Consider the following 144,179-nt stretch of genomic DNA (forward strand, 5'->3'; position numbering starts at 1 on the left):
TGCTGGCTACAGATGGGCACGGTAATCATCGTAACAAACGTCAGCGTGAGTAGCGACCGGCTGTTCTAGCCTAATCATCGATTACAGTATGCTGAGGTGCTGAAATTTTCGGTATAGCTCCTGAAAGTTGCCGATAGATGAGTAATCCGTCCACGTCAGACCCACAATGTCCAAATAATATACAGTGTACTACTACACATAGCAACACGTGACCCGAGGTCTCGGTGTAACATAAAATGCAATTTCCAACAAACAACTTTAGTATCTACTGCGGCGATTTAGTGATGAGTGTGGGGCATATCAAGGCCCGATTGACAGTTATCACTAATATAATACCGCCGGAAGTCTGTGTCTGTAGCGAACTGGTTGCGTTCTCAAATTGGTCACTTAATTTTCATCTACTAGCTTAATCTTCCAATGCTGAAAACAACTGACAAGTTTCTTGTAACACCGTTTTCGGTCTTATTATAGGAGCTTACTGTCTGATACTACCAGCCAGTCTGGTGGAGCTACTCTATAATGCATGAAATGTATCGGTCTCACCAGTGAGTGTATCTGAAAGTCTGCAACATCGCTGAGTAGTTCTGCATGCCACTGTGAGAGATTTTTACGTTCTGAGTGCTAGCAACATTTATGGGATGAACGAGATTAGTGACTACATCAGAGCGTACACATAAACACTAACAGTCAAACGCGGCGTTCCCGCTGCAAATTACAGATGCAGTTTTCTCGTCGAGCCTGCTTGCCGCAGCCGACACACTAGAGGCAGTCCTCGGAGTAGTACGGAGGCGGAGAGAGACTCGGCGACCACTCGCGTCGACCGGCGCGGCCGTCGGCACGTACACACGTACGCAGCAGCACGCACTGGGAGGACACTCTGCCCGTGCGCTCGGCCCTACTGCTGGCGCTGCGCGCGCCCGCCGCCAGGAGCGCTGCCGTAGCTCCGCCTGGGCCGACTACCCCGCCGGGGGGCGCCTACCCCTCCCGGCCAGCAGACGAACCGAGGTGCGTGCAGGATGCCTCGCTGCGCATGCGCGGCGCAGATCCCGCGACGTAGCCGCTATACGCCAGTGCGCCTCACCCGAAGTGTCGGAGAATTTTATTGCGCCTACTCTCAACCCCTCCTCCTCCCCTACCCCCCTCAACCTGCGCTCCCGTACTGGCTACCACCCACACATTACACCAAATGTTTGTGTCTCCTGGAATTTATAGCGAAAGCTCCTTGGTAGTGACCTCTCCTGGAGTCAGTGTGAAAGGTGGCAATTTGTAATCAGGTGGCTAAAAACTGGCATTCGAGCGCCACTGAATGAATTTCTCACTTACCTGGAGTTGTCACGTTTGACAGAGCAGCAGAAGCATCAATTGCAAATATTGGACCAGTTAACGTACGTCGTACAACACTGAAAGACGTGAGGTTCTGGTAGCCCCTTGCTGACATGTGATAAAATGATATGATTCGAGATAACTTTTTCAGGTGTCAGGTATCTATGAAGTATACATACTGACTGAAGTGTCAATTAAAAATTTGAACTGTACCCGGTATTCGAATCTAGGTCTCTTGCTCAGGAGACAGATATGCTATCCAAGTCGGGTGATGCTGAGGGAATTAGATTAGTAAATGAGACACTTAAAATAGTAAAGGAGTTTTGCTATTTGGGGAGCAAAGTAACTGATGATGGTCGAAGTAGAGAAGATATAAAATGTAGACTGGCAATGGCAAGGAAAGCGTTTCTGAAGAAGAGAAATTTGTTAACATCGAGTATAGATTTAAGTGTCACGAAGTCATTTCTGAAAGTATTTGTATGGAGTGTAGCCATGTATGGAAGTGAAACATGGACGATAAATAGTTTGGACAAGAAGAGAATAGAAGCTTTTGAAATGTGGGCTACAGAAGAATGGCTCTGAGCACTATGCGACTTAACAGCTATGGTCATCAGTCCCCTAGAACTTAGAACTACTTAAACCTAATTAACCTAAGGACATCACACAACACCAAGTCATCACGAGGCAGAGAAAATCCCTGACCCCATTCGACGGCCAACACCGCGGTTCCTGGTGTGTCCGCTGTGCCGTGCGTGTAATCATTGCTTGTACAGCCCTCTCGCAATGTCCGGAGCAAGTATGGTGGGTCTGACACACCGGTGTCAATGTGTTCTTTTTTCCATTTCCAGGAGTGTATTATAATATTTTATAGAACTTAAGATGGACGTATAGACCAAAACCTGCCGTCATATGTAAACTAACTGTTACGAACCAGTTTCTAGAAGCAGTACACATAGTTGTCCCTCTTCCCTCCACCCCCCCTCCCCCCCACGCACACACACAGTTGACAGCAACGTACAATGTACGTGCCACGTGTTTTACCAGCTGTAGTGGCAGTCGACTCCAATTCTAATAAACTGCGATCTAATAAACTCTGATCGTCTGAAACTGGCTCCCCACCCAGTACACAACACCAGACCTACAGCTCTTAAATTCGCAGACTTAGCTGACCGTTTCATTCGGCAGTACTCTTCATCTCCGAGCAAAAAGTCGACCACGGCAACTCGTCATATAAGATCGTTATCGTCCATGTAAAGGAAATCTGGCCAAAATGAGTATTTGAAAAGCCACACAACTGGTCGCAATATCTCACATTAGTATTTATGGGCATTAACAGTACTTTTCGGCCACATATGTACGTATGAACCGCTACATGCGGAACTGCCAGAATCTCTCCCCCCCCCCTCCCCAGCCCCGCCACCCAAATCACGAAAATTAACCCTTTCCCATGGTGTACATGTGACTGAAGCGGTTATCATGTCCTGACAATCGTGCAACCACAAACATTCGGCGGTCTCAACTGCTAGACTTCATAATATACCCCTGTCGAAGGATATACGAAAGCAAAACATGATGCCTAAAGAGCTGAACGAACCACCAAGAATCTGCGCCTTCAGACGAGCTTGTCGATTTTGCTGCACCCTGCTACCTCTTTGATTTGTTCGCTCGTGGTCTATAGTTTTTCCTCCAGAGTGTAGAGAGAGCAGAAAACTGTATTCACACATCAAAAAAGGTTTTGCATCACCTCTGTTCCGCCGGCAGCTGCGGTCGAGCGGTTCTAGGCGCTTCAGTCCAGAACCACGCTGCTGCAACGGTCGCAGGTTCGAATCCTGCCTCAGGCATGAATGTGTGTGATGTCCTTAGTTTAGTTAGATTTAAGTAGTTCTAAGCCTAGGTGACTGATGACCTCAGATGTTCAGTCCCATAGCGCTTAGAGCCATTTGAACCATTTTGAACCTCGGCTCCGAGGGTTCCGGAACCTGTGCAGTAAATTGGAACATAGATCAACATAAACATCATTTCCGTTCTTTTTATTGCTCATGAAAATCACACTTTACATACCTTCATACAGCGAGACCTTCAGAGGTGGTGGTTAAGATTGTTGTACACATCGGTACCTGTAATACCCAGCAGCACGTCCTGTTGCATTGCTGCATCCATGTATTCGTCGTGGCATACTATCCGCAAGTTCATCAAGGATGTGTTCGTCCAAATTGTCCCACTCCTCAATGGTGATTCGGCGTAGATCCATCAGACTGGTTGGTGGGTCACGTCGTCAATAAACAGCCCTTTTCGAGCTATCGCAGGAATGTTCGATAGGATTCATGTCTGGAGAACATGCTGGCCACTCCACTCAAGCGATGTCGTTATCCTGAAGGAAGTCCTTCACAGGATGTGCACGATGGGGCGCAAATTGTCGTCCATGAAGACGAATGCCTCGCAAATATGCTGCCGATGTGGTTGCACTATCGGTCGTAGGATTTCAGTCACTTATCGTACACCCTTTACGCCGTCTTCCATGACCACCAGTGCCGTACGTCGGGCCCACATAGTGCCACCCCAAAACAGCAGGGAACCTCCACCTTGCTGCACTCGCTGGACAGTGTCTCTAAGACGTTCAGCCTGACCGCAATACCTTCAAACATGTCTCCGACGATTGTCTGGTTGAAGGGATATGCGACAGGCTTAAATGAAGGGGTGATGCCAATCCTCAGAGGTCAATTCGGCATGATGTTGGACCCATCTGTAACGTGCTGCAATGTGCCGCGATTGCTACAGTGAACCTTGTAATGAACGTTGGGAGTGAAGTTGTACATCATGCAACCTATTCCGCACAGTTTGAGTCGTAACACGACGTCCTGTGGCTGCACAAAAACCATTATTCAACATGGTGGCGTTGCTGTCATGGTTCTTCTCAGCCATACTCGGCAGGTACCGTTCATCCAGTGCAGTTGTGTCCTTGGGCAACCTGAGCGAGCGTGTCATCGGCAATTCCTGTCTCTCTGTATGCGTTCCATGTCCGACCAAAATCGCTATGGTTCACTCCGAGATGCGTGGACACTTCCTTTGTTGAGAGCCGTTCCTGGCACAAAGTAACAATGCGGACACAATCGAACCGCGGTATTGACCGTTTAGGCATGGTTGAACTACAGGCAACACGAGCTGTGTGTCCCCTTCCTGGTGGAATGACTGGAACTGATCGGCTATCGGCCAACCTCCGTCTAATAGGCGCTGCTCACGCATGGTTGTTTGTATCTTTGGGCTGGTTTAGAGACATCTCTGAACAGGCAAAGGGACTGTGTCTGTGATACAATACCCACTGTCAACGTCCATCTGCTGGAGTTCTGGGAACCAGGATGATGCAAAACTTTTACGGAAGTGCACGTTGACGCCGGAGCTTAGCCGGATTATAGAGGGAGGTGACCAGTGGTGCGAAGAAATGCTTCCGGCGATTGAGGACTCAAGTTGAAATAGGCGCAAGAGAAACGGGCCACCGCGTGTGTGCCAAGTAAAGCGCAGCTCCTGCGGGTATGACTTGTGGCAGTGAGGGCAGTCTTCGCTCGTGCGTATCTTGGTAGTGCCCTATCAGCCCAATGAGGTGCATTTGTGTGGATGAGCCACTAATTTTAGAATATAGAACTGTAGTCTCATCAGTACTGTGGCACGCTCTAAGAAGGGAAGGTCACGGTAGTTGTCGCAGAGAATAGAACGAATCTATTTTTTTTGTCACTGACTAAAAAAGACAACTCTTTGCAAAAATTTTAGTTGCTACACTGCAACGGTATTAAGATCAGAGGCAGCAATGGGTAAAGCTGTACTAAGTTCCTTCTCTCCACAAAAACCCTCGATTTACATATCGCTCTGCAAGCAGTGCAATAATCACAGTACATCCGATTGGTGTGTGTTTACTGTTAGAGTAGATCAGATTCTCTTTGTGATATGGAAGCGTGTTTACGAAGTTAGTAAGCGTATTACCCTATGTTGAGACTAGCAGTAAATGTGCGACTGTTGGTGGAGTAATTCGAGTGCATTATTTGAACAAATAAAGCATCAGTTGACAGAAGAGGACGCTGTAATAGCAGAGGCTACTAGACTTCTGATAGATGAAGAGGCATCAGATAAAGATGCATCAGGTGAAAAGGCGTCAGATGAAGAGGCATCAAACTGGTTGGTTGGTAGCTTGGCTATGACTGAAACAGACTAAACTACAAGGCCATCAGCCCCTTCATCCGTTAAGTGGCAAACCAGGATTAGTCGTCAGAGGGAGGAAGTGAAAGGCAAATCCTGGAAAGCCACCCCAAAAAAACAGATTTAAAGCCCAGAAAAAGCGCAGATTAAAAGATCATTCAAGACAAAGTGTTAAAACTAAGGAATGAATAAAGAGAATAAAAAGGTGGAAAAGGGCAGAGGCCAGGCTGGGCTAGCCACCAAGGCCCACTAAGGACTCCTGGGGTTAGGGAGGGGGGGTGGGGGTAATCTGGAGAGCGGTGCTCCACCAGACCCATAGGCAGTCACTGGCGCCAAAATGTCTGCTAATACCAATGGGAGTATGTCAGAAAGATTAAGGTGCCGCCTCAAAGCTGCCAAATTAATGCAATATATGAATAAGTGGGCTACCGTCAGGTGGGCTCCAGATCAGCATAATGGTCCACCAAGTGTGGCTATTGTGGAGTCTATAGAAGACAGTTGATTCCGTGTGGCAGGCACACAGGGAAGAATAGCATATGGTCGTGGTCTCCATAATTGTCCTCAGTTTGTTTCTGGAGATCAGGGAAGATCATTCTGAGTTCAAGGCTTCCAGAAATCGATGGCGTTTACTCAATGTCTAGTTCTGCATGGCCAGCTGGTCAGCTCGTTAATTTCCCCAATATGACCAGAGGTCCACACGAAAACGACTGGCCATCCCGCTTGATGGAAGTCTGAGGCTAGATCCTGGATAGCCTTAAACAGTGCATGAGGAGAGCAGCACTGGTCTATAGCCTGAAGGCTGGTAAGGGAGTCACTACAGAGTAGGTTACTCTTGCTATTGCAATAAACAAACATGGCTAAGACCTAATTTAATGGCCATAAATTCAGCTATGGAAACACAGCCGTTCGTGAGAAAGTAGAGTTCACTACACTGTGCTTGTTTCTATGCAAAGCCTGCTCGTCTGTCGACTTTTGATCTGTTGGTGAATTCCTCTTCCAAACTGAGAAACTTCTCAAGGGCTGCCAACAGGCGACGAAAAATCGTTGGGTCAGCGTAATCTTTCGGACCAAAGAAGACTTCCAGGCATATTACAAGTCAGAGCACAAGCCAGGGGGGCAAATTCAATGTCTCTCTGATCAGAGGCGACATTGGAGAAAGTTGCAGTTCCAAACAGGGACAATGGGGGTTTTCAGCAATTGTAACCCTAGTTCTGGGTCGCCATTTCTAAGGTGTAGTTCCTTTCCAGGGAAAAGGACACGGTAGTTGGGATGCTAGGGAAGCTACAAACGCATATAGCATAATTCAGCACCTGTCGTTGGCTCCTGACAGGAAATGGGAGGAAATGGAGGACTTCCAAAGGCTCCTGTCACAAGTGGGACGCTAAAATGATAAATGGGCTCCAGTATCTGAAATGCTGAGGGGGTTGCTGAACCATATGCAAGACTCCCATAATCACAGGGAGCATGAAAGTGATAAGTCCCTGCAGGCGCAGGGATAGAGCGTCTGCCATGTAAGCAGGAAATCCCGCGTTCGAGTCCTGGTCGCGGTACAAATTTTCAACATGTCCCCAATTACGTATATCAACGCCTGTTTGCAGTTATGGTGTCGATTTAATTATCATTTCATTCTAGAGAAGCTGTACGGTCATCAATGGTATCTGTCCTTTCGGGAATAGGTACTACCTTCATATACACTCCCTTAATCGATATGGGACAGAATAAGGGCTTAGTAGAGTTACAAAAGGGTAGAGGGATCTGCATCCCAGCTAGAGTTGCTGAGGCAGTGGACTGTATTGAGGTGTCATCAACACTTCCGCTTAAGCTGGCGAAGGTGGGGAAGCCACAACATCGAGGAAATGAAGGATAGTCCCAGAAAGCAGTGTGTCTCAATTACAAGATGTAATTGATCATCTAGGTAAAGCTCTGGGTACGGGTGGGCAGTACAATGACAACAGAAGTAAATGATATGAGTCTTTGTGGCTGAAAACCGAAAGCTATCGTTGAGAACGATGACTGTGCCCTGTAGACTATGCTCAGCAACAACCATACTAGAGGGTCAATAATAAAACCAAAAATTGTCGGCCTGTTAGAAGGACGATACTGCAGACAACAACACCACTGATAGAACACTGACGGCCATCAGAAAGAGGGGGACACTCAGTAGAGAGCTCTGTGGGACCCTGCTCTCTTGGATAGGTGGTGTGGGTCATGTGGGAGGTACTGAGTGAAGCGTTCACTTCAAACCTGAATGCATGGTGCGACAGGAAGATCTTGACAAAATTGGTAGTGGATCCCACTCATGTAAACCAGTAGGGATGTTGTGACGCTGTGTCGTATCATAATGGAAATGAGGTGTGGATAGCGTGCAAAGGCTGTCCGGATAGTGGACTCCAGGTGAACCAAAATTTTCAGCAGTGGAGCAGCCTTTGGGAAAACTGTCCTAAGATACAGCCAAAAGTCTCCGAGACGCAAGGAACCAGCACAGCTGCTTGCTGACCATCACTGAAACAACTTACAGAGAACGTCGGTAAGGTTGACTTGGCGATAGCTGTCCACCTAGAGGGCATTCTTAGCCAGTTTCAGTACCAGAGCTATCGCTCCTTCTCTCTGCTGAGATGGGAACTCACCCTCATTCCAGTTCCGATCAAAAAGGACAGGGTTGTGCCGCTAACAGTCCACTGAGATGTTTCAGTATTTGGTTGTGGATGCAGTGTGGCCCTGGAGCCGTATCAGGACAATGGGCTATGCCACTGGTGAGTTACCATTCACTGAATGGAGCATGATGTAGCTCCCAGTGGCACGTAGTAAAAGAAAGCACATTCGCTCCTCCAGTGTCTGGATCAATACAAATGGCACCATCTTAGGAAGTACTTGGTACACCTGCAGGGCACTAGAAGCCATAGAGTCATCTGATCCTTGCCTATACATCCGATGCAGAGGAATGTATTCCAGTTGTGAGAACGTACCTTTCCTAGGAATCTTGCTTTTGTCGTTTTATAAGGAAGCTAACACAGGCTTGGATCCATTAAAGGCAATGAGGTGCTTCAATGAAGGGCCTGCTTAAGATCTCTAATGGCTGCAGTAATCTCTGGGGTGCACCATGGTACCATCTTCTGATGGGAGGATCCTGAGGAAGAGGGGGTGGCTTGATTGGCTGCCAAAAGAACGGCAGACATAGCATGCTGAACAAGAACATCGATATGTGCCTTGAAATGGGCACCTGTGGACTACAGCAGAGGTGAACCCATCCCGATCACCATTATAGAGAACCCATCTGGATGGGCATCCAGGGGAGCAACACTGAGCCGCAGGCAGAAAGATTGGGAAGTGGTCACAACCACATGGGTCTTCATGGGCCCTCCCACAGATAGTTGGTAGAAGACCACAGAGAGATCTAGTCCCTTGTGTTGCACCAAAGTATGTGGAGGCACCAAAGCTCAAGATTAAAAGATCAAGTTGTGCCAGTTAAGCTTGAATGCCTGTACCATGGCCAGTGATTATTGCTCCACCCCACAAAGGGTTACAGGAGTTTATGTCGCCCGAGACCAGAAATGATGGGAGAGCTGAGAGAGTCATGCAGACACTACGACCTGAAACACAACATTATCAGGAGGGACATAAAGATTACAGATGGGAAAAATCCTCTTGAGAATGTACCCAAACAACCACAACCTCCAATGGAGCATCAAGAGGCTCAAGCCCACTGTGTATAGAGTCCAGCACTCACATATAAACTGCAGCTGATACCATCTTGTATTCCTAAAATAACCTGCCCTAGCTTAGCCAGGTGGTGGACAAATACCATTACAATTCCGCTGGAGGATAAGACCCAGGGTCATATACTGCCACTGGTTGAGATGTCATGCGATCCACTGACAAGAGGAAATAAATTCTCTTTCTCATCATACTGGACATTGTATTCGAATCAGCAGAATTAAAAATCATAGTACTGCAATTATCGAGGGAGATCTGGTGCCTCAGGGCCTACTGGGATCTCCACCTTGGTCACAGAAGGAGTACTTGCAGATTTCAGTTATGGGGGGCTAGTAGAGTTTCCTTTGTCTTAGAGGATTTCATTTTGTCTTTCTTATCCTGAGACGAAGAGGACTGAGAAGGTTTCTCTGCATTGGTTGCAAGTACAGAAAAGGAACAAGAAGTTTCACAGCCAGAATCCTGTGGCTCCTTCAGCAATTGGCTCGCATTTGGCTGTGGACTAGCAAGAATCATGGAAGAAAGAGTCCCAAGGGACCTTGTACTAACTAGAGAAACTGGAGGAGGATGAGGTGTCTGCAGCTGAGGGATGGGGACTGGTGCCTGTGTCAGGTCCCCAGTGTTCCCAAAGCGGATGTGGCAAAGCACCAGAAGGGCAGCCAACCACCTGGAGGCAGGTATCAGTGGGTGGCTTGGAGGGCCCATGCAAGAGGCGCAACAGAGGAAGTCATTGTCGACATAGAAGATGACGACATTGCAGCTGTAGAATAAGATCACGTCATTTGTCTGGGACTTAGGCACTCATACTTTTTTCTGGCCTCCTTATGCGTGAGTCTGAGCGGGGTCTTGTACTCTTGCATTTTCGTCTCACACTTAAAAACGGAGAAATCAGGTAAGCAGCGAGAGTGGAGCTCACCGCCGTTTACGCAGGTGGGGGGAGGGGAACAATAAACGTTCATGTACAGCAGATGTCCATATCCCTGCAGACAGAGGTGGCATTGCAATGGGAAGACATATGTCCAAACGTCATACACTTGAAGCATCTCAGAGAAGGAGGGACATAGGGTTTCATGTCACACTGGTAGCCCATCACCTTGACCTTCTAAGGCAACGAATCACCCTCAATAGCCAACATGTAGGATCCTGTTGCACCTCTGTTTTCCCCCTGATTTGGCCCACAGCTCATCGTCAGATTGCAGAAGAAGATCACAGTGAAAGATGACACCTTGGACCATATTGAGATCTTTTGGGGAGTGATAGTCACGGGAATGTCACCCAACTTTCCCCAAGAGAGCAGATCCTATGAATGAGCAGGTGACGACGATTTAATGAAGAAGGAACTGCTCTTAATTTAGATGTTCAATGTTTCGTACAAAAAATAAAGGTTCCATAGCCGAAAAGGTGCCCCTGTCAGTCCTGGTTAGGGGAGAGGGGTCGTTTAGTCCTGCATTCTTCGCATGGCATGGCAAGGCAAGGAAACACATTACGATCGTACATTATTGCATCGCACGAGGCCTTTCCATTTGGAAAGATTTCTCGAGCCGTATGACCACCAGAAGGAGAAAGTTTAAGTTGCTTCTTGTGCGAACCATCCTCCATAGAGCTACCCACTCTGAATGGGGCCTGCCCCATGATCACTCAGCCACGGCAGTGTCTACCCGTCCAGTAATCTGTAGCCGGGAGTCCCTGTGCCCAATCATGACAGAAACATACTCCATGACAAAATTGTACATACTCAGTGTGCAGCATAGGCACCAACAACTTGGTCCCTGAATGGTCATGAGGCTACCATCGCGCAGGTACTTGACAAACAATCCACAATGTGGTGGCTACCGTACTGCGTTTCGGGCATACTACAACAGGAAGGAAGGCTGCCACGGTAGATAGGCATGGAGGCGGTGTATACAACACAGTAGGCGACGTTCCCTGCACGACACGCACTTCTGTAAAATTTGGAAAAGATAGCAGGACAAACCCAATGATGTGGCGCATATAATCGTTTCATGTGCCTCTTGAAATGACACTTCTCTGCATAAGGACACTTTGCTCACACGTGTAGAGCAAACACGTCTGAAATCTTTAAGGGATTACAGCACTACCTTTCGAGGGCGTTCTTAAAAGGTACGCCTCCAAAATTTTTATGCGAAAACTATTAAAACGTTTTAAATAAAACGAAAGTTATCAACGTTCCACATGTCTGTTCTTCACGTCCACATAACTGCTACCCTCTGCCGCTAGAGGTCTACCAGTTGTAAAGTGTAACATGGCAAGATGTAAAGTAACTAAGTCTGAGCGTGAGAAACAGCATGCTGTAGTCGCGTTTCGAATCTAAAAACTTCTTCCACAGATGTAAAATCCCTCCGTTCAGCATGACAATGTAGGGTCAAGATCAAACACCAGCGCTGCGACGTTTTCAACAATATATATGGCGGGACTGTATGAAGGATGATCGATGATAGTGAACCCAAAGGGTCAGACTGTTGAAAACGTTACAGCGTTGGTGTATGGTCTGACATCACTATAGATAATACACGCAGTAATAAATACTAACATCACATGACAGGTATACAGGGTGTTACAAAAAGGTACGGCCATCTTTCAGGAAACATTCCTCACACAAAAATAAAGAAAAGATGTTATGTGGACATGTGTCCGGAAACGCTTAATTTCCATGTTAGAGCTCATTTTAGTTTCGTCAGTATGTACTGTACTTCCTCGATTCACCGCCAGTTGGCCCAATTGAAGGAAGGTAATGTTGACTTCGGTGCTTGTGTTGACATGCGACTCATTGCTCTACAGTACTAGCATCAAGCACGTCAGTACGTAGCATCAACAGGTTAGTGTTCATCACGAACGTGGTTTTGCAGTCAGTGCAATGTTTACAAATGCGGAGTTGGCAGATGCCCATTTGATGTATGGATTAGCACGGGTCAATAGCGGTGGCGCAGTACGTTTGTATCGAGACAGATTTCCAGAATGATGGTGTCCCGACAGGAAGACGTTCGAAGCAATTGATCGGCGTCTTAGAGAGCACGGAACATTCCAGCCTATGACTCGCGACTGGGGATGACCTAAAACGACGAGCACACCTGCAATGGACGAGGCAATTCTTCGTGCAGTTGACAATAACCCTAATGTCAGCGTCAGAGAAGTTGCTGCTGTACAACGTAACGTTGGCCACGTCACTGTATGGAGAGTGCTACGGGAGAACCAGTTGTTTCCGTACCATGTACAGCGTGTGCAGGCACTATCAGCAGCTGATTGGCCTCCACGTGTGCACTTCTGCGAATGGTTCATTCAACACTGTGTCAATCCTCATTTCAGTGCAAATGTTCTCTTTACGGATGAGGCTTCATACCAACGTGATCACTTTGTAAATTTTCACAGTCAACATGTGTGGACTGACGAGAATCCGCACGCAATTGTGCAATCACGTCATCAACACAGACTTTCTGTGAACGTTTTGGCAGGCATTGTTAGTGATGTCTGGATTGGACCCCATGTTCTTCCACCTACGCTCAATGGAGCACGTTATCATTATTTCATACGGGATACTCTACCCGTGCTGCTAGAACATGTGCCTTTACAAGTACGACACAACATGTGGCTCATGCACGATGGAGCTCCTGCACGTATCAGTCGCCGGCCGCGGTGGCCGTGCGGTTCTGGCGCGGCAGTCCGGAACCGCGGGACTGCTACGGTCGCAGGTTCGAATCCTGCCTCGGGCATGGGTGTGTGTGATGTCCTTAGGTTAGTTAGGTTTAAGTAGTTCTAAGTTATAGGGGACTTATGACCTAAGATGTTGAGTCCCATGGTGCTCAGAGCCATTTGAACCATTTTTTTGAACATTTCAGTCGAAGTGTTCGTACGCTTCTCAACAACAGATTCGGTGACGGATGGATTTGTAGAGGCGGACCAATTCCATGGCCTCTACGCTCTCCTGACCTCAACCGTCTTGACTTTCATTTATGGGGCCATTTGAAACCTCTTGTCTACGCAACCCCGGTACCAAATATAGAGACTCTTCGTGCTCGTATTGTGGACGGCTGTGATACAATACGCCATTCTCCAGGGCTGCATCAGCGCATCACGTATTCCATGCGACGGAGGGTGGATGCATGTATCCTCGCTAACGGAGGACATTTTGAACATTTCCTGTAACAAAGTGTTTGAAGTCACGCTGGTACGTTCTGTTGTTGTGTGTTTCCATTCCATGATGAATGTGATCTGAAGGGAAGTAGTAACATGAACTCTAACATGGTAAGTAAGCGTTTCCGGACACATGTCCACATATGTTCTTTCTTTGTGTGTGAGGAATGCTTCCTGAAAGTTTGGCCGTACCTTTTTGTAACGCCCTGTATAGAGCGTGTGAAAAAGAATCATCCGATTTGGCACGCCTATATTTCTGAAACTAATTAACACACACAATGAATTTTTTTTTATTAACGGGAAATTCGAAATGTTTTCTTTCATACCTTTTCATAGGTGTTCAATATTCCCTCACTGAGACGCACGGCGTTCGTCGATGCGGCATTCAAATTTTTCCCACACTGCGACGAACATGTCTTGAGTTACAGCTTCCCCAGCTACTGTCATGCGATGTCTCACTGTCAGATCATTCATTGTTGTTGGTAACGAAGGCATGTAAACAAAGTCTTTTATAAACCCTCACAAGAAATAATCACATAAAGTCAGGTCCGGTGAACTTGGAGGCCAGTAATGTAAGGCTGAATCGTTTGGTCCAGTGCGATTGATCCACCGTTCAGTAATCGTTTGATTTAAAAATTCCCGCGCTTCCAAGTGCCATTGTGGCGGTGCTCCATCCCATAGGCAAATGAAGTCTTCCGAATCAGTCTCTAACTGTGGGAAAATAAAGTTCTCAAGCACATCGAAGCCGGCCGTTGTGACCGAGTGGTTCTAGGCGCTACAGTCTGGAACCGCACGACCGCTACGATCGCAGGTTCGAATCCTGACTCGGGCATGGACGTGTGTGATGTCTTTAGGTTAGTTAGGCTTAAGTAGTTCTAAGTTCTAGGGGACTGATGACTTCAGATGTTAAGTCCTATAGTGCTCAGAGCCATTTGGTTTCAAGTATATCGAGATACGTGCTTCCTGTAACAGTGTTCTCGGAAAAGAAAAATTGACCATTCACCTTTTCCCCTTGAAGATGCGTAAAATACATTAAATTTTGGAGAGTCCCTCTCATGTTGTACAACTTCATGTGGTAGTTCCGTACTCCATATTCTCACATTATGACAGTTCATCTTTCCATTTAAATGGAATGTTGCCTCGTCACTAAACATTGAGTGTGGAAGAAACATCCCATCCTCCGTCTTGCCAAGAACGAAATTACAGAACCCCACACGTTGTTGTTTGTCACCTCCACGAAGAGGTTGCAGTATAGTCTGTCGATAAACTGAAGAGCGAGCGAGCGAGTCCCCACTCTGCCTACCCAGCTACGTCACAAGGCGCTTCTACAGGCAGTTTCACAACTTAGTACCGACCCAGCCGCGGCGCGCGCTTCAAATCTGTGGCGAAGCCGTGTACAGATACGTCTCGGCTGCGTTTATTTTTAGACAAATGCATTAAGACCATTAGGAATACAAAAACGATAGCTTCTTCCGAAACACAACATTATAGAGTAAATAATATTTATAAGAACGGAAGTCAGGATTCTACTACAAACATAGAACCAAATGCCTGTTCATGTGAATGTATTGTTATTCGTAAAACGAACCCCATATAATGCCATCAATCTGTAGAATTTAAGGCTTGTTCTTACTTTGTGTTTCTACTAAAAGGTAGAAGTTTTCTTTGAAGGACTTGCAACACGAAAAGTGTTTAAAAGGTAAGCAGAAATTTATAATTTTGTGTATTGTATTAGTCCTATTTGCACTACTTTCTTGTCACTGTGTTCGTAAACATGTCTCAAAAGTATGTGTACAATGTTATGCATATTGGGTATTTACTCTGTTGTCAGCTGTCAAAAAGGTTACATATGTTTTGGTAGCATCAAGGATTATTTGTTTTGTATAAAAACAGATTAGAGAATCAGTATTAAATTTTGTTATAGGAATGGAATAAAGTGTATGAAATTTTTAAAAATGTTAAATATTGCTTTTGATGAGTCTGTATGTTAGTGAACCAAGGGCATACAAATGGTATAAACATTTCAAAGCAGGCCTTAAAGGACAGCAGTTTTACAAGCATGGGTGAGATTAAAAATGCACATTTAAGAGACCTATAAACTATCCGGAAGAAACAGTTCCTCAAGAATTTCGGGAACTGGAAAAAGCACTGGCGCAAGTGTATAGTATGTAATGGGGAATATTTTTGAAGAGGATAACATTGCTGTAGATTAACAAATAAAGTTCTTACCAAAAAATAAACATTAATGTGTGAACGCACCTCGTATGTCAAGTTTTTTGCTTAGAAGTCCAGAATCGATGTACATGTCTTGAAGAAAATTTCAGCAGTGTTTAGAAAAGCTATTGAGCACATATTTCAAGCAATATGTCTCAGAATCAGGTGAATAGTGACCGAGATAGAGATTTAGTGTTCCACAAGAATCAAAGGTGTTACGTGATTTTGAACCGGCCTATAACGATCAGTTTCGTCCCAAAGTTATTAGTTTTCCTTCATGGCGATTCCATTAAACTATGCGGCTTATTTTCGCGTTCGTTCCTTATGCGTCCTATTGGATGAGGCTGACGTTTGCATAAATTGCAGCCCTTTGATTGGGACTGGTAACATTCGCCAACATTTACTTTTGGGTCGGCTCTTTAATACACGCTGTAATAACATTAGAGACGATCGAACGCTCGTTACTCCGCAAATACCTCCTCTTCCTCGTATTCTTCACATTTTCTTGGAATGTTAGACGATTATCCATCACTTCCGGATATCGAAGTACATCAGTAACTATACAGGGTGTTACAAAAAGGTACGGCCAAACTTTCAGGAAACATTTCTCACACACAAAGAAAGAAAATATGTTATGTGGACATGCGTCCGGAAACGCTTACGATCCATGTTAGAGCTCATATTATTACTTCTCTTCAAATCACATTAATCATGGAATGGAAACACACAGTAACAGAACGTACCAGCGTGACTTCAAACACTTTGTTACAGGAAATGTTCAAAATGTTCAAAACGTCATCCGTTAGCGAGGATACATGCATCCACCCTCCGTCGCATGGAATCCCTGATGCGCTGATGCAGCCCTGGAGAATGGCGTATTGTATCATATCCGACCACAATACGAGCACGAAGAGTCTCTACATTTGGTACCGGGGTTGCGTAGACAAGCGCTTTCAAATGCCCCCATAAATGAAAGTCAAGAGGGTTGAGGTCAGGAGAGCGTGGAGGCCATGGAATTGGTCCGTCTCTACCAATCCATCGGTCACCGAATCTGTTGTTGAGAAGCGTACGAACACTTCGACTGAAATGTGCAGGACCTCCATCGTGCATGAACCACATGTTGTGTCGTACTTGTAAAGGCACATGTTCTAGCAGCACAGGTAGAGTATCCCGTATGAAATCATGATAACGTGCTCCATTGAGTGTAGGTGGTAGAACATGGGGCCCAATCAAGACATCACCAACAATGCCTGCCCAAACGTTCCCAGAAAATCTGTGTTGATGACGTGATTGCACAATTGCGTGCGGATTCTCGTCAGCCCACACATGTTGATTGTGAAAATTTACAATTTGATCACGTTGGAATGAAGTCTGATCCGCAAAGAGAACATTTGCACTGAAATGAGGATTGACACATTGTTGGATGAACCTTTCTGAGAAGAGTACCCGTGGAGGCCAATCAGCTGCTGATAGTGCCTGCACACGCTGTACATGGTACGGAAACAACTGGTTCTCCCGTAGCACTCTCCATACAGTGACGTGGTCAACGTTACCTTGTACAGCAGCAACTTCTCTGACGCTGACATTAGGGTTATCGTCTACTGCAGGAAGAATTGCCTCGTCCATTGCAGGTGTCCTCGTCGTTCAAGGTCTTCCCAAGTCGCGAGTCATAGGCTGGAATGTTCCGTGCTCCCTAAGACGATGATCAGTTGCTTCGAACGTCTTCCTCTCGGGACACCTTCGTTCTGGAAATCTGTCTCGATACAAACGTACCGCGCCACGGCTATTGCCCCGTGCTAATCCATACATCAAATGGGCATCTGCCAACTCCGCATTTGTAAACATTGCACTGACTGCAAAACCACGTTCGTGATGAACACTAGCCTGTAGATGCTACGTACTGATGTGCTTGATGCTAGTACTGTAGAGCAATAGTCACATGTCAACACAAGCACCGAAGTCAACATTACCTTCCTTCAATTGGGCCAACTGGCGGTGAATCGAGGAAGTGCAGTACATACTGACGAAACTGAAATGAGCTCGAACTTGGAAATTAAGCGTTTCCGGACACATGTCCACATAACATCTTTTCTTTATTTGTGTGTGAGGGATGTTTCCTGAAAGTTTGGCCGTACCTTTTTGTAACACCCTGTATAAAGTTAACTCATTAACACTGGCAACTAAGATCCCAGGAACAAAAACGACGTATATCACTGCACGCCGATCCACACCGCTAGACAGGTAACCGGCAATACATTTTGGGTGCCCCTGTAGGCCGGTGGCAGCGTTCTTCCGGGAAAGGCCGCTTCCCCCACCAAAAGCGCTGGTCACTCTTGAGTTTACAGACAGACTATAGCTGAATTATGTATGGTTCCCTGTGTAAAGGTCGACGCAACACACGCCAGACGGACATTGGAGGCACGTTGAGCTGTCGAGCTGCACGGCGAATCGATTTCTGCAGACTGTTTGTGATACTATGGCGAAAGCTTTCGACGTTGTACCAGACACTCGGGGACAACCTGGCAATTTTCCTTTAATCAAACAACCTGTTTCTCGGAATTTTTCATGTCATCGTCTAATTCTCTGTGCTGTAGGAGGATCTACATCATACTTAGTACGAAAGTCACGCTAAACTGTTATAATTGACCCGCCCTGCGCAAAACGTAGAACACAAAACGCTTTCTTTTGTCCCGACACCAATTTTACTAGAATTGTAGTGAACTTACAATGTTGCTACCTATCGGGAACCATATAGATCTCGAGAGTTTGCTGTTTCCAACACTGCGTTGTTCACACATATATCTCAAATAACGTAAGAGTTATTTTCAATTGTTTTACACGCAATAACACTAACATCACGTGACGAGTACGTGATTCATATAGGATTTATTTTCAAAAAGAGAGTATTCGTAACGAATGTCTGACAGTAGACAGAACACAGCATCAATTTATTCAAGATCTGCTTGCATTATGCTGATAGTGTAGGCTGCTTATTCAACATGAAAACAGTGGTACACAAGAAGACTGATAAATCAAGTAAATGTTTATGACAGTGTGAACTTCTAAAGTCCTCGTCAGTGCAGTCATTCGTGCTTCTTCCAATACTTTTGTAGAAAGCTTCAAATGGCTATCTAGTACGGGGCTAGTACCCATTGCCTGCCAGTTGACGTAACTTAACTTCTGTGACGTGCGGAGGAAACCGAGTTTTCAGCTGTTAATTTCAAGTGTGGTGTGAATAGCAACATTTAATTAGAGTATATTCTTGGGGGTGTTCAAAAAATATTCAAATGTGTGTGAAAACGTATGGGACTTAACTGCTAAGGTCATCAGTCCCTAAGCTTACACACTACTTAACCTAAATTATCCTAAGGACAAACATACACACCCAGGCCCGAGGGAGGACTCGAACCTCCGCCGGGACCAGCCGCACAGTCCATGACTGCAACGCTTGGCTAATCCCGCACCTTGGGGGTGAATGCTCATATTTGATGGTATTTGCTTCTGGATTAACAACCTTACGCGTGGATGAGTAAGTTCTTCTTTAACCTTTGATTCTTGCTAAGGATTCTCTTAAGCGTCGGTACTCTTCATTGTTAGTAGATTGGAATCTCAGGCTATATCTGATTCTGCTTCTGGGTGTCTCCATCTCATTATAACGTAATGAAACTGGTACCTTCCTCTGTCTCATTGCATTTATCCACACCATCCTGCTATGATATATGAGGAGCATATTTGCTATTACCAGCTCAAATTTACTGCATAACGCAAGAAATCTTTCTCCTCTCTCGTACCTATTGCCGAGTCTGCTTTCTCCCACAACACTGTCATACTTATTCCCCTACGATAGCGTTTTAGCACCCCATGATTAGTATATTTTTCCAGCGACCAGTCTGACACGAGGAACGCCTTCTTCTCGGCAATAAAGCGAGTTTGGTTGCCACACGTCTTAACCACCTGCCTGCTTCCGCAGTTGGAACAGTTGACTTACACATTACTTGAACTAACTTAATCTAACTTATGCTAAGAACAAAACACACACCCAAGCCCGAGGAAGGACTCGAACCTCAGGCGGGAGGTGTATCGTCCGCAGCTAGGAAAATAAATATTTCGTGTTATCCAACCTCGACTACTACTAGACACTGCTACAACTAGGTGTGAGACTACAGTCATTGGCCAAATAGTTTTCGCATCTTGAGTTTTTAACATAATACGAGTTTAGGAAGTACAAAAAGCGGGAAGGATTATTTTGATCAGTCTAAATTAAGGGATTTAATTTTCTTAGTGGGTAAAGATTATTAGAAGTTATAGACCACACCGCGCTAACATTAATCGATTTTACTTTTAAATGATGTCCAATAATCGGAGTTAGGATTAACTTCTTGATACGTACTTTCTCACGCTTCATTTAGCAACTATTAATGCTTCAATTCGCATTGGAAAACTATTAATAAAGGCTTGTCCCGTGTCCTACATCTGTGCACCATAATACCATACTTGAATAATCTTTCCATTCAGACGAATTTTTGTTGTGACAGTATCCAATATCACTTTGGTGTTCGCCAGCTCCCAAACTTTCCTTTCTGGGTTCATTTCGGGCGAATTTCCTGGCCAGTGCAACTCCACTGAAATGGAGATGAGCGTTTGGCACCATCGGCCGGGAGGCCCCTTGCGGGGCAGGACTGGCCGCCTTGGTGCAGGTCTTATTACATTCGACGCCACATTGGACAACCTGCGCGCCTTATGGGAATGAAATGATGACGAAGACAACACAACACCCAGTCCCGGAGCAGAGGAGATCCCCGACCTAGCCGGGAATCGAACCCGGGCCCGTAGGACGGCATCAGTCACGCTGACCACTCAGCTATCGGGTTGGACGTGTAACTCCACTGATAGAACATAACATGCATTTGGTGCTATGTTGCACAGTCTGTACAACACAGTCGAGATCGTACTTTCCACAAGGGCGCCTTCGTACGAACTGATATTTATTTACCGAAATATCAATTGTTGACTCATCACTAAAGAAAAGCACACACGAAATGAAAAAGCTGTTAAGATTTGCTTCAGGATTGTCCTTGCACTCATAAAATTCATACATCGCTACTGTGTGAAGGTAAATACTGCCAATCTCAATGATACTCATAGATTGCCAGAAGCCCAAATACCAAAGCGTGTGCCACATTGTCCCTGCAAGACGTTTTGGCATCACGGCAGCAGTTAATTTTTGCTTTCAGGCAGGACTACGAGCTCTGAAGTTCATTTACGAAAGTTTGCGCCTTACAGTTCTCTCAGATGCAATAACACCACTGTGTTCCAGTTTCGTTTTAGATTCTTTGAAACCAAAAGAATCTGATTCCCTAGACATATCTTTTTCAAAAAGCGTATGGACCTTGGAGAAAATACTGGTCTTCTGCAAAGCCTGATTCTCCTTCTCGGGACTAATGTCTCACCAGAATCAATTTTCTTCTCTATTCGCATTACGGATGATCCTGATAAGCCCACTCTTCGGGATATCGCCCGAATTTAATACACATTGATGCTAATCAGTGCTTTTACTTTCGAGGCGTTATATCAATTACTTTAACCTTGTATTGTATTGTATGTTAACCGGGGGGCCAAGAAACGACGGAGAGGCTCCGTCCCCGCCGCAGCCGCAGTGGTCTACAACCCCACGACGACTACCGCAGTCCACCTCTCCGTCTCCTCACATCGAATCCAGGGTTATTGTGCGGTTCGGCACCCGGTGGACCTCCCTAGGGAATGTCTCACACCAGACGAGTGTAACTCCTATGTTTGCGTGGTAGAGTAACGGTGGTGTACGCTACGTGGAGAACTTGTTTGCGCAGGAAGCGCCGACATAGTGTAGCTGAGGTGGAATAAGGGGAACCAGCCCGCATTCGCCGAGGCAGATGGAAAACCGCCTAAAAACCATCCACAGACTGGCTGGCTCACCGGACCTCGACACAAATCCACCGGGCGGATGCGTGCCGGGGACCATGCGCTCCTTCCCAGTCCAGAAAACTTTAACCTTCATTTTCATGTCTCACTGATTCTAGAATCACTCAGTAACGAGCAAACTTTATCAGGCTACAGATGGTAAATAATCTAGGAAACGAACAATGCTATATTAAGAACGCACTCACATATCAAACACCTCAGCTCTAGCTATTTTCAAAACTGTAGTTGGCAAATGTTCATCAACTGTTCAGCTCCCACAAGAATGACGGAGAACAACAAACGAGTTCATTTCATTCAAGAAAATTGCTCACGTCTAGTAATATGGCCAGGGACTGTACGGGGTGCTCCTAGTCCAGGGTGCGGGACTGGTGCCTTCCATCTGGGGACCAACTGCTAGCTGCCTGCCGGCCACGGTGGCCGAGCGGTTCTACGCGCTTCAGTCCGGAACCGCGCGACTGCTACGGTTGCAGGTTCGAATCCTGCCTCGGGCATGGATGTGTGTGATGTCATTAGGTTAGTTAGGTTTAAGTAGTTCTAAGTCTTATGGGAATTATGACCTCAGCTGTTGAGTCCAATAGTGCTCAGAGCCATTTGTACCATTTTGCTAGCTGACTTCGACTGGCTTCAGATCAACTTGGGTTCCAGAGTGTACTCCAGCGCCTGCTGCACCGGTCCACCTCAGGCAGCTGGCCGATCGCAGATTCGCGTCAAACTGCGTGACCGGTTTACAGGGGGGTTTATTGCCGCGATCTGCCAGCCGCACGTTTCTGTCTGACACACTTCTTCGCGCCAGCCGATACAATGACTGCCTTCTTCACCAAAGTCGCTTGTCTGGTCTGGTGACTCCACGCCATTGGCCGCCTCCTGCTGCCGTGTGCAGAAGCGCCACAGTCCGGGGTCAGCGTGCACCAATGGCGTGCTGACTACATTGAGAGGACGACTACCGCTGCTGTATGGAATATGATCCATCCACTGAGGTGACAAGACATGGGATAGCGATATGTACATACACAGGTCACAACAGAAACGCGTACGCAAGGTACAAAAGGGCAGTGCATTGGCGGAACTGTCATTTGTACTCAGGTCATTCGTTAAAAGGTTTCCGACGTTATTATGGCCTCAAGACGGGAATTAACAGAGTTGGAATGCAGAATTGTACCTGGAGCTAGACGCTTGGGACATTCCGTTTCGCAAATCGTTAGGGAGTTCAATATTTCGTGATCCACAGTGTCAAAGTATGCAGAGAACAACAAATTTCAGGTAATACCTGAAACCACGGACAACGTAGCTGCCGAAATTTTGACTTAACCACTGAGAGCAGCAGAATTTTCGTTGAGTTGTTAATGCTAACAGACACGGCGTGAAATAACAGAAGAAATCAATGTAGGACGTACGATGAACGTATACGTTAGAACAGTGCGATGAAACTTGGCGTTAAAGGCCTATGGCAGCAAACGACCGACGCGTGTGCCTTTGCTAGCAGCACGCCCATCGCCTGCAGCGCCTCTCCTGGGCTCGTGACCACATCGCATGGATCCTAGACGATGAGAAAGCCATTGCCTAATCAGGTAAGTCCCGATATCAGTTGCTAAGAGCTGATGGCAGGATTCTAGAGTGGTGCAGATCCCACGAAGCCATGGACTCGGGTTGTTAAAAGCACTGTACAAACTGGTTGTGGCTCCATATCGGTATGTGCTATAATTAAAGGGAATGAACTGGGTCCTATGGTCCAACTAAATCGATAACAGACTGGAAGTGGTTGTGTTTGGTTACTTCATTTGCAGCCGTTCATGGACTTTATTTGTCCAAATAGCAATGGAATCCTTATGGATGGCAATGTGTCATGTCACCCGGCCACAGTTCTTAGCGACTGGTCTGAAGAACATTCTGGACAGTTCGAGCCAGTGCTTTGGCAACCCAGAATGCATGACGTCAATCCCATAGAACATTTATGGGACGTAATCGAGAGGTCAGCTCCTTGTAAAAATCCTGCACCGGCAACACTTCCACTTATGGGCGGTTATAGAGGCAGCATGGCTCAATATTTCTGTAAGGGACTTCCAACGAATTTCTGAATCCATGGAACGTCGAGTTGTTTTACTATGCAGGGCGAAAGGAGGTCCGACAAGATATTAGGAAGTCATCTCAGTGTATTATTATTCTCTCACTGCCTCTGTGCTGACCACCTGATTGTTAGTACCAACTGTACTGTCAGAAATACTGTGTCATCGTAGTTAAGAGGGCAGCAAACATCCGATCCATCCTGACTCCGCTACAGTACTGCTGTAGGGTGCAGCTTCCTGCCGACATTTTCAGCGGTGTGTTAAAAAACACCAGTTATCCTGCAGAAACCACTTGCCTTTGAAAACAGCTGGGATGGACTAGGCCACCTCATTATAACTGATTTAGGAGAACCAGACCGTTTATCTACAATCCAGAGAATACCTATAATCCAGAGAATAGCCCACTCCCGCAGAATCCGGAAAACCGACTCTACCATTCACAATAGGGATCAGCATTCATAAAATCGGCGACCATCATTAGGCCACGCGCATGGACCTGAAGTGATGCGTTGCAATCTGTAGACAATACATATGTCAAAAATCAGCTTCGACGCATTACATAATAATACTTAGTTACACATCTTTTATTTAAAGAGATTTGAAGGGTAGGAGCTGGTTGGGAGGTGGTAAGGTACTGGGAAGACAAAATAAAGGAGATTCGAACAGTAATTTATTATCAGAAACATACTTTTTACAATGATAAAATCCACAATTTAATTGTGACAGCTCAGATGACTAACGAATAGTGAAGTTATGGCCAAGGGTCAACACATTTACAAATATAATCCATGAAACGCTGGATCCTAGATGACAATTTACAAAGATAAGATTACCCAAATACGTTCAAATACTAGCAGTTGTAGTAAATTTATTAATTGCTGACTTGCGTTGCTCGTTAATAGACAATTACAGATAAAAACATCAGTTGATCAGGCATATAATTACACTTAACAAACGCACGAATGGCTTAAGGCCCAATGATAAATGGCTAGCTTAGCGAAGCCAACAAAATTTAGAGTACTAGCCGGTAGCAACGCGAGTATTACTAACAGCTACTGGTCAATAACATCAATTTTTCACGAAAACAATAACAACACTTAGTAACTGCACAAACTGCTTAATGCCCAACGATAAATACCTACCACGGTGAAGTCAAAATAACTTAAAATACTAAAATTTTATATACGAATTTTATTAAGGAACACGACATCCCGGCCCTGAAGACCAGTTTACAGCAACAGCGACAGATATTAATTGAATAGAATTTGACTACAATAAATTTTAATAGCATTTAAGACAGATATACTGTATGTACCTTACATTAAAACAGATATTATTTATGTACCATACACACTTGAAATATAGAACACCAAATCAAGGCGAACGTGTAATCTCAGGGGTTGCAGGTAAGCAAACAACGGCAGTAGCCGACCCCATACAGGATATTTATAAACGAATATCGGGGTTTTAACGCTTTATGGTATTTATTATATTAATCTTACAGCTATAAATGATATGTCAAATGAAAGAGCAACTCAAACAGTTTTACCAAGATACTTACAAATGTTCAATGTGACCACCATTTGTCACACGGCACACATAAGTCTATAGCCGAGTTCTTCCGAAACGTTGATAAGTGTGTCTTCAGTGATTGCAGCAACAGGTGCTTCAATCCGTTTCTTAATTCAGAGAGGTCTGCTGGTAGCGGAGGCACGTGCACACGATCCTTGATGAAGCCCCAATGGAAAAAGTCGTATGGCGTTAGGTCGGGTGAACGTGGAGGCCATGCAAAGCAAGCGCTGTCATTGGGCCCCTTGCGGCCTATTCAGCGCTTGGGTACATGGGTAAATAGACTTGATGTGTGCCATATGACAAATGGTGCTCACGTTGAACATTTGTAAGGTTCTTGGTAACATTGTTTGAGTTGCTCTTTCATTTGACATATCATTTACAAATGTAAGTTTAATGTGATAAATATTATAAAGCGTTAAAACCCCGATATTCATTTGTAAACACCCTGTATACAGAAGGAATTAGCAAAGCCGGGCAGGCAGAAGTACCAAACAAACAAATGATAATTACTAAATGGTCATGCAGTTCGACAAATAGCTGATAGCAAGTAATTCACATTTACTAGAGACAGCTGGTCAACTGTCTTACCAAAATATATACCTTTCCACAGTTAGAACTAAATGATTTGGCGAATGCCACAAGACCAACAAAAGCATACAGCGGGGCCCCTTTTCGTATTTGCTCCATTATTCAATAAATGAGGTACTAAATACTGTGTAATTTGTCTACGCGAGCTTGCGTAGACAAACAACCAAGCTACGTTACCCAGTTGAGGAGTAGGCAACAAATATCAATTTATCATCCACGTTCACCACAAATTGGGAGTAACTGTCCTAAGTTTTATGGTATTGTATGGAACTGGGGACGTAGAAACGACGGAGAGACTTCGTCCCCGCCGTAGCCCTCAGTGGTTCACAACCCTACAACAGGCTACAGCAGTTCACTCACCCCACCACCGCCCCACACCGAACCCAGGGTTATAAGTGTCCGGATAGTCGGCTAAACACAGCGTGGTTGAAAATACAAAAATTCGTTTGCTCACACAGAAAATCGGAATAACGACCACAATAACAGCTAGATCCGAAAGCAGCCAGGATACAGTGGCTCGCACACTGGTTAAGAACAAAATTACTGTCCTTTACAAAAGGCGTCTCCATATGTGCGCATGCAACAGTTTCCAGAGCAGGCTCGTTTCAGCCAACGGACGAGCAGCTGACAGACTCCAACCAGAGTGATAGCGCGAGTAACACTTCACAAGTCATTCCACGGCCTTCCAGCAATGTTCGGCCCAACAGAGTGCCCGGACCTCCAACTGCCCACAGCGGTGCCAGCAAGTCACTTGAGTCTGGCTTTTGTTGAGCGCGCTCCTACATCGACGTCCGCCGTTGCTCACGGACTGTCTTGCAGGCCGGCGTCCTCCAGTTGCCCAGCGAAGAGGCAGAGACATAAACAGGGCAGATGCAATCGATTATAGAGCACCATGGATATCGTGCTTGCGTGGCACAATCCTGTCCCCTTAACCTGGAAACGGCTTGCGTGGGAGCGCAAGATATGTGAAGATTGCCCCCCGCCCCCCCACACGCCGTATCTACCCCTCCCTCCCTCCTCCACCACAATGGTGACCTGCAGCTTGCTGATACGAGCCCCAGTTAATATACCGGCGGAAAGGTCCTGGATCAGGAATGGGAAAGTGACTTGAACCCCCTTGTATGGTTCCACAAAGTACCAATATTTCAGAAGCGACCTTCTGTCTTCTTTTACTTTGCGCCAAGAGTTCTTCATGTAGACTTCGTATCCCCGCGTACCTAGGCTGGAACCCGGCCCTTGTTACGACGGACGGCCTCACTCTGGTCTGCAAACGTGGTGTTATTTTTATTCAGATTCCCAATTCTTCTTAATGACCATTCGATCGTTATATTCAGGAAGCAGGTCATTATCTGATCATAGGTTGGAAAGTGGTAAGTCAACAGGGAATGCTAACAAAAGTTTGGTGGCCGTGGTTCTATGATTCTCATGCACGGGCCTGTTAAATACAAAATTAAGCCACCCAATGGACTAATCCCATTTGGTCTGTCAATTCGTGTCGTAGATGATCAAGGCCGACTTAAAATTGTGGTTCACACACTCTGCACATGAGGGTTATGGGTAACAGTAGATGGTGGTGGGATGAGAAATGTGTTTTTGTTGTTGTGGTCTTCAGTCCTGAGACTGGTTTGCAGCAGCTCTCCATGCTACTCTATCGTGCGCAAGCTTCTTCATCTCCCAGTACCTACTGCAGCAAACATCCTTCTGAATCTGCTTAGTGTATTCATCTCTTGGTCTCCCTCTTCGATTTTTACCCTCCGTGCTGCCCTCGAATACTAAAATGGTGATCACTAGATGTCTCAGAACATGTCCTACAAACCGATCATCTCTTCTAGTCAAGTTGTGCCACAAGCTCCTCGTCTCCCCAATTCTATTCAATACCTCTACATTAGTTATGTGATTTACCCATCTAATCTTCAGCATTCTTCTGTAGCACCACATTTCGTTGGCTTCTATTCTCTTCCTGTCTAAACTATTTATCGTCCACGTTTCACATCCATACATGGCTACACTCCATACAAATACTTTCAGAAACGACTTCCTGTCATTAAAATCTATACTCGATGTTAACAAATTTTTCTTCTTCGGAAACGCTTTCCTTGCCATTGCCAGTCGACATTTTATATCCTCTCTCCTTCGACCATCATCAGTTATTTTGCTCCGCAAATAGCAAAACTCCTTTACTACGTTAAGCGTCTCATTTCCTAATCTAATTCCCTCAGCATCACCCGACTTAATTCGACTCTATTCCATTATCTTCGTTTTGCTTTTGTTGATGTTCATCTTATACCCTCTTTTAGAGACACTGTCCATTCCGTTCAACTGCTCCTCCAAGCCCTTTGCTGTCTCTGAAAGAATTACAATGTCATCGGCGAACCTCCAAGTTTTTATTTCTTCTCCATGAATTTTGATACCTACTCCGAACTTTTCTTTTGTTTCCTTTACTGCTTCGTCAATATACAGATTGAATAACATCGGGGATAGGCTACAACCCTGTCTCATTCCCTTCCCAACCAATGCTTCCCTTTCATACCCCTCGACTCTTATAACTGCCATCTGCTTTCTGTGCAAATTGTAAATAGCCTTACCCTCCCTGTATTTTACCCCTGACACCTTCAGAATTTGAAGGAGAGTATTCCAATCAACATTGTCAAAAGCTTTCTCTAAGTCTACAAATGCTAGAAACGTTGGTTTGCCTTTCCTTAATCTTTCTTCTAAGGTAAATCGTAGGGTCAGTATTGCCTCACGTGTTCCAACATTTCTACGGAATCCAAACTGATCTTCCGCGAGGTCGGCTTCTATCAGCTTTTCCATTCGGCTGTAAAGAATTCGCGTTAGTATTTTGCAGCTGACTTATTAAACTGATAGTTCGGTAATTTTCAAATCTGTCAACAGCTGCTTTCTTTGGGTTTGGAATTATTTTATTCTTCTTGAAATCTGAGGATATTTCGCCTGTCTAATACATCTTGCTTACCAGATGGTAGAGTTTTGTCAGGACTGGCTCTCCCAAGGCTGTCAGTAGTTCTAATGGAATGTTGTCTACTCCGGGGGCCTTGTTTCGACTCAGGTCAGGTCTTTCAGTGCTCTGTCTAACTCTTCACGCAGTATCATATCTCCCATTTCATCTTCATCTACATCCTCTTCCATTTCCATAATATTGTCCTCAAGAATATCGCCCTTGTATAGACCCTCTATATACTCCTTCCACCTTCCTGCTTTCCCTTCTTTGCTTAGAACTGGGTTTCCATCAAAGCCCTTGATATTCATGCAAGTGGTTCTCTTTTCTCCAAAGTTCTCTTTAATTTGATGACTGGGTGTTGTGTGATGTCCTTAGGTTAGTTAGGTTTAAGTAGTTCTAAGTTCTAGGGGACTGATGACCATAGATGTAAGTCCCATAGTGCTCAGAGCCATTTGAACCATCTCTTTATTTTTTCTGTAGGCAGTATCTGTCTTACCCCTCGTGAGATAAGCCTCTAATTCCTTACATTTGTCCTCTAGCCATGCCTGCTTAGCCATTTTGCACTTCCTGTCGATCTCATTTTTGAGACGTTTGTATTCCTTTTCGCCTGCTTCATTTACTGCATTTTTATATTTTCTCCTTTCATCAATTAAATTGAATATTTCTTCTGTTACCCGAGGGTTTCTACTAGCCCTCGTCTTTTTACCTATTTGATCCTCTGCTGCCTTCACTATTTCATCCCTCAAAGCTACCCATTCTTCATCTACTGTATTTCTTTCCCCCATTCCTGTCAATTGTTCCCTTATGCTCTCCCTGAAACCCTGTACAACCTCTGGTTCTTTCAGTTTATCCAGGTCCCATCTCCTTAAATTCCCACCATTTTGCAGATTCTTCAGTTTTAATCTACAGTTCATAACCAATAGATTGTTGTCAAGAGTCCACATCTGCCCCTGGAAATGTCTTACAATTTAAAACCTGGTTCCTAAATCTCTGTGTTACCATTATATAATCTGATATCTTCTAGTATCTCCAGGGTTCTTCCACGTATACAACCTTCTTTCACGATTCTTGAACCAAGTGTTAGCTATGATTAAGTTATGCTCCGCGCAAAATTGTACCAGACAGCTTCCTCTTTCATTTCTTAGCCCAAATCCATATTCGCCTAATATGTTTCCTTCTCTCCCTTTTCCTATTCTCTAATTCCAGTCACCCATGACTTAAATTTTCGTCTCTCTTCATTACCTGAATAATGTCTTTTCTCTCATCATACATTTCATCAATGAGAAATAGCGTTGACAAAACAGTACCTCTCAAATTCACAGGACACAACAGCTGACGCACAGTCGCTCAACAGAGCTAGAAGAAGGTTAATGGCTATACTTGTAGTACCTGCTCAACATGGCCACAGCCAAAGAAAATGGGAGAATCCGTAAGCCACTACCACCAACACGTCCCAATTACCTTGTTTAATACCGGGTGGAAGACCTAGGTAATCGGTGAACACTTTCCGTAAGATCTTCCGTCGTACCTTAGTTAAGCTTCCAGACCCAGGTGTGGCCTTCGATGGCAAGTTTTCATCAGAGGCAAATGTATTGTCAGGAATGGCCCAGGGAAGAGTTACAGGATCGCTATTATTTTCTATAAACACAAATGATCTGGCGGACAGGATAAGCAGGGGTCTTTGTCTGTTTCCTGATGATGCTGTGGTGCATGGGAAGCTGTCGTCCGTGAGTAACTAGAAAACATAGGCAATATTTATGATTGGTGTGATGACTGTTAGCTAGGTCTAAATGTAGGAAAGTAGGTAATGCAGATGGGTAGGAAAAACAAACCCATAGTGTTCATATACAGCATTAGCAGTGTCCAGCTTGACACACTCAAGTTGATTAAGTGTCTAGGCGTAACGTTGCAGCTCAATGTAAAATGGAACAAGCGTGTAAGTACTGTCATAGGGAAAGCGAATGGTAGTCTTCAGTCCACTGGGAGAACTTTAGGAAAGTATGGTTCATCTGTAAAGGAGGCTGAATATAGGGTACTAATGCTACCTATTGTTGGGCACTGCTCAAGTGTTTGGTATTCGCATCACTCTGAGTTAAAGGAAGTCATCGAAGCAGTTCAGAGGTGGACTGTTAGATTTTTTAATACACTACTGGCCATTAAAATTGCTGAACCAAGAAGAAATGCAGACAAAGAAATTGGACAAATATATTATACTAGAACTGACATGTAATTACATTGTCACGAAGTTTGGGTGCATAGATCCTGAGAAATCAGAACCCAGAACAACAACCTCTGGCCGTAATTACGGCCTTGATACTCTTGGGCATTGAGTCAAACAGAGCTTTATGGCGTGTAAAGGTACAGCTGCTCATGCAACTTCAACACGATACCACAGTTCACTAAGAGTAGAGACTGGAGTACTGTGACGAGCCAATTGCTCGGCCACCATTGACCAGACGTTTTCAGTTGGTGAGTGATTTGGAGAATGTGCTGACCAGGGCAGCATGCGAACATATTCTGTATCCAGAAAGGTCCGTACAGGACCTGCCACATGCGGTCGTGCATTACCCTTTATGGTTTCTCAGGGATCGAATGAACCGTAGAGCCACGGGTCGTAAGACTTCTGAAATGTAACGACCACTGTTCAAAGTGCCGTCAATGCGAACAAGAGGTGATCGAGATGTGTAACCAATGGCACCCCATACCATCACGCCGGATGATACGCCAGAATGGCGATGACAAATACACGCCTCTAATGTGAGTTCACCGCGATTTCGCCAAACACGGATGCGATCATCATGATGCTGTAAACTGAACCTGGATTCATCCCAAAATATGACGTTTTGCCATTCATGCACCCAGGTTCGTCGTTGAGTACACCATCGCAGGCGCTCCTGTCTGTGATGCAGCGTCAGGGGTCACCTCAGCCATGGTCTCCGAGCTGATAGTCCATGCTGCTGCAAACGTCGTCGAACTGTTCGTGCAGATGGTTGTTGTCTTGCAAACGTCCCCATCTTTCGACTCAGGGATGGAGAGGTGGCTGCACGATCAGTTACAGGCATGCGGATAAGATGCCTGTCATCTCAACTGCTAGTGATACGAGGCCATTGGGATCCAGGACGGTGTTCCGTATTAACCGCCTGAACCCAACCATTCCATATTCTGCTAACAGTCATTGGATTTCGACCAACGCGGGCAGCAATGTGGCGTTACGATAAACCGCAATCGCGATGGGCTACAATCCGACCTTTATCAAAGTCGGAAACGTGATGGTACGCATTTCTCCTCCTTACACCAGGCATCGCAACAACGTTTCTGCAGGCAACACCGATGAACTGCTGCTCGTGTATGAGAAATCGGTTGGAAACTTTCCTCATGTCAGTACATTGTAGGTGTCGCCACAGGCGCCAACCTTGTGTGAATGCTCTGAAATGCTAATCTTTTTCCTGTCGGTTAAATGTCGCGTCTGTAGCACGTCATCTTCGTGGTGTAGCAGTTTTAATGGCCAGTAGTGTAGTAGGTTCGAACTACACACGAGTTTATGGAAGTGCTTCGGAAACTCAAATGGAAATCTCTGGTTAGAATGCAAGATTCTTTCTGAGAAACGGCATTGAGATAATTTAGAGAAGCGGGATTTGAAGCTACTTTAGATTGATTCTACTGCCGCCAGCGTAAATTTCGTGTAAGGACCACGCAATATTCGTTTTTCCCTCGCTCTGTTTGCGAGAGGAACGCGGAAAGAACTGACATAGAAAGGTACAGGGTAACCCCACCACGCACCGTGTGGTCGCCTCCGTAGTATGTATGTGGATCTAGTTGTAGATGTAATTTACGAATGTCGCCATTAAAAGTAGGTCACGTGAGTTGCTCTTTAATCTTCATAATGGTATTATACACCCCATGTGCCCTTGACACAATGTATGATGTGAGTAGTTAAACACCAGAGGGGTCAGTTCCTTGAGTAGGCAGATCCTATCCTTTCCAGATAGTGGGTATGTATGTAAAGCAATCCCTCTCCAAGAAAACACCCTGACACCTCTTCCCCTTCTTCAAGCTACTGTTTTATTTTCAGTTACAGAGGCCCACCGTCCTGCTTTTCGGCTAATCCTTTGAAAAGCCTAGGAACTTCCACGAGGACTGTCCCCACACAAGTTGCTTATTCCTCGCAGTGCAGGAGGTGTATTGTTCACATTGTACACTACTGGCCATTAAAATTGCTACACCAAGAAGAAATGCAGATGATAAACGGGTATTCATTGGACAAATATATTATACTAGAACCGACATGTGATTACAATTTCACGCAATTTGGGTGCATAGATCCTGAGAAATCAGTACCCAGAACAATCACCTCTCGCTGTAACGACTGCCTTGATACGCCTGAGCATTGAGTCAAACAGAGCTTGGATGGCGCGCGCAGGTACAGCTGCCCATGCAGCTTCAACACAATACCACAGTTCATCAAGAGTAGTGACTGGCGTATTGTGACAAGCCAGTTGTTCGGCCACCATTGACGGACGTTTTCAATTGGTGAGATATCTGGAAGATGTGCTGGCCATGGCAGCAGTCGAACATTTTCTGTATCCAGAAAGGCCCATACAGGACATGCAACATGCCGTCGTGCATTATCCTGCTGAAATGTAGGGTTTCGCAGTGATCGAATGAAGGGTAGAGCCACAGGTCGTAACCCATCCGAAATGTAACGTCCACTGTTCAAAGTGCCGTCAGTGCGAACAAGAGGTGACCGAGACGTGTAACCAATGGCACCCCGTACCATCATGCCAGGTGATACGCCAGTATGGCGATGACGAATACACGCTTCCAATGAGCATTCACCGCGATGTCGCCAAACACGGATGCGACCATCGTGATGCTGTAAACAGAACCTTGATTCATCCGAAAAAATGACGTTTTGCCATTCGAGCACCCAGGTTCGTCATTGAGTACACCATCGTGGGCGCTCCTGTCTGTGACGCTGCGTCAAGAGTAACCGCACCCATGGTCTCCGAGCTGATAGTCCATGCTGCTGCAGACGTCGTCGAACTGTTCGTGCAGATGGTTGTTGTCTTGCAAACGTCCCCATCTGTTCACTCAGCGATCGACACGTGGCTGCTCGATCCGTTACAGCCATGCGGATAAGATGCCTATTATCTCGACCGCTAGTGATACGAGGCCGTTGGGATCCAGCACGGCGTTCCGTATTACCCTCCTGAAACCACCCATTCCATATTCTGCTAACAGTCATTGGATCTCGACCAACGCGAGCAGCAATGTCACGATACGATAAACCGCAATCGCGATAGAATACAATCCGACCTTTATCAAAGTCAAAAACGTAATGGTACGCACTTCTCCTCCTTACACGAGGCATCACAACAACGTTTCACCAGAGAACGCCGATGAACTGCTGTTTGTGTATGAGAAATCGGTTGGAAACCTTCCTCAAGTCAGCACGTTGTAGGTGTCGCCACCGGCGCCAACCTTGTGTGAATGCTCTGAAAAGGTTATCATTTGCATATCACAGCATCTTCCTCCTGTCGGTTAAATTTAGCGTCTGTAGCACGTCATCTTCGTGGTGTAGCAATTTTAATGGCCAGTAGTGTAGTTGATACAGTCGGCTGAAGGCGTACCTAATATATGATGAACTTTAAAACGGGAGGTGGAAATCCACAAAAACCACTGGTGTATTCTACGTGTAATCTCTGCTCATGCTAGAGCCCAAGTTGAGGCCTGGTTGTTGGTCTGTAGATAACACATACGCAAAAGCAATATTAAACTCTGTATAAAATGTATAAAATATTCTCGGTATTCTTGCCGCGTCAGTTCTAGATAAAATCTCGAGCTTTCGACGATTACCTCCATCGTCATCGTCAGGAGCTGACTGTCTCTACTGCTGCTATGGTAGCCTCTATATAGCCCGAAGACGGCTTCTGATTGGTCGGATTCTGATTGGTCGGCGATTACGTGCTGCTGTCTCAGACGGTGTCACTGTGTGCGCCGGTGGCGCCACCGCTTCCGTTTAAACGTAAACCTTGGAAGGAACGTCTCTGCTGCTTCTCTGCATCAAGCGCTCGTTTCCACGCACAGCTCAGATGGTATCCGCTATCGCGGTTAAAGTGCCGCCGCGAAAAACTTCGTTCTCATAATATTAAACTCTGTTCTAATAAAATATAAAACACCAACGAATGCAACAAGATTGGTAACTAGTCAAAACTGTGAACACTGTTCTAAAAGAAATACAAAACACCATTGAATAAGCAAGGTTGGTAAATACTGAATAGATAATATACTCCACAAGTGGTTTCAAGTCGACGTTACAGACATAACTGACAGAAAGTGCGCTCTTGGGTAGACAAACCACCAAGCGACTCTACTCAGTAACATGGAAGTACGCAATAAAGATCAAACTATCATATACATTCACCACAAATCGCAAATACGTGTCTAGAAAATCGGCTAAACAAAGCCTTGTAGAAAATACAAGTGAGAACCTTCGCTCGGAAAAAAATCAGAGGAACGACCACAAATATACCATCTAGACCTGAAAGGACTCAAGATAAAACGGTTCACACATTAGTTACGAATGAAATCGCTGCCCGTTATCCAGTATCCCTTTCCGTTCATGTATTCCACCCAGGTACAACGAAGAAATATGAAATGAATCGGTTGGACAATTTACCTGTTACTTTTACACTATTCTCTGAACACTGTTTAAGATAAGAGAAGCCAGCTGACCACAAAGCTTTCTTTTCTCCTAACAAACACTGTTGTGAGCATCATTTCTTCTACAACTTCCAGGACAGGAGTAAGATACCGTAGCATCTAATTAACAGCATCTGTAAGGCCGGGAGCATGAACGAGAAATTAATTCAAGAGAATTTTGTTATAGAGAAGAGAGAAAACACTATCCCCCCTGTATAAACAGGAAAATGCTTCAGGGTAACACGACACTCTCATCTACATCTACATCTACATTTATACTCCGCAAGCCACCCAACGGTGTGTGGCGGAGGGCACTTTACGTGCCACTGTCATTACCTCCCTTTCCTGTTCCAGTCGCGTATGGTTCGCGGGAAGAACGACTGTCTGAAAGTCTCCGTGCGCGCTCTAATCTCTCTAATTTTACATTCGTGATCTCCTCGGGAGGTATAAGTAGGGGGAAGCAATATATTCGATACCTCATCCAGAAACGCACCCTCTCGAAACCTGGCGAGCGAGCTACACCGCGATGCAGAGCGCCTCTCTTGCAGAGTCTGCCACTTGAGTTTATTAAACATCTCCGTAACGCTATCACGGTTACCAAATAACCCTGTGACGAAACGCGCCGCTCTTCTTTGGATCTTCTCTATCTCCTCCGTCAAACCGATCTGGTACGGATCCCACACTGATGAGCAATACTCAAGTATAGGTCGAACAAGTGTTTTGTAAGCCACCTCCTTTGTTGATGGACTACATTTTCTAAGCACTCTCCCAATGAATCTCAACCTGGTACCCACCTTACCAACAATTAATTTTATATGATCATTCTACTTCAAATCGTTCCGCACGCATACTCCCAGATATTTTACAGAAGTAACTGCTACCAGTGTTTGTTCCGCTATCATATAATCATACAATAAAGGATCCTTCTTTCTATGTATTCGCAATACATTACATTTGTCTATGTTAAGGGACAGTTGCCACTCCATGCACCAAGTGCCTATCCGCTGCAGATCTTCCTGCATTTCGCTACAATTTTCTAATGCTGCAACTTCTCTGTATACTACAGCATCATCCGCGAAAAGCCGCGTGGAACTTCCGACACTATCTACTAGGTCATTTATATATATTGTGAAAAGCTATGGTCCCATAACACTCCCCTGTGGCATGCCAGAGGTTACTTTAACGTCTGTAGACGTCTCCCCATTGATAACAACATGCTGTGTTCTGTTTGCTAAAAACTCTTCAATCCAGCCACACAGCTGGTCTGATATTCCGTAGGCTCTTACTTTGTTTATCAGGCGACAGTGCGGAACTGTATCGAACGCCTTCCGGAAGTCAAGAAAAATAGCATCTACCTGGGAGCCTGTATCTAATATTTTCTGGGTCTCATGGACAAATAAAGCGAGTTGAGTCTCACACGATCGCTGTTTCCGGAATCCATGTTGATTCCTACATAGTAGATTCTGGGTTTCCAAAAACGACATGATACTCGAGCAAAAAACATGTTCTAAAATTCTACAACAGATCGACGTCAGAGATATAGGTCTATAGTTTTGCGCATCTACTCGACGACCCTTCTTGAAGACTGGGACTATCTGTGCTCTTTTCCAATCATTTGGAACCCTCCGTTCCTCTAGAGACTTGCGGTACACGGCTGTTAGAAGGGGGGCAAGTTCTTCCGCGTACTCTGTGTAGAATCGAATTGGTATCCCGTCAGGTCCAGTGGACTTTCCTCTGTTGAGTGATTAAAGTTGCTTTTCTATTCCTTGGACACTTATTTCGATTTCAGACATTTTTTCATTTGTGCGAGGATTTAGAGAAGGAACTGCAGTGCGGTCTTCCTCTGTGAAACAGCTTTGGAAAAAAGTGTTTAGTATTTCAGCTTTACGCGTGTCATCCTCTGTTTCAATGCCATCATCATACCGTAGTGTCTGGATATGCTGAGCCACTTACTGATTTAACGTAAGACCAGAACTTCCTATGATTTTCTGTCAAGTCGGTACATAGAATTTTACTTTCGAATTCACTGAACGCTTCACGCATAGCCCTCCTTACGCTAACTTTGACATCGTTTAGCTTCTGTTTGTCTGAGAGGTTTTGGCTGCGTTTAAACTTGGAGTGAAGCTCTCTTTGCTTTCGCAGTAGTTTCCTAACTTTGTTGTTGTACCACGGTGGGTTTTTCCCGTCCCTCACAGTTTTACTCGGCACGTACCTGTCTAAAACGCATTTTACGATTGCCTTGAACTTTTTCCATAAACACTCAACATTGTCAGTGTCGGAACAGAAATTTTCGTTTTGATCTGTTAGGTAGTCTGAAATCTGCCTTCTATTACTCTTGCTAAACAGATAAACCTTCCTCCCTTTTTTTATATTCCTATTAACTTCCATATTCAGGGATTCTGCAACGGCCTTATGATCACTGATTCCCTGTTCTGTACATACAGAGTCGAAAAGTTCGGGTCTGTTTGTTATCAGTAGGTCCAAGATGTTATCTCCACGAGTTGGTTCTCTGTTTAATTGCTCGAGGTAATTTTCGGATAGTGCACTCAGTATAATGTCACTCGATGCTCTGTCCCTACCACCCGTCCTAAACATCTGAGTGTCCCAGTCTATATCTGGTAAACTGAAATCTCCACCTAAGACTATAACATGCTGAGAAAATTTATGTGAAATGTATTCCAAATTTTCTCTCAGTTGTTCTGCCACTAATGCTGCTGAGTCGGGAGGTCGGTAAAAGGAGCCAATTATTAACCTAGTTCGGTTGTTGAGTGTAACCTCCACCCATAATAATTCACAGGAACTATCCACTTCTACTTCACTACAGGATAAACTACTACTAACAGCGACGAACACTCCACCACCGGTTGCATGCAATCTATCCTTTCTAAACACCGTCTGTACCTTTGTAAAAATTTCGGCAGAATTTATCTCTGGCTTAAGCCAGCTTTCTGTACCTATAACGATTTCAGCTTCGGTGCTTTCTATCAGCGCTTGAAGTTCTGGTACTTTACCAACGCAGCTTCGACAGTTGACAATTACAATACGGATTGCTGCTTCGTCCCCGCATGTCCTGACTTTGCCCCGCACCCGTTGATGCTGTTGCCCTTTCTGTACTTGCCCAAGGCCATCTAACCTAAAAAACCGCCCAGCCCACGCCACACAACCCCTGCTACCCGTGTAGCCGCTTGTTGCGTGTAGTGGACTCCTGACCTATCCAGCGGAACCCGAAACCCCACCACCCTATGGCGCAAGTCGAGGAATCTGCAGCCCACACGGTCGCAGAACCGTCTCAGCCTCTGATTCAGACCCTCCACTCGGCTCTGTACCAAAGGTCCGCAGTCAGTCCTGTCGACGATGCTGCAGATGGTGAGCTCTGCTTTCATCCCGCTAGCGAGACTGGCAGTCTTCACCAAATCAGATAGCCGCCGGGAGCCAGAGAGGATTTCCTCCGATCCATAGCGACACACATCATTGGTGCCGACATGATCGACCACCTGCAGATGGGTGCACCCTGTACCCTTCATGGGATCCGGAAGGACCCTTTCCACATCTGGAATGACTCCCCCCGGTATGCACACAGAGTGCACATTGGTTTTCTTCCCCTCTCTTGCTGCCATTTCCCTAAGGGGCCCCATTACGCGCCTGACGTTGGAGCTCCCAACTACCAGTAAGCCCACCCTCTGCGACCGCCCGGATCTTGCAGACTGAGGGGCAACCTCTGGAACAGGACAAGCAGCCATGTCAGGCCGAAGATCAGTATCAGCCTGAGACAGAGCCTGAAACCGGTTCGTCAGACAAACTGGAGAGGCTTTCCGTTCAGCCCTCCGGAATGTCTTTCGCCCCCTGCCACACCTTGAGACGACCTCCCACTCTACCACAGGTGAGGGATCAGCCTCAATGCAGCAGTATCCCGGGCAACCACAGTCGTAGTCCGATCAGGGGATGCGTGGGACGAGCTGACCGTCCCCGACAAACCCCCATCCGGACCCCCACAGTGATGCCCATTGGCAACAGCCTCAAGCTGTGTGACCGAAGCCAACACTGCCTGAAGCTGGGAGCGAAGGGATGCCAACTCAGCCTGCATCCGAACACAGCAGTTGCAGTCCCTATCCATGCTAAAAACTGTTTTGCAAAGAACGTCTGAACTAATCTACAGAGAGCGCAAACAAATCGACAAAATTTAAACGGTTATTAAAATACAAGATTGCCTAGTAAATGCAGTAATGCTGCTACTTGCGCACTGCTGACACTGCTCGGCGGCGGAAGGAGACTACGCGAATTTACACTATTCAGGTACTAAAACGCGATGCTACACTCTCAAATACTATAATACGCCAGAAATTTATGAATTAAACAATGCAAGTACCAAAACCACGCAAAGAAATTAAGAATTAAACTATGTACCAAATGAGTGAGCTAGGAGAATACGATTTGCTGCTGCAGCTGCTTATCCAACGGCGGCAACATTTTAACAAAATCATCGCAGGCGCTCCTCACACAACCTTACGATTCCTAGACGGTAGCCCTCACAGTACACTTGTTTATTACAGAATGGTTATCCCAGAACTAAATAACATTTCCAGGTTAGATACTATTTGTAAAGACCTCAAAGGGAAACAAAATTTGATTTTCAATATTTCGAGCAGTTATGGATCATATCTAAAAATTTAAGATGCTATCATAGTCTACTCATCAAAAGTTTAACACAGCACATGGAACCTCTACGACAGTAAAAGAAAAGAAAAAAAAAGGCCGACGCACCACAATGGTACTCTCCGAACCCGACGGAAACAGGTAGATGTGATGTACAGTTTCTGGAAAATCGTATGATTTCTTCAAGAGAGAGAGTTTCACATATTAAACAAGTCACTAAAGCTTTGGTCCACAAATGTACATTATGCAATTACTGACGACGCCTTTTGGCATAATTGTTTCATTATTCTCCAGTGCATGATGTAATTTTAGTAAGTACTAAAGATAGTGTGCCTGTATTACTTTAGCAATTTCACCGTTATTTAAGCTTCTGTTTCTCACTTTCGTTGATATGGCTTTTCTAATGAATGTGTCTTTCTATTCAGGAAGTTTACTTCTGATGAAGGTATGTTTATATGTACCGAAACCTTGGTCAAGAATTTTAATAAAAAAAATTCTATCCTGCAACTGTTTTTGGCTGCCATCCTTTATTGTGAAGAATTTTAACAGTTGCTGCTGCAGCCATGTTTAAAATCTTGAATTATGCAAGCAGTTAATCGGTTTGGAACTATTGACTGAGTTTTCGGATATCTTCCTGAGGGATATCGTTTTAAATTCTGTCAAACTGGTTGTTAGATCACCAAAGATGGTTTGAGTGCCCTCCTCATAATGATCCAAACGTCCTTGGTAGAGTTCCGGCAACCTTGCTGGCCAAGATAGAGTCTGAAAACACAAAGACAAGCAGTAGAAACTCTCGCCGTGTACAGGCAAGCATTGTCTTGCTGAAATGTTAGTCAAGGATGGCTTGCATGGAGGACAACAAAAGAGGACGTACAATATCGTTGACGTACCGTTATGCTGCACGGCTGCCGCGTATCACAACCAAATGTGTCCTTCTATGAAAATAGATGGCGCCCTAGACCAGCACTCCTGGTTGTCAGGGCGTGTGGGGGAACACAGTAAAGTTGGTACCCCAATAATGTCTAGAGCGCTCCAGACACATCTTCACCTCGAATGTCATTGACTGGACTGAATTGTCTTCATTGATGAGTCCTGCTTTGAACTGAGTCCCGATGACCATCGAAGACATGTCTTGAGACTCTCTAGCTGGCTGGAAAGGCCTGACTGTCGTCTGCCATACGGCTCCAAAACCAGGAGTGATGGTCTGGGGCACCATTTCGTTTCATAGCAGGAGCTCTCTGGTTGTCATCCACGGCACCCTCACTGCAGAGTGGTAAGTCGAAGATATTCTAAACCCCGTTTTGTTGCCCTTCATTGCAAGCCATCCTAAGCCTACATTTCAGCAAGATAATTGCTCCCGCAGAGGGCGAAAGTTTCTTCTGCTTGTCTTCGTGCTTGCCAAACCCCGCCTTGGCCCTAAGGTCATGGGATCTCTCCTCCAGCCAGCTCGAGATTTTGACGATCTAACGTGCCAGTTCAAAATACGAGGGTCACTCCAAAAGAAATGCGCACCATTTTTTAATACATATTTTATTCTACATGTCTGAATGTTTTACAGTGCAATATTTTTATTACTCCACAAGATTTCCTTCCCTCTCAACTGCCTTACGCCATCTTGGAACCAGCGCCCGTATACCCGCACGGTAAAATTCTGGGCCAACCTGTTGGAGCCACTGTTTGGCAGCGTGCACAAGGGAGTCATCATCTTCAAACCTTGTTCCACGAAGAGAGTCTTTCAGTTTCCCAAAGAGATGATAGCCACATGGACCCTGGTCAGGACTGTAAGGCGGGTGTTTCAGTGTTGTCCATCCGAGTTTTGTGATCGCCTCCATGGTTTTTTGACTGACATGTGGCCGTGCATTGTCGTGCAACAGCAAAACATCCTGCTTTTGCCGATGTGGTCGAACACGACTCAGTCGAGCCTGAAGTTTCTTCAGTGTCGTCACATATGCACAGAATTTATGGTGGGTCCTCTTGGCATGATGTCCACAAGCAAGAGTCCTTCGGAATCGAAAAACACTGTAGTCATAACTTTTCCGGCAGAAAGTGTGGTTTTGAATTTCTTTTTTCTTTGCATGATGCCACTCCATTGATTGCCTCTCGTTTCTGGTGAAAAATCATGGAGCCATGTTTCATCACCTGTTACTATTCTTCCAAGAAATTCATCTCCACTATTCTCGTACTGTTCCAAAAGTTCGCTGCATACCGTTTATCTTGTTTCTTTGTGAGCCACTGTCAGCATCCTGGGAACCCACCTGGCACAAACCTATTTTTAAAGCCAACACTTTCAGTATTCTGCAAACACTTCCTTCCCCTATCCAAACTAAGCGTGACAATTCGTTCACTGTGATGCACCTGTCAGCAATTCGTTAACTCTCTGCACATTGTCTGAAGTGTGTACAGTACGAGGCCTGCCGCTGCGAGGACAATCCTCAATATTGCCGTGCCCGCTTTCATCACGTAACCTGCTTGCTCACCGACTAACTGTACTGCGATCGACCGCAGCATCTCCATACACCTTTCTCAACCTCTTGTGGATGTTTCCCACTGTCTAGTTTTCACAGCACAGCAATTCTATGACACCGCGTTGCTTCTGACGAACGTCAAGTGTAGCAGCCATCTTGAAGACATGCTGTGACGGTGCCACTCACGGGAACAGGTTGAACTAAGTTTGAAAACAAACGGGAAGGATGTATCTACACACTGTAATACTTTCAACATGCAGAATGAAAACTGTATTTTTACAAAAATAGTGTGCATTTCTTTTGGTGTGGCCCTCGTAATATCCCTCAGGACATCCAGCAACTCTGTCGATCAATGCCTAGCTGCTTGCATAAGGTTCAGAGGTCGGGAGCAAAGCGTTACTGACTTACTCAACTTGTGATGCTCCTCTCTTGAACACAGCAACCAAAGAATCTGAAACTGTAATCACTTTTTTTTTGCGTGTACAAGAACGTAACATCTACCGATCTCCGTCCCATTCGGATAATTCCTTCGTGGTCCGTCATTATTTTATTTTTCTTGGAACGTATTACAATTAGAAACTGCGTTTTTGTCCTGAGGCAGCGTAACAGAGGGGACGCAAATACTTGACTATATTCATCCAGTATTTAAAAATGAGAACACTTAGGAACTTCAACAAACTTTACACATAACTTGGAACCTGTAAGGAACCTATTACCGTTGACACCCTCCACAAATTACCGATAGCAAAAAGGTTTAACGCTTAGTATATTTTCGCTGTTCATGCAATAATACTTCAGCCCCTGGCATGATTTTTTAATTTATTACTTCTTTACAACTAACTCTATTCGCAACACACCTTTCTAAGAGTATCTAAACTTATCACGGAATGAACCTGCAGAACAACAACATTGCACCGGCCGCGGTGGCCGTGCGGTTCTAGGCGCTGCAGTCCGGAACCGCGGGACTGCTGCGGTCGCAGGTTCGAATCCTGCCTCGGGCATGGATTTGTGTGATGTCCTTAGGTTAGTTAGGTTTAAGTAGTTTTAAGTTCTAGGGGACTGATGATCTCAGATGTTAAGTCCCATAGTGCTCAGAGCCATTTGAACCAACAATATTGCGTGACCCATTGTTCGTGAGATATATCTTTGTATACTTTGAGATGCATAAAAAAATAACTTTTGCTTAGAACGGTGTGCAGGGAACTTCGACATCAGGTTCTAATTTATTGCTTCTTTACTGCTGAGTCTTTTTGCAATCCAGTTTGAGGACATTAGCTACGTTTATCACTGAATGTAACTGCAAAGTTCTCTCATTGGTGGACAAACAGTTACGACGTAATAAGTATTTAAATGCGTGATTAACTAGCCTTTGTTTGAAACAGAACGTAAATTACCCCAAATATACTCATCCAGTGTTTCATAATGAGAGCAATTAGCGACTTCTAACAAACTTTGAGTATAATTTCGAACCTATCCTAAACTATTTTTCGCTAGTGACATGCGTGACAATGACATTAACACCTCATTAAAATTATTAGTGCTTCTATGTGGATATTGCTAACTATAATCGACTGATTTTAACATTAGAATATTCCCATGGGGATGTACTGCTGGTTTCTTTTGGTAGTTTGGATGTATTTGGTCTGTGGCAATAAATCTGTCACCTATGAAGGTTGTTTATTTCTAGGTACTCATTCTTTTTTAAGTAGAACTTAGACGAACTGTAAAGCTCTAAGGTTTCTAGTCAGACATTAATCCGACTCTAAGAAGAAAAGCAGTGCTTCGAAAATTGCGTAAGAAATGGTTCAAATAGCTCTGAGCACTGTTGCGCGGTTCAAGACTGTAGCGCCTAAAACCGCTCGGCCACCTCGGCCGGCTTGCGTAACACAGTGACGGTGCTGCCGTACTTCCTCTAGCGAAGTACAGCGTTTTATGAACGTCTTGCAACCAAAACCTTTAGCTCAAAGATGTTTGGAGTTAGTGGGTTATGTTAAGACAGAACGGCTTAGTTTCTACATAGATATTCAGTTCGTGTAGCAATAGTAATGTACTGCGAACTTAGAATAATTCTTTCGTTACTAATAGAGTGCCTAATTATCTTTTATTAATTATTCCACAATTCGTTTCTAACGGATATGACATACACACAACAGAGTGTCAGATCAATAAACATCTCATACCAAAGGAAAGCCGGCCCGAGTGGCAGTGCGGTACTAGGCGCTACAGTCCGGAGCTGAGCGACCGCTACGGTCGCAGGTTCGAATCCTGCCTCGGGCATGGATGTGTGTGATGTCCTTAGGTTAGTTAGGTTTAATTAGTTCTAAGTTCTAGGCGACTGATGACCTCAAAAGTTAAATCGCATAATGCTCACAGCCATTTGAACCATTCGAACCAAGGGAAAACTAAAGTGAAAACAGTCATCTATGTGCTGTTATGTCTATAGTTGTTGAAGTTGTGACGAAAGATCGTTTAATACTATGAAGCTGGTTTCATTGGCTCTTCGTTTGAATACGCAGGTAAGGACACCTTTCACATAAGATCTGTGGTAGTAACAAAACGAAGAGAGCTACCTTCTTTTTTCTGTCACAATTCTAGCAATTCTTTAAATGAATTGCTTAGTGTGTAAAAAAATCTTAGTCTTTACGATCAAGAGTGTTTTGTTTGTTACGACTATGAAAGAACTGTAAAAGGAACAGAAAAATATGAATTATGAAATATAAGAATTAACTAGTGTTACGATGAATTTGTACACACGCAATGTCCTATAGGAAGGCAAAATAAATTACATTACGGATTCGGTTGACAGATTTTTATTGTTGGTGCATCTCCTAACAAACAGCGTAGCAAGAACGAAAGAAATAGACGAAAAACAAAATGAAACGATATTAATATGAGAACAGTATGCCGTATTCATAACTAAATTCCTAACGTAACTGAAACTCAAAGATTCGCCATAGTTCATCGTTTTCTTGTGTCTTTGTCCCACATAGACGCAAGATCGGCATGGTTGTTAATGGATATGGCATAATTATACTGAGGGGTGACCAAAAGCTCTTCCTGTCGCAACCTAGTTACCCCGTGTACTCCAATCGTGTGCGTGTAGTGTTATTCATGTAAAAATGTGCGACACTTTTCGAAATTGTTGCGAATCCTTGTAATTGAGGTGCGACTTGGGCACCAGCCCGGCATTAACATAGTGACATGTGGAATACCGCCAAAAAACCAAATGCAGACTGGCCAGTACACCGATCGTCTATATTATGTCGCCACACAGTGGGCAAAAATTGCAAAATCTGCCTAAGTATGGCCAAGAATGGGTATAATGCAGTTTCTGACGATTTTTATACAAAAATTAAAAAATTCAAGATAGCAGATCCAACAAGGTGAAAAGAATTTGTGAAAAATTAATGAAGTTGATAAAAAGGTAATGGTAAACCTTATTACAAATCTGCCTCTATCACTGTCTTTATTACAGAAAATGTATGTTAGTAACAATAATTGAGAGTTTTATGTCTTCTCAGTCTTCTTCCTCTTATGCTTCTCGTTCTTCATCTTCATTAGCTGCTCCATCTTCGTCACCGACATCTGTATCATCTTGATCGTCCTCAGCAGCTGATTAATCGTAATTCTTTGTAGCAGGTAGCAAGAGGGCCGCAGCTTCCGGCAACAGAGCTTTCACTTCCCTCGGAAATGGTTTCCACGAAGAAGAAATACTTAATAGTAAAACATAATTTAACAAAATTAAATTTATACATTCAAAGCTTAAGGATATGAAATAATATCGTTATTTTATCAAGGCCACGTTCTAAATTTTTGAGATATTTAATATATATTCTTATATTTAGCAATTACATTTTTACATTGTACTACCTTATTAGGAATTTTACAGAAATAACACTAATAAAATTATGTTTGCGTATGTATTTTATACATATTTTAGTAAAATTTTTAATTCTATTTTCTTAGTGTAAATATTGTCGTTTTGCACGTGTAGCTTAAAAATGGCTCGGGGCCGATGTTGCTCCTAGTAGATGCATTTAAGTTTGATTCGAGAAGATAATATTACATACTTACGGACGGAATAAAATAGAAGGCAGAATGTCGCGGAATTTAAAACATACCTCTTTTATTCGCTAGCGTCTTACAGTTTCCGTTTGTTTGCATTCCGGTAAGAATTTAACAAAAACTCGTCTTTAATTAATGATTAATTAACAAATAAGCGTTCGTAATTAAGTACATGCATCCTGGAATAGCCTCCATAAAAAAAATCTGGCTGATTTCGCTGTACTAAAATATCGCATCCGAATGAAATTAAACCATCGAAGGATCGGCTGGACACTTCTTTGACTGGGATTCAATAGTGCCAACAAAATTCTAGCCAGCCTAATAAGCTAAACTTCTTAACTATTTTTTCTTTTATTTATTGCCAGTGCACTACGTGCACCGGGCGTATTCGATCCAGGGCTAGTGACCCTCCCCGTCCTCCGGGTGTACCGTAAACTTAGACGATATGCATATATACAGGGTGAGTCACCTACCGTTACCGCTGGATATATTTCGTAAACCACATCAAATACTGACGAATCGATTTCACAGACCGAACGTGAGGAGAGGGGCTAGTGTAATTGGTTAACACAAATCATAAAAAAATGCACGGAAGTATGTTTTTTAACACAAACGTACGTTTTTTTAAATGGAACCCCGTTAGTTTTGTTATCACATCTGAACATATAAACAAGTAGGTAATCAGAGCCGTTTGTTGCATTGTAAAATGTTAATTACATCCGGAGATATTGTAACCTAAAGTTGACGCTTGAGTACCACTCCTCCGCTGTTCGATCGAGTGTATCGGAGAGCACCAAGTTACGTAGGGATCCAAAGGGAACGGTGATGGACCTTAGGTACAGAAGAGACTGGAACAGCACATTACGTCCACATGCTAACACCTTTTTATTGGTCTTTTTCACTGACGCACATGTACATTACCATGAGGGGTGAGGTACACGTACACACGTGGTTTCCGTTTTCAATTACGGAGTGGAATAGAGTGTGTCCCGACATGTCAGGCCAATAGATGTTCAGTGTGGTGGCCATCATTTGCTGCACACCATTGCAATCTCTGGCGTAATGAATGTCGTACACGCCGTAGTACATCTGGTGTAACGTCACCGCAGGCTGCCACAATACGTTGTTTCATATCCTCTGGGGTTGTAGGCACATCACGGTACACATTCTCCTTTAAAGTACCCCAAAGAAAGAAGTCCAGAGGTGTAAGACCAGGAGAACGGGCTGGCCAATTTATGCGTCCTCCACGTCCTATGAAACGCCCGTCGAACATCCCCTCAAGGGTCAGCCTAGTGTTAATTGCGGAATGTGCAGGTGCACCATCACGCTGATACCAGATACCTCGACGCGTTTCCAGTGGGACTTTTTCAAGCAACGTTGGCGGATCATTCTGTGGAAACGCGATGTATGTTGCAGCTGTTTGGGCCCCTGCAATGAAGTGAGGACCAATGAGGTGGTCGCCAATGATTCCGCACCATACATTTACAGTCCACGGTCGCTGTCGCTCTACCTGTCTGAGCCAGCGAGGATTGTCCACGGACCAGTAATGCATGTTCCGTAGATTCACTGCCCCGTGGTTTGTGAAACCCGTTTCATCGGTAAACAGGTAGAACTGCAACGCGTTCTCTGTTAATGCCCATTGACAGAATTGCACTCGATGATTAAAGTCATCACAATGTAATTGCTGATGTAGCGACACATTAAACGGGTGAAAGTGGTGACGATGCAGTATGCGCATGACACTACTTTGACTCAGTCCACCGGCTCTCGCAATGTCCCGTGTACTCATGTGTGAGTTCATGGCAACAGCAGCTAACACACCAACTGCACCCGCTTCTCCTGTGACGGGATTGTTACGGACCCGTTTCCGTGCTACGACCATACCTGTTGCATACAGTTGGCGGTAGATATTTTGCAATGTGCGGCACGTTGGATGCTCTCTGTCCGGGTACCGTTCTGCATACACCCTGCAGGCTTCAGCTTCATTTCGTCGCCACTCGCCATAGATGAGTATCATCTCCGCCTTTTCAGAGTTCGAATACACCATGGTCACAGTTCCTGCAACACTACTTATCACAGACGACTGGTAACACGGTGTACTACAGTTGGTCTGCGTGCGGAGACGAATGCAGAATAACAATAGCAGTAAGCGCTACATCCGGACACTGCGACAGCTAGACCAAACCACAACAGTGCACTACAGCCACACTCGCAAAAACGGTCGTCATCGTAAACATGTCCCTGCAGATGCTGCTAGCCGACTGTTGCCCGTGTTTGTTACAACACGCAACTGAACGTCGGAGGTTGCAAGCGTCAACTTTAGGTTACAATATCTCCGGATGTAATTAACATTTTACAATGCAACAAACGGCACTGATTACGTATTTGTTTATATGTTCAGATGTGCTTACAAAACTAACGTGGTTCCATTTAAATAACGTAGGTTTGTGTTAAAAAACATACTTCCGCGCATTTTTGTATGGTTTGTATTAAACAATTACACTAGCCCCTCTCCTCACGTTCGGTCTGTGGAATCGGTTCGTCAGTGTTTGATGTAGTTTACGAAATATATCCAGCGGTAACGTTAGGTGACTCACCCTGTGTATGTATTCGGGATAACGAGAAGTGAAAACAAGGCAAACAAATATTGGGGACAGGCCTTCTGTTTGCACTCTTGTAATGAAGTACCACTGGGCTGTGCCCGTCTGACTTCTAGGAATGCGCTAGGGGGTTCATGAAGATGGTGGTTTGGTTTGTGTGCGTGTTTTTGAGTAAATGTTTGTTTTTTGGGTGTGTTTGTGTGTTTTAAATGTCCCTAAAGTGGCGCGTAAGGGTTAGTTTAGGCCTCTTATGTTGAAGGTCTGGATGTTCGCAGCCTAAATTTCGAATGAGGTGATGGGGCGATGTTTGTGTCCTCTCATAAAGTTTGGCAGATTTTTCCTTTATGAGGGAATAGATGGTGGGGTGTTCTAAGAAATCTCTGATTTGTGTGTTGCGGACGTATCTGTCAGCACCTGTGATTACCCAGAAGTTTTTATTTTGTAGCCGTTGTAGTCTTGAAAGTGAGGTTGTAACGACAATTATACGTATAATAATTTTTTTCTTTATGAATTTAGATAAATTAATAATAGCAATGTGTTGAATTTCTTTTTCGATTCTTTTCGTGTCATGTTAAAGAAACTGTGTGTAACTTTTGAAACGAATATTATTATTTCTGTTAGATTTCAAATAATGTGGTAATCAAAGGGAAGTGTATTTAGTGTTAAAACTATTGTAAGATGTGAAAATTGTAATTTATACACTTGGTCCATACGTAGGTAATGCGTTAGGATATGTGTAGTAGAAAACCTGTGGTGAATACCCTACCTGTAGGGGAGCGGGAAAAGGTGGAGGCAGGCGAGGCGGGAAAACGCACACTAGCGCGGTTCTGCACAACGGGCTCAGTAACACAGTCGGAGGCGAGCAACAGTCGGAAGTACACGTACTGTACCGAGGAGGCTACCCAGGAAAAGTGGATTCCATTGAGCCTCGGATGAACCGATTCCGACGACTACTTGGCATGGCTATATTCTGAGGCACAAAATTGGAAAAATTACGACGCTAAGAAGATGGAAAGTGCCGATGTTGTGTGAGCCTTAGCCGTGCTTGTATGTGTGCCGTGCTGCCCGCTATCTCGCTGCCCGCCATCCGCCGCACCGACTTGCACAGGTCAAACATTTATTCCATCTTTAGAAGTGTATCTGTGTGGACCAGTGTCGAAACTGTTTCTAATGGTTCAATAATAACGTGACTTTTACCAGAATTGCTTTAGCCATGACTTATCCCGATCACTGACCTAGACAGGATCCTTACCTCGTATTGTGCAATCCGAGTATCCTAAACTGAAAGTTTAATGTTTGTGTTAATGAAAATTATCAGCAGATTAATCTATGCCATAAAGGAATCTATAGTTCTGTATGTTGTTGCAAATATTGGTAAAGACCAAAAGAGTTTTTTTTTTTTTGAATTGAGTTAGCGATGTTATTTAATTAATTTGAGACAGAAATAATGACAGTTAAATTATTCAGAAGTAAGACAAAAGAGTAGTTATCCAGAGATTGATAAAATTTGTGTGTTAATTTGCCTTCAGTACTTAACAGTTTCAGTATAACCACTATAACAGTTTCAGGGCCCCCCCCCCTCTTTCTCTTATCCATCCGTTCAAACCTTGATGTGTACTGCTCAGATTTGACCAGTAAAGCTAAATTCTATATTATACCTAAGTGTATTAGTGTTTTTCCATCTTTAATAGTAACATTGTATATGTGCTTTCAAAACTGCTAATTATAGGGTAATCTATGCCCGATGTCAGTCTGCTCAACATACAAAAATGTAGTTAGTAGTAATCATTACTGTGTGGTGTTGTGTAAATGTAGTTCGTCCAAATTAGTACAAAAAGAGCAAACTTTAGTTCAGTGGATTTTTCGGATTCCAAACTTTGCCATATACCGTATCGTTACTACGTGTTACTATGCTTGTACATGCACCCACTTGTACAAGGAAAAAACTCACTAATTGCCTAAGTAGGCTGGCGACCGAATTGTTAGTTATAGGTAGCATCTACTGTGTGTACTTCTTGTCCATGCGAAAGAATGATTATACTGTACATTTGCTTGATGCGTCACTGTAGTTATTGACTGAAGATAAGTCCGATTTTGCTTCTATTAGGTACACGCGGTCAACTAATGTACTAAAAATCCTTGTTTATAAGGTGAAGCCCGTGAACTTATTACAGTACAGGCTTTATAGAGCTAACCTACGTCCAAGCAGGGCGGTAGTGTTACAAGTGGCTTCCCGGTGACAGGACATCCATCTGTTGTCGGTTACAAATTAATGTAAATACCGAACAGTGGATGTTCAGTGGCACGAATTGCAATAAAGTTTAGCAAAATAAACTGCAGTGTGAGTCAAGTATAATAGTGTGGTATAGTTGGCATTCAATATGGACAGGAACGTAGGCAGGGTAGATGCGCCAAGTGAAATGGAGAATGCGGCTGGCAGTAGCCGGAGTTTACGCGGCCAGATAACAGATGGCGTTAGCGAAAGACAGTTGGCATACATACAATACCACGAACATGTCAATGAACAGATTGAAAGGTTGAGATCGCCTCGAACACAACAAGGGACAAAACAGGAAGCAGAGGGTGACTTTGTAGATGATAGTGGGTATGTGAACGAATCCACTGACATATTTGATTCACCACAGATAAAGAAAGAACCGAAAGAAACTTCTGAAGTAGAATCGGAACACATCGATCCTGTAGAACAAAACAGTATAAAAATTTTAAGTATGAACGACTTATTTGAACAATTAACCAAACAAATTGCAGGACAGAATGAGCAACTTCAAAATCAAGTCGGCAATCAGGTTAATCAGCTTAAAACACATGTTGATCAGCAGCTCAAAACGCAGAATGAACAGCTCAAAACACACGTTAACGAGCAACTCAAAACACAGGTGGATCAAATTAAAGCACAGGTGGAAGGACAGGGAATTAAAATTAGTAAACAGATAGAACAGGTAGAACAAAAAGTGGGTAATTTAAGTTCTGTGGTAAATACTCTGAAATTTGAAATTGATACCATTAACAAAAATATGGATACTATGCAGGAGGAAATTGGAAACATTAATAGTAGATTTGATGTTGAAATTCTCAACATCCAAGAGAAAGTAGAACCTTTGGTTGAAACTAAGGTAGACGAAAAAGTTTTCGGTCTTAAAACTGAGGTCGTAAACAAATGTCAACACGGGATATCGCAATTGAAAAAGGTAGTTTTGGACACTGAAAGTAATTTAAGTAAAAAAGTATTCGAATGTGTTCAAAATTGTGAACAAAATACTACGAAAATTCAGGGCAAAATTTTCGATCTGGAAAGCAAAATTAAAGATAGGTCTGGTGTTGTCTGTAATGGCACACCAATTACGAAGCTGTTAGAAGACGAGGAACGCTTCGATCCAGCCAAGAAACATAACGGGTGGCATCCGTTAGATTTTATTAAAAATTGCGAGAGAATATTTCCTGAGCACTTGTCTGATCAGGAAAAGATAAACGTTGTAATTAGCGCCTTAGCAGGTGACGCTAAGCGCTGGGGGATAAATTTAAATACCGAACGAATGACGTTCGAGGAATTTAGGCAGAGATTTACGGAAGAATATTGGTCTGAACAAAAGCAGGACCATTTATGGCGCGAGTTTATCATGACCAAACAGCATGATAACAGGGGCAGGAATTCTTGGAAAGATTTCTGCGAGCATTGGTACCGAAAATTGACACACTTAAGAGGTAGAAGATCAGATTCAGAAATTATCTGGGAGCTATATAAAAAGCTTCCGGAGGATTCCAAGAGGTACGTAGGAAGCAATCATCGTAGCTTCCAAGCATTTCTAGAAAGGGTCGAAGATGAAGACCACTGGCGCGAAAGTCGTGCCAATTATCAAAATTTTGGTAACCGTAATAACCGACACAATGACGAACGAAACGATGGCGATGGATTTCGCGTCAATGTAATACAAAGAGGAAGAGGCAGAGGAAGAGGCAGAGGAAATAATCCAGGTCGCGGTAGAGGGTATACCGCGCAAAACAATAACGACGCGGGAAACTAATTTCCGCGAACGTTGCGGGCCAAACGGAAGCGGACAATACATACCGGCCCCGATTCAAGAAAAGATACCGGACCGACCGTAATGTAATGAGACAGGCTAGGGACGAGCATGGAACGCCGCGACGTGTTGTGGCGAAACAAGCGTCAGGTGCGAGCCAGAATGAATCATCGCTGCCGCACAGAGCGCTACATGTTAACAGGCGAGTGGAGCATCAGAGGGCAACGGCCCAGCCTAGCCGAACATCTGTTCGGAAAGAAGCCGCTAGCAATACGGCAGCAGTAGGTACGAACGTAGCAGTCAGAACTAATGAAAATTTTACGAGTGATAATTCCGTGGCAAAGGAAACAATAAATGAGACTGTGAGTAAACAGAGAGGTGCGGTTAGCAGTGTTTGCAATGAGGTAAAAGGCGATAATGAATTAGCGAAAGTTACTGATTGGCGTGTGCAGATCGACGATCTGTACAAGGGCCTAAAGCAATGTGAGTGGGAGGATTTTAAAAGGGAGTATGAGGCGGAGAGATTAGTTGGTGGAAAGAGAGATAGTAGGGACGTCCATAAAGTGACGTGGCCCAAATTTGAAGAGGGGAGAATAAATAGCGCCGCGCAAAGTACGCGTGCTGCCGATAGGAGGAAGGTTAATGATAGGAAGGATTTGGAGGATGAAATCCTCAGCATTGACGAAGAAATAACTTCTGCTAACAGTCCGCCAATAGTACAAGCCGCTACCGAGAGGCACCGTGTAGAAGGGGTAGATGATTACCTGAAAGTAATTAAAGTCCACGAGAATTACACCGAATATGAAGTCACAGTGGATGTGAATAAAGCAGAGGATGGGGCCGTTTTGCCAAAAGAGGAGATTGAATTGAAATCCAAGCCTGACGACAATACAGAGGAGGAACTTAGTGCCTGTCTCAGAAAAGCGTTTATGTTAGAACCTGAAAGCGATCCGGAATGGTCGGATTCCGACGATAGTTCAGATAATGAAAGATACGCAAATACAGACGGAAATGAATGTACTCACGCTCCCTATTGTGCAAAAGTAGCGTACTTAAGTGAATCTGATGTAGAGGAAGAGAGTAGTGATGACTCTAGTGAAGATGAATTTTCAGGTGTAGAGGAAAATGAATATACTTTTACTGAAAGAGGGTATGAGAAAATCAGTGGAAATAAAGGGGATGCAGTTAAGTACGATATTGTACCTAACGATGACGACGTATCAAAACAAAATCCAGACGTTGAAACTGAACAAAGAAAGAAAGAGCCACCTGACGACTCTGTGTTTATTTTGCGAAGAGTTCAAGTAAGCAAAGACTTTGAACTCCAGAAGCCTAAGAAGCCACCAGACTTAAGTGACTGTTTTATGAACCAGAAAAGACTGCCTTGTTAATAAAGAGATTAGGGGGCAGGATGTTGTATTTTTATATATTATTAATATTGTGCATGACTTTATTATTACTGTAACTCAGTTTTATCTGAAAGTGAATTATTGTTTGTTGAATCATAGAGCCTGGGGCAGGTTTATATCGGATTTTGAGAATGTCATGAACACATTACATCATGAAACTACAGGATTTCCACCGGAAGAAATTTTGTTAGGCAGAAGTAGTAAAAGTTTAATTGAAGAAAAACTAGAGTTTCCACCTTGTACAAGTTTGGGATTGGATCAAAAGAAAGAATTGGTGATAAAAAGGGCAAAGCAAAATGCTGAATCTAGATCTAAAAGACACAATAAAAACTTAAAAGTTTCAAAATTTAAAATTGGAGATTATGTTCTTTTAAAAACCCACGAAAAGTCTAGTGAACTAAACCATGAAATTTCAAAATTTAAATATATTTATAATGGACCATATGTAATACAGAATATTCCACACGACAATGCTTACTACCTGATCTACCCAAAATCCAAAAGACCTTTAGGCGTAAGAAATATTGTGGACCTAAAATTGTATGTACCTAGGAACGAGTAAATGTGCTGTATCTTATGCTGAACCCAAATTATTCTAAATGTATCTAATCTTTGTAAATGTCTGTATACCCTTGAAAGTGTGCTAATGTAGTTATGTGAGTTTCAGATTACCAATTGTACTGTAACTGTAAAAATGTATGGAGAAAAGGACTGAAAAGAAAGGATAAATGCTATCAGTCAGATAAAAGATGGGACTGTCAAAATGAAAATGGGCAGTGTATGAACCATAAGATGAAGGATTGCCAAATACCAATGAGGGCAGATAAATAATCGATGGAAAATTGTAAATGTGATCCAGGAGATGTCACCATATGAAGTGAAAAGGACTGCCCAAATCCGCATAATAGGCAGCAAATATGTGTAGTTAATTTTCTGAATATATGTGTGTGTGTTTTGTTTAGTAAGTAAGAAAATGGACTGCTATTCAAAGCAAGCAGCGACAAATTATCTTATAGTGTATACAAAATATGAAATTGTTTTTGTAGTTAAATGTTGGTATTCCAGAATTTTAAATTATTTCTTTGAGAAATTTAGAAAAAATAAGTAAATTGCTATTTTAGTGAGATTGTGATGAGAAGTTGGACTGTGCGAAAGGCACTTGAGTAAATGACAAGTCAGTATTCTAGAAGTATTAAAAAAGTGTAAACCTATATACAGTGAGCAAAAGGAAATATGTAGTGTAAATCTTTTTGGACAATTAAGTAAAAATTCAGAACCACTGTATAATTGTAAGATTTAGTGTTCCCATAAAATTTGGACTTAAGAAAATTTTCTGGAAACAGGGGCATGTGTAACGACAATTATACGTATAATAATTTTTTTCTTTATGAATTTAGATAAATTAATAATAGCAATGTGTTGAATTTCTTTTTCGATTCTTTTCGTGTCATGTTAAAGAAACTGTGTGTAACTTTTGAAACGAATATTATTATTTCTGTTAGATTTCAAATAATGTGGTAATCAAAGGGAAGTGTATTTAGTGTTAAAACTATTGTAAGATGTGAAAATTGTAATTTATACACTTGGTCCATACGTAGGTAATGCGTTAGGATATGTGTAGTAGAAAACCTGTGGTGAATACCCTACCTGTAGGGGAGCGGGAAAAGGTGGAGGCAGGCGAGGCGGGAAAACGCACACTAGCGCGGTTCTGCACAACGGGCTCAGTAACACAGTCGGAGGCGAGCAACAGTCGGAAGTACACGTACTGTACCGAGGAGGCTACCCAGGAAAAGTGGATTCCATTGAGCCTCGGATGAACCGATTCCGACGACTACTTGGCATGGCTATATTCTGAGGCACAAAATTGGAAAAATTACGACGCTAAGAAGATGGAAAGTGCCGATGTTGTGTGAGCCTTAGCCGTGCTTGTATGTGTGCCGTGCTGCCCGCTATCTCGCTGCCCGCCATCCGCCGCACCGACTTGCACAGGTCAAACATTTATTCCATCTTTAGAAGTGTATCTGTGTGGACCAGTGTCGAAACTGTTTCTAATGGTTCAATAATAACGTGACTTTTACCAGAATTGCTTTAGCCATGACTTATCCCGATCACTGACCTAGACAGGATCCTTACCTCGTATTGTGCAATCCGAGTATCCTAAACTGAAAGTTTAATGTTTGTGTTAATGAAAATTATCAGCAGATTAATCTATGCCATAAAGGAATCTATAGTTCTGTATGTTGTTGCAAATATTGGTAAAGACCAAAAGAGTTTTTTTTTTTTTGAATTGAGTTAGCGATGTTATTTAATTAATTTGAGACAGAAATAATGACAGTTAAATTATTCAGAAGTAAGACAAAAGAGTAGTTATCCAGAGATTGATAAAATTTGTGTGTTAATTTGCCTTCAGTACTTAACAGTTTCAGTATAACCACTATAACAGTTTCAGGGCCCCCCCCCCTCTTTCTCTTATCCATCCGTTCAAACCTTGATGTGTACTGCTCAGATTTGACCAGTAAAGCTAAATTCTATATTATACCTAAGTGTATTAGTGTTTTTCCATCTTTAATAGTAACATTGTATATGTGCTTTCAAAACTGCTAATTATAGGGTAATCTATGCCCGATGTCAGTCTGCTCAACATACAAAAATGTAGTTAGTAGTAATCATTACTGTGTGGTGTTGTGTAAATGTAGTTCGTCCAAATTAGTACAAAAAGAGCAAACTTTAGTTCAGTGGATTTTTCGGATTCCAAACTTTGCCATATACCGTATCGTTACTACGTGTTACTATGCTTGTACATGCACCCACTTGTACAAGGAAAAAACTCACTAATTGCCTAAGTAGGCTGGCGACCGAATTGTTAGTTATAGGTAGCATCTACTGTGTGTACTTCTTGTCCATGCGAAAGAATGATTATACTGTACATTTGCTTGATGCGTCACTGTAGTTATTGACTGAAGATAAGTCCGATTTTGCTTCTATTAGGTACACGCGGTCAACTAATGTACTAAAAATCCTTGTTTATAAGGTGAAGCCCGTGAACTTATTACAGTACAGGCTTTATAGAGCTAACCTACGTCCAAGCAGGGCGGTAGTGTTACAAGGTGTCTGACGCCATTGACCACACTTCCGAACCATACAAGATGACCGGAAACATGAGTTGGCGCCAGAGAAACATTTTGCATTTCAAGGTGAGTCCTTCACCCTTCAGAAGTGGGTGTAGTTGGGACAGGAGCGCGCACCCCTTGTTTGCCGCTTTCTTCATTTGTTGTCTCCACGTGAGGCGGTTGTCGATCTCCATCCCGAGGTAGGTAATACAATTTCGCCAGGCTAGGTCCCGACCACCAATTGTTAGTTGTTGGTCTGGGAGTTTTAGCCTGGTTGTGAAGTATATGGCCTGGGTTTTACTCGGATTGATTTTAATTTTCCATAAATTGCACCACTGCGTTATGGAGTCGAGGAGGGCTTGCAGCTTTCGTCGTATGAAGGTTGCGGCTACTCCTGTAGATGGCATTGTCATCGGCGTAGAGAGCGATCTCTCCGCCGACCTGCTTCGGTATGTCGTTCGTGTAAATGGAGTATAGGACGGGACCTAAGACGAACCTTGTGGAACTCCGGCCGCAATCGGTCGCATCTGGCTCGATCCTGTCCCATTTCTTACGAAGAAGTGACGCTCCGCAAGAAATGAGTCAATGATCTTTATGATATGTTCTGGGCACCCTATGTGATCTAGTTTGAATATTAGGCCATCGTGGCAGACGCAGTCGAACGCTTTCACTATGTTCAGGAATACTGCTCCTGTGGATTCTCTCTTTGCCCTGGCCACACAAGCGTGCTCTACCAAGCGCAGGCGTTGTTGGACTGTGGAGTGCTCAGCGCGGAATCCAAACTGCTCAGGCAACAGGATGTTTTCGTCAGTAAGGAATTGCTGGAGGGTTGTGAGTATTTGCAGCTCAAGGATTTTACTCATGCCAGTGAGTAAGAAAATTGGTCTGTAACTTTCGGGTAGGAGAAGGTTTTTGTTAGGTTTGGGGAGGGTGATTACCTTGGCAGTTTTCCACGCTGAGGGGAAGTAGGTGAGTGTTAGGCAAGCGTTGAAGACGCTTGCCAGAAATGTTATGGGGGGAGGCGGAAGGTGCTTTAGGAGAGGGGTGCGGATGCGGTCAGGGCCAGGAGCCTTGTGGTTTCCCTGTCGCTTCATGAGTGCACTTGTTGTCGGCTCGTTAACGGGCACGAATTCTGTGTTTGGGCGCGAATTTCTTATCTGAGTCACTCGTCCGATGACTATTCTTTCCTGCCACTCACTCTCGTCATCATCGATGACGTGAGTTCGGAATTGTGACTCTAGTGATTTTGCCAATATTTCCGCCTTTTCTTGGTCTTCATAAACTAGACCGTTCTCGCCGTGGAGTGGCCTGTTCTCTCTGGTGGGGGCTTTCCGCTGCCGGGCTATTTGCCAGATCTTGCGCTTGCTGTTCTCTGTTTCGGCGGTTTGTAAATATTGGGGGGGGGGGGGAGGGGGGGAGTGTTAAAGAACAACTTCACGGTATGGCAAAGTCTTCATTAAATTTTCCATAGTACATTTGAAAGATTCTTTTATTAAAATGATGTGGAACGCGTCGGTTTCAGGATGTGTACACATCATTAGGGCAAACATTAATGAACATATCATCAATTTATCCCTACATGTTTGTGACTGGCTACCAGTTCTGAAGTAGGATTTCCTCAATGGAATAGAAGGTGTCGTCTAGGAGAAATGATTTTAAATTATATTTAAAACTTGCTATTTTACCTGACAGACACTTTATGTTACTTGGCGAATGGTCAAAAATTTTTATTGCTTCATATTGAGCTCCTCTATTGAGTCACTGATAACTTTAATAGTGGGTAATAAAGGTCATTTTTCCCCCTAGTGTTGTAGGTCTGTACTTCACTGTTCTCAGATTGTGATGGATTATTTTTGACGAATTTCGTTAGCGATTGTATGTATTCTGACGGCGCACTTAGAACGCCTGCCTCTTGAAGAGGTGCATACATGACGTGCATTGCTGAATCGACATTTTGTTCTTACTGCTCGCTTTTGTGGAATCAATATTTTCTGTCTAAGTTATGAGTTACGCCTGCCTCTTGAAGAGGTGCATACATGACGTGCATTGCTGAATCGACATTTTGTTCTTACTGCTCGCTTTTGTGGAATCAATATTTTCTGTCTAAGTTATGAGTTACGCCAGAAAATTATTTCGTACGACATTACTGATTGGAAATATGAAAATATGTCGGGAGATTGATAGGTTTGTTTCCAAGACTAGCAGTTGTAGGAAGAGCAAAAGTAGCGAACTTAATTGTTTGCGAAGCTCAATAATACACTTTTTGCTGTTCAGAGTTACAGCAATATGTGCAACAAAGAATTTGGAACATAATACTCTAGTAACTCATTCCCGCCCGTGTGCTACATCAATTGTTTTCTATGACTCCATTTATTGTACAGAACTGAATAGCGTGTGTGTTTCTCAAAATTTGCGGAGAGTCTATTTACAGAGAACCACTCAATAATTTTTACACTTCCGTTGCTTTTTGTCTAATGGGATTTATAAAAATGCTAGTATCGTCTGCTAGAATGTTAAGCGGAAACCCATTCACATGTATAACGTGTAGGAGTAGACGGAAAATAGAATCCTGTGGGCTTTCTTTGCAATTTTACCTCAACCACTAAAATTTTCTACCTATCCGACATTGTATGAATTATTGAACACAATCCTTAGCATTCAGTTTGTCAAGTGTGATTCAAACCAGCTGTATGTAGCCACCATAAAACAAGTTTTTCTAACAGAGTATCACGATCTATACAATCGAAGATTCAAAATTGCTCTGAGCACTATGGGACTTAACTGCTGAGGTCATCAGTCCCCTAGAACTTACAACTACTTAAACCTAACTAACCTAAGGACATCACTCACATCCATGCCCGAGGCAGGATTCGAACCTGCTACTGTAGCGGTCTCGCGGTTCCAAACTGTAGCGCCTAGAACCGCTCGGCCACTCCGGCCGGCACAATCGAAGGTCTTGGTGAGAAAAAATGGTGATACATTTTTATTTAAGGCTTGTGCTATTTAATCAGAGGATATAGGAAGAGCATTCTCAGTCGTGCAACCTTCCAGGAATCCCAACTGGGATGTGCTCGTAAACTGTTTTCATTCATGTGTGCGACTACTCTGCCCTTGAACACATCACTTTTTCGAATGTTTTGGAAAAATATCTCAGTAAGGAAACTGGATGGAAATTGTTTTCAGTCTAGTCATTTTCCTATTAATTAGTTGAATGTTTGTATACTTAAAACTGGAAACATTTCCTGTGCCAGTGAAACGATAGTATGGGAACATTGGCAAGGAGATTCTGACTGGGTTTGTTCGGCTGCCTGGTGCAAGTCATTCTATTTGACGCCACTTCGGAGACATGAGCATCTTTGTCATCGCGAAGAAAAACTCCGATCTGGCATGGAATCGAACCCAGGATCCCGCTGTCCAGAAGCAGCGACATTGACCACTAGTCTCTGAGCTGAATGAACTACGGGCGACGAAAGGAAGCTTGCCAGCAATTTCTCCACTGGGTTTTAGTAATCAGAAAAATGACATGGTAGACCACTACCTGGTAAAAAGATGGACAGACATCGCCTGCAGACAAATTATACTTGGATATGCAAAACTGATGAATCTAGCTCATAGCCACTTTTGGAAGAGATCTTTGCGCAGCAATAAATTAAAAATTAGTAACGCTGAACTAATGTCGCTACCTGGTATGAAATGCAAGATATCGACTCTTATAATAGTTCAACCACATGTACATCTCACCACCGGCAATATTTCCTTGCCGATGGGTTTAAAGTAGGATACGTTCGTGTATCCAGCAACCAGTCGTTTAGGCAACAAGCAAAATTTGTCCTCATTGCGTATCTACAAAGTCCTTCTAGCGCCGTCTTCGATCTTTGTTATTTCCAGTCTCTTCCTATCGTTATCCTTCACTCTTTCTCAGAGATGTTTTACAAACTGAATCCAGAATACTTCCCGTTTTGTATCTCTTGGGGTGACCTCTTAAAGAACTACTGAATCAAAAGCAATTTCATCGAGAATATTGTTTTGTTTCTTCACTCAACTTATGTTCTTAGACATGGGCAGCTAGTAACCTAAATAAATAATAGGCATGAGCAGATAGTAACTTAAATAAATTACAGGTAAAAACCTAAACTTGAAAGACATGTGTGTGTTTAGAAAAGCTAGGATAATACCATAAGCAGTGATAATCAAGGTCTGATACCTTGAAGAGAAGCAAAATACATTGACAGAAAAAATGACAACACCAAGAAGGAGTTATGCGACATAAGTGGAAGTTGATAGGCGTGTAAAATTACGTCTGTCCAAATTTAGCGCCAGTCGCTTAGAAGTGGCGCTAGTAACATCACTCTGAGGATGCAGATGAGCTTTACTTTAAATACGCGCTGTAACGGTCGTGAGCTTTAGTAACTTTACAGATTAGTCATGGTGACTTGATGTTAGTCAAGAATCCCCTTAAGATGACAAGCTATTACGTTTGTACGAGGTCATGTAATAGGACTACGAGAAACTGGATGTTACTTCTGCGGTATTGCAGAAAGACTTGGCAGGAATGTTGCCATTGTAAATGATTGCTCGCAGCGGTAGCCGCGAGGCACGAGTATGTGCGGTCCCAAGTGATCAGACTCCGGAAGGCGACGTAGCACTTTCGAGAGGCACGACATTGTGTTGGGGGTGTGGCTCTGCCGCATAATAATGTATCTACAGCAGCGATAGGAGCTGCAGCTGGCACTACAGTGACACAAAGAACTGTCGTAAATCTGTTATTTCGAGGATAGATCCGAGCCAGACCCCCAGTAGCGGGAATTCGACTGTCTGCAGACTACCGCCATTTGCGACTTAAGAGCTGTCAAGGAAGAGCACGTTGGAGGGCTGGTTGGAGGCCTGTCGTGTTGCCTGATGAAAGCTGGTTCTGTCTCGGTGCCAGTGATAGCCATGTATCGGTTAGAAGGAAACCAGTTGCAGAATTCCGACAAGCCTGTCTGAGTGATGGACACAATTGACCTACACCTGCAGCTATGGTCTGGGGTGCTACTTCGTATGACAGCAGAAGACACTCGTGATTATCCCACGCACCCTGACTGCAAATTCGTGTGTCAGTCTGGTGATACAATCTACTGTTCTGTCTTTCAAGTACAGCATTCCAGTGCATGTTTCCCAACGGGATAACGCTCGTCCACATACCGCTGTTGTAGCTCAACATGCTACAGGCTCTATGGAGTTTCGACATATTGCCTTGGCTTGCTCAGTCATCAGATCTGTCCCCAATCGTACACATACGTGACATCATCGGCCGATAACTACAACGTCATCCAGGAACAACATTAACAATCCCTGTATTGACTGACCAAGTGCTAAAGCCATGGAACTCCATTCCACAGACATCCGCCCCCAGTACAACACAATGCATGCACGATTGCATGCTTACATTCAACATTCTGGCGATTTCCCTGGTAATTAATGTACCAACATTTCAAATTTTCTGTAACGTATCTCGCGCTTACATTAGCCTGTAACCTTGCAACTTCAGTCACTTAAAAATGTTACATAGGCAGTTATATTCCCGACATCTGAGTATTCTACGTTAATTACTTTTGGTGTTCCGATTTTTTTCCGTCAGTGTACATAATACATGTTTCTCTTGACGGGACATCCAGAACTGTTAATATTCATCATCAATAATAAGATGCGCTATTTTTTTTCTTCTAAAAGAATAAACAACCCGGTTTCGGGACCAGCGTCGCAGCTTCAGTTGCACATAAAAGGTGAGTCTATAAAAGTAGAATAAAAGGGGTGAAATTAGGTTGAAATAGTGCATCTCGGTAGGTGGGATGAAAAAGGAGACAATCTCCATACCTAGGTCTGCCAGAGAGCCTCTCACAGCACAGGACAAAGGTATGGGTGTAAATGCAGTGATGCACATCCATCCATCAGGCGCGTGACAGTCACACAGCAAAGTGTTTCAGCATCGAAAGACCGCCATCTATCTTCGTGCTTATCAATCTTTGACACGCTATGAACCCCTGACCCACCCGTTTTGCGAGAGGCTCTCTAGTTGGCCTAGGTGTAGAGATGGTCTCCTGTTTTATGCTATGTACCAGGAACGCAGTATTATAATCTAATTTGAACTCTTATTCGACTTTTACGGACTCACATTTTACATGCAGCTCATGCTGGGCACCGGATTGCACTTTCCTTTCTCAAAACAAAAAGTTTCACTTATGTAACTGATCTTATCACTTATGAAAGAAACGTTTAGATTCGAAACGCCATCTGTCGCGTAAATTTGAATGAAATAACTTAACACCCATAAACTTCCATAAATTCAGCGCAATGGAGAGAAGTGTACCTGCACATTTTATACACGTACACCGATCTACCAGAAAATTCTGACCACCGATCTACTATCGACATATATCCGTCCAGGTGACAGCAGCGTCGCCTGACGAGGAATTACTGCTAATCAGACACACACTCCGTGCATGTAGCATCAGTGAGTGTGCTGTGCATGTCTGTAGTGGGGAAGGCGTGCCATCTATCTGACCGAGAGCAGGTTGTGATAACCCGGAGGGAACTGCAAGACTAGTCGAGTGTTCGAGGAGTGCTGTAGTGAGTGTCTTCAACAGGTGGCCAAACTAAGGTGATACCACGTCCAGACGCCGTGGGGTTCGGCGGTCACCCTCATTACAGTTGTCGGACGTCGTAGGCAGGGCAGTCAGGTAAAAAAGGACAGGTGGCGAAGTGGGGCGGAAATAACGTCAGACAAGTCTGTCTGAACACACACTGTACCGAACACTTCTAATGATGGGCCTCCACAGCCGACAACACTTGCATGTGCCAATGTTAACACCACGATATCGACAACTACGTCTGAAATGTACACTTGACCATCGGCTGGACGTTGGCGCAGTGGCAGAGCGTTGCATGGTCTGATGAATCCCGATACCTTCTTCATAATGCCGATGGGAGGGTATTAATCCGTCGTCTTCCAAGGGAGCAGGTCCTTGCTCGAGTACTGCGGGACGGAGACAACATGGCGGCGGCTCAATTATGCTCTAGGGAACATTCACGCGGGCATCCTTGGATCCAGTAGAGCTTGTGCAGAGCACCATGACGGCCGAAGAGTATCGTACAGTAGGCGCAGATCACGTACACCCATTCAGGACGATCATGTTTCCCGAAGGCAATGGCATTTTTCAGCAAGATAAAGCTCCATGTCACGAAGCCAGGAATGTGATGGAGTGGTTCGAGGAACACAGTGGCGAGTTTCAGTTGATGTGCTGGCGCACCAACGCACCAGATCTAAACCCGATCGGGCACACGGGGTGTGATTGAAAGATGCCTCAGACTTAGTCGCCCCGTCCCGGAATTTAAGGTAATTAGATGACTTGTGTATGCAGATGTAGTGCGAATCCCCTCCAGCGACCTGCCATGGCCTCATTGCTTCCCTATCACGACACGTCGCCGCTGTTATGTGTGCCAGGAGTGGACATACCACCTATTAGGTAGGCGGTCATAGTGTTCTGGCTGATCAGTGTATATCACATAGCGGTCTCTGAATCGTGAAGAGAGTGAACCAAACTAAATATGTGTTAGCCTTCTGATTACGGCGCTCAGCTATGCAGTGACGAAGTTTTCTTGATCTTGTGATTGCTAATTTGATGTTCAAGTTGAGTAACTAATTCTCGGTTCTCATTCCTAAATAACACAGTAATGGAAGAAATATCGTTGCACACTGACAAACAGCAATCAGCAAAACAGCATTTGTCGACATTCTTTAACATCATACGGAATCCAACAGCATGCAAAGGATGACTATTTATTGCTAATATTTCTTAACTACACCTCAACAGGCGATTTCAAGTCCTTGAGAATATACGCGAATCGTGAAGCGACCTCACACCAATAAGAAGATGGCTGCCAAGCGAAGTGGGACCACATTCAGTGTCGCATAACTCGGAGTAACCATGCTGTTTCGAAATAAACCTGAAAAATTAGAGAAATAACGATTTACGTATTCTCAGTACAAGAAAGAAAGCTTACAAACCAGCTTTGGCACTCAAAACTAAAAGTATAAGATTCATATTCACGATAAACAAAAAGAACATCATTTTCTTCAAGAAGCCAAAATCTATACTCCTTGAGAGGATAACAAACATTGAATTTACACCCGACGAAGAGAAAAGATAACTTACGCCACTATAACCAGCTTCTATTCGACTAAATTTCAGCAACGTATAACCATCCATTTTATTACGCACAAGAACATAGCTCCGTCGCTACTCGCGAGGTGATCTCAGCTAACCAGCGTCAATCTAACCTCGCCATTTTCAGTTTCTCCGCGGCAAATACAAGGCCCGAGGAAAGATGTCCCGTTTGTGGACACTGCTGCAGCGTATGTGCAACGGAGGGTGACTACGATGCGAGTATACAGGGTGGTCCATTGATCGTGACCGGGACAAATGTCTCACGAAATAAGCGTCAAACGAAAAAACTAGTAAGAACGAAACTTGTCTAGCTCGAAGGGGGAAACCAGATGGCGCTATGGTTGGAACACTAGATGGCGCTGCCATAGGTCAAACGGATATCAACTGCGTTTTTTAAAATAGGAACCCCAATTTTAATTACACATTCGTGTAGAATGTAAAGAAACATGAATGTTTTAGTTGGACCACTTTTTTCGCTTTGTGGTAGATGGCACTGTAATAGTCACAAACCTATGGCTCACAATTTTAGACGAACAGTTGGTAACAGGTAGGTTCTTTAAATTAAAATACAGAAAGTAGGTACGTTTGAACATTTTATTTCGGTTCTTCCAGTGTGATACATGTACCTTTGTGAACTTATCATTTCTGAGAACGCATGCTGTTACAGCGTGCTTACCTGTAAATACCACGTTAATGCAATAAATGCTCAAAATGATGTCCGTCAACATCAATGCATTTGGCAATAGGTGTAACGACATTCCTCTCAACAGCGAGTAGTTCGTGGTTCATGGTGTGGGTTCCTGTAGTCATGTCCTAGTTCATGAACCACGTGCAACGTATGAGTGGCCAAGTAAGTGGTCCCGACAGTCGCGATACCAGTTACTTTGGAATAAGTCTGGGCATCTCGGACATATTCTGCGTTGTGGTCACCTTTGTGCTCATACGGCAAAGACTACCAAATCCCCCGGTTAGTCCCTCAACCGTTAGGGGTAAAACTCTATGGGACTCGGGGCAAGTAAGGCTAGCAACCTGCTTCTATGATGCTGGCAACAATCAGAGCAAAATGCCTCGGATCTTTGAAGGTGACGGAGTCCCACCTCTAACTGACAAACGAGGGACTCCTAAGATACAACTTGGCAAACAAATGGTAATGAGATGGGGAGCTATTAATATCAATGGGGGCTACTCTGTGAAGAAGGTAGAGCTGGCAGAGGCTGCAAGTAGGATGGGGCTGGACGTTTTAGCAGTTAGTGACATTCGGGTAAGGGGTGAGAAAGAAGAGGAAGTGGGAGGATACAAGGTCTACCTGTCAGGAGTCAAAGCAGGAATAGCACAATGGGGTGTAGGGCTTTACATCAGGAAAGAAATGGGACCCAGCGTCGTTGCAATAAGGTATGTAAACGAACGACTGATGTGGATAGATTTGACAGTGTCTAGCAAGAAAATTAGGATTGTGTCAGTATATTCGCACTGTGAAGGGACAGATCAAGATAAGATGGATAGTTTTTATGAGGCACTCAGTGATGTAGTTGTCAGAGTAAAGGACAAGGACAGTGTTCTGCTCATGGGTGATTTTAAAGCCAGGATTGGAAATCGAACAGAAGGCTATGAAATGATTATGGGTAAATTTGGAGAGGATATGGAGGCCAACAGGAACGGGGAACAACTCTTGGATTTATGTGCCAGTATGGGCTTAGTAACCAAAAATTCCTTTTTAAACATAAGAACATTCACCGGTATACTTGGGAAGCCAGGGGAACCAGATCTGTCATTGACTATATAATAACAGATGAAGAATTCAGGAAGGCTGTGAGGGACACACGTGTATTCAGGGGATTCTTTGATGACACTGATCATTATTTAATCTGCAGTGAAATTGGGATTGTGAGGCCGAAAGTGCAGGAGGTCAGGTCCATATGTAGGAGGATGAGAGTGGAGAAACTTTAGGATAAGGAAATCAGGCACAAGTACATAACAATGATCTCAGAAAGGTACCAGTTAGTTGAATGTAGTCAATTACAGTCATTGGAAAAGGAATGGGTAAGGTACAGGGACACGGTACTAGAAGTGGCTGAAGAATGTCTTGGAACAGTAGTGTGTAAAGGTAGGATGAAGCAAACAGCTTGGTGGAATGACACAGTCAAGGCAGCCTGTAAAAGGAAAAAGAAGGCGTATCAAAAATGGCTTCATAATAGAACTCAGGTAGACAGAGAAAGTTATGTTGAAGAAAGAAACAAAGCCAAACAGATAATTGCAGCATCCAAGAAGAAATCTTGGGAAGACTTTGGAAACAGGTTGGAGACTTTGGGTCAAGCTGCTGGAAAACCATTCTGGAGTGTAATTAGCAGTCATCGAAAGGGAGGTAAGAAGGAAATGACGAGTATTTTGGACAGGTCAGGAAAACTGCTGGTGAATCCTGTGGATTCCTTGGCCAGATGGAGGGAATATTTTGAAGAGTTGCTCAATGTAGTTTAAAATACGATCAGTAATGTTTCAGATTTCTAGGAACAATGGGATAGGAATGATGATGCAAATAGGATCACATTTGAGGAAGTGGAGAAATTGGTCAATAGATTGCAGTGCAATAGAGCAGCTGGTGTGGATGAAATTAAGTTGGAACTCATCAAATACAGTGGAATGTCAGCTCTTAAATGGCTACACAGGATAATTGAAATGGCCTGGGAGTCGGGACAGGTTCCATCAGACTGGACAAAAGCAGTAATCACACCAATCTTTAAACATGGAAACAGAAAAGATTGTAACAACTACAGCGGTATCTCTTTAATCAGCGTTGTGGGTAAAATCTTCTCAGGTATTATTTAAAGGAAAGTGCGAGTATTAGTTGCGGACCAATTGGATGAAAATCAGTGTGGGTTTAGGCCTCTTAGAGGTTGTCAGGACCAGATCTTTAGCTTACGGCAAATAATGGAGAAGTGTTATGAGTGGAACAAGGAACTGTATCTATGCTTTATAGATCTAGAAAAGGCATATGACCGGATTCCTAGGAGGAAGTTATTGTCTGTTTTTCGAGATTATGGAATAGGAGGCAAACTTTTGCAAGCACTTAAAGGTCTTTACATGGATAGTCAGGCAGCAGTTAGAGTTGACGGTAAATTGAGTTCATGGTTCAGAGTAGTTTCAGGGGTACGACAAGGCTGCAACCTGTCTCCACTGTTGTTCATATTATTTATGGATCATATGTTGAAAACAATAGACTGGCTGGGTGAGATTAAGATATGTGAACACAAAATAAGCAGTCTTGCATATGCCGATGACTTAGTTGTGATGGCAGATTCGATTGAAAGTTTGCAAAGTATTATTTCAGAGCTAGATCAGAACTGTAAGGACTATGGTATGAAGATTGGCATCTCCAAAACGAAAGTAATGTCAGTGGGGAAGAGATATAAACAGATTGAGTGCCAAATAGGAGGAACAAAATTAGAACAGGTGGATGGTTTCAAGTACTTAGGATGCATATTCTCACAGGATGGCAACGTAGTGAAAGAACTGGAAGCGAGGTGTAGCAAAGCTAATGCAGTGAGCGCTCAGCTACGATCTACTCTCTTCTGCAAGAAAGAAGTCAGTACCAAGATTAAGTTATCTGTGCACCGTTCAATCTTTCGACCACCTTTGTGGTATGGGAGCGAAAGCTGGGTGGATTCAGGTTACCTTAACAACAAGGTTGAGGTTACGGATATGAAAGTAGCTAGGATGATTGCAGGTACTACTAGATGGGAACAATAGCAGGAGGGTGTGCACATTGAGGAAATCAAAGAAAAACTGGGAATGAACTCTATAGATGCAGCAGTCAGAGCGAGCAGGCTTAGATGGTGGGGTCATGTTACACGCATGGGAGAAGCAAGGTTACCCAAGAGACTCATTGATTCAGCAGTAGAGAGTAGGAGGAGTCTGGGCAGACCAAGGAGAAGGTACCTGGATTCGGTTAAGAATGATTTTGAAGCAATATTCTTAACATCGGAAGAGGCACCAATGTTAGCGCTGAATAGGGGATCATGGAGGAATTTTACAAGGGGGACTATGCTCCAGACTGAACGCTAAAAGGCATAATCAGTCTTAAATGATGATGATGATGATGATGAGCGAGTAGTTCGCCTTCCGTAATGTTCGCTCATGCATTAACAATGCGCTGACGCATGTTGTCAGGCGTTCTCGGTGGATCACGATAGCAAATATCCTTTAACTTTCCCCACAAAAAGAAATCCGGGGACGTCAGATCCGGTGAAACTGCGGCGCATGGTATGGTCCTTCGACGACCAATCCACCTGTCATGAAATATGGTACTCAATACCGCTTCAACCGCACGCGAGCTATGTGCCGGACATCCATCATGTTGGAAGTACATCGCCATTCTGTCATGCAGTGAAACATCTTGTAGTAACATCGGTAGAACATTACGTAGGAAATCAGCATACATTGTACTATTTAGATTGCCATCGATAAAATGGGGCCAATTATCCTTCTTCCCATAATGCCGGACCATACATCAACCCGCCAAGGTCGCTGATGTTCCACTTGTCGCAGCCATCGTGGATTTCCCGTTGCCCAATAGTGCATATTATGCCGGTTTAGGTTACCGCTGCTGGTGAATGACGCTTCGTCGCCAAATAGAACGCGTGCAAAAAATCTGTCATCGCCCCGTAATTTCTCTTGTGCCCAGTGGCAGAACTGTACACGACGTTCAAAGTCGTCGCCATGCAATTCCTAATGCACAGAAATATGGTACGGGTGCAATCGATGTTGATGTAGCATTCTCAACACCGACGTTTTTGAGATTCCCGCTACTCACGCAGTTTGTCTGCTACTGACGTGCGGATTAGCCGCGACAGCAGCTAAAACACCTGCTTGGGCATCATCATTTGTTGTAGGTCGTGGTTGACGTTTCACATGTGACTGAACACATCCGTTTTCCTTAAATAACGTAACTATCTTGCGAACGGTTGATGTCGTCCAGGATACCGAGGAGCATACATAGCAGACGCTCTTTGGACATTTTAATAACAATAGCCATACATCAACACGATATCGACCTTTCCTGCAATTGGTAAACGGTCCATTTTGACACGGGTAATATGTCACGAAGCAAATACCGTCCGCACTGGCGGAATGTTACGTGATACCACGTACTTATACGTTTGTGACTCTTACAGCGCCGTCCATCGCAAAGCGAAAAAAGTGGTCCAACTAAAACATTCATATTTCTTTACGTACTACACGAATATGTACTAAAAATGGGGGTTCCTACTTTAAAAAACGCAGTTGATATCCGTTTGAACTATGGCAGCGCCATCTAGCGGGCCAACTATAGTGCCATCTAGTTTCCCCCTTCAAGCTAAACGAGTTTCTTTCTTTGTAGTCTTTTCGTTTGATAGTTATTTCGTGAGATATTTGTCCCGGTCACTATCAATGGACCACCCTGTATAAGCAACAGCAAGTAGGCAAGAGGTTACTGTGTGTGGCATTCGAGCCTATCCGACGCGCGTGCGGTGAATACGGGAACGTGGGCTATGTCGACGTTTTTACTAAATGAGTCCAAACAGGACCAACGCGCTGTTTTTCTTGATTTTGGTGGCTGGAGACGTTTTCAGTTACATTCCTCATCATCTGCGCAACCAAAGGCATCCTGAATGCTTGAGATATACTCCGAAATAGTAATTTTGTTTCGTTGTATGGTCTTTGCACATGGGGGTACTAGATGCCATCTCTGTTTACTCAGTGTTTAAAAAGTGTGATGGTGTACGTGACGTACCAGAGCTAGGAAACGAGCCTGTGACCACCGTAGATATTACTTTTGTTTTATTTATATTTATTTCACACTCATATTTTCGTTCATCCTTTAGCGAAAGCCCTCGACAAAAGAATGAGCCATGTCCTGAAACAGTATTTTCTTTGTTGTGTTGGCAGAAGAGCTAACACCGTGTTACTAGAGGAGGCCGAAATGCACGCGTTTTAGTTCACGCAGGCTGGCGTGTGGAGGGAAGGACTATACTGGCGTGAGGTCTGGAACATGACAAGGAATTTGAATTCAGAAAGCGGACGGAATTAGTTTGACACTTAACTTTAATCCATTAATGATGAACGTCGCTCTTGACGGTACATGATTCAAAATATTATTTGTTCAGAATACAGTCTTGAAGATAGTAATTATAGTAACTGGCGCCTTGCTGGGTCTTAGCAAATGACGTAGCTGAAGGCTATGCTAAACTGTCGTCTCGGCAAATGAGAGCGTATATAGACAGTAAACCATCGCTGTCCAACTGGGGCGAGTGCTAGGGAGTCTCTCTGGACTTCCCGTGTGGCGGCGCTCGGTCTGCAGTCACTGACAGGGGCGACACGCGGGTCTGACGTATAGTAACGGACCGCGGCTGATTTAAAGGCTACCACCTAGCAAGTGTGGTGTCTGGCGGTGACACCACATTCTTTTTCTTTAGTAGTCAATGCCACTGGTTACTCCAAAGTTGTAACACAACATATTAAACCATATAAATCCTCATGATGATGGAGGACTAAGTCTTCTAAAAACGTTGAGTTAATAAATGAATAAACAGCAGTGACATACAAAAGTAATCTCGCTGTTTCACTCAGTATCAGTACCCACATTCTGAATTAAATGATCCGAACTGGCCATAAAATACTTCTTATTAAAGACACGATTGGTTTCACGTCAGCTGAAAACGCATCCTCAAGTGATAGAGATTCCTTTTAACAAGTCAGTGCAGAGCGGTCAGTATTGCCTTGACTGCTGCTGCTCGACCACCTTCCTGTTCATGACACAGTTCTGCCAACACCTTCATTTTGGCTATGGAGTACCGCTTTTAGCCCGCTGTTTGTTTATAACATGACATGACTGATGGACAATGGCTCTAAGGCACTTACCTCTCCGCTATGACTTGTTACAAAGAATCTCTATCACCTGAGGATGCGTCTTCAGTTGACTAGAAACCGGTCATGGCTTTCAATAAGAACTATTTTACAGCCAATTCGGATAATTTCATTGAAAAAGAGAATTGGTCCCGATGATTACTATTGTTTGAAAAGATGTATAGCAAGGGCAACACTGATCCTGTAACACTTGTATTCTCTGCTCTCGTATTCTTGATGTCATAAACGTTTCACTAAGATAAGGGCCTCAGACATTAACTTAGACATGGTATCTTTGGTATATTTAGAAAAAGCAATAGGCTACAGAACAGCCCACACTGAACTGCTCTCCACGTGCTGCTGAACAGACGAGTAGGAGACGGATGCGGCTCCTCCTGTCGCCCGCGCGAGCGTGCCTGTGACGTCAGCAGTGGGCGGCCGCCCCAGGAGACAGCTGAGCGCCGGCTGGCGTGGTGACCCGGCGCCGGCCGCTGCGCCCCCATAAACAGCTCATCAATCAATACACAGCGGGGCGAGGCGAGGCGAGGCGAGGCGAGGCGGTGTCTCTGGCGACGCGAGCCGCCGCAGGTGGGCAGCCGCTGCGAGCACGCCGCCCTCCCACTGCCCCCCTCGGCGGTGTGCTTCGTGTTTGCTGCTGAACAGACTGCGGACTGTTTTCACGATCGAAGACTTTCACACGTACAGCTTTTCACTGGCTCTACTTGCTTTGTTTTATTGCTGGCGTAACATCTAATATATGAGATAAAATATGTTGCTACGAAAAGAGCCCCGAAATACTTTTTAGGGATACTGTGCTGTGACTTTCTTTGGATCATTAATTTTCAACAAAACAAATTATATTATGTTCTTATTATTCTGGATCTGGCTATCTATTAAAAGAACATTTTTTTTCGTTACTGTAACTCGTCATAAAGTTCAACATATCTTCTTTCCTTTACAGTTATTGAAAAGGTTACTGAAAATTATTTCGTTATCAATACTGATGTTACAGTACGCAACGTTTGTTCAACATCAAAATTTTGCTGTGGATTTTTGTTAACAGTAAAACACCAATAAGTACCACGACTAACACGAGAACATGAGACTATTATCAGAGAAAAAGATGTTTTTAGTATAATGTTTTCCAGACCAGAACTACGCACAGCAAGATTTCTTTTATGCTATGAAGGTAAATTATCTTTTTGCACTGTTAATAATGTATCATCGGCAGCAAGCGTCAACCTGTAAAACACATCATAAAATCTACTGCTCTGCTCCGCAATTCCGTAAGCTGAAAGAAACAATTTTAGTTAACTATTACCTGTTCGCTTCTTTGTGATATGATTGGTTTCATTTAATGCAGTTTGAATGCGCCGCGGCAGCGGCTCGTTCGTTCGTAGAGCAGCTCTGCACCACAAATAGTATTTAAATAGCTGAAAATGTTTTAAAGGGATGGGATAAAATACCAGGCAAGCTTATTACAAATCATAATCCAAGTTTTCACTAAGTAACTCTATTCAAAACATTTAAACAGCCTAAATTATTACACATCTTTACAATGAGTACCTAATGGCGTACGTCTCTCTATCTTGACAAAAGAATGCTACGCAAGCGTACAATATAACGTCACAGGCTCTTCCTACTCACGTAACTCTAAGAAGACGACAGAGAAATTAATGCTCGGTCACTACAATTGAAACTGTTAAGACACATTCTCATCTTTGTTTGATATTTAATAAGTATAGTCTGTGGCGATTTCAGTACTCGCCGACACAGATATTATCTTTAAAAAAATCGGTACATAATTCTTTACAAGAACAAAACCTGACACATAATGCTTTCTCTTTATTACATAAAGTTCACACAATCGTTGTCCAAGCAAATACAATCATCCAGTTCAATTATTCTTTTCTCCTTTTTTTACCACATATAATACGTGTTTTGCTAAGAGACGTTACAAGCTACACCTACGCTCAGCAAACTACTGTGAAATGATGTCAGGGAGTATTTCTCTTGTACCTCTTTACAAAGATTCTTGCTGTTTCATTCCCATACGGAATGCGGAAACAATGATTGCTTAAATGCCTCTGATATAACTGAATTTTGTATTTGGCTTGAGCACAAATACGCGGTCCAGTCACAGTAATGTGAGCAGTGCCTATGTTCGACGTCTGCGTGCGGTAACCTCTCACAGCCGGCAGATGGCAACCGTAGCAGTGGAAGCTATTTAAAGCGCGTCAGGGGACGCGAAAAACAGTGCATTTGTTGTAGCGCGTAAGCGAAGCTATTTAGGTGAAGTTCCTGATCATTATTTTCGGGGCCCGGGTGTAAGCATTTCTGAAACATTTCAGTTTTTAAACTGCATGCCGCCATGGTTGAGTTGCTGCGAATACATAGAAAGGAACATCCTTTATCATTTAGCTACAATATAGTGGGTTAGCAACTGGAATCAGTTAATTCCATAAATTATCTGGGAGTAGGCATCAGGAGTGATTTAAAATGGAATGACAGTATAAAACTGATCATCGGTACAGCAGATGCGAGACTGAGATTCATTGGAAGAATCCTAAGTAAATGCAGTCCGAAAACAAAGGAAGTAAGTTACAGTACACTTGTTCGCCCATTGCTTGAATACTGCTCAGCAGTGTTGGATCCGTACCAGATAGGGTTGATAGGAGAGATAGAGAAGATCCAACGGAGAGTAGCGCGCTTCGTTACAGGATCATTTAGTAATCGCGAAAGCGTTACGGAGATGATAGATAAACTCCAGTGGAGGACCCAGCGAGAGAGACGCTCAGTAGCTCGGTACGGTACGGGCTTTTGTTGAAGTTTCGAAAACATACCTTCAGCGAGGAGTCAAGCAGTATATTGCTCCCTCCTACGTATATCTCGCGAAGAGACCATGGGATAGAATCATAGCGATTAGAGCCCACACAGAGGTATACTGACAATCTTTCTTTCCAAGAACAACACGAGCCTGGAATAGAAGGGAGAACCGATAGAGGTACTCAAGGTACGCTCCGCCACACACTGCCAGGTGGCTTGCGGAGTATGGACGTAGACGTAGATGTAGATACCGCACATCGTAAAATGGTGCTTTCCAAATGAGGCGCCGAAGCAACTGTGGTGTACCACGTGCCATAGATGACAGGAAAGGAGGACGGCTTCGGAGAAGTGTACGGGCATGACGAAGTGCGTTAAGCAAGTAACCGCCCAAATGAACAAAGCGGCTACCAACAGTGCCCTCTCAACGACCGTACAGTGAACATAGCCGCGTATGGACCTTCGTAGCAGGCACGTGGTTCAAGAAGCCATGATGGCTGCTGTTGATAGGCGACGAAGGCTGGAATTTGCACGGCAGTACCGCCACTGGATGTCCATTGGATGACGACAGGTGGCCTTTTCAGATGAGTCACGACTTAATCTACATTGGACAGGTACCCGCTGACGTCTACGGCATGAAATTATAAAACACCCTGCAGCAAATGTCAGAATTTTCCAGGCCGGACGAGGGAGCATTATGGCCTGGGGAATGTTTTAGTGACATTCCCTGGGTGATCTCGTCATTCTGGAAGGCACAATGGATCAACGCAAGTATGTGCCTATCCTGAGGGACCAGGTACAGCCCTACATGTAATTTATTCTTTCTTCGCGCGATGCCATCTACCAGCAGGACAACGCAGCGTGCAGTGTTCGTGCGTGGTTCAAAGAGCACCACGAAGATTTTAGCGTACACCCCTGGCCACCAGACTCCTCGGGCTGTTGGCACCTTGTAAGGTGGCTATAATTTCACACCTTATAAGAACTCGTCCACATACTTTACTGTGATCTACAAACACAATTAGGTATCATGTGATTGGTTGTACATCGTATATATAAATATATAAAGGAGACTGACATTGTCACTTATGCCTTGTAAATAATTGTTAACGCTTATTGCATGAAAGGTGACGGAATGTCGTTATTATCATATTAGTAGAGGTTGGAATGGTTCAAATGGTTCTGAGCACTATGGGACTTAACTTCTGAGGTCATCAGTCCCCTTGAACTTAGAACTACTTAAACCTAACTAACCGAAGGACATCACACACATCCATGCCCGAGGCAGGATTCGAACCTGCGACCGTAGCGGTCGCGGGGTTCCAGAGTGTAGCGCCTAGAACCGCTCGGCCACTCCGGCCGGCTAGGTTGGAATGACAGTGGAAATGAAACGGCAAGTGGAACTCAAGTCCTAGATGGAAGGCCCACACGGGTGTGTTGGTCCTGCTTAAACACAGGAGGTAGCGAGACAGACGTTGAGACACCTGAACGCTGGGGCACAATAGAGTCGCAACCGGCCGCTATTGTAGTAGGGCCGCAAGGATAAGCAGATAATACTTTCAAACTTTACAAATCGTAGACTCAGGTGAAAGGAACGAAGAGGCGGCACCTTGGAAACCCCGCAGGCTGGGTTATTTTCAAGGATTTATACTCATAGTCGTACCATTGTACGAGTATAGGTTTTTCCTCGCAGACTTTCCACTCTGGACGAAAAAAGACTAAAATATGTTTGGTCGGCGTTCGGAAGAATCTGTAGAGAGAGAGAACATTCTGTGGTTTCGGGAATATAATTCGTTTTCGGGACTACGATGGTGGGGAACTGAGCCTTGCTGGGAAGCCAGAGGTGGAGAGACGTGGTCTTCCGTTGTGAGCGCCCGTGTGTGACGGTCACTCAGTATCATCTTTTTTTGGTACAGATGGACTTGCTGGCTTTGCTCTCAGGAGAGTTTATAGTTAGAACAGTTAGGCACTGTGCTGTAGCGAACCTATACGATTCTGGACTTCACCTTTGGGTCGGAAGTCGTCGTTGAGTATGTAGCGTTCAGTAATTGAGAGCACTTCCTCTGCCTATATTTACGTTGAGACTTTATCTGAACTCCGTCCTTGTAGCTGGGAGTTCATGTTTCTCGTCTGTAGAACACAGAGAGGAGAAGACAGTATTAGAGATATTAGTCAGGGGACCGCCTTCTGCCGTCCTAGTGTTTGGAAGAGTTTTTATTTTGTGCGTAGAGTTCTTCCTACGACGCAGACGCGTACGTGAACCAGCATGCCGACGCACCAGACGCAGTACATACGGTGATATTGCAAATTGCTTCGGCTTATTACGGCTATAAAGCTAAACAGCATTGATCACGTTAGTTTATTTCCACCGAGGCTCCACACCACCGTAAATAATCTTTGAAAGTAGTGTCTTCTAGTGTTTGGTACGTAGATGATGTCAGTCATTTCGCGTTATTAATATTAGATCGCGCAGTCGTAATAAGGGGCAGAGTTGGACAATTGATTAGTAACGTTACTTACGAAATGTAACGTTTGTAATTTAAAGGTTTTTCTTAATCTACAATAAGTATATAAGCAGGAACGACGTTTATCACTTAGTAGGATTAGTTGCCTTCATCATTCATTTATATTTATATTGTAATTTATAGGCTTAAGAGATCCTAAGATCTGCTTCAGGAGGTAATCAGACAGGTCAAAATCTTCATTTTAGCGTTTATTATTTTCCGTTGCGCACATTCATTTTACACCCGCCTGGAGTAGCATTTAGGAATCTTGGACCCTCAACCGAGTAACCTGGAGCATCTGACCACGGCACTGGAGTCGGCATGGCTCCACAGCCCTACCTGTGCTCTCCAGAACCTCAGTGATACTCTTCATGATCGTCTTGTGCTGCGACAGCTATTTATTGAGGCTTTTGTTACGTGGTCTCTTTAATGTGGCTAGACAGTGTATTTCATGACTCTTCTGATGCGTTTGGGTCACAGATCGTCTGAAAGAGGGCTCCAAAGACAAAACAGTTCGACGTGACATGAACAGAAATCGATAGAATGTCATCTTCCTTTGAACATGGCCTATTGCCACTTCCGCTATGGCTTTCAGTCTACACTTACGATTCATGACGTCAATATACAAGGTGAACCAGAGTTGTTCAGGGATGCATTCTGAGTACGTTGGTGCAAGAGACTCACTGTTCGTTACAGAATAATAACTTAACTGAGATTTACGCGGTTTGTTAGCTCAGTTACGTTAAGTTCTGTGAAAATACTTTCACAACGGTGAAATAGCCTGTAACATGCATTAATGAACACCTACAATATCAAATGAGAGTAATGTGACAACCCCTGATACTAAAACACTGTGATGGCGTTGCCGTCACTGCGAGAACTGGTCGGCGTAGAATCGTCACGCTGCTCTTCCCTTGCATTCAGCAAACCCAAATACGTTCAACACAAAAGTTCCTCTTCAGTAAACAGGTCCCTACTGTTTGCATCAGTGTTAACGTATTGACGTACAACTTACGTTGCCGCAAAAACAAACCCGAGACAGGATTGCGGAGTACTAAATGCAAACTTGATGGCAGCGAGGTAAAGAGGACTTTACTGTTATCGGCAGCAGCTACCATGATTGTTTTCAGTGCGATACAGGCACAAAGCTAACTGGAGAAGAAAATAAATGAAATTGAGTATCTCTGTAACGAACCACCGGAGTCAGTGCGTCACTTACACACAACTACCTCGTAGGTACCACTGCACAACCTCTAAAGGTTTTCGGTGGAATTCTGGTTCACAATTTCACAATTTATATATATATATGGACGGAAATCGATAGATGTGTTGCACATGTACCGACAAATAAATAATTACAATTTCAGAAAAAATCTGATGATTTATTCAAGAGAAACAGCTTCACAATTTAAGCAAGTCAATAAGGCGTTGGTCCACCTCTGTCCCTTATGCATCGGTTGATAGTGTTACTGAATTTTCTACGGAGGGATGTTGTGCAAAATTCTGTCCAACTGGCGCATTAGATCGTCAAAATCCTGGTTCGAGGGTCCCGCCCACAATGCTCGCAACGTCCTCAGTTTGGAAGAGATCCGGCGACCTTGCTGGCCAAGGTAGAGTTTGGCAAGCAGGAATGCAAGCAGTTAAAACTCTGACCATGTGAGGGCGGGCATTATCTTGCTGAAATGTAGGCCCGGATGACTTGCCATGAAGGACACAAAACGGGGCGTAGAATATCACCCACGTGCCGCTACGCTGTAATTGTGCCGCGAATAACAACCAAAAGGGCAAGGATGCACATACGATAATTTGTAGGGGACGGGGGCAACATCTGGGAGTATGGAGTACTCTTAATATTTTGAAGACGAATGGTACCTCTGAGCAACCGTAAACAGATCGAGTTCCGACCGTGTTAAAACCCTTCGTAATACAGAGTATTAAATCATTTTCTTGAAAGAAAAACACCAGACTACGCCGTATTTGTTTCCTTTCCCTGACAGCTAAGGTGATGCCACGCCACCTCGCTACCCCCTCCTCTCCCGTTGCCACCGTGTATGTGTTCCCTTGCAAAGTGGTCTTGCTATGAAATGAAAGACCATCATTCCTGGTTCTTGGGTCGTATGGCGGGCGACGGTCAAGTTGGTATCCCACCGCCGACTGGGGCGTCACCCGACACGTCCTCGCTGATCATCGGGGTTAAATTCGAAGTGTGGCGCATCACTGAGGACAATTCTACTCCAGTCAACGAAATTCCAGGTCCAAGACGTATCTGGCGACGCTTCGTTCAACTTTGGGATACCATCCTGACCGTCGCCCGTATTATTGCCCGAAAACCAAGAGAGACAGTCCGTAATGTCATTTCTTTCCATAGCAGGGCCCCTTTGGTTGTAAGCCGCGGCACCCCTACAGCGTAGCGGTACGTTGACTATATTCTACGCCCCGCTTTGTGGCCCCTCATGGTAAGCCATCCCGGACTGCCGCTCTCACACGGTGAGTGTTTTCCTGCTTGTTTTCGTGCTTGCCAAACCATACTTTGGCCAACAAGGTCATCGGATCTCTCTCCAACTGAGAACGTTTGGAGCACTACGGGTCGGATCTTCCAACCTGTTCGAAATTTTAACGATATAACGTACCAGTTGGACACACTTTGACACATCTCTCAGGAGGACACCCAACAACATTATCATTCAATTCCTAGTCGAATAACTACTTTCATAAGGGACAGAGATCGATCAAAGTGTAGTTGACATGCTCTTTTTATGAAACTATTTCTGTTGTATAAATCTTTCATTCTTTCTGAAATTGTAATTGCTTATTTGTCTATATACATCACATCCACTGATTTCAAATCGTTCAAATGGCTCTGAGCACTATGGGACTTAACATCTGAGGTCATCCGTCCCCTAGTACGTAGTACTACTTAAACCTAACTAACCTAAGGACATCACACACATCCATGCCCGAGGCAGGATTCGAACCTGCGACCGTAGGGGTTGCACGGCTCCAGGCTGAAGGGCCTAGAACCGCTCGGCCACACTAACGTCACTCCCATTCATATACTTTTTTCGCGATGCGTCCTTTTTTTTTATCTGAGAGTGTGCTTTTTAAATGGCTGTGTTCGTGCTACAGTTGGGCAAATCTTTTCTTTACTGCCAACGTGGGAAGCGTTATCTAGTGTTTTTTCGTATTTTCTAATTTTTCTAGTTATTGTTTCTTGAAACTTTTTATGCGGGTTTCGAGATAGAACCGCTGTTTACGGAGACGTCTGGCAGTGCTGGTTAGCCAGCATTTCATGTGACGCTCTCCCGTGGGATCAACAAACATGTGACAATATACGCAGCTCTCCCTTGCATACTTTCAGTATCCCCTGGCATTGCTGTTCGGTATCGTCCCATATACTAGAACAATATTATAGAATTGGTCACACGAATGTTTTGTAAGCAAACTCCTTTCCCCAATATGCTGCTACGACCATCACCTACGACTGAGACTGTGGGTCACTCAATTTCATATTCTAACGAACTGTTCCTCCCAATAATTTGCCTGAGTTTTCTAATTCCATATGCGACTCACTGCTACTGTAGTCATGGCACACTACTCTCCTTCGTCTGTGAAGAACAAAATTTTACATTTCTCAACCTCTAAAGCAAGTTGTCTCTCTTCTCATGACTTTCAAGTCTTACCAGTACCGGGTTCAACGTCTGTGCAGCTTCTGGTACAAAATATCCGTGGGATACGAGACAGATGGACCCAGCTCTCAATGAAACATGTAGACTGATTAATTGCTGTTTCAAGTCTCCTCCGACTGACAAACTTTATTATCGCTGGAACAGTGCCAACCTTTGTACGCAGAGAAGTGGCTGATGGTAAGGAGAGACTCAGCCCTTCTACGGTGTTTATTCTGAGCACACATTTCAGCTGTTCGGTTAAAGAGAGACCTGTCTTTTTTCCTCTTTCCTGTAGGTATACTTTATACCTTTACACATCTGTGAATAGAAATCATAAATAAATTTATAATTTTGATAATTTAATGTAATAATTATTGAAGCTGCATAATAAGATAGTATCAATCCAATAATCGAATATTATGATTATGTCTGTGTTGATTTTACTACATTGCGCATAACCTCTACCAACAGTTTTTACATGTGTATGTAAGATGTTTCTTGGAAGTCGGTTTTTTACACTTGATGCATTTTGCTGAACTTTTGTCATCAGTTTTTCCATGTAGATGGCATCTGCCACTCTTCTTACTTCTAGGATCTTTTTTCCGATGTTGGGGGTGCAGATCCAAACGATGTTCTTCCCTCTATAGCTTCTATTGCAGCATTCCCTGCTGGAAGATGTCTTCGACTCTTCATATCGCCACCAATCATCTACTCGCCAAGAGTTTCTAGGAAAAGTGTTCTCGCTGTAGGGTGTTTGCTTTCCGTTGGGGTAAATTGCCTTGTGTAGCAGATATGAGTAATATGCTGAAATGTCGACGATATTTGAGAACACAGAGAACACAACGACTGGCCATCTGTTCCTCTTCCTTTCTACTGCAGTGTGTTCACAGCTTCTTTCGTGTCGTTATAGTCTAAAATAATTTGAGGTTCTCTCTTGGTGTCATCGTGGTGCAGAGTGCTCTGCACAACAACATATTTGTTTTTATATGGGATGTATATGACGAGCGTTCTGTCCTTTATGAAAGTAAATGTTGGTGTTTATTTAGGAATCCACTTGGTCTGCAATAGATTTCGCGGGATGGACGGTTTGTTTTTACACACAGTTCCAGTCATTGTGATATCACTCTTCATTAGCATTTATCCTAGGTCGTAGGATATGAAAAAGTTGCCGCAGATCATGTTATATTCTTTCAAGCCATAAAACAAGTCAGTTACTACCATTATACTTTGGGTCTTTTGGGGTGTGCTATCTGATTATTTCCCAGTATACCACTGAATATTCCATACACTACTTGTTTCATTGTCACAAAGTACCCAAAACTTGATGCCATACTTTGCATGGTTACTGGACATATATCAGAAGAAAGTGCCGTTCCCTCTGAATGCAGTAAATTTTTTATCTACTGTAACGAACAGATTGGGAATGTACAATTTAGGTAATACATATACCCATTTCTCCCAAAAATACCTTGTAATATGCGCATGGGGCACACAATACTCATTAAAGCCTGTGCTATGGTAATTGAGCGGGGTTCACCTTATGAGAAAGGATTTTCTTACAGATATTGACCGCGTGTACGTGAATGGTGGCAAATCAAACTTACACACACTCTGTAATAACAATGATCCGTCAAGCAAGCCCGAAATGCAACTACACGTCAGGATGGACCAAAAGCTACACTGAAGATGCTACCAATTTAATAATAATACTGTCGCCAGCATAATTAGGCATTAACTGACTTTCTTCCCTGTACAAGTTGGTATATATTCATGCAAAACAAGTAGTGACACTGCATAATATAGTAGAATTTTAGAACCAGAAAATCTATTGAACTGATAGTTTCACGTTCTGTACTGATATGGAAACACCATGAATACATAACACTACACTATAATGTATACTACAAAACTTCGTACTGTCTATCGATCTGATTAAAATCGGGCATAGGTTACCCTAGAAATAGCACTTTCGAGCCACACACAAAATGTCAATTTTGATAAAGATAAAGCACTGATAAATTTTGGCTTTTATATTGACTTTAACTTTTGCTGGTCAAACCAATTTAGAACACTTCAGAATTCAAATGAATAAAAAAAGGGGGGGGGGGACCCTGAAACTGTTATGATCACTGTATTAAAAAAATTGATTACTAAATTTATTATGCGTTCAAGATTTCCAGTATATAAGTTACTACTCTTTTCATCTTATTTACTGCTCATTTAAATACCTTTATATCTACCTCGAAATAATTAAACTTCATTACTATATCAATATTAAATTTATCATTCAACTTCGTTTGACCTTCGTTATTCATTTACTGGTTCATTAACAAAACAGTTCTTTAAACACCATTCTAACATAGTTAGGTCTGCAAGTAATTATTATTAACACAAAAATTAGTTTTTCATTTCGGGACACTCGGATTGCACAACATTTGGAAAGGACCCTGTCTGGGTTAGTTGTGAGGATAATTAAATGATGGGAAAGTTCTGGTAAATTTAGGTTATTATTGAATAGTTCACTCTCTGGTCCATACGAATACAGTACTAAAAGTTTCAACCTGCTTGTATCGATGCGGCGGTTGGCGGGTGGCGGGATGGTGAGGCACAGCACACACATACAACCACAGCTATGGCTCTTTACGTATCGGCACTTTAATTGTTCTTAGCGCCGCAATACTTTTCCTTACCACGCTGTGTGGGATTTGGAACGGCATAACCGAGGCTCAGTAAAACTACGTCTTCCAGGAGAGCCTCCTCTCTCCAGAAGGTGTTGCTCAAACCAGTGCCAGACTCCAACTACTCTGCTGAGCCCGTTGTGCCGTGCAGCGCCCGCGTGCATTTTCCCGCGCTCGCCTGCCATCCACCTTTTACCGCTCCCTAACAGACAGGGTATTCACCCGAGGTTTTGCATTCTACATATCCTAACACATTGCCTACGTATGGACCAGACGCACAGTTGCAATTTTAAACATCTTAAAACAGTTTCAACATTTGTTACATTTCAATTCTATTACAATATTGCTTGACATTTGACATAAACAATAATATTCACACTGAAACTTGTTTACAGTTTTCTTAACATAATGACATGAAACAAAAAAGAAATGAAATCAGAACATCAATTACACTAGTTTATCGAAAAATGAGATGGAAAAAAAATTTACTTATATGTACAATAGTACAGCGTCGTTGTTGTTACAACCTCTTTGATGCAAAACTGTCTTGTTCACGTTTTCGTTGTCTTGTTTCACGGTAATCTAATCGAATTCCCTTTGATATCTTTTCGAACGTACCTAGTGACGTTGTAGCTCTGAAAACTGGGCGACCTTTATACTCATCCCATAAACTTTCAGTAGACTCATTATGTGACTTGTAAGCTCCCTGTAATAACAGACCTATGTAAACATCTAGGTCAAGAACAGCTTTTTCCACTGGTCTCCTTAGAAAGGCATCCCTTCAGCTTTAGAATGAATGAGTATAATCTTTTCAATTGTTGGCGAAGGAACACTTTGTAAGCTGGGTATTCATTAAACGCGAGAACTGGCATTGATTTTCGCTCCTGGAGACAGGTGAATTATATTGCATCCTGCATTCCGTCCCAGTTGAGGTAGGGATTCAGTCTTGCACTCAGTTGATATATCCTTTGACATCACAACTAAGCTGTTAACCAATTGCTCTTATAGTGTATGATCTGCCCTTCTAGTGAATATGTAGAGCTGGATTCCGAAACATGGTAATCCACAGAAACAGTTTCATGACTATCAAATATATTCATCAGTATGTCTACTATTTCATCATCTTGCAAAGAGGCCATTATCTTGGGAAAGAAACTTACAAAATACATTCAAGCGCCAAAGAATTGATATAGGCATTCGTATTAAAATATAGAGATATGTAAACAGACAGGTTGCTGAGGTCGGCCACGTCTATATAAGACAAGTGTCTGACGCAGTTGTTAGTTTGGTTACTGCTGCTACAATGTCAGGTTATCAAGATTTAAGTGAGTTTGAACGTGGTGTTATAGTCGGCGCACGAGAGGTGGGACACAGCGAGGTAGTAATGAACTGGGGATTTTCCCATTGGACCATCTCTCCAGTGTACCGTGATTATCAGGAGTCCGGTAAAACATCACATCTCCGACACCGCTTCTCCTGGAAAAGCATACTGCAAGAACGGGACCAAAAACGACTGAAGAAAATCGTTCGTCAGACAGAAGTGCAACCCTTCCGCAAATTGCTGCAGATGTTTATGCTGGGCCACCAACACATGTCAGCGTGCGAACCATTCAATGAAAAATCAATGTGCACTTTCGGAGCAGAAGGCCCACTCGTGAATCCTTAATGACTGCACGACACAAACCTTTACGCCTCGCCTGGGGCCGTCAGCCTCGACATTGATCTGTTGAGGACTGGAAACATGTTGCCTGGTCGGACGAGTCTCGTTTCAAATTGTATCGAGTGGCTCTAGGAACACTCTTCTGAGTTTAAACACTTCCGCTGGACACCAAACTCCCCAGACATGAACGTATGTGGGATCCCTAACAGCGTGCTGTTCAGAAGTGTTCTCCACCCCCTCTTACTCCTACGGATTTATGGACAGCCCTGCAGGATTCATAGTGTCAGTTCTCTCCAGCACTACTTCAGACGTTAGTCGAGCCCATGCTACGTTGTGTAGTGGCACTTCTGCGTACTCGCGGGGACCCTACACGATATTAGGCAGGTGTACCAATTTCTTTGGCTCTTCATTGTATGTGATTTGCGAAGATAGAAACCTAGTGACCTGAGCAGAATTGAATCACTTTACTAACTGATTTGATGACAGATAAAAACAATGACCCCTACATCCCCTTCCCTCTTTTTCACAGAAATAGATATTCCATTGCTGTGTTTTAGGGACTATCTTTCTTTGCTCTCACCTTACTGCACCCACAAAACTTCCATTGTTGGCAAATTGAATATTGTCAGAATTTGCTGTAATAATAAGTTAAAATACAGAGTGTGAAAAAGTGCCGGAACAGTTGGAGATGTACTATTTCTATGGATTCGAAACTAAAGCTCTATAACTATTTATTCCTGTTAGAATATACTTCGCTAAGGGCAAACCAAGTCAAGGGAGGAAATTATTGAATCAATGGTTCAAATGGCTCTGAGCACTATGGGACTTAACTTCTGAGGTCATCAGCCCCTAGAACTTAGAACTACTTAAACCTAACTACCCTAAGGACATCACACACATCCATGCCCGAGGCAGGATTTGAACCTGCGACAGTAGCGGTCGCGCGGTTCCAGACTGTTGCGCCTAGAACCGCTCGGTCACCACGGCCGGTGGCAATCATTAAAATTAAATATTTTCAAAATTACAAACCAAAAAAATTGTTTTGGGTCACAACACACCTTAGGATGGTTAAAGGGAAGAACAACAATGCCGACCCATGGGATGAGCATACATATAGAATCTCAAATACAGCGGTGAAATATTTTGGCACGACAGAATTTCGTTTTGGTACAATGTGCTGTATTAACTCGCCAAACAAATTCACATTATCATCATTTGGTTGCAGACGACAAGTGCCCAGTCCCAAATAATGTACAGAATGTCCTGTAGAACAGTATAATTTGATACATTAAGTTTATGACAACAACAAAAAAACCCTTTCAGGCCTAATTTTCGTAGAACAAGTATCACTTAAAACGTGTTCACATTTTACGGGTTTTACTGAAGGAAGCCCCCTGACAATGGCACAAAGGTGCTGAAAAATATTTGATCCTATAAGAAAAATTTGTGCTTGCATAACATGGAGTATTTTTTTCTGTACGCACGGGCACTGATGTAGCAACAAAAGCATGTGATAAACACATATATCTGAGATTCCAGACAGAGTTTCCTACGGTCATGTGGAAGCTTACAGTGCCTCTTGAGAGGGCGAGCTAGGAATAGTGGAACATCTCCGCAGACGGATAAGATCAGCTTACTGGCTACCTCTCCTGGACACAGTGAAAGCTTGATATTGTAGAAGTCACTGAACAGATAGCAATCTACAATGTTGATATCCAAGGACAATATAATGTAGGCTCTAACGATATATAAGAATGCAGACAAGAAGAAACACCAACCATATGCAGCAGTGTTTTATGTGTGCAGCATCCTACATAGAGCAAGACGTCCTTTGTTGCAGAGTTTCTCCTATTTAACTATGCTGGTGTTCGTCTCTCAGTGTGGCTATTTGGTTGTATTAAACGTTCAATGAACGTATTTCCTGAAGTTTGGGATTTCAGCGTGATGGACATACTGTATGTTACAGGGAGAACTAAAATGTTTTGTTATTTCTACTACCGATTACTCACCTTCACCCTCACATCATAGACACACACATACACAAATACACTCTCTCTCTCTCTCTCTCTCTCTCTCTCTCTCACACACACACACACACACACACACACACACACACACACACACACACAATTTTAATTTTTGTCAGGAACGTTGCCTAACACTCTTCCAATAATAAAATAAAACTGTCCCAAACTTCTGGTTCCGACCAAGGTTTTCCAGAGGGTTCCCTTGGTTATCAGGTGACCGCCAGACTGGAAGTCCCCTCTGAAACATTCTCAGTTGAGACTCCCTCTGCACCACTACCAACCTGTTGGGACGTTTGACCGAAAGGAACCATGACTCTTTAATGGCCCGTATCTCAACCAGCCTGCTTTGGTGATGGAAGTGTAAAATAAAAGGTATATAAATAAATAAGAATCAAACAATCACCCCTTGTAGTTTCCCAAAAGCAACAGTGGCTCTGCAAAGGGCTGCATTCCAAACGGGATGCTCCAGAGAAAAAAAAGGTTAAACACCAGCAACCTCTTCTCATGAAAATTGTGAAATAGCTTGTAACCATTTTTCTTCGAACCTACCCATGTAAATTTATTCGATATTCTTCTTTGGCTATATTCATCTTCGTCTCCAGGATGATGTGAATACTACTTGTCTTAATAAAATTCGTCTTCTTCAAGCATGAATAATACATTGTTAGAGGTCGTTAGCACACAGTATAACAGTCTAACAATGCGAATATCATCCCTGTTAGTATTTGTTCCCTTACCCTGTTCAACTCTTTGTACAGAATTACACAATTATAGACTTTTTATGTCATTAAGGTATTCGTAAATTATATCACTCACTACATAATTCAAATGTAAATGGCTATCAATGTTATCTGATGAAAACGGCAAGTAGGTGCACGAGATGAAGGCAGTCATTCAATAGTTACGAATAGTTCATTGACTTCTAAATTGGATAGCCATAGATACAACGTCCACAGTAGATGGGCTGTGGCAGCTGATGAATCGAGGCCAGGACAGATAGATGATGTTGTGTCAAATGGTGTCAGAACTTTTGGAAACACAGCTCAGCGACTTTTATAGCAGCGCATCGTTCTGCCCCAGTAATGCCCCAAGAAGAGGCTCTTGTGCCTTCGTAACTTGGTCGGAACAAGCCGGCAAGCAGCGCCAGCAGCATATGATGATGGCATGGGATCAGGACCAGGGACTGGGCTCAGAGCTGAGAGGACATTAGCTCGTTCCCCAATCCATCCACGCTGTGGATGGACCCCAGCCAGTGGTCCCGTCAGTTTGGTGGATGTATGATGGTGGAAGCCTAGCTGTGTTAACATGCCTAGCTTAGGCAGAAAGCCAAGGTTTATACATGATAACGCAGGTCTTGTGGCTGAAGTCACATACACGGCCTACCAAGCAACACCAATTTGTCTCAAAATTTAGGTTATTGCCCCATTGCCCAGGCCGTAGTTGAAGAGCTGCTGGCACGGCACTCTGAGCAATCGCCTGGATTTCAGCATTAGGCCCTGGCTTCTGACTGCTCTACTGCACTCCTCCCATCTTGAATTTATTTGGCCCACTGAATTCCTGATTAGCTGAAACAGAGAAGCTGTTACCTTTATTGTTTATACTTTTCCAACTTCCAGTCAAAACACAAGTCCATAGTACTCATTTAAGGTTAGCTGCCTTATGGCTAAATTCCTCAGTCCCTATTTACAGCAATCCATATTCATGGCTCTCAAACAGTGAGTCTTTGATTCTCGATCCCTACATTACATCACATCAGTTCCGCAAGGCTCAGTAATGTATTCACTCGTGCCGACACTTTTCACGTGGGCCCACGTGTAAAATTATGCTAACTGTGGGATATGGATAGCTCTACACTCGAGTTAGCATAAACAGGGCCTACCATCACCAAGAGCCAAGGGAGGAGGCACGGTAGTCAGCAGAGTGGGTACCCATTTGGGAGGATGATGGCCATCTAGATTTAATCGCTTAAGGCAAATGCCAGGATGGTTCATTTGAAAAGGTATGGCCTACTTCCTTCCCCATCCTTCCATAATTCAAGTTTGTGCTCTCTCTTTATGACCTCATTGTCAATGAGAGGTTAAACATTGATGCTTATTTGTTTTTACTGTTAACAAGATGGTGAAAGTGACCGATTTGGTAGTTCTTATTGCTGTGAGCTTACACTGACGTTCGGTAAGTTATCTCTTTACATGTCCTAGCAAATGTTCCAGGGATACATGGTCATACAGGGCGGCCATCATTTGATCCAGGACGTCTACGATGGTTGAGTCTAAAGTGACATTCAGATAGGTTAGGTTTACCTTAGGTAAAATTTCGAATGGCAGGTCCTGTAAGTACAGTGCCAAACGGGTAATGTTCCGTGTTGTTGTTCCAAAGATGGTAGACTGTAACTAGAAGCTTGGTCCAGAAATGTTGTAAGTGCTCCTGTTGATTTGCATCCTTCGCCTTTGCAGTGATAAGTGCTATGTGATACCAGGGTATCTTTATTTGTAGCAGGTGCAGATGGTGACAAGGGAATCATCTACTGAAAAGAACCAATGTGATCCAACTTTTTTCCCTGCAGTTACATCCCTAGGACACCTGAATGCAGGTTTCCTGGGGCGGAGTAAGCTGAGCTCGCATGATTCTCGTACCATATGTGTTTGTTTATTGGGACACAACAGCAGTTCCAAAGTACAGAGTAGTATGAGTGATTTCCTGTTTGGTAGTACCTGCAGTGTCTCGTGTACTTTCAGTTGCAGTGATTTATTATTGGGCTCCCCATCATTCTAAACAAAAAAATCGACTCAGCAAACAACTCGCTTGAGAAAGAAATCTTCAAACTTGAAGCTAAATATTCAGTATTAGCACTGACTCATGTATCCATTACCACTCAATGATAAAATACTCCTATTACATTCCTGCACTGGACGGATATCTACTTCTGCACAAGCTGCACTCTTAACAAAATGATGAACATGGTGCATTTCATAATGTCTTGGCGCCCTAGACATCTGGCACCATGTACAAATTCTTATCATACGGGCTGCAGCAAGCTCAGCTCCAGCAGTGCAGACGACATGAAACTTCGCAGGCAGAGTGCGTCAGCAGCACTCCAGCCAGGGTACCAGGTGACGTAGACGGCGTCGATAGAGGTCGCTGGCAAAGTGCACCTCTTCATGCATCTGCTACATGCCAACAGATATCTATCTGGGAGGCGATTATTTACGCCGGCGCAAGAGCTCCACCAAAACCCGTCACGGCCAGAAAACTGAAGACCTCTGCTATGCCATACCAAGCAGTGAGCCATCGGCATTTGGAAAGTACGTCGCCTGCTTAGCTGGGACTCCAAGTGATCAGCAACGTGCTCTTGGAGACTTGATGCAATTGTACTGTTCTTTCTTCCAAAGAGAATATGGTGTCAGACTGAAAGTTTCTATGCTTGTCAGACAGATATTTCATTACTGTTGGTTCTCAACGCTTTGTATTTAAACATGAGGTGGGAGACTTATTATTTCGTTTCAACCTAAAGTTATGATTTCCAGACGCTGCTCCTGAAAGGGAGTATCACTGCTGAAACTTAATTCATCGTCTTTAATGTAAGGCTCTGAAGACTTGTGTTCACTGAACCATGTGTAGCTCTTTCAGGTATCACAGAACTTATTTATTTACTTTGTGATTGTGGAAGTCTAAATGGTCCTGTTATTTATGAACCATCATTTACTTTGTGTGACTTACTGAAAGACAAGTAGCCATTTTGTTTCACTTACAGGATAACCATCCTTTCGTTTGTTTCATTGTGGAGAATATTTCTATAGGAGTTATGTTCAACAAACTTTTGTTTGTCCCCTATACCTGGGTTGTTCATTTGTGCCTTCACATATCATCGATGTTTCCCTAACAAACTACATCAGTTATGCTAAGTTTCCACTATACACATTCCCAGTAACTAATACGAATGAAAACCCAGATAAAATTCACATACACATGAGGACTTAGAAAAGAGGGTTACAAACAGTTATCTCATAAGGCCACCTCTTGATCATATGGCATATGGATACTTTGCAGCAATCACAGAGGTACTTTGTCCCTCTCACCTGACTTTAACTTTCTTGCTTACTGTATTCCTTCCACCTTTCGAAGGAGCGACCAGCAACAGAAGCAGTGTTTCAGTGTTGGCCCTAAGCAGATGTACTCGCCCTACATGTTCAACCATGGCACGACCTGGGAGTTGCAGTTTTACATTAAGTGAATATGCCATTTCAGTGACTTGATAATAGCTTTGGTACAGAGTAACAGGTCTCTTAGTTTTCCCTTCTGGCAGTTAGAGGTTACTCAACATAACACACTGTCCGATGTGATACTTGTGTAGCTTGGGTTTCACTTTTTGAATGTACTTTTGCCACTCCAGGACTTTTGAGCATCTAAATCACTATGGAGGATATGTTCATAAAAAGTTAAAATTTTCTCTTTTGTTTGGTGCACAAGCTCTGTCGTCCCATTGGGTTGCAGAAGTAGTACACTACTTCTTCCCTTCCTAATTTTTAAAAGTCGGCATAGTTGCTTCATCAGTTCAGATGTAGAGTTAGTGCCCTGATCCATTATTATGATCTCTGATATCCAAAACTTTAAAAATCACTGGTTAAGTATTTTCACAGCTGCTTTATCCACTTACTAACTTGACAACCCAAACATGGACATAAATCTTGAAAAATGATCAATTATAGCTAACACAAGCCAATTACCTACCGGTGTGTTTAAAGGGACCAAAAATGTCCATACCTATCATTTGGTAACCTTTGCAATGGAATCTGTTAATGATTGGTCTCTACTTTTTGTGTACACAGTAAGCAAATTTTCGTACATACTCCTCACTTCAACATTATCCACCAATAAGTTTCTGCAACATATCTTTCTGCAGCTCATAGACTACCAGTCCCTGTCAATATATGTAGAATCATGAGCCTGCCTCTGTGCTTTATAACATAAACTTGCTGGTATGACTTTGTGTCAACCATATCTTGTTTATTAGGGATACACTCCACTGTTAGCTCTGAACTAAGCCTGCATTCCAAATTGTTGATAATTTTGATCAGTGTTCTTATCCTTTCCCCAATCAACTGCAGATATCCCAGTACTTTCCATGGCACATACGCTTCATCTCATTGCATCAGCATTACCTTTTGTCTTGCCAGTGAAATGTGTGAATTCACAATAGAACTCGCTTAACAGTAAGCCCCACCACATCAAGTGGCTACATGGATTCTTAAGGATCACACGCCATTTCAGTGTTGCTTGATATGTTAGTTTTAAAACATCAAGTGTACAACTACCAACATAGATAATTGATTTCATAGATAATTGATTTCATAGATCATACTAAGCACCTGCTTTTCAGTAGTTGAGTAATTTTTCTCCACCTTATTTAGCCATCTAGAAGCACAAGCTATCAAGTGCTGTGCTCTGTCAAATTCCTAACTCAAGATGTATTCAAATGCATCATCGCTCATATTACCTGATGAAATAAATTTGGAAAAGTAACAAGGAAAGGACCTGTGGTCAGGAAATCCTTTAATCGCTTAAAGACTTCTTTGCATGCTGCAGTTTACGGAGACTTCATCCCATTCTTCAGTAAAGTGTCAGTGGTCTTGCTATTTCTGCAAATTTTGTCACAAATTTCCTGTATTAATTAGGTATCCTAGGATAGAACTTAGCTGTCTCACTGTTCTAGGCATTGGATTGTACAAGATTAGGGGCAGTTCCCATTCCATGCTGGGAAATATTGTGGCCCAGGTAGCGACCTACTTTCTGTACACAAAGACACATCACCAAATCAAGTGGAAGTTATTCTTCAAGTAACGAACTAAAGACACCACATAGTCGTACCATGAGCTGCTGGATGTACTCTGAACAAACATCATCCAAGTACACCAGCACTGTTTCGGTTTCGAACGATGTAGCACACCATCCAATAGGTCGACATAAAAGTTTTCTGGGTATGGTTTCGGGCCATAATGTAGACCCAGAACAAGGCTGCTGCAACCATAGCCGAAACGTTGGTTTTTTCTCCAGCAACAGTAGTTTTACACATTATGTCGCTGTACCATACCCAGAAAAGTTTAATGTCGACTGACTCTGGCCGCGAAAGCCTACGCAGGTACATCCAATAGGTGTTGGAATGTTACTGGTGATTTCTTGCTGTGGCATTCTCTGGTAGCAAAACACAGTTTTTGGTCGATGCTTTGGTGCTCCCTCTAATTAATGGTGTTCATATCACTAGTCGATAGCCATAAAATAACGGCATTCCTCAGGTTAACTACCTCCTCGATGATGTTAGACATTTGGTACAAGTCCACAACTATCTTTTGAGTTAAATACCTGTAATCACAACAAAATCTATTGGTGCTGATTCTGTCTGGACTCTTTTCTCGGTAAAATTACTACCGGTGTTGGTCAGAGCTTCCACAATCTGATTATAGAGCTCCTAGTAAATAAATTCCACCACCACACTTGGTATATGTGGGATTTTGTATGGTTTTCTCTATACTGGGGCTTCATTCCCAGTGGGAATCATACGCTTCATTATTGTCATATTTGACAATGATCCAGGAGGGTTGGACATAAGAACGTTTTCCCATGTCGTCCCTATGACATGCTAATTGCAGAACCTTCCTCCACAGTGCAGGTAAGTCTGCAGTCTGTCCCAGCTTCCAATTCCTATTCCTCCAACACTTACAAGCTAGGTGTCAGTCCACATCATCATATCTCTACGTCCAGTAAACCGAAATTATCTATATTAACCGGCACTACCTGATTTCCCTTGCCCTCTTGTACACAGGGTAAACTGTGATAACTAAACGCTTTGCCTTATCCCATTCTGCATTTTCCAACGAGTGCTCAATCATAAATAAAGTACTGTCTGCGCTTTCAGTATTATTTGCTGTGAGTCGAGTCTAAGAGACCGAGAACACAGATTCAAAAAATGGTTCAAATGGCTCTGAGCACTATGGGACTTAACATCTGAGGTCATTAGTCCCCTAGAACGGAGAACTACTTAAACCTAACTAACGTAAGGGCATCACACATATTCATGCCCGAGGCAGGATTCGAACCTGCGACCGTAGCGGACGCGCGGTTTCAGACTGAAGCTCCTAGAACCGCTTGGCCACACTGGTCGGCAACACAGTTTCCTTGGCACGTGGCGTGTCCCTTGGATCTGTATGGGCACGTGGCGTGTCCCTTGGATCTGTATGGTTTTTTGAGCAGAAAAACTGAGATGGAACACCAATCCCTCCATCTACATTTTGCGCTGCTGTATATCTACTTTGGTGTAATATTTTATCAGAAAATCTAGCTCAATGTGACACTATGACATTGGAGATTGACCCAACAATATCAAAGCATTTTCCATAACGTGTACTATCTAGGCGATAATTGTTGTTAACATTGATTAACAAGGTTCTTTTTAAATAGGTGCTAATGTGTAAGAAGGGTCCAGAACTTGAAAATATTTTTGACTCAATTTTAGCAATACCAACAGGTTGCTGTAAGGTGCATATAGAGGGAAGTGGTATTTTAAGGGAACCAATAAATAAATAGAATATGATTTTCATTAATTATTGTCGTTATCTTTTAATGTAAGAAGGATCCCGAACCTCAAAATACGAATATGACAAATGTTGCAAAAAGTTGCATTCACTATTAAAACTTAAATTTTTGTGTAAAATTTTACTAAGAACTTTAAAACAATTATATAATTTGGCCTAAGAAAACATTAAAACCAATAAGTTTTTTTCAAAATTTGAAAATATAAAGTACAAGACTAGACTGCAATATTGTCAGAAGGTAGGCATAAGGTACTCCTGTCCTCCATTCGTGGCAAAACTTCCACACAAACCCAGCAGCCTTTCCCTTCACTCGAAAAGCCAACAGTGTTGGGTAGTGAACACTGCCCAGTCTACATCACCTAACCTACAACGAGATGGGTTAAGATTCCTTATACGAACTACACGTTGACTGGCTGTGGTTGTCTGTGACCACGAATTTAGCAAAAATTTGCACGCTCTTTCTCCTTTATAGCTGATTAAATAATAGTCTGTCTCTGATTCAGCACAGGTGTGTCTTGTGCTATTCGACACAGATGTGTGTTTTGCTAACATTAGATGAGAAAGCTGCACGGTGGCTGCAATGTATGCTCTCCTGTTTGACGTTGGGGTGCTAGAGCCGCCCAGGGACCAGCTCTCTCAAGTAAGCATGTCCCTGCACCAGCAACCACGTTCTGAGTGTCCAACCTTACACTTCTTACACTGCGACCTTACGTTGCTGACCACATCTACAACACACAGTCACTCTCTAGGCGCGGTCACTGCATCAGTCTGGGCCAAAGCTGCCATGCGTCTTACAGCATCGTTTAGAATTTTTGATGTTCTCCGTGCGCTTAGCGTCACATCTCCATCGGTAAAAGCCACAGTGAGGCTACCACAGCCTTTTGGTCTGCAGTTGGCTAAATCGCTGTGTTTCCGTTGAAGTCATTTGACTAATCTTTTATATTAACTTTTATCTTCTATATGCAATCCAAAAAAACCTCTACAGACTCTTCCTTTCTGTGTGATATCCCACAAAATTGTTCCCGATAGTATCTATGTGCATTATTTCTTCCTCCTGGAAATTCTGGAAGGTTTGAGCATTCCATAGCTTTAATAGACGAGGGCGTTGGTGGCCGCACAACGCTGGAAACAAAGGATGAGCCGAGAAGTAATTAATGGACACTAAATCAGGTGAAAGATTCGGGACGGTTTCACGAGGAACAAAAGCGCTGCTGTACCCATAATTTCATTTCAGAGTACCTAAAAATTCAAAAAGGAATTAAAGCGTCAAAGAAATTACAGGGAGGAAGGAACTGTGTAATAATAATTTCCTACATACAGTGGAACTGAAATCTGCAAACACGGCATTTTGAGAGGAATTAATAATTTGTTCCATACAGCGGTGGCCCTTAAAAAGATCCAAGTTTAAAAGAAGAGCCTTCTTGTTCGAACACACTTAAGCCATTCGTTCTGACGGGCTAGGGGGCCTCTGGAATAAAAAGGAAGCGGCTTGTTCTATGGTCCAGCAGCAAACTGGTAGCCATTAGCGTGCCTAATAGATCAGCAAAAAAAAAAAAAAGGTTCAAATCGCTCTAAGCACTATGGGACTTAACATCTGAGGTCATCAGTCCCCTAGACTTAGAACTATGTAAACCTAACTAACCCAAGGACATCACACACATATCCATGCCCGAGACAGGATTCGAACCTGCGACCATAGCAGCAGCTCGGTTCCGGACTGAAGCGCGTAGAGCCGCTCGGCCACAGCGGCCGGCAACAGATTAGCACAATCCCCATTTTTTAAAGCGTAGTTATACTACAGTGAAGCACCAGCCAGCTAACAAAACACTGGCTGCCGTCGGATCAGCCATTCTGCAAAATCTTCCTAGAATGACCAGCAGCTGCCGTCTCATCTGCACCCGCCTCTTGACTGTAGGTACTCACTGCCATGCTTAAGTGTCATGCTTAAGTATCCGTTACTTTGGGCAGATTTTAGTAATGACGCTCTGATTTGGTCGCCATATGGCCCCTGCAGCGAACGTGAGGATTTCGCGATACAATGGCACAGCACTAGCGCCAACCATGTGGTAAGGTTCATTGAAGACTTACACCCTACCGTTGTTACCTAAATCTAGTTCTCATGGCTCAGCATTCTCTCTCCGACATGTTTTCAGCTCAGATTGAGTACTTCTACACAACTGGCCATTAAAATTGCTACACCACGATGATGACGTCCTACAGACGAGAAACTTAACCAACAGGAAGAAGATGCTGTGATACGCAAATGATTAGTTTTTCAGAGCATTGACACAAGGCTGGCGCCGGTGGCGACACCTACAACGTGCTGATACGAGGAAAGTATCCAACCGATTTCTCATACATAAACACCAGTTGATCGGCGTTGCCTGGTGAAACGTTGTTGTGATGCCTCGTGTAAGGAGGAGAAATGCGTACCATCACGTTTCCGAGTTTGATAAACGTTGGATTGTAGCCTATCGCGATTGCGGTTTATCGTATCGCGACATTGCTGCTCGCGTTGGTCGAGATCCAATGACTGTTAGCAGAATATGGAATAGGTGGGTTCAGGAAGGCAATACGGAACGCCGTGCTGGATCCCAACGGCCTCGTATCCCTAGCAGTCGGGATAACAGGCATCTTATCCGCATGGCTGTAACGGATCGTGCAGCCACGTCTCGATCCCTGAGTCAACAGATGGGGGCGTTTGCAAGACAACAACCATCTGCACGAACAGTTCGACGACGTTTGCAGCAGCATGGACTATCAGCTCGGAGACCATGGCTGCAGTTACCCTTGACGCTGCGTCACAGACAGGAGCGCCTGCGATGGTGTACTCAACGACGAACCTAGGTTCACGAATGGCAAAACGTCATTTTTTCGAATTAATCCATGTTCTGTTTACAGCACCATGATGGTCGCATCCGTGTTTGGCGACATCGCGGTGAACGCACGTTGGAAGCGTGTATTCGTCATCGCCACACTGGCGTATCACCCGGCGTGATGGCGTGAGGTGCCATTGGTTACACGTCTCGGTCACCTCTTGTTTGCACTGACGGCACATTGAACAGTGGATGTTACATTTCAGATGTGTTACGACCCGTGACTCTACCCTTCATTTGATCCCTGCGAAATCCTACATTTCACCAGGATAATGCACGACCGCATGTTGCTGGTCCTGTACGGGCCTTTCTAGATACAGAAAATGTTCGATTGCTGCCCCGGCCAGCACATTCTCCAGATCGCTCACCAATTGAAAACGTCTGGCCAATAGTGGCCGAGCAACTGGCTAGTCACAATACGCCAGTTACTACTCGTGATGGACTATGGTATCGTGTTGAAGCTGCATGGGCAGCTGTACCTGTACACGCCATCCAAGCTCTGTTTGACTCAATGTCCAGGCGTATCAAGACCGCTGTTACGGCCATAGGTGCTCGTTCTGGGTACTGATTTCTCAGGATCTATGCACCAAAACTGCGTGAAAATGTAATCACATGTCAGTTCTAGTATAATATATTTGTCCAATGAATTCCCGTTTATCATCTACATTTCTTCTTGGTGTAGCAATTTTAATGGCCAGTAGTGTAGTTCACGCTCTTCCTGTATGTCGTTTTATGATTGTGTTTACACTGCATGTCACTGAAGGCCGTCCTCGGCTAACAGTTCTTCATTTCAGCATACAACTCTGTTCTAAATTATATTTTAGTGTTGCGATCTCTACCCCATTTCCTCAGAATTCATACATAATAGTGAACGTGACGTAGTCAGAGCTTCCTACGGCCTGATACTGAATACGGTATTAATCTCAGATCCCGATGGCCTGTTATCTCGTTCGCTGACTCGAGCAAGCTCTTTTCATTTATGACACCCTGACAAATGATTACACCGTCATCATCTGCTAATTGCAGACGTTATACTTAACAATTGCTCTCCTTCCATTACCTAATCTTGCATCTGTATGCGACGAATGGATAAAAAAAAATTATATCCTGTCTACATTTACCCGAGAATGGAGTCACTAATGAGGTGTTGATTCCATGTAGCAAAGGTACGGATATGTTACAAGCTCAGTGGTTCCTTCTTTCCTCGTTAGCCTGTTAAGTTAGTTACTCAATTTTACATTATCATTCCAAGACCTTTCTAATTTCTCACTTTAATACAACTTGTGTCTGACAAACTTCACTAAATATGTGCTAGATTGCCTACCAAGGTGACAACTCTAGCAGCTGATGCCATTACGATTAGTGTCTGTTATTATCCCAGGAAAGAAAAGGAGAATATGCAGGTAACAAACAGACAAGATTGCACAGAAAAAAACTTAGATTCGGCACCTACATATTTTCATTGAATGTCACTGCTACATCATCACCATCATTCCAACCCTCAACAGATCTGACACTACTTGTAAACTGGTCTTTTTTCATGTGGGCAAGTGGTTCTCAGGTGGAGGTGGAGAGTAGGCGTAGGAATGAAGACACAGGAATGAAGACGTCCAGTGGTGACAAATAATTTATTGACTGTCCACGCCTGGTAGCTGAATGGTCAGCGCAACCTAACGGCCCGGGTTAAATTCCCGGCTGGGTCGGAGATTTTCTCCGCTCAGAGACTGGGCGTTGTGTTCTCCATATCATCATCATTTCATCCCCATCGACATTGAAGTCGCCGAAGTGTAGTCAACCCGAAAGACTTGCACCAGGCGAACGGTCTACCAGAGGGGAGCCTCTCACCACATGGCATTTACATTTTACATTTATTGACTTTTAAGTTGGACGAGTGTAGATGCGGCGTCCACATAAGGTGGACGGCGGCGACCGGTGAAAGGAGACCGTGACGGTCTGGTGATCTTGTGCCGGTGTCAGCGCTTTTGTCAGTATGAATCGGTGGCGTCCTTGCTAACAGCGTATTGCACTGCTCTTTTGCTGCGTCAGGAGCTGGTGACTCTGTTCTTATTACTGCTGTCTGAATGTGACAATATGAAGCCCTAGCTATAGACGGCGGAGGTCCATGTCCTGGACCCGGGAAATGTGACTGGCGCTGTCGAATACCAGTAGCTCAAAGCTGAGTGGATGTTAGTACAATCACAGTTCCGTTGTGATGGTGGAGGTATGTTAGAGGCACCGCAGTGGAAGCCAACACCGAGTCGAAGCTTAGCTGTGTCAATACTCCCATCCTGTCCCAACTGTCAGTTTCTATACACGACGCGGCAGCTCTGTTGCGGCTTAGGAAACATATGCGGAGTGCCAAGCTCCGACGAATTGTCTCGAAACGCCAGCTATGGCCCCAGCACCCAGGTTGTAGTTGCCAGCTCTGGCGTGTCATATGTACTGAACTATTGGGTCTCAGCAAGTGCTTCAATTTCAGTACGTGGATCTGTTTTGTGGGTGCGCCACTACAGAAATGACTAACTTCTCTATTGCTTTATCAATTAAACGATCTTTTACCTTCTTTTCCTACTATTACATGTTTATTCTACGTATTTCGTTTCTCTTAAAGACATTTTATTCGCGGAAAAAGGTGCATTTCTTGGTTTTAATATTCCCACTTTATCACAACAGTCTCATATGATCTCCTAATTAGATGTAATTTACTGCAGGACATACGAAGATTGTAAATGACAAACTTCCTAGGTGTTATTTTTTGACAAAACGCATGTCCAGTTCAGTTCTAGAGTGTACTTGGTACTATGTCGTATGTCCAAAGGCCCGATGTATGTGCCAAATCATGGAGAATGTCTTTCAAACACGAATTAGTAGATGGCACATGGTCTTCGTGCCAAGCTCTGCTGTCCTCTGGACTTACAAAATTTAAAAGATGCGTTAAATGATTTTTGTTGTCTACAGTTTTGCTAGTTAAATAGCTAACGCTGTATTTTCGTGAGCCAAGCGGCTCCTATCGCTCTCTTTTTTCCGACGGGGGTTGTGATCTCAGACTGACTGCAACGCCGAGTGAGTTAGAGGGCGTGCTCGGAGGGCGCCAGTGGTGTAAGCGACCACAGGCATACATTACTAGACTGCCAATACCGTATACAGTTTTACTGGTGTCACTGAAGCCAGGAGCCGTGCGGTTAAAGGCGCTGCAGCCTGGAACCGCAAGACCGCTACGGTCGCAGGTTCTAGGGTACTAATGACCTCAGCAGTTGAGTCCCATAGTGCTCAGAACCATTTTTTTGAAGCCAGGAGTTTACGATAGCAAAAGACGTGTAATCAGCTGTTTATTTACCGATTAAACACTCGTAAGAAATGAGAATAAACTGCTGTAACTACGTTGCCTTTAGAGTTTTGACGTAATGGTCAATACATGTATCGTGCTTCGCTATAATGTTTTGTACAGTGGAAGATAAAATGAAGGGAACGTGTGTCAATACAACTACAGCTAGAAAGACCTCACGTATTTTCTGCTTTTGTACTTTATATAAGCCTAAATAATTAGCGGGCCGGTGTGGCCGTGCGGTTCTAGGTGCTTCAGCCTGGGACCGCATAACCGCTCCGGTCGCAGGTTCGAATCCTGCCTCTGGCAAGGATGTATGTGATGTCCTTAGGTTAGTTAGGTTTAACTAGTTCTAAGTTCTAGGGGACTGATGACCACAGATGTTAAGTCCCATAGTGCTCAGAGCCATTTGAACCATCTGAACCTAAATAATTACATTACAGTTTCTCTTACGTGTATTTTAAGGTGTTTATAAATCTAGTATTAACAGACCTAGCTTAATGAAGTGCTTTTAATCAGTTTTGATCAACTGTGGCTTTCCTTCGAGTAGTATGCTAGTTATGAAAGTGCTCCTATAAGTAGAACGTACTATTTGTCGATGACAACAAGTGTCCTTTTTTCATTTGAGTGTTCTGAAGAAACCTGCAGAGTGCTTTGCACGTGTATGTAAGTAACTTCTCATAACACTATTCTTCATCTATACTGTATGTGTTAGACTCAACGAGTACGAAATTTTTTTTTTCAACTGTAGAAATTCTTTAAATCACCTTGTAAATCTTACAACGTAATTTCGATTCAGAAAATTGTGTTTCGACCACACACAACCTTCCTGATGCCGCCATCACACCTCACCAAACGTCAGGCTTCAGCAGAAGTTACGTCTTTGCCAGTCTAGTAATGATGTCCGTGAAGGGGACAGTGTTCGGAACGCCGGGGACAGCCATGGAATGACGACTCGTACAGGAATCGGGAAGTGAGACGGAATACCGAGTGCAAGCGTGACGAGCAGTGGTCCGTCGTCGTGGCATGGCTCCGGGAGTGAATTTTAGGCGGCTTGCCGACCGGGATCGTATTCTGAGTAACCTGCATGGTTATTGGGACGTACCGTACGGTCCCGTTCGATGGGAAACCTTGCCTTGAATTTCATGCATTTTAATATCACCTGCCTGTACCGGGAATGTGCTTATATTAATTCGCCTGGCTATCTGACAAGACTACAAATTATTTGGTGAGCAGTTTTGTTGTTTGTGTAACGTTGCTTCCGTTTAGGTTCACTGTAAAGTCTGTAGTACGAGCTTGATATATTACGTCACAGGAAACACAACCAATTTAAATGGTGATTGATTCAGTTGATGTTTGTGTCTTGTGGAAATTGACAATTCAACTCAAAGCATGCACATGATAGCCTTTGCGTGTTTTGTATTTCGTAGGTAACCTTTGGACATGAACTGAGGTCAAGCTGCTAAGCCAACGTTCTTATTGTTTGTCTTCAGGTTTCATTCTGCTTAATAAGACCAAAAAATGTTCAATTGTGTGTGAAATCTTAGGGGACTTAACTTCTAGGGTCATCAGTCCCTGAGCTTACAAACTACTTAACCTAAATTATCCTAAGGACAAACACACACACCCATGCCCGAGGGAGGACTCGAACCTCTGCCGGGACCACCCGCACAGACCATGACTGCAGCGCCCAAGACCGCTCGGCTAGTCCCGCGCGGATAATAAGAACAAGTAAAACATATTTTTTATACATGGTAGCCAATATAGGAGGCCCCATATCTTATTAACAACACATTCGTTTGTTGTAAGTAAAGAGTGTATAGTAGTAAATTATTATTGTGATAACAACGTACAGAGCATTCAACTGATGGATAGTTCACACGAGGTGATGAAAATGTTCACCATGTGATACGGAGCTCAGCACGCCTCGACACGTTTCTGGAAACTTGCCAATTCATTTGATGTGATATACGCAATCACAATGTGAAAGCTTGTTTTCCGTTGTTCAGTCGAATGTGGGTTGTTACTGTAGACTTCTTCTGAGTTGAAGTAAAGATCTGTAACTTTCAGCGACAAGTGTGAGTGACCATTCGCAACGGTAGTTTCGTTGTACGTAATCTGTAGTTTTTAATGCTTGCATCACTCTTACTTTGAATCCTTGCATACTGAACAATTTCATCACGTTCTGGCATCACTTTCGTTCGATGTTTAGCTGGGTGGATAGACGTCTGGTTGATTTCCGTGTACTTCTTGCCATATTCTCGTGAACTCTATCAACATTTTGCGGCGAAGAAACATTCTTTACACCGTTATATTTGGTGTTAGGACCGAACCTGTTGGTCTAGATTTAGTGATCAATTTCTGCACAACACTTTTTGCAGGAGCAGTTGTCTCTCGACATTTTATCGTGAACCTTTCGTCTAACATTTTAACGACGTACAACAGAAAAATATTTCAGCATACACCCTTTGTTCGACTGATGAAGGCATTCTGCAGAACTGTATTCACAACAAGTTTCAAACTAACCAGAGACAGCGCAACACTGATCACTAGATAACCGCTCGACATCACGTGACCCGCCTCGAGCGCCGCAAAAGTGTTAAGGAATAAGAATATTCATATAGCTTCAAATACCATGTTCAGTACAACACGGTCTCTCTTTTAACTTGGCCACCCCGTACCATTTTGGGGGGCAAAGCGCTTTTGATTGTTGTTAATCGTAGGCTTAAGTATTTTGTGGCTTCCTTATATTGGCCAAATTGAGTAGGACACTTTGTTGCCTAGGTACGTTTACGTGTTTTTGAAGCTGTAAAGCTGCAGTGCAATCGGAATCTTATTTTGGAGCCATTATAGTGCGTTGTGCTGCAGGTTGAACTCTCCTTTCATTAAGTAGTTTAATTCACAAATTCATTGTAGTTACCATATAAATATAAATTTTACCGCACAGCTGACCGTTACTGGCTTGAAACTCTTATAGCTATGAAACCTCAAGCAGGTATTTGTTCTTAAGGCATTCATTTTTAGTTACTTCTAATTGTAACGCATTTCTTATGGTCAGTGCTGCTTAAACAAGAGGCTTTCAAAAGCATACAGGAATTTCCTTAAAGAGATTGGATACTGAAACGATTCAGTTATTTGTGGCCGTTTAGGCTGAGCAAAACTGAGTATCCATTTTTTTAAATAAAGAAACTCATCATCATATTCCAGTTGCCTTCGTTTCAACGTTGAAAGATCTTTTAGCTTCTTTCAAAAATGGAACTTGTTGGAGCTCTGTTTATGTTTCAAGCGTAGTTTTAGTTTTAAGTTTGTTTTTGTGATTTGGTTCTAACTTTCCTTGTACCAATGTCTGTGGGCCATGCTGGGTGATCCCGTTATGGCGAATGAGCCTGCCGTGTTGTGAGTGTCACGGATGGCGCTCACCTCCTGGTTCTCGTTCAAAATTTGATATATATTTTCTGGAAAGGCTTTACAATCAAGATTTTAATAACTTCATTATAACTGGTGTGTAAACAAATACCTTAAAACAAATGTTTATTGAAATTCGTTACTTAATTGTGAATTTCCATTTACTTGTTGTGGGCTGTCACTCCCACGCAACAGCTAATTATGCTGATGCCACAATGGCAAACCACATTTCATTAACTACGTCAAGTAACACGTAATACCTCAGTATTAATAGCACTAGCGACAAAAACTTTTTACCTGATATTTTGTGGGCGTGACCGTCTACAAAACAAAAGTTGATTCTTGTAAAGAAGAAAACAGCAACTATCCACTACTAATAACTTTATTTATTTCAACAAATAGCACTGATTAGTGGTTTCGAACCTACAGGTTCATCTTCAGACGAGTGTTTTCGTTTATATTGCACTTGTTCTTCACATGAACAGTTGAAGAAAAAACAGCCAAGAACAAATGTAAACAACCAAAAATTCATCATAAACGCGAAAGTGATTCTGTTATGTTTTCACGACTAAACCGCTGCACCGATTTTAATGAAATCTAGGCGGTAGCTTAAGCCCTGAGGAAGGTCTTAGGCTGCTTAAAAGAAAATGTCGATCGACCCTTAAGAGGGTGTAATACGGAATGGTACATCTACCTTACATCAGTGAACAAAAACCAAGTTTATGTAGTAATGTATAGCTACTTCAAATAGCACAATGTATAGATGTGCTCTGCTGTCCATTCCCCACGACACGCACAGCTCTCCAGCGACACTGTGGGTGGTGCGTCTTCGTGCATTAGGGGCAGTTAGCTTTGAGGGCGTGGCGGGCCGAAAGGAGATAGGACGAACGCACAGCCTGAGCAGGCAGATACGTGAGGGCAGTTGACGTTACATCAGGTACAACAACTATAGAATTTGCCCTACACCAAACTGCAAATTATTAATTGTCTATCATTTTCAACATAACGGTGTTTAATAATATTAGAAAGTGCTCATCTTTATACCTTGAAACCTGCATCCATTTTGTAATAGGTAATATACAGCTTGTCCCAAAATAATGTATACCGTACATTCTTTTAAACAGAATATCTTTTTAATTAAAGGTGAAGAAATACAATATTCATGGGCAATAACTGAGATGGCGGTGAAAAACATAAAAATGATTTCTTTTCATTCAGGAGTGTCAGCAAACATGGCATTATCGTTGGAACAACGAAAATGGGTGCTGAAGTGTTACTGGAAAACAGAGAATGTGAGTGCACTACGCCGACGTTGGAGAGTTAAATTTGGAGCACCACCACCGACAAGAGTAACAATTACAAGAATCAGAGATATATGAATAAGGGACATAGCGGACGAAAGAGAGGTTCAACAGACAATGAGAGTGTTGATGCAGTAATCCAGGCGTACACACGGTCCCCGAAGAAATATGTGAGGCAATGCTCTCGTGAGACTGGGATCTGCAGAAGCAGTGTTCATAAAATTTTGCGGTCTGAGAACTATAAGCCTCACATTCCAAGACTTCTCCATGCTATTAACGAGGATGATCCTGATAGGCAAAGCGAATTTTATGAGTGCTTCCTTAACAGATGTGAAGAAGAGCAACGTTTCCAAGATGGAATTCTTTGGTCAGATGAAGCGACCTTTCAACTTTATGGAACAATTAACCGCCATAGTTGCGTGTACCGGGTCAGGGATAATCCATACGTAACAGAGCAAAGGCATGTTAACCTACCAGGAGTAACAGTCTGGTGCGGTCTGTCATCTAGAGGGTTAATCGGGCCGAACTTCTTTGACAACACTATCACGGGCGACTCGTGCTTGGAAATTTTGGAAATGATAATTTCTGGTCTTACAGTTGTGTTTGACAATGATGATTATTACCTTCTACGGGATGGAGTGCCACCTCACTTTCACCTGGATGTAAGGGCATTTCTCAATCGTACAATCCCTGTCAAATGGATAGGTTGAAGAGGGAGTGTGGAGTATCCCGCTCGATCTCCAGATTTAACCCCTCTAGACTTCTTTCTGTGGGGTAATCTCAAGAACACAGTTAACGCTGCGAGACCACACACACTGGATGACCTTAGAAAGCAAACTGAACAAGCCTGTGACGCTATTCCGTTGGAAACAATAATGTTGGCACGTTGCTCAGTCGTAAGTCGTCGTGGACGGTGTATTGCGATGGACGGACACCAGTTTGAACATTTTCCACCTTATGTCGGACCATGAGGCCCCTAACACTACTAAAATTGTATTTCTAACCCCGTTCATTAAAGAGATGACCAGTTTCAAAGAGTGTATGCATTAGTTAGGGACACTCAGTATAATTCATGGTTTTCAGTTTTTTATTTAATTTAGTTTTGATAATAAAGTCCAAATTAAATGGGTTTCTAGCAATTTATTGCATTTCTTCGTGATCCTTTTCCCTATAAATACCCTCTACTGATCTGTCATAAGTAATCGTCAATAGCTTAAGTAAGTGAAAAAGGCTTCTAGTCTTTTCAATTTCTAGAGCAACCTTTACATCTTTTTTTACACTTGATACTTGTGTTACTTCTTTGGGTACTGCTAAGAAATATTTTTAAATTCGGTATACGTGAGTGGGATACAGACGACGCTTGCTTGGAGATAACCGAATTGATGGGTTTATCTATTCTGTGCCACTGCTGTCCAATGTTTACCATCTTACTACCTTACCATCACTCAGCCGAAAAGAACTACTGATCTGTGAGCGCAGCCACTGGTAACAGCTTGTGTAACATAAACTCTAAGAGCCATCCGAAAACGTAACTGAAGTTTGGAAAGCGGTAATGGCTAGTTACTATTTCCTGTTTCAAAGAGTCAACTTGTAGAAACTTGGCACTTAGAACCAGTAAGTTTGCTGTTACAGTATTTAGAATATTTCTACTAAAGTATTTGTTTTATAATTTTGTCTCACTATTTTTACGGTGATGCGATGAGCAGAACATAACTGTGGTATCAGAACACGTTCTCAAGTTTTTGGATACAATTATTTACAAACAGATGTACACTGTTTTCCATTCTCCAGAAGCGTGTCAGATTTGACACTTAGAATATTTTCTGGTTCTACTCTTCATATACCAACAGGTGTTCCGTAGTTTCTGAATAGTGTCTACATAACCACTGAATTAATGGGTAACAAGTGATATCCTAGTCTGGCGTAATGTATTATTCTGTGGTTTACACAGGTAGACAGTAGTGTTTTCTGAAAGTACTTCTTAATCCTTGTTGTTCCGGGCTGTATAGTTGCAGACTACGTTTTTCTAAAGCTATGTCTGGGGAAATTATGCCCAGCATTTCGCCGACCGCAATTTTGGTTCCTCTCATGCTGCTGGTCATACTAACCGCTACAGTGTAGCTACCCCAGCTCTACTACGTCATGTACTACTTAGACAGAGCGCTGGCCTCAAACCAAACTTTCAAGTCCTCAACAGCAAAAAATGTAACCAAAACCTGTGGGAAAATATGCTGCTGTCTTTTATTGATACTGACAAAGACAAATTTTGCAGTTCTTGCCATGGCAGCAACCTCAGTTGGTACAGCTGTCGCAAGCAGCATTTGACTGGTCATTTAGAAGCATCAACAATAGCAGTAGAAAAAGATAACCAAAACTAGGTCGGAAAATACTGATTTTAAAATGATCAATCATAAACGTGGGCCAGACATCAGAGTTATGAAGCAGTTTTCATTAACGACATTTAAAATAAAATAACTAAAAACAAACGTTTACTGCTACATAAACCATGCTCATTCATTAACACTATAAATCAGTTTAAAAGTTTTTCTCCTGCAACGTTTTCTTGCACAGATTTCTTAAGCTCGTATTTATTAAAGACACTGAATCAGAGAATACTATATAGCATGTGTGTAGTAATATCGTTGTATTTTTTTACCTAGGATTTCTGACTCAAGCACATTACCGTGCGAAACACAAATACCTTATGGGCTTTGGGCCTGCAATGCACAGTAACCTCCCTACAAATGTTTCATTGAAGCATTGTGCAGTCTCAATTTCCTTGCTTGATAACTAAGATCCCACATCCGCATATGATGCCTCCTGGGTAGTTTATACCTATATCATGCACTGATAACTACATTTCAGACCTAATTCTTTTGCAAATAATGATCCTACCTACACGCTGAACATGGGAGTAGGAATGAAATTACAAAATAAGTGTAGATACTGAAGGCATTGTTGCTTTTACCACTACGACATATGGCATAAATATGCTTTTCAACAAACATTGTTAGATTATGAATTGATATAAAAGCAGCAATTTAGCTGCAAAACATCAGTGTTGTTTACTAGGACTGACTTTATACATTTTTCAATATTTGGAAAAAATTTACTATTGGAAAAAAGGACAGCACATAACCTTTAAACTTCTTTAAATTTAACGTGAACAACGAACACCGTTTGAGGCACTTATTGTACTTAGTACTTGCATTTGCAATTCCAAAGTGCAGTATAGAAACAATTTTAAAATATAGTTCAAATGACATTAGCAAGTGTTTTACGTTTTCCTCATCTTCTTCTATCCTTTCTTTACTGTAACAATACACAAAATGCACATAAATCAGTTATAATAACATGCAGCATTATTTGTGAATTTAATGTTAATTACGAAACAAGGTGTCATGTTCGCACTTTATGCATTTTTGAGTATATGAAACAACAGTCTGCATCTCTCCCTTAAGAAGGAAAAGTGCAGCCGAAAGCACAGAACTCTGACTTTCTTCCACTCGAAAATTTTGCAACACAGTTTACAGGAGCTTTCGATATGGGGCAAATGTCACATGACGGGAATTCAGCTAATCACGAAATGCTGACAACGCCGCTTTTGCAAGGGGAGAGGAAAAGGATGCCCATACTTTCCCCATACGATGGTTTCGGTATCAACTGATAACTGGCGCAGACGTAGGTCATTAAGCATCTAAGAACATACCGAAGCAAAAACTGCCTCAATGCTAGCCAAATAACTTCCTACTTTAATGACTATCCGTATCCCTACAACTTTTGTGTCAGACGTAGCGACCGAAACTGAGATGCACCTTGCTAACGTTAATACGTACATGTATTTGTTAAAATTCCATTTTCTCAGCACAAAGTGCTCTATGGGCCGTAACGTTGTGGTACACAAAGATTTTAAAGAAAAGGCCTCTTATTTCTCGGTGGACCTGTTCCTAATTATAACGTGCTATTGGTGTTACAGTCCTATTACAAGAAAGATTCATGTTCGTAAAATGAACTGAGACTTCATTTTATTCTTCTCTGAAGTTCAGAAAAGATTTCATTCATTTCCAATCTCTCCTTCCGCAGGCAAATTTCCACCGTCCTTGTTCCTCAAAATCCTGGACGCTGCCCAACCTGTTATAATCTAAACAAACCTACACCCCGGTCTTAATTCCTTTCATTACCTTTTGTCATCTTTTCCCTTAAAATATGAGTTTTTCGTTAATTATTCTCGGTTTCCTGCAAAACAGACGAGAGAGTTATGTCTGAGATCTTCTTGTTTTTATTGCTTTTCTGTTTAACAGCTAAAATAAGTACAATACGTCAAAGAACAACGTTCCGAGAATTTTATCCATGTTAAACGACACATGTAGGAGTCTGGAAACACAGTCGCCTGGGGTCTTTGTCAAGCTCCTGACTCAATATGAGAGCCATGAGGCTTCAGTTTTACCTTTTTTATTACTAAATTACACTATGGGATTCCTGTATTTACAGTGAACGTTTTTACATTAATTGTGAAAGAACTTTTCTTAAGTATTGTATTCGTATATTACTAATAATCGTCTTCATTATCGTAACCAGTTGCGGTGACTTGATGAAACTAACACAGAAAGTACGACAGATGCCTGTGTATTCGACGCTTTCATTTATTTCCATTATATCTTGTATCTATTGGAACACATTTATGATTGCTACAGTTTATGCAGGCCTGCTAAATCAGTACTAATTTGTTGATGTAAGCGCTGTAGCAACCACTTTGTTTGCTCACTACGGCAGTTTTATGTCTCTGGGGTCAGTATTGCTTTCGTTTAGTGGGATTCGTTCGCGTGTGCCATACCATGAGATTCTGCTATACAAGTTAGACTGTGGGCGGGGGAGAGCTGTGAAGGGGAGGGGGGGGGGGGGGCAGGGGAAGTAGCGGTAAATGAGAGAAATAAAAAGACTGGGTGTGGTGATAGAGTGGCGGCTGTGTATTGGTGGAATGGGAACAGGGAAGGAACTGGATTTGTGAGGACAGTGACTATTGAAGGTTGAGGCCAGGAGGGTTACGGGAACATAGGATGTATTGCTGGAAAAGCTCCCACCTGCGCAATTCAGAAAAGCTGGTGATGGTGGCAAGGATCTATGCGGCACAGGCTGTGAAGCAGTCATTGAAATGAAGGATATCATGTTTGTCGGCGCATTCTGCCTCATGGGCCACTGGTTTCTTGTCCGCAGTTTGTCGGTGACCATTCATGAGGACAGACAGCTTGTTGGTTGTCATGCCTATATGGAATGCAGCACAGTGGTTGCAGTTTAGCCTGTAGACCACATGAGTATTTTCACAGGTAGCCCTGCCTTTGATGCGATAGGTGATGTTAGTGACCAGACTGAAGTAGGTGGTGGTAGGAGGATGTATGTGACAGGTCTTGCATCTAGGTCTATTACAGGGGTATGAGCCATGAGGTAAGGGATTGGAAGCATGGGTTGGGTAAGGATGGACGAGTATATAGTTTACGTTCGGTGGATGGCAGAATACCACTGTGGGAGGGGTGGGAAGGATGGTGAGCAGGACACTTCTCATTTCAGGGCACAACGAGAGGTAATTGAAATACTGGCAGAGAATTTAATTCAGTTCCTCCAGACCCGGGTGGTACTGAGTTACGAGGGTAATGCTCTTCTGTGGCCATACAGTGTGACTTTGGGAGGTGGTGAATTTATTCAAGCATACTCTGACGTCATCGTATTTCTTGTGTGGTGGAGAATATTTCTACCAGACGAATGGCGTTGCTATGAGAAGCCCATTAGCTCCAGTTGTAGCCAGTCTGTTAGTGAAGCACTTTGGAAACATCACCTTTGACAGGGATTTTGAAAAACCTAGATGCTTTTATCGTTATGATGACGACACGTTCGTTGTCTGGTCTCATGGAAGTGAAAAGCTGGGAGAATTCTTGGACCACATCAACAACATCCATGACAACATCAAGTTCACGATGGAGATAGAGACAGATGGTGCCTTGCCGTTCTTTGATGTCCTCGTCCGCCACAAAGCAAATAGGTATCTCAGCCACAGCGGACACCCACCCACACAGACCGATATCTACGCGCTATCATCATCCGTCGCAGAAAAGTTCTGTTCTGAGGACCTTAACACATCCAGTCGAAACCGTCTCTGATTCTGAAAACTTGCCGAAGGAACTGAGCCACTTACGAAAAGTATTCAAGGAAAATGGCTGGAACAACCGCCAGATTTCGCAAGCTATCTTTATGAAAATACGCAAGTAAAAAGACTCCAAGGAGGATTTGAACAAGTTAGCGTTCTTGCCGTTTTGTGGCTCAATAATAGAAAAGATAAGCCGGCTTCTAAAGAGGCATAAAATCGATTCGGTCTTCAGGACACCAGCAAAAATTCGACAACTCTTGAGTCCTGTAAAAGACGACGTAGGCTTCAGAACGCCAGGAGTATATAAAATACCATGTGGGTGTGGACGGTTCTATATCGGACAGACTGTGCATACTATCGAACAGCGCTGTGTAGAACACGAGAGATGTTTTCGCCTACGGTACCCAGACAAATCAGTGGTAGCAGAGTATGCATTAGAAAACGGTCATCGTATTGCGTTCGACGAGACATCTATTATCACATGGACTAACAGTTTTTGTGGATAGCATTATAAAAGAAGCCATCGAAATAACAATTTGTGACAACACGTTCAATAAAGACATAAGCCTGCAGCTAAGCACAGCGTGGGACCCGGCCATCGGAAGGTTGAAGCTGGCGCGGTGGCCGGACAACGCAAACATTAGGATATACGATGCCGCAACGGATATCAGTGACGTCACGGAAGGCAGCGCGGCTATATAAGGACGGTAACAGCAACCAGAAAACAGTCACCACTTGACAATGGCCGAGGAGTACTTGACCGAAAGCTCGTGGATTTTAAGCCACTTGACGCGGCTGGAAGCCCGAGAAACCTTTATTAGTATATACCGCCGTGAAACTATGCACTCATATAAGAATTTAATGTAGGTTACTCCATCTGAGGTCCAAGCACGTTCTGCAACATTCATTACCAGACATGTGTAACAGAAGATTGAATTTCTTATTTCACAAAAAAATGGCTCTGAGCACTATGGGACTTAACTTCTGAGGTCATCAGTCCCCTAGAACTTAGAACTACTTAAAACTAATTAACCTAAGGACATCACAGACATCCATGCCCGAAGCAGGATTCGAACCTGCGACCGTAGCAGCCGCGCTGTTCCGAACTGAAGCGTCGAGAACCGCTCGGCCACCGCGGCCGGCTCTTATTTCACATCGACAATGCCAGTCCACACGTTTGTCTAAGGAAGGAGAAAATATTCTGGTGAAACTACTTTTGCTTTTGCATGCATTTTGAGTCTGTACAATGTTTAAATCAGGTCTTGGCGATCCTGACTCTTGACGGTCCTAACATTTTAAGTTCCAACAATCTCTCAAAAGTAATATATTGACAACCAGTAGCTGAAATACTGTTTACGCTATTCACGCCACTCATTTTAAACAGAAAACTAGCGCATTAGTTACTCACTAGGTTGCCCTTTCAAACAGTATAATGCACAACGAAACAACCAAACGACTACCACGGGTGCATAAGAAGCGAATTTCATGAAGATGATTGTAACTGTTGAGAGATCAGAGTTTTACAGCACAGTTTTTGAAAGCTACTCCTTTTTCAGTCAATCAGTTTAGTTTCGTCTACCATCTCCCTCTTCCATCTTCGTTTCGCGTTGACGCCGTTCCAGGTAGGCTTACACAACGTACTGCTTCCATCCAACTCCCAATACCCCACTCTTCCACAAGCGTCCATTACTTGCATGTCGCCGCGTGGGATAGCCGCGCGGTCTCAGGCGCCTTGCCACGGTTCGCTCGGCTGCCCCCGTCGGAGGTTCGAGTCCTCCCTTGGGCATGGGTGTGTGTGTTGTCCATAGTGTAAGTTAGTTTAAATTACATTAAGTAGTGTGTAAGCCTAGGGACCGATAACCTCAGCAGTTTGGTCCCATAGGACTTACCACAAATTTCCATCACTTGCCTTTAAGCCACCGGGACGGTTTGCGGAGATTCCGACAGTGTACCCACTCCAAAAACATTAATCATTCGCTCATAGGGGTTGATAATCTACACATTTTAAAAACTTTTATCATTCGTATACAGGGGCTGGCACTACATGAAAATTAAGTGAGTCGATTTTGGATTCCCGTTTCATACATACTGCAGTCCTGCAAGTGATAGATTTTACTGAGAGGACGCGACCCTGGAGTCCTCAAAGAATAGCCGCTACTGATTGAGAGCATTCTGTTCGAAATAGTTGAGAGAGTCAGATCTTGGGCACACTGCTGAGTGGTCTGGACATAACTAGCACAACACGGGGATTTCCATTTCGGAAACATGATTTTTCAATGACAGATTTGAGAAACATGAAGACATTCGGGTAATGTCGCTGCATTGCTTGCCCAGGCGTAATTTATCAAGAGTTTGAGAGAGTCAAATATTTAGCACGAGTTTTTCTTTATTGATTGGGCTCATTTCGATTGTACCTACGTGATCAAAAAAAAGTCTACTCACATAGCTTGCACTCAGAGTTACCATTTCAGCTGAATATTATATGGCAGAGCAGAATTTATTTATAAGAAATGAATTTTATGGAGATTATTGTAATCGTTGAGAAATCAGAGTTTTAAATTACAGTTTTTGAATGCTACTTCTTTTTCAGTCAGTCAGTTAAGTTTAGTTTCGTCTGCCATCTCCCCACGAATTTTTTTTAATTGTCTGTCGCTGTTGCACTGAGCGGAACAAAGTCACTCAAAACATAAAACATAATATGCACAGCACAGTTGCTTTCCCTTGCATTGGACTTGGCAAGGTTTTTCTGTAACTGGTTTGCTGTTGCCCTACATTTTAGTATTGACCACTTTCGAGCAGTACTGAGCATTCGTTGCCACAAGATAACTCATAAATATTTGTTGGGGCCAGTTTAATATCTGCCACTAAGACACAGTAACATCGATCACAGTCAAGCTTTGCACTCGAAAATTATCATCAGGCTCAGTTCAGTAAAGTTCATTTCATCTGTCATTCACGGTGCCAGACAGTCTTATTCTTACAGTGCAGTGTTACATATATGTGTGTGTGTGTATCATTTAGTGTTGGTTATGTTTTTGGCCACTCTGGGTACGTAAAAGTAGAGGGTATTTTAATAAAAGCATTTTGAACACTGAATAAATTTTCAGCTGCCAAGATGGTGAAAATCATTTACTCATATATATTGCCAGGTTAGGTAATTCTCTGTCACCATCTTCGGATCCATGTTTAAATCATGAAAGATCCGAAGGTGGCAACACATAACTGCCGAAGCTCGTAATCTATACGCACAAATGATTTTAGCGATCCTGGCAGTTGATAATTTGTACAGTGTTCGTAGTACTACATATTGTCCCCATGCTGACGACGTCAGAAATGTGAAAGCGTTTCAGAGCTCCATTTGTAATTTTATCCAAAATTTTTATTCTATTAGTTTTGTGTGTTGTAACTGAAACACAGCACTATGACTTCACACACTGTAGCGTTGTGCACTCCATTTGTAATTTTATCCAAAATTTTTATTCTATTAGTTTTGTGTGTTGAAACTGAAACACAGCACTATGACTTCACACACTGTAGCGTTGTGCGCTGCACTGCACGATACACGAATTTCACGCGATGATTTATTTAATACACATTTTTAGGATTTTTATTTATTTTTGGCTAATGTTAACTGTCATACAGTTACACAGTATCAGATGGATTTGGCGACTTTATCAGATAGCGTTTACGTAATCACATCGCTTTTTTTCTTCAAGTTCACATTCAACACAGACATACACGGAAGGTAAGATTAAGATACCAGTTGAAATAAAAATGTATAAAAAGACCAGTTACTTACACTCACCCTCTCTTTCTCTGTCTCTCTCTCTCACACTCTCTCTCTCTCTCTCTCTCTCTCTCTCTCTCTCTCTCACTCACACACACACACACACACACACACACACACACACACACACACACACACTCTGTGACGTCGCCTCTCCCCTTTTTGTTGTCGCTGTTAATGTTGAGCCGCTACTGCTACAGCTCGGTCGGTGGAATGGAGATGCGACGTTCAGTGATGGTTGTTCCCGTCGGATAACGTGGAACAGCACCTGAAAATCTCTAAAGAAAATTGTTCCTCGCATAGTGTATGAAAGTCCGTTTGCGAGTCCGCACAGTCTTCTCAGATATGCGAACTGCTATGTCCGGTTAGTTAGTTATTGAAGTATTGAGTGAATCATTCATCGCCGGCGTCGTTTCACATCACTGAAGTGAGGAAAAATTCATTTCCGGTTCAGTATCAGTAGTTTTTGTTACGTTGCTAGGTAGAATTGTTCACTAAGGCACGACGCAAATCCAGAGATAATCTATAATGCTATCTTGCTTTCGTGCGTCGTGATATTATTTCGGCAAAACACTCCTTTCCATGCTCAATGTTCATCAAGTCACTCTTTCAATTAGAATGTTCATAGTTAATTAATTTTGATTACCAACTATCACACAGTTCAGTTAATGATGGAACCAACAAGTGAGATTTCCATTACTGACGAACAATTTTTATTGTTCCTTCTTAACAGTCAGTTTATAATCATCACACCACACGCACACCGATGGATCAGATCAATTACGATTCTTTTCATTTCGGTGATCGTGACAATCACGACAACTTTTACAATCGGCGTATTTGTATTATTTTCGTGTGGTCCTATTAATGCTTCCTAATCCAGAGTAAGTAGGTATTGCAGTCTTCGATGCTATGTCCATTCTTCGTTGTAACTGCTCACTTTCTTGAAGGTTGAGTCCAACAGTAATATCTACAATATTCAAAGTTCATTAACTCGTCGTACACTATCAGAATATCACTTCAGTTCAAGTTCTCAAGTCAGAATAACTCAGAACAAAGTCCAAGCATCTCTATCACAAAATATTACTTTTTTTAGAAAAGGAAACAATCTCGTAGCGTTCCGTTTGTAGTACTGTAACAAACGATGCTCTCTCTCGACTTGATAGCAAGCGACTAACATTTCCATGATCGAGCATTGTAGTCGCATTGAATTTCCTTTTCGCCGCTTTTACAACTCTCTTTCACAATAAACGTTATCTCTGACTGACATATTACTTTGGATTTAACTTTCGTCGTACTGATTTGCAGTTACTACTGAGATGTTTGATAGCTAACTAAAACTAACCTTTCTTTCTTTCTACCTTTATATCATGACATACTCAGTAATTATTGAAATTGGTTCCAGAATGAGATTTTCACTCTGCAGCGGAGTGTGCTCTGATATGAAACTTCGTGGCAGATTAAAACTGTGTGCCCGACCGAGACTCGAACTCGGGACCTTTGCCTTTCGCGGGCAAGTGCTCTACCAACTGAGCTACCGAAGCACGACTCACGCCCGGTACTCACAGTACCTCGTCTCCTACCTTCCTAACTTTACAGAAGCTCTCCTGCGAACCTTGCAGAACTAGCACTCCTGAAAGAAAGGATATTGCGGAGACATGGCTTCGCCACAGCCTGGGGGATGTTTCCAGAATGAGATTTTCACTCTGCAGCGGAGTGTGCGCTGATATGAAACTTCCTGGCAGATTAAAACAGTTTTAATCTGCCAGGAAGTTTCATATCAGCGCACACTCCGCTGCAGAGTGAAAATCTCATTCTGGAAACATCCCCCAGGCTGTGGCGAAGCCATGTCTCCGCAATATCCTTTCTTTCAGGAGTGCTATTTGTGCAAGGTTCGCAGGAGAGCTTCTGTAAAGTTAGGAAGGTAGGAGACGAGGTACTGGCAGAAGTAAAGCTGTGAGTACCGGGCGTGAGTCGTGCTTCGGTAGCTCAGTTGGTAGAGCACCTGCCCGCGAGAGGCAAAGGTCCCGAGTTCTAGTCTCGGTCGGGCACACAGTTTTAATCTGCCAGGAAGTTTCATTGAAATTGGTGTTCATCAAAAATTTAGGGTGTTATATTATTGTCAAAGTTGTCGTACCTGTCAGGATAACACTGTTCCCTACTTTAAATTATCATGACATTCTTATTTGGGTTTTCTAGTTCCTTGGGGTGTTACAACACACACACACACACACACAAACACACACACACACACACAAACCGTATCATTGTAATAGTAGTGATAAGTAAAGTGTTATTTACGTACAAATTTTCCCGCCGTTGGCAACATGATTTTTGTCCTTAATTTTTTCTTATATGCTTCTTTGATTACCTAATTAAGTACAAATTATTAATTTATGTATGCTTGACACAAAAGAATCTGTGATCATTACACGTTATTACACTTATATTTCAACTCATGTACGCAAATAAAGACGTCCACAATCCTTTGAAACTTTATTCGAAATAGTGTAATGGTTATCCTATACGTTCTTTGCACTCGGAAATTGTTTTATTGTTTTGCAATATGTTCGTTCCCTCAGTGTTTACAAAACGTGGTGGTGTATGTGATACACCAGGACAAGGAAAGCAGTCTGCCAACACTTGAGGTATTATTTTTATTTTACTTATTTTTCTTTCACTTGTATATCTTAGTTGATCCTTTAGTCAAAGACTTCTGCAAAGTTTGAACCATGTGTGAAAAAGCGTTTTTTTTTTCTCTACTTGACAGTGCCACAGGTTACTCCAAAGTCGTAACGCAGTTCATATATCCATTTTAATCTACATAAATCAACTTAGCTCAGGTTTAAGCTTTCGAAACGTATCGTACAAATGAGTAAACAGTGTCTATTAACAGTGAACGCATTCTTTTAACAGAGAGGCAAAAGAAAAAAAAAAACAGAACTAGAAGTACAAAAAGGAAATTGAACTGATAAACTTACAACTGGCCAGTACGAAAAAAACTGGCATTGAATATTATGGAATCAAATACTCTTCATTTTTTACGCGTAGAGGTGTTTGGTAGACTCCCTCCGTGACAGTCTTTTTGAAGTATAAATATAAACACAGCGCAAGCAATAGCGAATTTTGAACGTTTCTGTTTTTGACGAGTTTCGGATGTTTCGCTGCATCACCGGGTGGCGGTTTCAGTCTTAGGCTCAGTCTGTGCTAAACACTGGAAGTCGGTGCTGAATACTGGAAGTGTTTAGCTCAGTCTATGATGAACACCGGAACTGCATTCTCATTATGGAGCAAAGCATTCGAAACACGAAGTAAATAAATAAAACTTAATATTTCCTGACTGGTTATGTTTTTATTTATATCCAGAGTCTTAGCGTAAGGGTGGTAAAATCCATTGTAGTCGATAACTCCATAAGTTATGCATCAAAATTAAAAGTTTTGTGTCGAATATCGAAGTTCAGTTGATGCCATTTGAACACACCATATAATAGCAAACTGAATATCATCAGCAAGTCCTCAACGTTTTGCAAACAGAGTGGAACACGGAGAAGCAAATGTATACTCAATTTCTTTTTACACACTCTCCTTACCTATTGATTTTGCTCTGAACAAAGAAACAAAATATTGAAAAAGTTCATACTACAGATCACAACCACTGCAATAATGTCCAACGTTATAGTGCAACTCTTGTTCATAAATAGTAAAGTCTAACTTCGCGTTATACACAATAATTTTGTTAAACAGATTAAGAAAAATTTTAGTAGTTCATACAGACGTAACCAACTCTTTGACGCCGGCCGGTGTGGCCAAGCGGTTACAGGCGCTACAGTCTGGAACCGCGTGACCGCTACGGTCGCAGGTTCGAATCCTGCTTCGGGCATAGATGTGTGTGATGTCCTTAGGTTAGTTACGTTTAAGTAGTTCTAAGTTGTAGGGGACTGATGACCTTAGAAGTTAAGTCCCATAGTGCTCAGAGCCATTTGAACCATTTTTTGAACTCTTTGACAGGGAGAGCGAAGGAGCTGACAGCGGTTCACGGCACTCTCCCGCCCTTCAGGTGGGAAACTGCCCTCAAAGGAGGAAGACCCAGCCATCATCAACAGCATGAGGATGCAGAAGGCCATGGAAACCACTGCGTCAAAGACACATAATGTGTCTCCACAGGACATCTGGCCTGCAATTTAAGAAGTACATTACTGGCCATTAAAATTGCTACACCACGAAGATGACGTGCAACAGACGCGAAATTTAACCGACAGGAAGAAGATGCTGTGATATGCAAATGATTAGCTTTTCAGAGCATTCACACAAGGTTGGCGCCGGTGGCGACACCTACAACGTGCCGACATGAGGAAAGTTTCCAATTTCTCATACACAAACAGCAGTTAACCGGCGTTGCCTAGTGAAACGTTGTTGTGGTGCCTCGTGTAAGGAGAAGAAATACGTACCATCACGTTTCCGACTTCGATGAAGGTCGGATTGTAGCCTATCGCGATTGCGTTTTATCGTATCGCGACATTGCTGCTCGGGTTGGTCGATATCCAATGAGTGTTAGCAGAATACGGAATCGGTGGGTTCAGGAGGGTAATACGGAACGCCGTGCTGGAGCACAACGGCCTCGTAAAACTAGCAGTCGAGATGACAGACATCTTATCCGCGTGGCTGTAACGGATCGTGCAGCCACATCCCGATCCCTGGGTCAACACATGGTGACGTTTGCAAGACAACAACCATCTGCACCAACAGTTCGACGACGTTTGCGGCAGCATTGAATATCAGCTGGGAGACCATGGCTGCGGTTACCGTTGACGCTGCATCACATACAGGAGCGCCTGCGATGGTGTACTCAACGACGAACCTGCGTGCACGAATGGCAAAACGTCATTTTTTCGGAAGAATCCAGGTTCTGTTTACAGCAACATAATGGTCGCATCCGTGTTTGGCGACGGCGCGGTGAACGCACAATGGAAGCGTGTATTCGTCATCGCCATATTGGCGTATCACCCGGCGGATGGTATGGGGTACCACTGGTTACACGTCTCGGTCACCTCTTGTTCGCATTGACGGTACTTTGGACAGTGGACGTTACATTTAAGATGTATTACGACCCGTGGCTCTACCCTTCATTCGAGCCATGCGAAACGCTACATTTCAGCTGGATAATGCACGACCGCATGTTGCAGGTCCTGACGGGCCTTTCAGGATACAGAAAATGTTCGACTGCTGCCCTGGCCACACATTCTCCAGACCTCTCACCAATTGAAAACGTCTGGTCAATGGTGGCCGAGCAACTGGCTCGCAACAGTACGTCAGTCACTACTCTTGATGATCTGTGGTATCGTGTTGAAGCTGCATGGGCAGCTGTACCTGTACACGCCATCCAAGCTCAGTTTGACTCAATGCCCAGGCGTATCGAGGCAGTTATTACGGCCAGAGGTGGTTCTTCTGGGTACTGATTTCTCAGGATCTATGCAGCCAAATTACGTGAAACTGTAATCATATGTCAGTTCTAGTATAATATATTGGCCAATGAATACCCGTTTATCATCTTCATTTCTTCTTGGTGTAGCAATTTTATTGGCCAGTAGTGTAACATAATGATCTCTCCATTGCAAAAGAATCCGGAATAGTTCCCCAATTGGATCTCCAGGAAGGAACTGCCAATGGGGAGGTTACCAAGCGAAAAAGATTGAATAACCAACGAAAGGATAAAGCTCTACGACTTGGGGTGTCGAATGTCAGAAATACAATCCCAAAAAAGAAGGTGCTGATATGTGTGTATACTACTGAAACATCAGTTTAGTAATTCATCACTCCAAAATACTATCACGAATTCTTTACAGAAGAATGGAAAAACTGGCAGAAGCCAACCCCACGGAATATGTTTGGTTTTCGGAGAAATGAAAGAGAATACGAGACAGTACTGGCCCCTCTATTTGTCTTAGAAGATGGGTTAAGGAAAGGAAAATCTACATTTACAGCATTTGTAGATTTCGAGAAGGCTTTTGACAATTTTTATTGAAATATTATCTTTGAAATCTGAAGGTAGCACGAGTAAAACACAGGGAGCAAAAGGCTATTTACAAGTTGTACAGAAACCAGGAGGCAGTTATAAGAGTCGAGGGACATAAAAGGGAATCAGCGGCTGAGAAATGGGACAGGGTTTGTAGCCCATTGCTGATGTTATTCAGTCTGTGCATTGAGCAAGCAGTACAGGTACCGAAAAAAATGAGTAGGAATTTAAGTTCAAGGAAATGAAATAAAAACTTCAAGGTTTGCCTGTGACGTTTTAATTCTGTCAGAGACACCAAATTACTTGGAAGAACAGTTGAACGGAATGAACATTGTCTTCAAAGTAGGAATAAGATGACCAACAACAAAAGCAGGAAAAGGGTAACGGAATGTAGCTGAATTAAATCAAGTGATGGTGAGGGAATTAGATCCGGAAACGAGATATTTAAATCAGTAGATAATTTTATTAGAGCAGTAATATAACTGACGATGGTCGAAGTAGAGAGGAAAGCGTTTCTGAAGAAAAGAAATTTGCTAACATCGAGTATAAATTTATGTGCCAGCAAGTCTGTTCTGAAATTATTTGTATAAAGTGTAGCCATGTATGGATGTGAACCCGTCGATGGAAAGTAGTATAGACAATAAGAGAATAGAAGGTACTACAGAGAGTACTGAAGATGGGTAGATCGCATAATTTATGAATTGGTACTGAACAGAATTGGCAAGACAAGGAATTGGTGACGCAACCTGACTAGAAGAAGGAATCGGTCGGTAGGACACATTCTGAGCCATCAAGGAATCACAGATTTAGTGTTCGAGGAAAGTTTCTGGTGAGGAGGGGGGGGCGGGCACAAAATGTAGAGGGAGACCAAGAGTAAACAGATTTTAGAAGGATGTAGGTTGCGGGAATCATTTGTCGATGTAGAGGCGTGAATAAGATAGAGCATACAGCCGGCCGAGGTGCCCGAGCGGTTCTAGGCGCTACAGTCTGGAACGGCGCGACGGCTACGGTCGTAGGTTCGATTCCTGGCTCGGGCATGGATGTGTGTGCGATGTCCTTAGGTTAGTTCGGTTTAAGTAGTTCTAAGTTCTAGGGGATTGTTGACCGTAGAAGTTAAGTCCCATAGTGCTCAGAGCCATTTGAACCCTTTTTTAGAGCATACAATGTGCCGTGTCCAGGCAATGCTTCACTACCGCTAATTTATCAGGCTGCCCAAGGTGTGGATGACGACGGTGTTCGACGTAACGTTCTTGTACGATTCGGGATGTCTGCCCAATATAAGATTTTTCACATTGGCGTGAGATTATATGCGCGTCACGTTTCCTAAAGCTTTGACCGAGTACAATAAATTCCGCAATTTTACTGGTGGCCGAAAAACACTCTTGATGCCGTGCTTTATGAGTATTCTTTCTATTCTCGAAGACATGCCGCCAAAATAGGGCAAGAACGCTGTCGCCGTGGGTGCCTCCTCATCTTCATTTACATCCCTCCTTCGAGTCTGCTTCGAAAGGAATGCGTGGCGTATCTGCCCATCGAAATAGCCATTTTGTTGGACTACCGTTCCCAGGTGTTGTAGCTCACCAGATACCTATCGGCATCTGAGACAAGTGTTTTATGTACCAAAGAGCGTAGGACACAATCGCGTCGCGTAGGGTGATGACAACGTGTGGCCTGAAACCATATCTTCGTACGAGTTGATTTGCAATAGATGTGGCGTCCCAGTATACCAACAGTTTTTCTTCTGACTATGACGTCCAGGAACGGCAGACGCCATCCTTTTCCACTTTCATTGTGAAATGTATATTGAGATGGCGCGAGTTCAGATGTAGGAGGAAGTCCGGTAATGTCTCTATTCCGCGGGGCCACACCACAAAAGTATCGTCTACATACAGCCAGAAGTAGGAAGGTTTGAGACTTGCCGACTGCAGTGCTGCACGACGCAGCTGTTGCAGCGGTCGAGAAGGGATTTAACTGTGCACCAAACACCACGGATAGCTCCAATCCGAGATGTCATAGCTGGCATAGAACAGGCAATTTTGAAGCTTCCCAGTGACGTTGCATAAGTGATTAGGACGGACACTTGCCGAATTTTAACACGAGCCGCACCGAGAAAGTTCAACATCAGCTTATCAGAAAGGATGGCCCTGCTAGGCTCAAGAGCAGACAAAGAACTCGTCATTTTACCTGCCGACAAAGGGAGCGCCAACGTCCTTCTCTCGCGAGTTGAATACAAGATGGAGTCGCTGCTCGACGATCCTGTCTACTGCAAGACAAGAGAGTATCCGACTGGAAAAATCCAGAGAAAAACGTTAGATCTTCCCAAGAGGAGTTCTATCCCTTCTAAAGTGACCAAAAGCCTGGCCAACAGACTGCAGTTCCCCCAAGACTATACGGCCTATCCAAGATAATTAAGGATGGAACAACTCTTCGCCCAAAAGTGAACGACGTTGGAGCTCCTGCCTATTTTCTGGCCAAGCACCCTACTACACTGTTGGAATCCTCACATAGGCAAGTGTGATCACCATATTCGGAATTCAGAGGCCTTCATAGGACGTCTGAAGAGACTAAAGCTACAAGCATCGGATATTCTGGTTAGTTTTGACGTTAAATATTTCTTTACGGAAGTACCTCTTCAGGACTCGTTATAGCTTATCAGTTGCCAGTTTCAGAAAGACATTGCGGCATTATTTAACATGTGCTTACCTAAACTTCTTTCTTACTCAATGACCAGTATTGTGGCATTATTTAACATGTGCTTACCTAAACTTCTTTCTTACTCAATGACCAGTATTTTGAACAAGTGGACAGAGTCGCCATGGGAAGTCCTCTGTCTCCCATGGTGGCCTACTTATGGAAGACTTTTAGGGAAAAAAAAAGACTGCAGTCGGCAAGTCTCAAACTTTCCTGCTTCAGGCAGTATGTAGGCCATACTTTTGTGGTGTGGCCCCTCCGGAATAGAGATATTACCGGCGTTCCTCCGGCATCTGAACTCACTCCGCCCCAGTATATATTTCACAATGAAAGTGGAAAAGTATGGCGTTTTACCATTCCTGAACGTCATAGTCAGAAGGAAAGCTGTTGGTATACTGGGACACAACATATATCGCAAATCAATTCGTACGGAGATATATTTGCAGGCCACAAGTTGTCATCACCGTGCGTTCCGCTGTAAAAGCCGCTTTCCGGTCCGCCATTGCTGTTTTCGAGCGCGTTACTTCCTGCCGCGTCCATTGTTCTCAGTAGCGACTTCCGCTTGACAGGCAGCAGCACGCTCATTTCACTCGAGGCAGCCGCACGGAGCACACAGCCATGCCGTACAGGAGGAGGAGATATGCAAGAAGATCAAGAATGCCTGTGTACAAGACTGTTGATACATTTACTATGACTCCTAATAATGTAGCACAAGAAGAGCTACTAACTGGTCCAATAACTTTTGTAGGAGCTAAGATTAATTTTTCTTGTACTACTGCTAAGATTAAGTTTTCTTGTACTACCTTTTCTTTAGTTCATAGAGCACATGTGGTCTCGCATGCCGACAGTGTACATCGTGAGCTACAACTCCTGAGAATGGTATTCCAACAGAATGGTTATTCCGACAGGCAGATACGCCTTGCATTCAGTTCTAAGCAAACTCGAAGCAGGGATGTAAATGAAGATGAGGAGGCACCCACTGCAACAGCGTTATTACCCTATTTTGGCACCATGTCTTCGAGAATAGAAAGAATCCTGAATAAGCACGGCATGAAGTCTGTTTCTCGGCCACCAGCAAAATTGCGGAATTTATTGCGCTCGGTCAAAGACGACACTGGCCTAAGGGAACGTGACGTGTATATAATCCCAGGACAATGTGGAGAAATCTGATATTTGGGCTGACATAGTGAACCGTGCAAGAACATTACGTCTAACACCATCGTCACACACACCTGGAGCATCCTGATCAATCAGCGGTTGCGGAGCATTGGGTGGACACGGGACATCGTATGCTTGACGAACAGACGCAAATTTTATTTCCAGCGTTATCTTTCTGGAACTGTGATGTTAAGGAGACCATGCATATCCGTACGGCGGAAAATATTATCAACAAGGACGCAGGTTTTCAACTACGCGGCGCCTGGAATCCAGCACTGGTTGCCATTAAATCAAGACAGGGAAAATGAGAACTTCCGATTCATCACATGACATAACACGCTACTGCGATTTAGATCAGGCTTTAACCGCTGGAGCGTCCGGCAGCACAGTCATTAGCCATAGCGTACGCGCGGAAGGTCTTTCAACGGCTCCCAGCAGGGGGCCCGAAAGCGCTGCTTTCCTCCAGCCACCAGCGTCTTCCCGCTCACGCGTATTGCCTGCTCCCGGCACGATGAACTTCGACTCCACCGTGCGATTATAATCAGTCGCGCCTTGCAGCAGCGACAGCAGCATCTACCACCTCCTGATGAATTAGACAGAGTTGCATCGATGAAATATTGTGCGAGTTAGACAACACGATCTGACGGCAAACCCGAGAAGGGAAAGTTTAATTATAAACACCCGGAATAGTGTGCATGGCATATCTTGGCTCCATCGGAACGTGGGGCTGTGGCAACTGTGGTGCGCAACGGGCTATAGTTGATAAGGGTGAACGATTTCTGCAGTGATACGTGTGGTATCAATAGCTACGATGCCACAATGTAGGTACAAGTTCTTAGGTTGGCACTACGACACCGACACCGATGACAGCGCCTTCTAGCCGGCGCTGTGCAGCTCTACGGGCGTCGCTCCAGATTCTGCCCATTTGATCAAGAGCAGACGACCAATCAACATTGTTTCTACTTCATAGGGGGCTTTCCATTACAGACTTTGCCTTTGTTACTTGTTTGTCCAGCTGTTAGTGTTGATACCTGTATGGCTTCACACCTACGTGCTCATCTCAGCCAAAGTTAAGTAACCATTATGTAATCATAATTTTGAGTAGAGTAAAACGCTCCTTCCGTCTCCATGATTTTTGCCTCACCCTTTATGGTCGTCCCATCCAGCTCACCCCCACCATGAGATATCTTGGCCTCACCCTCAACCATCACCTCACGTGGACCCCTCACCTCCAGACCATCCAGCAGAAAGCCCATTCCCACCTCTGCCTCCTGAAACTCCTGTCTGGCCATACATGGGGATTGCACCCTTCCACCATCCTCCACACCTACAAATCCCTCAACTCTCCTATCCTCTGTTATGCCAGCGTTGCCCAGATCTCTGCACCCACCCGCTTTTACAAGGCCTTCCAAATCCTCGAATGCCATGCACTCCGCCTTGCTTCCATATCCGCCTTCCTTCCCCACACGGCTCCTGTACGAACTCATCCCCTTCCCCCACCTCCTCCTCCAGTTTCTCCAACATCTCCGCATCCCTTACATTGTCCACAGGCTTGATTCCCCCCACCCCCGGGTTTCCTCCTTCCTCTCTACACCCCGCCTGTTGCCGCACCTCTATCGCTGTATCCCTCTGTCTCTATGCCTCCACACCCTCCATCTCCTTCATCAGGGCAATTTCCAGCACCTCACCCTCCCAGATGATGAACTTCACTGAGACATATACCCTTCCTTCCAGCTATAATCTGGCCTTGTTCTCCCCTTCCCCAGGGCCCCCTTTTTCCCCTCCCTTCCTTCTCCCAGAGCGGATTTTCCTCCTCCTCTCCCCCCCCCCCTCCTGAAACGCAGCAACCCATCCTCGCCTCTTTCTCTCCCACATCCTTCCCATCCTCTTCGGCACGCTCCCCGCCCATCTCCCCCCTCTCTTCCCCTCCCTCCCCTCTACCCTTCTCCCTCATATCCTTGTGCCTGGCAGATCCTCCGCTTTGATCATTGTCAGTGTGCCACATCAGTGTTGTGTTTAATGCTGTTCTCCTGTGGGGTGTGATTTTAATTGTGTGCTAGCCTTGTACTTAGTATTACTGTCAGTGATTGTTATGTGCTATGCTATCTGTCAATACTTTTATGCTCCAGTCATACTGCGCCTTGCATTAATTGTCCCAGTGTGTAGTTTTTTGTGTGCACTACTTTTTTACTGTGTTTATCACCAATTTACAGTCGCCCCTTTTTTGTCTATATTGTTCCCCCTTTTTTATATCTATGTACACCATGTTTTCTCCTTTATGTTATTTTTAAATGTCTTCTATTGTTTGATCTATGTCTTCCGGCTGAAGAGCAGCGCATATGCTGCTGTCAGCCCGCCCCGACGGAGAACTGAAATACAATAGAGAAAAAGAAAAAAAAAACTAAAGTAAATTTGTAAAATCTACCAGCAGTACCGAAGTACTTCACCCTTTCCTGCTCCTACTCGCGTCCTTCACTCTCGGCCTACCATGAAAAAGCAAGTCACAGGAGCAGATCCACGCACCGCCTATGCAGGCGGGATGCAAAAATGCATACTAACGAAAAGACGTGGAATTGCTGAGCAACTGGCCAGCGGTATGAGGTGCTATCAACAGAGTTTCATCTATGTCCGTTCAGCGAACATTCCTGCGTATGAGCCACTACAGAAGGCGCCTAGTTCATACACTCATGCTGGCTGTTGTTCACCAGCGGGGTCAGGGATTTTCTCTGCCTCGTGATGACTGGGTGTTGTGTGATGTCCTTAGGTTAGTTAGGTTTAAGTAGTTCTAAGTTCTAGGGACTGATGACCACAGATTTTAAGTCCCATAGTGCTCAGAGCCATTTTTTTTTTTTTGTTCACCAGCCACGAAGGCTGGAATTTGCACACGAGTAATGACACTGGACAGAGACTTACTGGTGACAAGTGGTCTTTCCAGATGAATCACGTTTTGTGCCCCGTCTCCGACTGATGACCATCAGTGAGTACGGTTCTGCAACAATGGTCGGATGGGTGCAGGCGAGGGGGGGGGGGGACATTATGGCCTGGGAAATGTTTTCGGGACATTCCCTGGCTCGTCATTCTGCGAGGCACAGTGGATGAATCTATTCCTGAGGGCCTTGTCCAACCCTAAGTGCAGTTTGTTTTCTCCTCAGCACGATAGCATCTACCAGTAGGACACATATCTAGCAGTGTACGTACGTGATTCGAAGAACACCACGATGAGTTTACCATACTCCCCTTTCCACCAAACTCCCAGGATTTAAACCCAATCGGGAATATGTGGATCCACCCTGATCGGGCTGTTCGCACCATGGACCATCATCCGAGTAACCTAGCGCAGCTGGCCACTGCACTGAAGTCGGTATGGCTCCACATACGTGCCGGTACCTTCCAAAACCTCACTGACCCTCTTCTTGCACGTCTGCACTGCAAAAGGTGGTTATTCAGGCATGTGGCAGGTCGTACCATTAATGTGACTGGATTGTGTACTTTTTATATTACTTTCTCATAAATTGGTCTGTAGTGAGAGGCAATTCGCTACATTTGTACCTCAACGTTATGCAGCGAAAAAAGTCTGTTCAGCAAACCAGTTATTTCACTCTTCAAACATCATATCTTACTGATCGACATTTTTTAGGCAATAGTTTATAGTAAGAATCACTTATATACACATGTTTATTGAGCTCCCAGCACGCGCTATTCTCCGAAAATAGTCCAGTCAACAAAACACGTTATTCCACTGTCCGCACCTTGCAATTTTCAAATTGACTTTGTGAGATGTTTGCCCACGACAAGGATAGCTTCGTAACATTTATATTTTAACGTCACAGTCCACGATAAGTACTGATAACAGTCCGCGTAATACACGGAGAACACACCCTAAAACTAATGTTACAAATACTCCATTCCGCCAGTCACGCACTCCCGTAATCAGTGTCCTGTTTTCCCCAGACTGCTTCGTTAATGTTGCACAAAGTGACCTCCTGGTACAATTCAGAGATCATCTCCCGCAAGAGATTAAAATATTTTCAACTCTTAAGCAAAATTACAGGTTTATATTAATATATAACTCTATGCACACACAAACTTTTTAAGCACACAGCAACAAGAAACGATAAATAAGAATTCCCTAATTAGTTATTGAAATGAGCTGTTGCAGTTCTCTTTGATGTGAAAAGGAAAAGGAGAATGGAAATGAATAATACATCTAGCTCTAGTAGTATATTCACAAGTACTGTTTGACAGTCCGAATTCTCCCATTAATTTACAACGTACATCTACTTTTAAATTAGTTGACTAAAGAAAATTGTATGTACATAAAAGCAACTTACATCTAATTTCGACAGTTTCTCTGTTTTCCGTTTTTTTCTGAGACAGGACCGAATTCGTTCGGCAAGAACGAAACTGCTATAGGGTGACTTTATCGTTCGTCTGTCTGTCTGTCTGTCTGCCTGTCTGCCCGACTGTTAAATCTCCTTTTACCTGGAATGGGTAAACGTATCAACTTTAAATTCACGTCACATGCTGAGGTGTACGTTCCCTTGACAGTTTAAAATAAAGTTCAACGTCTAAGTCCATGCAGTCAAAAAATACGACCATTTCTGTCAAGTATTTTAATACACGCAAATGTACTCATGAAAATCTACAGAGTACTCCCCTTTGACATAGAATCCTTAAATTTGACACGAAACAAGGTTTCAAGATGCAGGAAAGGAAAACAGTTGGAAAATAGTTAATGTGTTACTATGTGGTGTGAAAAAATATTTGTTTTGTCATTTGTTATCCGAATTTCAGCCTGTCTGTATGTTAAAACCCATTTCCTCACAGGAACAGATAGACGCAACACGTTGAAATTTGTCGCTTACTAAGGTCTACGTTCTCTAGGTGATGTAAAAACATTAAACTTTCAAGTTAGTGGAATCAAAGGAAACGGCTATTTATGTCACGAATTTTGATATTCGCAAACTCAACAATCACGACAAAAAGGGGTACTTCCCGTTGACCGTGAATCATGAAATTTTTCAAGCAGCTAGTTTGCATAGTACAAGTAAGAGAAAAAAATCGAACATTGTTAATTTGTAATTATATAACACGGAAAAATTATTTTTGTCATTACCTATCTGTCTGTCTGTTAAGTTCCCTTTTTCTTGGGAATTACAATAGCAATGGAAAAATTACCAAATAAATTAAACTTAAAATTACACAGATTCTAGAAGCCTTTGAATTTGCGGACCCGATTTTTTCCAGTATCGATACCGAAACGGACAAGTACTGTCGATATCCTCTTTTGACGGAATGGATAAACTGCACTACTGCCCATTAAAATTGCTACACCACGAAGATGAAGTGCTACAGACGCGAAATTTAACCGACAGGAAGAAGATGCTGTCATATGCAAATGATTAGCTTTTCAGAGCATTCACACAAGGCTGGCGCTTGTGGCGACACCTAAAACGTGCTGACATGAGGAAAGTTTCCAACCGATTTCTCATACACAAACAGCAGTTGACCGGCGTTTCCTGGTGAAACTTTGTGGTGATGCCTCGTGTAAGGAGAAGAAATGCGTACCATCACGTTTCCGAATTTGATAAAGGTCGGATTGTAGCCCATCGTAATTGCGGTTTATCGTATCGCGACATTGCTGCTCGGGTTGGTCGATATCCAATGCCTGTTAGCAGAATATGGAATCGGTGGGTTCAGGAGGGTAATACGGAACGCCGTGCTGGAACCCAACGGCCTCGTTTCACTAGCAGTCGAGATGACAGTCACCTCATTCGCATGGCTGTAACAGATCGTGCAGCCACGTCTCGATCCCTGAGTGAACGGATGGGGACATTTGCAAGACAACAACCATCTGCACGAACGGTTCGACGACGTTCGCAGCTCGGAGGCCATGGCTGCGGTTACCCTTGACGCTGCATCACAGACAGGAGCGCCTGCGATGGTGTACTCAACGACGAACCTGGGTGCACGAATGGCAAAACGTCATTTTTCGGATTGATCCAGGTTCTGTTTACAGCATCATGATGGTCGCATCCGTGTTTGGCGACATCGTGGTGAACGCACATTGGAAGCGTGTATTCGTCATCGCCATACTGGCGTATCACCTGGCGTAATGGTATGGGGTGCCATTGGTTACAGGTCTCGGTCACCTCTTGTTCGCATTGACGGCACTTTGAACAATGGACGTTACATTTCAGATGTGTTACGACGCATGGCTCTACCCTTCATTCGATCCCTGCTAAACCCTATATTTCACCAGGATAATGCACGACCGCATGTTTCAGGTCATGTACGGGCCTTCCTGGATACAGAAAATGTTCGACTGCTGCCCTTGCCAGCATATTCTCCAGATCTCTCACCAACTGAAGGCGTATGGTCATGGTGCCCAAGCAACTGGCTCGTCACAATACACCAGTCACTACTCTTGGTGAACTGTGGTATCGTGTTGAAGCTGCATGGGCAGCTGTACCTGTACACCCCATCCAATCTCTGTTTGACTCAATGCCCAGGCGTTATTACGGCCAGAGGTGGTTGTTCTGGGTACTGATTTCTCAGGATCTATGCACCCAAATTGCGTGAAAATGTAATAACATGTCAGTTCTAGTATAATATATTTGTGAAATGATTACCCGTTTATCATCTGCATTTCTTCTTGGTGTAGCAAATTTAATGTCCAGTAGTGTATCAATATAGGATATTAAGTTTGTACGGAACCTTCAGAGCGCAACTCCCACCCACACCCGGCCGGGTTTTAGCTCTAGATGCCGCATGTATCTTTAGAAGCTGTTATGCAGACGAGTTCATCAAAATAATTCCTCATGCAGGATCAGCTACATAGAATCTGACACGCAGTATGCATCAGTTACAGCCTACAATGATTCAAGAGTTCATATATTCGGAATAAAAGGGAAGTTTTCAATTTTTAGATTGAACCCATAAGATAGAATATCTGTACAGTTTATTACATTTGACTAATGAAGTCTTCAATTTTTAAGGTATGCGACACTCCTGTCTTGGCATATAGTAATTACGTGGAAACGTCTTGATCTCTGGAAACACTATTTACAACACGTTTCCAGTCATCATCATCAGATAAAACATACATAATGCTCGTATAAGTGAGCAATAGAAGAAAAACGAGCAGTCATACGCAATTTCTGTTAGGCGATCCAGAATGAGATTTTCACTCTGCAGCGGAGTGTGCGCTGATGTGAAACTTCCTTCCAGATTAAAACTGTGTGCCCGACCGAGACTCGAACTCGGGACCTTTGCCTTTCGCGGGCAAGTGCTCTACCAACTGAGCTACCGAAGCACGACTCACGCCCGGTACTCACAGCTTTACTTCTGCCAGTACCTCGTCTCCTACCTTTCTGTTAGGCGATATTTGCAAAAGAAGCTATTTGGAGACTTCGCATACCCGACTAGTGAGTTTCATCTGATGATGATTACTCCAGAAGTGTCATAAATAAATGTTTTATTTATCAAGGCGTTTCCGTGTTATTACTACGTACCACATATGAGCGGTGCTGCTGCTCGCATTGGTGCTGTTGTAGGTTTCCGTCCTCTGTTGGAGGCCAGACTCTATGGTTTAGCCGTCCGGTGTGGCCGAGCAGTTCTAGGCGCTTCAGTCTAGAACCGCGTGACCGCTGCGGTTGCAGGTTCGAATCCTGCCTCGGGCATGGATGTGTGTGATGTCCTTAGGTTAGTTAGGTTTAAGTAGTTCTTAGTTCTAGGGGACTGATGACCTCAGATGTTAAGTCCCATAGTGCTCAGAGCCATTTGAACCATTTTGTATCGTTTAATTGACATGGGTGCGGTTGTTTTTATTCTTATTTTGTTGACTGGCGCCTCTTGGTTTCGCAAGCATTGCCTGTCCGCTGGTGGCAGCAGCGGCGTTATCGATGTATAGTAACTGTCATCATATCTTTGGGATGACGTGGTTGTTCTTCCGGTGCGTGTGAGTGAGCAGTTCGGTTGGGCACTCCGGAGAAGCCAAGAGGGTAGTGCAGGGGAGGAGCCAAGAGGGTAGTGCGGGGGAGGACGCAAGAGGGTAGTGCCGGGATCGCTGGTGGCATGCATGCACTACCGGATGGAAGGGCTGTGGTCGCGAGGGTACACGACTTGCTCGTCATCCTGATCCAGCAAGCTTTAAGTTGAGTGGATTTTAATTCCAGCTGTGAAACCCTCACCAATGCGAGATCTCGCGATTCTCCAGTGACTTGGGTTCGTTTTGCTGCCCGCAGTATTGCCGGATCGAAGAGCAGCGAGTGGAGTGCTTGGGGTAAGGCGGATCTAATTAGCTTTCCTCGACTTCTTGTTACTAATTGCTGCATTCTATGTGTTACTGTTCGTTAAATTCAACCAGAGATATTTTTTCTGCCTCGTGGCCTCTAACGCCCCAGTTACCTGCCCTGGAACTTAGTGTATGTAACGGCAGTGTACGTTTCCTCGCCTTTTTGCTACTGTCCGGTAAGGCGTGTAGTTTTGACGGTTTCATTGATTTGTAGGACGGTTGGTGTTCATTCTACTGTGGTAGTAGTGGTTCATTTCTCCTTTCGGACGCTCTAAACACAGCAATCTGAGGAGGTAGTGCTGACCGCCGGCTCTGGCGTTGGCGTGATGTTCCATCGCTGCATTGGTTATCGGACGTTAGGTAGCTTCAGAAGATTATCATTAGTCACTCGTTGGACTGCCACTAGTCTGAGTTACTACCTCGTGAAGTGAATGCAACTCTTGGCTGCCTTTCTCATCACCCGAGAAAGTGTTTTTGGCCTGACCTACTCAGAGGTCGATTCCTGGAGCACCGTCTGTGACTAGCCTTTGTGTTTTATTATTGTGTTATTATTTTATTATTGTGTTACCAAGTTACCATCATGTATCTCACCTGTTTAGTGATCAGTTTCTTGTCCATTTGAATTAACCTTGTTATTACATTTGCGGTTCTACTGTATGTTTTTAAATTTTTTTAATATAATTGCCATTCTTGGCGTTACACCAAGTTTAAACGGTTGTGCTACCAAGTTTACTATCATTTGTTTCACCTGTTTGGTGATCAGTTGCCTATCTTTTAAATTAAGTTTTTCTATTGCCTTGCTGTTTGACAGTATGTTTGTTAAAATTCTCTTAATAATTCCCATTATTGGCGTTAAAGGCCATGAGCCATGACTGTCGCTACATGTTTCAAAATTCTAATGTGACTGTGGTGTCACCGCCAGACACCACACTTGCTAGGTGGCAGCTTTTAAATCGGCCGCAGTCCATCAGTATACGACGGACCCGCGTGTCGCCGCTGTCAGTAATTGCAGACCGAGCGCCACCACGCGGCAGGTCTAGAGAGACTTACTAGCACTCGCCTCAGTTGTACAGCCGACGTAGCTAGCAACAGACACTGACGAAGACGCTCTCATTTGCCGAGAAGATAGTTAGCATAGCCTTCAGCTAAGTCAATTGCTACGACCTAGCAAGGCACCATCACCAAGTTATATTGAAATGATAATACTGTATCAACAAGACCAATGTTCCCCAATTGTGGATTAAAGTTAAGTATTCCAGCAGCTACGTACTTTTCTTTATAGCATTCATTACGTATCCTGTTTCAGACCTCACGCCATCCTGCGTGAGCTTATAGCGTGCATTTTGGCTTCCTCAAACAACACGGTGTTGGCTCTTCTGCCGACACTTCAGTGACAATTGTATTTTAGCAAAAAAAATGGCTCTGACCACTATGGGACTTAACTTCTGAGGTCATCAGTCCCCTAGAACTTAGAACTACTTAAACCTAACTAACCTAAGGACATCCACACATCCATGCCTGAGGCAGGATTCGAACCTGCGACCGTATCAGTCGCGCGGTTCCAGATTGTAGCGCCTAGAAACGCTCGGCCACTCCGGCCGGCTGTATTTTAGCAGTTAACCTTTATGACCTTGGTGATTCATTTTCAGTATTTTAATAACTGTAGTTTGTAAGTTGCAACGAGTTAAGCAATTCTTAGTTTATGGCCATTAAGGTCTTCAGCCGTGAGTGTCGTTACTTGTCTTAAAACTTCAATTTTTTGCAGCGAGCTTTAAGACCTTGGTCACTCGTCTTTCATATTTTAATAACTGAAACTGTAAGTTGCAGCATGTTTAATCAATTCTTAATCTATTGCCATTAAGGCCTTCAGCCGTGAAACAATTCTAAAATTGTTGCCATTACTTTAATTTGTTGTCGATTTTAAATAAATTGGGTTATTAAAAGAAAAGCCAACCAGTAGTAACTGATTGCGACCCCGTCCACAATCGCAACCGAATCCTGCCTTCCTTGACCACCAGGTCACAACATCCGCACGAGTTCATTATAAATTGCCATTACATGCTTCGAGGATTTGTAGAAAATACGGAGTGTGTACCGTTTGTGAATGAGTACTCCAATATCGTTCGGACGGCATAGTCTTCCCAACAGGCACCTCGCAGACTCGGGAGATATCAGCTAACAAGAGGTGCGCTGACAGACTTAGCAACTGGCCATTTGCAGTTATCACCACGAACATCTGTCCCCTGTGGTCTACGCGCGATACACCCCCTGCATCGCAGCTTTGAAACCTCCCGTCATCATCTGACAGGTCATTAGCGGAACATTGTTCTCGCTGATGAATATCGCTTTAACCTTAGCGCCGATGACGCTCGCGCAGGATTCGATGGCACAGAGCCCCGCGGACAATCCCCTCTTGATTCGTGTCCGCCACCGGTTACGGACACCGAGCGCCCGCGAAGCTGTCAGTTTCTGCCGATTGTCAGTCTCCTTTGTTGCATCTGTACTGATAGACATGTCAGCGGTTACATTTGCCGTCGCTTTGTCGGGACGTACACGCAGTCATGTTGAAGCAAGATAATGTCTACATACACGTATCCCAGCGTTCGCGAAAACTGCAAAGCCAGTGAGAAAAAACATGATTGACACGAGATTTATGACACAGATTAGGTACATTACAACACGCAGAGGGTTGATAAAACGGTAGATTTTTTTATATGAAAGCGTTCCGAAATTAATTCGCAGACAGCGAATTCTTCCAAATGAATTGTGTTTAGTGTAGATAAATGGTTTCCAGTCTAAGGATAATTACTCAGGGGTAAATACAAAATGGTACGACTGCGTTTCCGTCACCAAATTAAATTAATCTTCATAGATCATTACTATTATCACTAATTTATAAGACGAAAGTACTGATTACATAAGCTACCAAATACTAGCATTAATGCATTACACCACGGAGTGAAATGAATGAGGGAACGACATCTTCCTCACATAGACACCCACTACACTTATTAAATTGTACTCTGTACTCTGCATCATGCATGTACGACAGCAAAATTGTGACATATAAGTCACATACTTGAATCTCACGAAGAAGCCTTCTTTGAGCCGTAGGTAGTTGCAAGAATGGGTCAAACATTGCTTCATTATACATTTCGCAACAGAAAATTTATGTGATCCTTACTACACTACTATAGGCCCTACATTGTATTATTATTATTATTACTATTACTATTATTAGTGACAGTAGGCAGGCATAGAGCATTGGTAGCCGGAAATCTTAATATTTCTGTTAGAAGTAAGGAGTCCATTAGTCAAGTGATTTACAAACAATATCCAAAGTGCACACATTTTAATTTGTTGGCTTTTAAATGGAAATTAAGGACAGGGGTTAAGCCAATATTGCTAGGGAGAGGAATGCTGTAGAGGGAGCATGCTTTTGTAGCAAGTGTCTAGTCTCAGTGTAGATACTTCGCCTTCTTCTCTGAGAAGATACATTGAGGTACAATGAGAATCGTTCATCGTTCTATAGGAAAACGATGTTAGAATTAAGCAGTGCTAACTATCTCACTGACTCATTGTTTGGTGGTGGATTAAGATACCTAAGAAAGCTAGATAACTATTTATCTGTCGTCATTTTAAAAATAAAAGAGTTCAAAGAAAATTCATTGTCGTTCTAAAGTTAGCAAGGCGCTAATGATGATGTCTGCTAGGAGGAGGAGGTGAGGGTATCAGCCTATATTTGATAACGGGTAATAGTCAAAGAAATGTTGGGAACCTCTCGTATAAATTTACTAGCCAATTGCGACAAACGAAAACTTTTGCCTGACGGGAGTCCAACCAAGGTTCCCCACTTATCGCAATAAACTGTACGAAACCTATTTAGAAATCTGTTTTCTGACTGTGAATTTCTTGACTTCAGCTAAAGGCACAGATCTACCACCCAACAGTGACAAATGAAAATTTGTTCCAGGCCGGGACCCGAACCCGAATTTCTCGTTTTAAGCAGGAAATCCAGCCTCCGCACCACACAGATTTTCATATGTCACCATTGGGTAGTAGATATGTACCTAATATTGGTGAAACCAAATTCACAGTCAGCAAAACGATGTTTCGAAATATTTTCTACAGCTGTTGTTTCAGACGGGCATATAAGAATATTTATACTCCAGGTAATTAAAACTGCAAAATCGGCGAGGACAATGTGTAAGTAGGCTGTTTAGGTTGTTTTATTGGTAACGCCACCTCTGCATAAAAATCACTGGCTGTGCTGTGTGCAGTCTGTGGCTGGTTTGCATTGTTGTCTGCCATTGTGGTGTTGGGCAGCGGCAGCTGGATGCGACCAGCGCGTAGCGTTGCGCAGTTGGAGGTGAGCCGCCAGCAGTGGTGGCTGTGGGGAGAGAGATGGCGGAGTTTTGTAATTTGTCATGAACTGCTATATATATTATGACTATCATTGTAAATACATTGTTTGTTCTCTATTAATATCTTTCATTTGCTAACTATCCCTATCAGTAGTTAGTGCCTTCCGTAATTTGAATCTTTTATTTAGCTGGCAGTAGTGGCGCTCGCTGCACTGCAGTAGTTCGAGTAATGAAGGTTTTTGTGAGGTAAGTGATTTCTGAAAGGTATAGTTTAATGTTACTCAGGGCCATTTCTTTTGCAGGGATTTTTGAAAGTCAGATTGCGTTGCGCTAAAAGTATTGTATGTCAGTTTAAGGACAGTCTTGTATAAATTGTTCTAAGGGGACGTTTCATATGTCGACCCTTGGCCGAGGATACCTCACTGGAATCTTCTGATTTTTTCTTGTAGTTTGTGTAATTAGTGTATATTTTGTTTATTGCTAGCGCGTAATTGTAGAGAGGATCTCCTTTGTAGTTGCAGTCTTTCATTGTTGTACAGTAAAACAGTTGTGGCATGCATGTAGATTTGCACCAAGTATTTCGCAGCTGCGCTGGCAATTAAGTAGACATTATTTCCATTGCTATGTTATTTTATTTTGCTCTTCAAATTGTGCTTTTCTGTGTTATCGTGTGAAATATTGTGACAATTATGGCGTGTGAAAAACGTAATACCAGGCTCCAAAGTAAACTGAGAAATGACAGTGAAGACGAAAGCAGTGTGTTAGCGCCGCAGAGTAATGAATTAACTAATGTTCAAAGTAGTAATTTGGTAATTGCGCATAGGGAAATGGAGCGGGCGGCAAACAATGGTGTACACAGTGAAACAATTAGTGAACAGGGAAGCTATATCGATCGATCGGTCGGCAACAGCTCGCCTCAGGAATCCGAAATGACAGGAAACAATCTCGGAAATACTGTAGATTCAGGTTTTGGGTCCTCACCATTTTCTCAAATAAGTCAAGACACATTTTCTGCTTGTCAAAATGTGAATGTTGCCGGTGCTACTTCACTGCCGAAAAGCACTGAGGAACATGTTTCAGACACCAGTGCATTGTTATTACAATTAATGCAACAAATGGGACAACAGCTTAAAAAGTTAGACACAATGGAACAACACCAGAGACAAACACAGCAACAGTTAGACACAGTGGAACAAAATCTCAAAAAGTTAGACACAGTGGAACAAAATCTTAAAAAGTTAGACACAATGGAACAAAATCTTCAAAAGTTAGACTCATTGGAACAAACTCTTGAACAAACACGTGAAAATTTAACTACTGAGTTACATAACATTGAATCGAAATGTCAAAAAGTCTGTAATGACGTAAAAACACAAATTTGTGAGCATTTTTAACCTATTTTTTCGCGGCATGAAAATGCATTACAGAATCAAGAAGCAGCCATAAAAGAACTGCAAACTATTGTTCATGAAAATCATGAGACCTTGCAAGCTAAATATGACTCAGTTGCATCTACCGATTCGGTTACGCAACTTGCAAAAACTCAGGAAAACTTAAAGGACACAGTAGATACACCGAGCGAGGTGGCGCAGTGGTAGCACACTGGACTCGCATTCGGAAGGACGACGGTTCAATCCCGCGTCCGGCCATCCTGATTTAGGTTTTCCGTGATTTCCCTAAATCACTCCAGGCAAATGCCGGGATGGTACCTCTGAAAGGGCACGGCCGACTTCCTTCCCCATCCTTCCCTAATCCGATGAGACCGATGACCACGCTGTCTGGTCTCCTTCCCCAAACCAACCAACCAACAGTAGATACTCTGAAACGTGGTTCAGAAAAACACACTGAGGAAATAAGCACACTATAGGAGAAAGTAGCCGAACTTTCGGATCAATTCACTAACTTATCTGCAAAAGTAGATGATAATCTGAATGACAGAAAACCGGTAGTCATTAATGACACAGAAGAGAGCGAACAAATTAGGAAACTGAAACAAAATTTGAATCAAATTAATACGCAACACCAAAGAGAAATCCGGGAAGTACAAGATCAGCTGACACAGGTAATACAAGAATTACGTATTTCAGAGGACACTCGCGCTCCAACACGGGAAGAGGGACTTAGAAATACGGAACAGCCACAAAATAATAACACAGGGCATTTTGAGATGGAACGGCCGACACGACCTAACAATGACCGATATGCGACTCGCCGACATGATGATTTTGACTATAAGCTGTTCATTACTACATGTAAATTCAAAACATTTAAGAATTCTGCCAACGACATTCATCCACAAGCGTGGCTCCATCAATTCTCTCATTGTTTTCCTCCCAACTGGTCATTGGAGCACAGGTTAGAATTTATGTGTGGCTACTTGGAGAATGAACCAGCTGTAAGAATGCGACCGGTCATTCACGATTGTCACAGTGAAGGAGAATTTTACCATGCCTTCCTCTCAGCCTATTGGTCTCAAGCTACACAAGACTGAGTAAAACATAGCATCATGATGATGAAACACTTTGAACAATCTGAATTTTCCAGTCTTGTCAAATATTTTGAAGACATGTTGCACAAGAATCAGTACCTGTCAAACCCACACAGCCCCTCAGAACTCATCCACATTTGCTTAATCAAATTACCTGAACATTTACGACATATTATTTTAGCAGGACGTTGCAAAGAAGACATTGAGGCTTTTCAGGGATTGTTCCAAGAATTAGAAATTGAGACTGACAAAAGCGAAACGCTAAAACAGAAGCACAACAATTACAGGTCACATGCGTCACAATTCCGCAGGGACAGAAATAATAACTGGACACGACAAGGCTATTCTCACAACGCAAATCGTGACCAAAACAGACACCACCCATATGACAACCACTGGCAGAGTAATAATAGTTACAAAGAAAGATCACATTTCCGTAGTAATGAATATGACAGAGACAATCATAGAAACAGACAATATGGCAACCAGAACTATTATTATCACGGGAGACAGAATAACTTCAGACGCAACAGTTCAGTGCGCAGTTACGATTCAAGGAGAAATTCTCCACCACGTGACCGACAAGAAAGAAACTGTGGAATCTACCGACATGACGACAGACGATATAATCATAGCGACAGACGTGAATTTCATCAGGACTGGCGGGATTCTAACAGAGCTGAGCCCTCTCGGCAAGGCGAATTTGTAGAAGTTCGGTCTCCTAATCCCAATAACAACGCGCACCAACAAAGAGACAGACAATGACTCGCACCGCAGGCAGCCGCGTGCGCTGGCTGGCTCAGAGAAAAATTACATAGGCGCTAACCTTGAGAAAAATTCCAGTATTCTTTGCCGACGTGTACCACATGATAATTGCATTGAAGTTGAAACTCTGCGTACTAGGAAGAGTAAAGGTTTACACCACATTTCACATGTAAAACCGTTTATTGAAAGATAATCTGCTTTTTAACTTTGTCTTTGCCATATAATTTTTCACTTTACATTGCTAGTATGCTTTGTCAGACTTAGAATCTGTTAATATGCAACAATGTTTGAAGTTAAATATCCAGTCAAGAACCAAGAGAACTTATTTAAACAGAAATTACGAATGCATTGTTATTGTGAACAGACGACACAGTGTTATTGTGTGTGTACATTCTTGCTTGATAGTTGCACGTTTACGTAACGACTATAAGGCTCACACACTTAGAACATTTACCAGTACTGCTAATGAGATTTTAATGCAACATTTTGGTTTACGTGCAAATACATTATGGATTCAAGGTGCTTTCTGAGAGATACCAGGTGACAGAGTGGTTAGTTTATTTGACAGCTACACGATTTTCTCACGACGCTACTAATGAGTGACAATTTACAATGTTGCTTTTCCGGTGTATCTGTTTTATATCTGCACAGTTTTTCTGTTTTATTCTGGAAAGTAAAACATGTTTTAGTAGTAACTTTTGTGGTATAGCTACAATGAGTCTGCCTTTTCCGTAGCACAACAATACGTTACAGCACAGTAATTTCTTCATCACGGCAATAAGCGTAATAACTAAGATATCTATACGCAAAGCATTTCACTTTTGTTTATCATGAGGTAAGTACATTGACTTCTGCAGAACTTAGCTTTCGGAGGACAATAACTACGACACTTTCACAGAGATTATCTTACAGCAAGACGCACATTTACCGCTACAGGACATGTGTTTGAGTGATAAATTTTGTACTTAAATCACTTATTTTTTAAGATATTTGAAGGACAATGATACAAAGGTTTTCCGTAATACATTTCATTCCATTGTTGTAATCTGTAACACCTGAGGGTATAATTACATTAATCCTCAGGGGGGTTCACGCCTACTTTGTGTACCATGTGTTTGGCAAGCACAAGGAGCCCTAGCTAATATGGTATTTGCTTATACACCTTTCCACATCGGTACCATATTTCTCTAAGACAGAATTACACAGCTATCTGATCATTTAACTGAGAGAGACAAACATTTTTTTACTACGTCAGTGACAGATGTTTACGTAATTCCACAGTTGGGTAACTTCACACTTACGAAATTGTATTTTGTCTGTACTTTGTGAACTGTTCATATTTTTTCGGAACCATTGTGATGCTACGAGAGCTTTGAATGATGTATTTTGTATGAGATCATGATTTTTAAAGTACATTTGAGGTAGATGACGCTTTTGAAATGAGCAGAGAATTTTTTTGTAGGTTTAAAATATTCAGAAAGCTATGACGATTTTGAGATGTGATTGATCTGTTATGATGTTATTATTATGACGACGATGTGTATTATGCTGTTGAGGTATGTTTACGATCAATAAGCTGATGCTATATGAGTTATTTGAGTATGCTATGTATCTGTTATCATGAAATATTGAAGAAGTGTCGACGAATAAGGTAAGGAATAATGAGTAGTGGTTAGGGACTCTGGTTTGTGAAAAAGGTTGTTGGAAACCAAGAATCATACTTTAAGAGTTATGAAATGTGTGTATAAGCGTGAATGTATCACAATGCTGGCGAAAATT

The sequence above is a fragment of the Schistocerca americana genome, chromosome 8 (genome assembly GCF_021461395.2).
Source record: "Schistocerca americana isolate TAMUIC-IGC-003095 chromosome 8, iqSchAmer2.1, whole genome shotgun sequence".
Classification (NCBI taxonomy): domain Eukaryota; kingdom Metazoa; phylum Arthropoda; class Insecta; order Orthoptera; family Acrididae; genus Schistocerca; species Schistocerca americana.